This window comes from Chelonoidis abingdonii, chromosome 14 (assembly GCF_003597395.2).
Source record: "Chelonoidis abingdonii isolate Lonesome George chromosome 14, CheloAbing_2.0, whole genome shotgun sequence".
NCBI lineage: Eukaryota > Metazoa > Chordata > Testudines > Testudinidae > Chelonoidis > Chelonoidis abingdonii.
The window spans coordinates 21,372,840-21,500,108 of NC_133782.1; the positions used below are offsets into that span (position 1 = coordinate 21,372,840).

The following is a 127,269-nucleotide window of genomic DNA, read 5'->3' on the forward strand; positions in this document are numbered from 1 at the left end:
GATTATTGAGAACAGTCCCCATTTCCATCACCTTAGGAGTCAACCTGTTTTTTGACAAACAGGTCTAGGTGTGTTCATCAACTTCTGGGGCACTGATGAGTGTGCCAACATACACTTGTTGGAGTGCTGGTGCCACTTTGAATAGATTGTGTTGCTGCCTTGTCAGATTACAAAGATAGAACAATTACGAGCTAATCTGTAATGAAGCCCATGTGCAATAGACCTTCTCTGAAGAGGTCCAATGGTATGACGTGTGTAGCATTTAGCTTCGTCTGTACTTAGCTCATACAAATGAGGAAAAAATAAAAGGAGTGAATGAATGAATGTTCAGACAGAAGCATGCAAACATGTGGAGGATGCTTGTTTTGTTTTGTTAATACTGACATTCTATGGAAATATGGCAGGCAGGCTGGCTCAAACGGTGGCATGTTGCCAGTAGTCTAAAGGTTATATTATTCCAGTGACCTATTTTTATACTATAATTACGTTCTGTTACAGCTACCTCTTTCTAGCCCATAGTCTCTCTTGGTTGCGTGTTCCTCTGAAAAACAGAAGATAATCCGCAGTGTTAATACAGAGTGTAAGTTTCTTCACAACTAACAAGTTGTTGATGTTTTTGGAGGGACCTGATCACAGTCACACATTGCAGTTCATAAGCTGATGGTGGCGTAAGAATAAAAGCGGCTTGAAATGGGTAAACAAAAATGATTGCAAAGTAACAGAGAAGATTCCTCCTAAACACTTGTTTTACATGACCAAATATGGTTGCGCTTAAACAGACCAAAATGTAAATGAATGGCTTTGTTCAACCTGTCCAAATGAGAATAGCTCTATTCTACTCTATTCTGCAAACTAACAGAGAATGAATACAATGATTCAGTCAGCCATTTCCCACTGCCTGTAAACTGGCAGTGGGAAATGCCAGTTTCAAAGCTGGGCTTAAACTACAAAGCGCCCTGAACACTGGGCGTAAAGAAAAATTATTTGTTTATTCCTTAGCGCAAATGTTGACTTGTGTGATGTTGCTTGAAACCACGGAGAACCTAGGGTGCGTTTATAATGCAAAATAAGAAGATACAAACAAGCTGTTATTGCCTTGATGGTTTGGCTTGGAGGGATGATTTATTTTGCAGGTATCCTGGTTTTAAATTGATGTGATGTTAGCACAATGAAGTAGGTGTGCTTTGTCAGAGGAAATGTTGCTGATCAGACATTCATGTAATTAGCTGTCCCTCAGAGGGTTAAACAGATCTTGAATTAAATGTTCTCTGACCTTTTTATGTTACAGGACTCTGTTCTCAGGGTATAGATTCTGGGTTGCAGAACAACGTCAGCTTTGATGTGGTTCTCCCCCACATCCCTTTACTTCCCTCTTAATAGTGGATGCCAAAGATGTACAGGCCCCACATCCGGCCCACAGGCCCGTCCTGCCTGGCCCTTGAGCTCCTGGCTGGGGAGGTTAGCCCCTGGCCCCTCCCCTGCTCTTCCCCCTCCCCTGCAGCCTCAGCTTGCCACACCACCAGCGCTCTGGATGGCAGGGCTGCGAGCCCCTGTCGGGCAGCACAGTGGTGTGGTTGGCTCCAGCTGGTAAGGGGGTGGGGAGCAGGTTGGATAAGGGACAGAGGATCCCGGGGGGCCTGTCAGGTGGTGGGTGTGTGGATAGGGGTCGGGGTAGTCAGGGGACAGGGAGCAGGGAGGGTTGGATAGGGGGTGGGGTCCCGGGGGGGCAGTTAGGGGGGGGGGGTCCCAGGAATGGGCAATCAGGGGACAAGGAGCAGGGGGAGTTGGATGGGTTGGGGGATCTGAAGGGGGTAGTCAGGGGAAGGGAAATGGGAGGGAGCAGATAGGGGGTGAGGGCCAGGCTGTTTGGAGAGGCACAGCCTTCCCTACTTGGCCTTCCATACAGTTTTGCAAGCCCGATGTGGCCCTTGGGCCAAAAACATCTAGTTTGCCCATCCCTGCCCTCGATAAAGATAATCCAGAATTCCAGACAAGGCTTGACACAGAACGTCCAGGGTCTGTGCTGAGTTGGAACGTACCTCAGTGCATGGGGTATTGCCTACCAGTTTCTGCAGAACTTTCAGCTCTAAAATAGCAATATATCTAGTGCTTGTGGTTGTGAAGATAACCTTCCAAGTGTGATCCCATTCAGAGTCGTCTTCCCCCGGGCACTGCCAAAGCCCAGATTATTGGTTTCGTCTCTGGGCCTTCGGAGGGAAGGAAGAATTCTGTCACCTGCTACTCAGGCTTCACAGCCCAATGTGCAGGAGCAGGTATTTCTACTCTAGTCTCAGGGTTTGAAAATCCTTGCTGTGCAGGAAGCTGAGCTCTGAAAAATTCAAGAGGGGTACATATTCGCTCTCCATCTGCACTACAGAACCATGCGGTAACGGAGAGCCCTCACCTGTGGCTACAGACAACAGGAAATCTCAGGACTCACCCTTGAGGTGTGAAATACCTCCACTCACCTCTGGGTGTTAACTCGGATGTTTCTGTATCTATTTTAGGCCTGCTCTACACAGAGTTTAAAAACTGATGAGTTAAACTAGAGCAGCTTGTTGTGTTTAGATCTGGCCTTAACTTTATCCTTCCATCGCTTATCTGTCTGGAAATTCAATAGTCTTCACCAGCTCCCCCTCCCACTCAGCTGAATGGTGTGTGCACTGGCAGTGAGGAGGATAATTAATCTGACTAGTGACCTCCTACATGATTTGTCATGGGCCGATTGCAGATGCAAAACAAATGTTAATGACTAACTGTAGAGAACAGATCCTGGAACCTGCTCAGCTGGTAGGCATGTAGGATGCCAGCTCTGTGGTCCCTCTGTCACCCTAGAAGTGCCTAAGTAAACGAGGTCAATCTCTATCTGATGGACTGAAATAGTTAGCTGTAACACACAGCCGTTATGCCAGGTTATCTGCGTGCCTCTAGAGCATGTTGTGAGACCAAAGACCAGTGTTTAAGAGATGTTGGTATGCCTGGATAAACTTGCTTCTTAAAGTGGTAGTATTTCCATAAAACATTTCATTTTAGTAACACCTGGGTAACCTGTCTATTAGGTCTGGATACACACCACGGTTGGAATGTTTGCTGGCTGATCCCAGCAGTCCTTTATTCATGCTATTTTATATTGCTGATTACTGACGGACATCTGGGTTCATATTGGGGAGATGCACCTGGAGACTGTTTCAAAGTAATTTATGGATCTATAGTACTAAAATACTGTAGCTTGTTAAAGGAGCACAGTAAACACTTTGTAAATGTAAACGTCTTCCTGCTTTAAAGATAGTATTATGGATATGTTTTAAAGGAGGAAGGCTATGTGAACCGGGGACCTGCACATTTTTAGTTTAAAAATAAACTAATATGATTATTAAAGAACCAATCATGTGTTTGGTTTTGAACAAGACAGAAGGAGTAAGCCTGGCCTTGAGAAAGTAGCTGACAGGCCCATAAAGCATCAGGAAAACCATTAATTCTTTTTTCTTTTTCTTTTTTTTTAAATAGAACATTTGTGCTCAGACTGAGCTATGTCAAATTTCAGAGCAAGTTTCTGTGTCCAAATCAGAGTACTCTAAAAAGAAGATACTTGTGTGTATTATCTTTTTTAAGTAAATATTGTCACACCCTTAACTCCACAGTTCCCAACATTTCAAGTCTCCAAAGCAGGACACAACCCCACACTGGTTTGTCCTGTCTGCCTCTCTGTAGATGAAGATGGAGGGACAGCCGGGACAAGCTTAAGTGACAGTGCAACCCTTGCACCAGGTCACAGTGCCGCTCAGTTTGGAGGGCTCTTTCAAATGGGGGCCCCAGGGAAACTGCTCCCCACCAGTGGCCTTGATTATGGGAAATGTTCCCTTCAACTGGGAGAAGAGGTTTTGGGGTCGAAGTAGGACAGTCCTGTGAAACCGAGGACTGCTGGGAGGTCTGTAACTCTAGTGGTGGGAATGGGGTGGTTGTCTTACCACCTTCTGGATTCCAGCAGTAAGATAACTCCAGCATTTAGTTATGGTGTGCATTAATTTTTTGTTTCTGGACAAGGGTTGCAAAAGGTCATAAATTAATCTTCTAATTGAGGACCTTGGCATTATGTGGGATGAATGTTTTGCATTAACAGCCTAACTCATTAATTCACTGAAACATTTAAAACCAAACCAGTTAAATCCAGCTGAGCTGAGAAAAGCGGAAAGTTCAGACCCACCAGTGCACAGTTTGAAACCTTTGAAACCTTCTTTTGTTAATATATATCAAAGTAAGCTCTGAAATTGTAAAACAGTTTATAATTGGTCTTTAGACGTTGTTTTCCTTGTAAACAAAGACACAAACATGCAAAAAGCCAGCAAAATAATAATAAGACAATGTAATGGGTTGTTTGTGTATGACAGAGAGAATGGAAGAAAGCAGTTATGCTTAAAGCAGCAGTATTGTTTTTTTCGAACGATGGTTAAAGTTAATACAGATATTTACATAATTGCTATTGTTTAGATCCTAGGGTTTGAGCATTTTAAAATGCAGTCTTCCTACCACACCAGCCTGCTGAACCAGACGTGAGCATCAGTTAGTTGCCACAATACCAGTCTACTGAACAGCTTATTTTGTGAAGTCTGCCTCTGCCTGAGCTGACGATACATTGCTGGTGTAAACCACTGCCAGCAGAAGGTGGGGCTTAAAAGGCCTGGCTAAAAATTAAGCAAAACCAAGAATAACTTGCTGAGTAGATTTTAATCTATTCGTGATCAACACACAGTGTTGATAGCAATTTCACTATGTGCATTTAGAAACCAGTACAGTGAAAAGTCTGTGCAACTCCGCAGTGTGGACGGAGTTATACCAATATAAAAGTGCTTATACAGAGGTAGCAAACTTTAACAATAGAAGCACCTTTATGCTGCAGGGGTCGTGCCAATTTTTAACTGTCAGTTTTGAAACTGATATACAGTAGAACCTCAGAGTTACGAACACCAGAGTTACAAAGTGACTGGTCAACCACACACTTCATTTGGAACTGGAACTATGCAATCAGGCAGCAGCAGAGACAACCTCCCCAGAAAACTGCAAATACAGTACAGTACTGTCTTAAACGTAAACTATTAAAAAAAATAAATGGAAAGCAGCATTTTTCTTCTGCATAGTAAAGTTCCAAAGCTGTATGAAATCAATGTTCAGCTGTAAACTTTTGAAAGAACCCCCATCATGTTTTGTTCAGAGTTACGAACACTTCAGAGTTATGAACAACCCCCATTCCCGAGGTGTTCGTAACTCTGAGGTTCTACTGTAACTGAATTAGTACAAACACTGTATGCAGACAAGCAATGATTACTCTACCGTATCAGCAGCTCTGGTGCAAGAATAATTGATGTGGTGTGAATTTGACTGTTTTGGGCCAGTTTCACCCTGGAGAATTGTGTTTAAAGAAAAACTAATTAAAACTGTTCAAAGGAAAAGTGTTTCAGTACTTGGGAGGTAAAGCAGTGGCTTGTGCTCGCTTACTTATGTATGTATTACATAGGAGTATATTAAACATCAATTGCCTACCTTTATGGAAGTAGAAGTCATTGTTTCGTTACTCTCATAACTCTGGTGCTGGTATTTCATTCAGCTAACTTTTCATTGCCACTTTCCATCAACAGGCTAGTCTGCTGCAGGGTAGTATATGTGAAACAAAGATCCCATTTGAATGCATGACTCAGTCTGAAACATCCAAAGTGGTAGTGAGGTAAGTTCTGTTTTTGTACTGATTTTTTTTTTTTAAACAGTGGTTGATTCACTATTACGTTAACCAACACACTTGAAAAATAAAGTTTGCCTAGTTTAATGATAGAATCTGTAGGATATCCCATTTACCTATCACACTGGAAATGCACACAAGATTATTAGCAGATTCTATAAAATGCACAGGAACCACAACCATGCTCTTAACATTTTGATGTAGTCAGTACATGACTCAGTTGCAGCTGAGAATCTGAATTAAGTCTAATGTGATTATCATAGAAATGTAGGGCTGGACAGGACCTTCAGAGGTCAACTAGTCTAGCCCCTTGTGCTGAGTCAGGCCCAAGTAAACCGAGACTATCCCTAACAGGTTTGTCTAACCCGTTCTTAAAAACCTCCAGTGATGGGGCTTCCACAACCGTCCTCGGAAGCCTGTTCAGAGCTTAACAATCAGAGTTAGCAAGTTTTTCTGAATATCTGATCTAAATCATCTTTGCTACAGATTAAGCTGATTACTTCTTGCTCATCCTCAGTGGACATGGGAGAAAGATTGATCACCATCCTCTTTCCAAAAGCCCTTAAACATGTTAAAACTTATCAGGTCCCCCCTCCCCTCAGTCTTCTTTTCTCAAGGCTACACATGTCCAGTTTTTAAAAATGTTTCCTCATAAATCAGGTTTTCGGAACCCTTTATTGCCCTCTCCTGGACTATTTTATCCACGTCTTTCCTAAAGTGTGGCACCCAGAACTCAACACAGTGCTCCAGCTGAGGCCTCACCAGTGCTGAGCAGAATGGGACAATTACCTCCCATGCCTTCCTGTTAATACAGCCCAGAATATTAGCCTTTTTTGAAACCGTGTCACATGTTGACTCATATTCAAATTATGATCCACTATAACCCCCAGATCCTTTTCAGCAGCGCTACCACCTAGCCAGTTATTCCCCATTTTGTAGTTGTGCATTTTATTTTTCCATCCTAAGTGGAGTGCTTTGCACTTGTCTTTATTGAATTTTATGTAGTTGCTCTAAGGAAATCGACTTACAATACACTTAATTACATTTGTCTAGTTAAATACCACCGTCCTTAATTTCAAGCTAAATTTACATTCTGTCGTCTTATATTAAGTTAATATTTGTCTGAACCAAAACATGACTTTTATGACACCCAAAGTCTAGATGTGTCCTCAGCTGTGATCCTAGCAAAGTTTGCTTGGGTAAAATGCTAAAGTACATACAGACACTTTATAAGCATCAAGCAGCGCTATTGATTCCTCTGCAGGTGGGTCAAGCAATTCATTTTTAGCAAAACAGTGCTGATTATCTGCTCTAGAAGGTGACTGTAAAATGGCACAATGAGATGGATTCTTTGTATGTTTCAATGACTCTGTATCAAATTTACTCAGCTGATAAGATAAAAATCACCTTTTTAATTATCTGCCAACTCTGCAAACACGACCTAGGATCTTTCTGGCTCTTGCATAATCTCCAGTAATAGAGATTCTGTAACTAGAACTCTGTTAATAATTCTGCTGAAGATGCACAAACTTGAAGAGACTCCAGATCTGTCTCCCACAGCTGAATTGGCCCCGCAGAGCCAAACAGGAGGAAGAAATAATGAAAACTTGATGCAGCAAAGTGAGTAGGTAGACAAAGAGCAGAGCTGGGAAATAAGAAGGCTAATTTTCACAGTTACCTTTAACATTATCTTTTTATAGTTTTATGGCTGTTTTTGTTGCCATTCCTAATTGACTTGACTTAGAAAGGTCGTCCCAACCTCACATGTGTCAAATAACGAGGCATAGGAAATTAGGATTGGGAGTAGGTGGCGATTGGAGTCAGATCTTTGCTGAATAGCAAAACACTTGGTTACCTAAGTATTCTGCTCACTAGTGCTAATAATCACTTGCTGCTCCTTTGCACAGGGAAAAGGCATCCCCAAAAGGTGGGATAGAAACCTCACGAAAACAGGTATTGATAATATGGAATTCACACTACAGAAAAATAAAGATCATGCCTTTTGGACTTCCAGCTTTTCCTACAGCTTTTGCAGAGCACACGGTCAGTTCTGGGGCCAAGTTCAATGCTCACTAACAGTATTTCAGGACTATTTTGTAATCTCAAACCACCGCACAAGTTAGAGTTTCTTATCAGAGTGTTTTAAATTGTTCATGAGTGTTGCTCAGGATAAGACTGGACATCAAGTCTCTGTTATATAGCTAGCTTATTTTTCCAAAGGTGTGGAGATTTACTTATTTTTGATGAACTTGCAGAAGTTAAATGCTAGTTCATCAGCTGAACTTTAAATTAAGATCCTTCCTCCTCCATATCTGACGCAATTAATTAAAAAAGAAAAAGAAAAGTAAAAGCAGGTTTTGCATAACCACTAAGAAAATTATTCACCTGATACCCATGTTTCTGTGCATGACATCAGCACAGAAAATCTGATAAGAAAGCTGGTAGATTGCCAGTTCACGTTGCTTATAACTGACAGTAATTACTTACCTGGATCTTCTAATAGGATGATAAGTCAGTTTTCAAGATCCACTTTAATTTGTGTTTTTATAGATATCACTGTGTTACTGTAAATCTTGGTAAAGTCTGGCACAAAGTCTCTGTGTAGTAGGTACTATGGGTCAGGCGCTGACTCCGTGGGTCATCCAGGGCTGGAGCACCCTTGAGGAATAAACAGTGAGTGCTGAGCACCCACTGTCAGCTCCCCCTGCACTCCCCAGCGCCTCCTGCCTGCCGGTGGGCCCCGCAGGTCAGTGCCTCCGTCTCCTTCTCTACATCTCCCATCCACCACAATCAGCTGTTTAATGGTGTGCATGCAGGAGGCTGAGAGAGGAGGACGCAGCGTGCTCGGGGGAGGGGGCAGAACTGAGCAGGAAGAAGTGAGGCAGGGAGGAGTGGGGCAGGGAAGGATGGGACCTTGGGGGAAGGGGAGAGTGAGGGCAGAGCCGGGAGTCGAGCACCACCAGCACTTTGAAAAGCCAGCGCCTATGAGTGGTCATATACTTCCAAGTGACCATGCAATCTGGAAAATACTATTTTATTCTTGTATGCAAAATCTATATTTTCCCTTGAAAAGAATGGATATTATAATCCATGTAGAAGGTTTTGAAATTCAAGTAAGTGTTGATGAGAGAAGTGCTGTAGGTAATAGATTGAAGAGGGGTTAGAGGGGAAACGGGCTGCTTCAGATTTGCTGTCCCCCTTCTGATCTGGATCAGTTTTGGCAAATTATTCATGATGCCAGCTACCGTAGACCATTTTACTGCCTTTGGCAGGTGAGCTCAGGCATGGAGCATCCAGTGTGCATATTGCAGACTGCACCAGGTAAGAGACAAGATTGCGCCTGAAGACCTGTCCAGCCCTAGCCTTCAGCAGAATATTATCTTGATCTAGAATTACTATAACTTGTGAAGAAAAGACAACACACAGTAAGATTTAAAAAAATAAAAAATAAAATGCTGTGGTGACGTCTCTTCTCCTTGATCCCCTGCACCCAGGAAAATGGCCATGTGTCGTGGAGGCGTTGCACTTCCCCAAAGAACACCTAAATGCCACTAAATAGAGTTGTCTGAACCTTTAAAGCTACAACAGTGCAGCATTCACGGGTGCCATAGGAGAGGGAATCTAAGAGATAAGTGTGTACGCTTCAGTTGCTCTCTTGATGAACCATCTTCCCTTGCAACTCTAGCTGAAAACTAAACAGACCCTGTAAAAACCATTCTAGAGAAAAAAAGCGACACAAGACACTAACAGATTTGGTGTAGATTGGGTGAACTACTGCAAGGACGGCCAAAGTGCAACACTCGGACTGTAGCCCTGCCCCTCTGCTCAGCACTGCATCTGACATTTCCACGTGCAAGGCCCCCTCTGGACTTAGTGCGCAGTGTAGTCCTCTGCTTACAATTGCCTGCTTTCATGGGCTCCTCTTCTTGCTAGCAATTGATAGGGCAGAGGTGGGAGAGGAGCCTGTATGAAGAAACAGGGTGATTTGGACCATAAGCAGCCAGACACAGCCCAATGTCAAAGCAAAAGTCACCCAACTGCGGCCTGGAATCTCAATATTATGACTGTGTATGGCTCACATATCTAATTCTCCTTTCTACACAATCATTTGGACAAAAAGCAAAACAATCAAATTCATTATCGCCAGCTTTTTCAGTTAAATATTGAAATGATTTGTCTTGTGAAGCAATTAAAGTACCATAACAATTACCATCAGAATGTAAAGTGTATGTGTTCTGTCTAGTGCAAAGCTTAGTAACTCTTCTCTCTTCTCTTCCTCAGGTTCAATGGCAAATCTAAACATTTGTCAACACTTGAAAAATATTCCTTTGGACAGCATGGATTTGCTGGAATCTAGAGTTCAGAACACTTGCAAAGAACAGCGCTTTATTTTTTAAAGCATTAATTACCTGGATTGGTTGCAGCGATGGCTAGCAAAAGAAAATCCACAACTCCTTGCATGATACCGGTAAAAACAATGGTGCTGCAGGAGAGGGAATCAGATGCTGTGGAAGATAATCATGAAGGAACTCAACAGCACATGCCTCCTGAACCTCCGGAAGCTGGTGATGCTGTTATTAACAATAGCAGCAATAATGCAACATTGTATAATGGGCATCGCAGTATTATGGATGGTGATACGTACTTGTGTAAGTATTGCGATTTTGGATCTCAAGATGTTAATCATTTCTTTGGACACATGGATTCTGAGCACTTAGACTTCAGCAAAGACCCCTCGTTTGTATGTGTTGAGTGCAGTTTTCTGGTACAAAGCCACAAAGGGCTTTTGCATCACAATGCCGAGTGCCACAGTGGTGAAACTAGCTTCCTCTGGAATGTGGCTAAGCAGGATAATCATACGACAGTGGAGCAGAGTATCTCTAATGCCACCAGCAACCAAGACCTTCCAGGAGAATTCTGTGACGAGGGGGTAGATGGTCAAGCTGAAATCATCATCACCAAAACTCCCATTATGAAGATAATGAAAGGTAAGCCCGAGACCAAAAAAATTCACATGCTGAAGGAGAATGTATCAAATCAGCCAGGCAATGACTTGGCGATGAAAAATGGTGACCATTCATTCACCAATGGGTCTTTGCCAGCCAGCCAGTCAACGGCCAGCTCAGCAAAATCATCTCACATAGTCAATGGCTCCATATTAGGAAACGTGCCTGTTTTGCAGGCAGGCGTTGCACAACTTGTGTCATTGCAGCAGCAGCAGCAGCCGCAGCTGCACCAGGACCTACCCACGTCCAAATCCCTTCCTAAAGTGATGATTCCTCTGAGCAGCATTCCCACATACAATGCAGCCATGGATTCCAACAGCTTCCTGAAAAATACCTTCCATAAGTTTCCCTATCCTACAAAAGCTGAGCTTTGCTATTTGACTGTCGTGACCAAGTACCCAGAAGAGCAGCTTAAGATCTGGTTTACTGCCCAGAGGTTGAAACAAGGCATTAGCTGGTCCCCAGAGGAGATAGAAGATGCACGGAAAAAAATGTTCAACACGGTTATTCAGTCTGTACCGCAGCCCACTATCACAGTTTTAAATACACCTCTAGTTGCAAATACGAGCAATGTCCAGCATCTCATTCAGGCCACTCTGCCTGGTCACATGGTCGGGCAACCAGAAGGAACGGGAGGGTTACTCGTTACACAACCAGTAATGACAAATGGATTAAAAGGAAGCAGCTCGTCTCTCACGTTAGCAGTGACATCTATTCCCAAGCTCCAACCCATTACACAACACAATAATGCGTGTTCGAGCAGCGCATCAGCTGTGAAGGTGGTCAACACAGCTCAGTCTCTGCTGACTGCATGCCCAAGCATATCTTCACAAGCTTTCATGGATCCCAGCATCTACAAAAATAAGAAGTCCCACGAGCAGCTGTCTGCACTGAAAGACAGCTTCTGCAGGAATCAGTTCCCTGGCCACACTGAAGTTGAGCATCTGACCAAAATTACAGGCCTTACTACTAGGGAGGTTCGAAAGTGGTTTAGTGATAGGAGATATCATTACAGGAATATGAAAGGCAGTAGAGCCATGTTTGCTGGAGATAATACAATAATTATTGACTCCGTGCCTGACATTACCTTCACTGTGTCACCAAAAGAGATTGACTTAACCTCTACGACACCAGCCATGCCTGTGGCTCATCACCAAACAAGGCGACAGTCCTGGCATCAAACGCCCGACTTCACCCCAACGAAATACAAAGAGAGAGCACCAGAGCAGCTCAAGGCTTTGGAAGGCAGTTTTGCACAAAACCGTTTTCCTCCAGAGGAAGAAGTGGACCGTTTGAGGAGTGAAACAAAAATGACCAGGAGAGAAATTGATAGCTGGTTTTCAGAGAGGAGGAAAAAAAAGGCGATGGAGGAAAATAAAAAAGCAGAAGAAATGGTCCAGCAAGAGGAGGAGGATGCTGACAATAATTGTGGAGAAGAGGAAGACTCCTCAGATGAACTGAGGGTCTCAAGAGAAAATGGTTCATTAGACACCCCAAGCAGCAATCAAACTTCACTGGAGCGGAAAGTTAGTCCTATTAAAATCAATCTGAAGAAGCTTAGAGTGACTGAGTCAAATGACAAAAATGAATTGCCAGAGGTAGGTGCAAATGAACAAGGGGACAACAGTTCTAGCAGGCCACCTACCCCCGCAAAAACCAAACTGAACTTCAAAAAAACAGCCCAACAGCGGCATTTGCTTAAACAAATGTTCGTAAAGACACAGCGACCAACAAATCAAGAATATGACGCCATAGTTGCTCAGACAGGCCTGCCCCGGGCTGAGATAATTCGTTGGTTTGGGGACAGCCGGTATGGGTTAAAAAATGGCCAGCTGAAATGGTATGAGAACTACCGGCGGGGTATCTTCCCTCCAGGCTTAGCGGCGATCAGCCCAGCTAGCAAAGAGATCCTAGAGGACTATTACAAAAAGCACAAGATGCTGTATGAAGATGACCTTCAGAGTTTGTGTGAGAGAACTCAACTGAATTCACAGCAGGTTAGGGTGTGGTTTGCTGTAAAGGCGGACGAAGAAACCCGGACTGTGTCTGACACGGGAAGCGAAGATCGATACTCGGGCACGGGTGAACAAGCAGGAAGCCAAAAAGGGACATGCGATGCCAGTTCGGAGGTATCTGAGAATAGCGAATCTTGGGAGCCCAGTGGCCAGGAAGGCCATTCGGAACTCTTTGATACATTTAGCCAGCAACCTGCAGTTCAGCTTGGTAAGAAACTGATTGATGTTTTGGCTGCTTCACGTAGCTTACCTGTTGTAAATAGGGTCATTCCAGCACCAAGAAGCGAAGTCAGAATGACACTGAACATTGACTGACTAGCAGTTGACACTTGTGGGGTTTAATGCCCAGGATTTATTGTTACAGATTTACTTGGTGGCAGAGCTGATCTGGAGGGGGTGAAAAAAGCCAGGGCATGGTTATGATTAAACTGATTCAGAAAAGAAAGTCAGGAGTGATGGGGCAAAAGGTGCAACCCTTGGTACCCCTCTAGTCATGCTTGTCTTTTATTTAGCTCCCAGAGTTCAGACACCAGCGCTGCTGAGACATAGAACCCTATCACAGAAGTTAAGCAGGGATAAAACCAAGCAGAGAATCTAGTCCATCCTTCTGCCAGGAGAGGATTGCTTTACATAGGGCGACTGTCTGGGAGGCAGGTGGCCTGGCTTCTGTTTGTTTCCCAGCTGTGCGACTTTGGGCCTGTCCCATCCCGCCTCCACACACACACACTTTTTGTACAGTGTCTTAAGGTCTCTGCATGGAAAACGCTGTAAGCACAAAGTACATAGAGCACTGCAAGACGCGCCCGTGTGAAAGTCAGACACTGATCTGAGGGAAGAGCACTGAGAGGCGAGGTTTCCAGTGGAGCTGTGCTGAAATGGCATTGGCTGCCAGCTGCCCTAACACCCATTCCAGGACTCCTCCTGGAAACAGGGTTGCTTCTAAGCCCAACATGGATTCTTCGGACAAGGTAATACGGGGAGGCCCCTTTTTGGCAGAGTGCTGCCGGATGGGTGAGGATGCACTCTCCCTCCTCACCCAGCAGAGCCCCAGCCATCTCCTTGAGGATCCTCAGCAGCTGGACAGTTTTCTGAACTAAACCTCGCTAAAGCACAGAGGCCCAGCAGATCAGGCTGAAGCCAGGCTCCTGCCTGCCACGCAACTGTGCTAAGTTTAGAGGCCTTTAAAGAATTAAGTTCCAATCTTTAGTGGTTTCCCCCCTTCAAAGTTTTTTTTTAAACACAATTTCTAGAGGAGGGTTGGGTTTTAAAGGGACCCTGCTCTTGTGCTGATTGAAAGGCTGATGAGGGCTTGTCTACACTTACCGGAGGATCGACAGTTGATTTAGCGGGTCTAGTGAAGACCCGCTAAATCAACCGCAGCTCACTCTCCCGTCGACTCCTGTGCTTCACCGGATCGAGACGAGTCAGGGGAGTTGATGGGAGAGCATCTCCCATCAACATCTCGTAGTGTGGACCCCGCGGTAAATAGATCTAAGCTATGTCAACTTGAGTTACGCTGGTCACCTAACTCAAATTGCATAGCTTAGATCGACTTTTCCCTGTAATGTAGACACATTACCTTCACATTGGTGCATATAACAAAATTCATGTGGCAGGGTGGGGCTGAGGGGTTTGGAGTATGGGAAAGGGCTCAGAGGCAGGGGGTGAGTGGGGTGCAGGCTCTGGGGTGGGGCTGGGAGCTTCAGAGGGCTCAGGATTGGGGCAAAGGGTTGGGGTGTGGGGGTGCTGGCTCTGGGGTGGGGCCTGGGATGAGGAGTTTGGGGTGCAGGCTGCCCAGGGGCTGTAGTGGGGAGAGAGGACTCACCCCCCAGCCCTCTCGCTACAGCAGCTCTGGCTGGGGGAGAGGTGCCTCTCCCCGGCTGCGGCAGTTCCGGCTGGGCTGGGCTGGGCTGGGCTGAAGGAGGAGCTCCTCTTCCCCGCAGCTCCGGTGGGCCTGGGCCAGGGCGAGGGAGGGGCACCACTCCCCTGGCGTAGCACACCTGGGGCAGGTCCATGCTGGGATCGGCAGGGAGAAGCACCTCTCCCCACTGCAGCCCTGAACCCCTGTGCAGAGCTTAATAGGCAGTTGCGTGGGCACACAGCTGCTTAGAGGGAACTTAGGTGTTGAGAGCCATTGAACCAAACTGTAAACCCTGTATATAATGGAACCCACTTCCAGCCAGGGAGTGCTGCAGCACCCCCAGTACCGCTAGTTCCAGCACCTATGCAGCCATCCTCCATCTTGTTAGATCTCTGGAACACGGTGGTCCAGAGAAGGACTCACTTAACTACCACAAACTTCTGCCATAGGAGGTGGCATCCTGCCAACTGCCACAGCTGCCTGGGTGTAGCTACTGCTTCCTTCCTGCCCCCATGCAATTTCTAGCCTTCACGCCAGCCCTGTTCCTTCCTCCTCACAGCAGGATCCTGTTCTGTAGCTTCATTTTACAATGCAACCAGCTGTTGCTCAAAGCAAGCTCTTCCAGCAGAAGAGGCCTCAGTGTTACATGCTGATTTTGTAAGCATGTGACGTGTATTCTGACACTTGCGTATGTTGTCTCTTTCAGAAACAGATTGACCTTAAACTTCCAGCTCTGAAGGATCTGCGATTACATTTGAGAAGAGTGTAAATCCATGGGCCTGATACAAATCTCAGTAGCAGGGAGTGGTGGTGTAAAAGCACTGCTGTAATGAGACCTTTCAGTACAGCACATCAGAGAGGGAGAGCAAGAGAATTGGGCTCTGCAGTGCCTTCTGCAGCCTAATCTAGAATTTTACTCACCAGCTGGCCAAAGCAGGGCATCAGTAAGATCTTCTCACTCTTGTGACGTAGGATGCTGTTGTTTCCTTTCAGATTTCATATTCATATAATGGAACCAACTTTTGACATGCAGACAGCCGCCTCGACAAGCGTAATGAATTTTGGACATTGATTGTGTAAACGTATTTTTTGCATAGAAATGGACTATCATGGCACAATACATTTTTATCTTCAGCTGTTTGTAATATGTTTGTTCTCTAACGGTTGGCAGTGTTGCATACATCCCCGACTCTTGGGTCGCTAGATCAGGGAATGGTGGATACCATCATGAGTGTCAGTGTGTGTGTCAGAGCAAGAGAGGAGAAGATCCGAGAAGCAACATGCCAGTCTTCGTATCAAGAACAGGATGAATTCAGTGGGGGGGATGTAGATTTCTTTCGCTGGGGATAGGGGTGGAATAAGCTATTGTACACCCTCCAATATCCAGTGGGGGTCGGGATCCTGCAAAGGTCAGGAGATAGAGTTGGATATAATCTGTCCCCCTACTGCCTGGAGTAATTTTATTTCTTTTACGCGAGGCAGTGGAATGTAACACAGCCGATTACTCTCCAAGCCTCACGTTAATTACTGAGAACTAGCACTTAATGTTTCCATCCTGCCCTGGAACCCCTTTCATTGTTTATATAGAGAACAAACTGTTCTTCAGAGAACAAATACAGACAAAAAATTGGCTTTCTGCTAACGTTTCAAGTCATCCTTGTCTAGTAGGCCTCCATTAGGCAGGCAACCAGTTTTATAGACAGGAAGCTTGCTTGTTACAACACTAGTTGAATTAGATTCCTTCTCTTGTCCCACTGTGCTAATGCTGTTAACCTACACTCATTGGTCCAGGTCACCTTCCTAGTTCTCCAACTGTAGTCCTGTCTTTCTGTGAACTAGACAATAAATACGTTGCAAACTAGTTTTTAGTTATCTGGTATATTAAGTGCTCACTTAATTATATCCCTTTTTAATATGTATATGTCTACAATGTCTTGGGCCATTACTGCCTTAAAGCAGCTTCTTTATTATTTTTGATTCTACTGTAATTGTTCTTAATGTGGAAGGCTTTATTCTCAGTGATAGGAGATATTTATTAAATGGGTGAGTTTCAAGCTCTAAGTGACCTGATCCAGTGTCAGTTTGTAAAGAGGGGTTGGTATTTTTAAATCTCTCCTGGCGTCTCTTCCAAAGGTAGCATTTGATTTCTACCTTAAGTCATCTTCTTGAATAGCATTCCCCTTTCCTCGTGCCCTTATTTAGAAGGCCTCACTATTCAGTAATTAAGACGAGTAGCTCTCTTTAGTCATAGCATTGTTCGGGAACACAAGGACTCTAGCAGGACACCTACACCTGTTAGTTCAGTCGGTGGCAGTTCAGAGAACCGCGTTGATAGAATAGCATTTCTCCTTATGCAGAAGACAGCATTGCAACTGTACAGGTCACATTAAACCTTTGTTAGAGGCATACCAGCAACAGTAACCAGCCTCTCAATGGTGTGAGCTCAACATTTGCAAGGCTGAGCTCCTACGTTCTGATGAGCCGAGATGTCTGTTCCACAATGGCTGCTGGTGCCTCTATTTACATAGTCCCCGCAACTGTCATCTTGTATACCCTGAAACAGCAAGAGATGGGAGGGAGAAGAACTAGAAATGTCTAGCACTGACCATTACTCTTGATGCTACTGCTGGGAATCTGGTGACCCAAGAGTATGGCTGCATGTACAGTGTTAACTGCAGAGAACAAATACTGGTAAGTCATTTACTCTCTAGTGTCTATATACATGCAGGAGTATTTAAATATGCACATGTACTGTTCAAATGCACAATTTTTACTGCATAAGATGTACATTCAAAAGGTACACTTTACTGAGTGCTATATAAAGATGTTGGAAACACAGTTTGCCCCTTCAAGGTGACTTTGTTGGCATACACTTAGAAAGAGCCATCTCCAGGCCACTGAAGGAAATGTTCAATCATCACCCTGTGAATGGGTTTCTGAAATCTTTCTTTCCAGGCACTGGCTGAATTTTTTTGCAGCTGGATTTTAGTCCGCCAGTAGCCCAGAAAATAAAAGGAAAAGGAAAAGTCTAGTCAGCTGAAGGGAATTTGGCCATGGTGTACCCAGAAAAACCCAGCCTTGAAGGGTTAAAGCTGCTAAATGCTTGTTTGTGGATGTGTAAAGACATCAGGCTATTTAGTCTTTTTTTGTTAGAGGAATTTTCAAATATGCTTCCGTGCAGCCTGGCTTTCCTAAAGTGAATGGAATTGCACCTCTCTGGGCATGGTGAAGGTGGGAGTGATAAAATGGGTCTGGGATAAAGCTTCTGAACCAGACACCAAAAGAAGCCTGGTTCCTTTTTAATCTCCCACGTGTTTATTACCAACACATTTTTAGTTGGTATTTCCAAAAGGGTTTGTTATAAAGAAGGGAGAGCTACTGTCATCCATGGTTCATCTAACGCAGTGGTCTCAAACTTTTGTGCTGGTGACCCCTTTCACATAGCAAGCCTCTGACTGTGACCCCCCTTATAAAATTAAAAACACTTTTTAAAATATATTTAACGCCATTATAAATGCTGGATGCAAAGCAGGGTTTGGGGTGGAGGCTGATAGCTCGCAACCCCCATGTAATAACTTCACGACCCCCTGAGGGGTCCTGACCCCCAGTTTGAGAACCCCTGATCTAATGCCTCTGTTAAATAGGTTGACATGAAGTAGGCACTAATACCAAAATACATAGGATTTGTTGCAGGACATTAGAAGTGTGCTTGCACCTGAAACTGAAACAATTGTGGACCAACTCTTGGTCACTGTGAAGTGGTTTGACAGTCCCATCAGCAGCACTTCTGCACCTGGTGTTGCAGGAAATACCACCACAATTTTGCACCTAGACAGTATTAACTTTTGTCATCCTCTAATCAACCATCATTGTCACTTGGACTAGATAAAAGGAGAGAATGGGCTAGATAGAGTGGTGAGCTAGCATTTACTTATTAGGAGAGAAAATTTTTAAAAACTAATTTCTCCAACTCCCTCAGCTAAAAGTGAGCCTATGTTCACTCAGATTTGATGGTTGCACAGCTGTAAAAATTCTTTTTATCTTCAGTCTTATGTTGTTGCTTCCATCTCACTAACATTAGGCTTCTGTATAGGATGTGGGCTGGCTTAATACCAGAAACTCAAGTGCTTAGTTACCTGCTATCCAGATTAATATCCAGTCATGTCTCATCTTAAAAAGAACCGTAGGTTTTCCTGGTTCTAGGAATAGAATTGGCTTGCTAGTTATTAAGAGCAGTGATCTGCTAGACAAGGCTCTGATTTTTTGGCTAGCATCCTGGATGTTTTTTTCAAAAACACTATAAAATTTAATTATACCTGGTTCCTCAACTTAGTTCCTAGTTCCAGTTTCACAAGGGAGTCATTGGGATAGCGGCTTGGTTAGTCAGTGCTTCATGTACAGAGGGCATTTGCAGCTGCCTGCATTTGAGTTACCTGCAGGTGTCCAGCCTAACAGGTGACTGTGTTAACAACTTTGGTATTTGATCGTGAATTGGAAATATACTCCCCAAGCTGCATCTCTGTAACTCTTAGAAGTGTAGTGTTTGAATCAGACTTATCAGTACTAGTAGGTGGTGGTGAAGAATCATAGAATATCAGGGTTGGAAGAGACCTCAGGAGGTCATCTAGTCCAACCCCCTGCTCAAAGCAGGACCAATCTCCAACTACATCATACCAGCCAGGGCTTTGTCAAGCCTGACCTTAAAAACCTCTAAGGAACAAGATTCCACCACCTCCCTAGGTAACCCATTCCAGTGCTTCACCGGTTGCTCTCCCTTCCCTGCTGACCACTTGCTGCACAGCACTGCAAGGACTCGAACAGGAGAGAATATGTCCTATCGGATTGCTTTTGGGGGGCTAATACAGGCTGGAAAGGCTGGGGATAGCCAAACTGTGGAAAACGGAGAACAAGGAGTAAAATTAGGGGATACTATAGTGATGCCCTGGTATAAAATAGCTGGAGAGGGATGGCTGTACAGCTGCTGCCCGATTTTCAAAGAGATTGAGTATTGACAGTTCCCATTGACTTCAGCTAGAGCTGTGGACACTTAGCAATTCTGCAAATCGGGCCCCTAAATGAAGCCGAGTTCCAAACGTGGCACAGTGGGATGGACACAGCCCTATGACACTCCATGCTTGCTTAGCCTTGCTATAATGCAGCGATCTGCAGAGAGCTTGCACCTGATGTTTGAGTTATTTAAAGCAGAATGGTCTATCCCTTCTGCAGCGGCCTTTGTGTATCATTTCCAAGGCAAATGTTTCACAGCATGAGAATCAATCAGCAAAGACAGGGCACAATGGCAGCTGTGGTATGAAACTAAATAGGTTGGGTATCTAGTTTAACAATGCTTATGTGATGGCATGACTTGCAGTGAGAGGCACAGTGACAAGACACCACATTCTCTTGTATTTGCTGTTGGGGCCAGCTCTTGATCTATACATTCAGGAGGAGGAGGATCTGGAAGACTGAATAGCAGTTTCGCTTTTCCACACAGAGCAGCAATTCTTGATGATTGGAAACTTTAAAAACCTGTCCCCCAAATAAAGCTGGAACAATTGATCATAGAGCCTGACTAGAAGATGAAATGTTGTGGCTAAGTTCAGATGGTAAGACGTTTTTCAGAACTTGGCACAGGTCAGCAGGTGAGAGATGGGAATACTGTACCTTCACATGGCTGTATTCATAGTTACAGTGATAGTGTTAAACTCGTCTCTCCCTACTTCCCAGTGAAACCGTGTTTTAAATTTGTGAAACCAGTTCCTAAGACAGGGAACCGTATTGACCTAACCTCAAACATGTAAGCATCAGTTGAAGCAGCCAGCATGAAAAGGGGATTGACTCTCTTTCCCAGGGTAGTTCCTGCTGTGTCCATTACTGCAACGGGATCTGCCAGGAATTTCAGACTAGCGCCACAAAAGCTTGAAGACAAACAGGAAAACAAATTAACTGAACTCTTTCAGATGCAGCAGAGATCTATTACACTTGTCCTCATTTCAGCAAAGAGCATATGGCGCCACTTGGTCACTGATTTGAACTGGCCTTAAGCAAATCTCTCCTGTCCTGGTAGATGGGTGGTAGTACCCGTATGCTGTTCGCTGGTGCCAGTGAAGAGAGCAGGGTAGAAATCTTCTTGATAAAGTTGCACTTTTGCTCAGCCCCCATCTGATTATTTTTGTCAGGAATTTTTCACCCCATATAGGTAGCACGGCACTAAAAGTCAGGCTTTGGGAACACGCTGCTTCTCATCAGACCACGCAATCAACATATGGTGTCTTGTTTAAAATCATCCTGATGCTGAGTGACCTGGGATTCTATGTGGATTTATCCAAAGGAAACTAGAATTGGAGCTGCAATGGGACCTTTCATAAGGGTAGCCTTGTGGCTAGGGACAGAGAAAAGGCTTGGCTGTCGTCTTTGTAAGGGGGGTAGGGGAGGAGGGCAGGAGGGGGAGTTATTTTGGATTTTTTTTTAAGACCATAATTAGGAGATTTAACATGGCAACTGCGTGAGAAGGTAGTTTTTACTTTTGGTGAAGGTTTTAAAGAGAAAAACAAAGCTGCCTGTGACTGTGAGCTATAGTTATTACTAGTACTAGGGTCACTTGCCCCTGCGATGGACTTTACAAGCTCTTATTCTGTGGGTGAGAGCTCCCTTTAGCAACAGTGCCACTTCTGAGAAGTGAACCACAAGTTTCCCTTACTTTTGTATATGTGGAGAGGGGCGGGGGGAGCTTGCTTGTACAGTTTGGTGAAAAGAAATGAGACCTTTTCAGATGTTCCTAAATAAAGAGCATAAAACATGAACAGGAGCGGTGTGGTGGTGTCTGTATCAGTTGGAACGGTGGGATTAAAGGGCCAGGCATGTTACCTTGCGCTTTGCCCAGAGCTGCTGCACAGCGGCTTTTCGTTACAACTCTCTTTTCAAAGCCAGTGGTTTGGGCCCGGTGAGGTGTCCTGCCCAGCTTTCAGCACGTGGAGTCCAACAGGACGAGCATGCCTGGTGGAACGGCAGCTGGGTCCTGAAGGGGGAAGCACTCTTCTCAGAGGTAAGCCTCTAGGACAGATAACCCTCTGGAGTCCACAGGGATTTGGCTGTGCCAGACCATCCGGGGGCAAGGTCACTTCAGTCCTCTGCATCAGACACACACGCTTCCAGATTTACATCAGTAAAAATCGCCACTTAAATATAAAAGCGGCCATGACTTTCGATCTGCTGCCCCATTGTGTCACCAAAGCCAGAGACCTGATGGCTGACTGTAAATCAGCTTCCAGAGAGCACATGGGCAGGGACAGCCTTGAAGGCAGGAGAGGGGTGTGTGGGTTTTAGTTCACATTGATGTACCAGTTAGGATCACCCCAGCTAACAGCATTCAGTCTGCCTGCCTTCCAATCGCTAGTCTGTTCCAACAAGCAACGGGTCCTGAAACACAGGGTAGTAAGGTAGTATGGGCCAGCGCTGATGCATCTGATTTGCCAGACTCTGTACCTCACAATCTCCTAACTCCTCTCCCTGTTTTAAAAACAAGAATCCATTGAGACACCAAGGTCTGCTTTGCCTTCAGTTCTGATGTCACCCCCTCCCAGCGAGCCTGGCTACTCCTGGGAGTTCAGTTTGCCCAACAGAGCATGAAGACACACATTGGCAGTGCCCAACGCCCAGCAGCAAAGCTGGTAAAGTCCCCCACATAGACTTAACAGAAAGTGATAGCTCCTGGGGCGCATGGGAGGGTCTCAAACGCTCAAGGACTGCATTGGTCCATGGAATCGAATAACTTACGCATTGTGCACTCTGCCATCCCTCTGGAAAACAGCATGACAGAATTTTCTCAAGCAGCCTGGTCCAGCCTTTGCAGGATCCATATTCCTCTGCAGCCTTCCTAGGTGGCTCGCTCTACGTTCTCCCTGAATGTTTATCGCTGTTTCAGCTATTTGTCTGCACATGTGCTCCTTGTTACAAGAACATACCAGGGCATATTAGGGTTTGCTTTGCCATTTCTCCCTACCCAGCCCCCTCTGCACAAAACACAATGAGGAAAATATAAGTCGAGGACTTTTATTGGACATTCTGGTCTTTAAAAGAGTGACCTGAACACAAGCCTCAGGCTAAGTGGGGAGTATGGCTCTTAAGTAACACCAGTCAAGAGCCAAACACAATATAGTGCACTGCAGTGGAGCATACAGCCTGCCTCAGGAGCTGTAGCATGGTCTGTTATCCTGCCTTATCTTTCCACCCCCATGATAAATACAGTCCCTTTGGAAGGTTGGAATAACCTAAATTCAGGCCCCAGCCTAGAGTGCAGGTACGAGTTACTGTTGTGCAGTTGAGTAGCCATTTATCGCTAGCCCTGGAGCACTCTGTTTGGAAAAGGACACATTCCCTATGCAGATCATGCCAACACTCGGCCAGAGTTCTTCTTCCTCTCACTCTAAAAGAAAAGGCAAAGCTTTGCCACCTCCAAAATAAGGGTGGCAAGAACTTGTCTAAATCTCAGCTGGAGAAGCCACCAGTCAAAGCAGAATTTGCAACTGCCAGCTCCTAACCTAAACCACAGCTACTCAGTCACATGAGTTTCAGCAGCCTGGAGTGTTCCTTTAGAGGCAGCACTGCCAGAAACCACCAGGCTGGTGGCTGCACACCAAGTAGGAAGAAACTTCTGTGGAACTGCACCTGCTGCCAGCAGGGCTGAATTTGGCTCAGTATTTCGTGTTGCTTCTCTGGTGAGCCTCAGCTTTCTGCATTCCATTTTCTTGCTACACCATCAATTGGGAGTGCTCCTGCAGGCCTCCGCAGCACACGTTCCCTACCTGATGTGCAGTTTGGGCGACAGAGAGTGATAACCCACAGTTCTTCAGACCCGCTCCCTGAACTGTTTACAAGACAACATGAAGACAGGGAGAGTGAGCGAGCTCCAGGTCCACCTGAAGGTGTAAAAGAGACTGCACGCAAAAACCACAGCTAGCTGCTGGCTTGAAAGACACTGAAGAGTGGCCACTAGCCCACAAGGTGCTCTTCTGCAGTGGAGCATGAACTCGGCAGCTAAGGCAAACCTTGAGAAAGTGGAGACGTTACACACTTAACACTGACTTTTTTTATTGTAACTTAAAGCTAGAGGGGCCTTGTAAACTTTGAGTTTCACTACTGGGCCCAGAGGCAGAGGCTATACAGGTACTTTGATACAACAATAGGGCTGAGGTGCATCCTGCCTGGTTCTTACGAAAGCACCTCTCTATGGGGGCATGTAAAAGGAGGGAGAAGAGGCAGGTCACTCAAGGGAGTGGGAAACATTTACACCGAGTTAATGCTGTAAAAAGCTTCCCTACCAGCTTCTGAGCAGGACCGGGATCTAGAATTCTCAGGATATAGGCTCAAAGGGAGTTTGTTTGATTATAGACACAGTTTTGTCTCCAGCTTTAATAGCTGACAGGCTATGCACATTAATACACTTCATTATGGGCTTGGTAGTAGAAGGTGGTTGGGTGGCGAGTTTTTTTTAATTTCTCCACTCAAACACACACCAGCAGAGAAACTGGAAAAGCTGCCTGAAAGTAGGCCAAAGCAGTGACGTTTCCATAGAAACCAGTTCACAGCGTTCCGTGATAATCACAAGCACTAGAGGTGCTTTTCAGCAGGCGAAGTTGGGCTAGACCCGGTTGTCTCCATTCACCCTGGTCCTTCGCAGTACCCTGCAGGGGAAGAGAGGAAAGGGGAGGGGCTTGAGATGAATTCTGCTGCAGAGACCTTAACAAGCAATTGTGCGCTACTTATAATCCCAGTCATTGCAAGGTCACCCGGCTCCAGGCGTCTGTCTCAGAACTGCTAGATAGAGCTGGCTGAAACTTGTGTTTTGGGGTTTGAGAGACATTTCAGGTTTGAAATGTGGGCTGTGCCGCTGAATGAAACCCATTTTGCTGATGTTTCTTAGCAAATAGAAAATGTTGTTTCGAAAACACCAAAATCTTCTGGTTCCAAAACAAAACATGAAACTGATGTTCTTGTCAGTTTCATGGCTGCTAGTCACTCAATGTCCATTTCATGGAGCTGCTGCTGGGGCTGCCAGGGTCTGTTGCTCTGGTGCAGCCCCATAATGCGGACTGGCCAGGAACCTTGGCTTCCAAACTCCTTGCTCAGGAGGCTCCATGGGCTGTGTGACTCCTGAGCGGGGCAGGTCGAGCCGGGAGTCTGGAAGCCCTGATGTCCTCAGCCCCAGGGCAGTCAGCATGGCTGGGCTTCCCCAAACCCTGTATGTACGCCAGTCCCAGGAATTCCAGGCTCCCAGCTTTACAGAAAGGAATCCTCAGAGACTCAGGTTAAGCCAGGGCTCTCAGAGCTTTCAGGTTCTCAGGTCCCAGTCAGGATCCTGGCAGCTGGAGCATAGCCTGCCCTGAGAGCCCCAGTTCCTCCTCGCTTAGTGTTAAATAGGGTGAGGACTTCCTTCCTGCCCCAGAGCGTGAATGGCAACCTGTGAGATACACACCTGTCTTGCAGGCCAGGACTCTGCAGATGAACCTTGCTCATCCACCCTTCAATATGAAACTCAGGTGCTTTGCAGGTACCTGATGCATCAGGGTGGGCGGAGAAGTTGCACACTGGGCAGGTGGGGAGTGTGCTGCAACAGCCCTGACGCAGGGCCTACATTATGACAACAGGCTCGAGTGCCTCTCCATGAATGGTAGGATGTCCCCTGCCTTAGCTCTGCCACTAAACCAAACCTCTCACTGCATCACACTGGACTCCTGGTAACTGTCTCCATGGGCTGTCGAGATCAGAGAGCTTACACTCAGACAGCATCACGGAGACGATAAGGAAAACTGACGACTAGGCAATAGAAGCTGCACTGATTAAAATCAAGGGTAGCTTGGATCCAAGGCCATGCTTGGTTTGCGTTATAGGAGCTCAAGGTAGAGAGAACAAGTCCCTTTCCAAAACTCCACCACGTTACCTTCGCTCTCGGCTGTCAAAATGGTCCGCTAGCTGCTCCCGGAAATCCTCAAATGGCTGTTGGTAGCGGGCATCGAAGGACCCTTCCCGGGCTCGGTTTGTCAGGAGCTGACTTGAAGCGTCTCCCATCCGTTCTCGGAGGGCTGAGGCACCAAAGAGGTTAATTTCTCCATTTTCCTGCTTGAATCAGAAACAAGGGGAAGTGATTTTTAAAGCACTGCACTGGGACTGCATGCACATTCTCTACCAGCGTAACAGTGCTGCAAGGAACCAGAACTGTCTGTATAGTTGTGCAAACACAAAGATGGTGTGAACAAGTCAGATGTGCAATGAGCATGCAATTGTGTGCTGATGCTCTTTAGACATCTGCCCCAATTTTAACCAACATTGGCTTTAGGGCAAGATTTTGTTTTTTAAGAGACCTTCTGCTAGAAAGGGAATTACCAACCCTTCAGGCATAACTTGTTCATGACAGAACTATATGAACCAGCCCAACTGAGATGAGATATCAGCCTCTCTCCCTCTCCTCTCGCCCAGAGGGAGTAAGTTTAGAAACCAACATCTCCTGGGCCTAGAAGCTAGAACTATACCTGCTCAGATGGGTGGTTTAGCATGAGGATCCAATGAAAACCAAGTGCAGCACAGGCAGGTGTGTTCATGCTCAGGAACGACGCCAGAGTTTCTGGCGCCCTAGGCAGAATTCGGGAGTTGGCATTTTGTGCGTTCCCCAAGGGGCGCGCGGGAGCTTCCAGTTCCACTCCCATCGCGCCACCGAAAAGGACCCTCTGCCGAAATGCCGCAGGCAACAGTGGCAGTCATTGAGCTGCTCAATTGCCTGCCGCTGTTTTCTGCGGCACTTTGGCAGAAGGTCCTTCTTCGGCGGCGCAAGGGGAGCGGAACCGGAAGCTCCTGTGTGCCCCGTGGGAGAGCGCACAAAATGCCACCCCCTGAATCCTGGAGCCCTAGGCGACTGCCTAGGGTCGCCTAATAGAAGCGCCAGCCCTGTTCAAGCTTCATCCCCAGAGCTCTGCTCATCCCTGCCTCACCCCACTGGGATAAAACCAGCTCAGGCAATGCCCCAGAGGGGCCCACAATGTGCCATGCTTGTCTCCTGAGCAGAGGCTGCCAGTTATTCCCAGCTGTGTGGTGGGTTTCTCACAGGTACCAGCTTGGAAAAACCAAGCTGCTTTGTTGTGAGAGACTAGGGGGATGTTCTGGGCTAATGAATGACACCTCTGGAGTCTTTAGAATGGAGGAGGCCATTCAAAATCCTGCTTGTGCCACTGTGCAGCAGGTGTGGCAGAGAAAGTAGTAGGCTCTTTAACAATCGCCAAGAAGTCGGGACCTCATCTTTAAGAGCCACCCAGGAGATAGCATCTCCAGCATGGAGGGCGGGTCACTGCTGCCTCACAGCGAGCAGTGCCACCTCGCTTCCTGGAGTGCCAAGCTGTTCAACAGAGGTCTCTCCTCCAAGCACAGATCAGACTTACCCTGGCTTAGATGGGAGATCTGATGAGATGGGAAGCTCAGGTTGTGAAGTAAGATTAGTAAGGTGGTGAGGAAACAATGAATTACAGTCTCACTTTGTGTGTACGCTGCAGTCAAAGGTGTGAGTGCAGCATGGGCAGACAAACCTGAGCTAGCTTTGATCTAGCTAGCCCAAGTGACAAGAGCAGTGAAGAGGTGACTAGCTGCTTGAGTACATAACGAGGGTGCAGGGTGGCCTTGTACATCTGTGCTGCTGCGGTTTCGCTGCTGCTATCGGAGCTAGCTAGATCAAAGCCAGCTCAGGTACATCTCCTCGTGCTGCAGTCACATCTCTCACTGCACAGCAGATTTACCCTTAGTCACCAGGGGAGCTCAAAGCCTTCTGGACCAACCAGCCCTTGGTTTCTAAGCCCAGTGTGTCTACTCTCCTGTGTTGCAGAGAAGGACAACCAAGTGGACCAGCCTTACCTTGCCAGGGAAGATTTCTATTTTAACAAGCAGGGAGGCCAACTCCAGGTTCTCGCTGTAGTTGTTCTTCAACGGCACAGCTCTGTACCCTGATACAAAGAGAGCACAACCGTTACTGAGAGAAACCCAGGGGAGGGCTGGCTAACGGGGGCCATGCACAGCACAAGCGAAGCTTCATGCACATGGCCACGCCCTACCGTGCACACACCTGCTTGCTCTAGTAGCACAAAGCAGATGGGGCATTTCTAACACACCTCTGTGCAAAGGAGCCAGCACTACGCCTGTGCCCACTTAATCCTTAGGTTGAGACTGTCAATGAAGCTTGAGTGGTGTAGAGGCTTCATGCTGGCCCTTGGCATATGAGGTGAAATTCATCGATTTTAGGGCCAGAAGGGACTGTCTGACCTTCTAGTGTGACCTGCACAGCACAGACCAGAGGCCCTCACCCACTATTTCCTGCATCAAGCCCATAATTGTTGTCTGAGTCACCGCATCCCTTGTAGAAAGGCATCCCTGTCTGGATTTAAAGATTGCAAGGGATGCAGAGTCTGCCATGTCCCTAGTTACGTGGTTCCAATGGGTAAATACCTCTGTTAAATGGGCACCTTATTTCTAATCTGAATGTGCCTAACTTCAGCTTCCAGCCAGTGGATCTGATTAGGCATTTTCCTGCCGGATTAAAAAGCTGCCTACTACCCGAGAAGCTCTTCCCCATTTCAAGCCCTGTGAGCATGACCCAAGGCAATGATGGGTGCTTGTTGCACCCAGGCCACAGAAGTAAATTGAAGGGATGCCAGGCCTCACCCTTCCCCTAGTGCCCTCCTGAACCCAGAAACCAAATAACTGTTACATCCCTAAAGGGAGCAGGGCACCAGCAGAGCCCTCCACACAATATGCAGTTAAGAGGCTAGGAGAGCAAAGCTCCCTCTGTTGGTTGCATCCCACTTGCAGCAGAATCCTATTGGTTTCCTATGTAGGAGGGTTTGGATGCAACCCGAAAGCGGGTGAGTTGATGGACCTGGAGCAAAGACCGCTGGCCTACGCCATCCCTAGATGGTGACTAGGGGACTTAGGGACAGAGGGGCAGATCAGACGGGATGTGAGCCCTGTGTTCTGCCATGCTGCCGACCCACCCTGAGACAGGTCCTCCTGCCACAAAGTCTGAGTGACAGCGGGAAGGACACACAAGCGCATGCAGCTTTACCTGTCTTCAGGCCTTTCACTGGGAACGTGGCCTGCGCCAAGAAATTCTCATCACTGAACATGTCCTCCTCATATACCACGAAGCGCAGGAAGGCGAAGTCGGGGTTGCTGACCTGGAAATTGAAGGTCTTCTGGGACCAGAGGGGGTTCAGGCCATTGTCCGCTATTTAAAAGAACAATCAAACCATCAAACACCAGCCCCAACATTCCCTTTGCTGCAGGATGGAGCTTCCCCACGGCTTCTCCCCATTTGATTTCTCAGAAAAATGTACTTGAAGTCTGGCTCATTTAGTGTCTGGAGTGAACGCTGGAAACTGTTCCCTTCCAGAAATCTTGTTTCCTTTGGCACCTACAAATCTAACAACAATTGTCCAGGAGCGCTGGGCTTTGAGCTCTCTATTTGTACAGCACCTAGCGCAACAGAGTCTTTGCTCAGAACTGAGACTTCTAGGTACCACGACAATACAGCTTTCCTTTCTAGCTGGCCTTGCAGTTAGCTCCTACCTGTATATTCAGGACATGAAATCAAAACATAAGAAATAAAAGCCAGAGTCACCTTTGCTTGTAGAGCAGCCTCAAAAGAAAGTAGCCAGCAGCAGAAGAGAGGTTCTCAAAGCTATTTACGAGCATTCATTAATCAATCTGCTCAGTCATGCAGCTCAGCATTATAAACCTCAGAGAGGGAAACAGGCACAGACAGCTCAAGTGACTTGCCCCATTTCATGCCTCAAATCCATGGCACAACAGGGAGTGAACCCAGGACAGTGGACAGCCACTCCCCTGCCGTAATTGTTAAACCAACATTCCTTCACACATCCTTCGATGTTATGGCACAAAGTTCAAAACCCTGCCACTGTGCCTTGGAGTGAGACTAGTCCAGCAAACTTGCCATTCAATCCTCAGTTCTACATGAGCTACAAACAGCAAATCATTGAAAGAGTCTCTGAGCAGCCCAGCATGCTTTGAGGCGAGGAAGAATTCTCATAACTCTTCCCTTAGGAGAACAAGCCCCTGCAATGTGGCATGGTTACACTCTTTGGAGGGACAATGTCAACTGGAATTCTTTAATGTTGGATATTTTTTTTTTTTTTTTAAAGGGGCCATTTTCTGACAGTGCCCCCCCCCCCACCATTGGTCTAATCTGTTCTTTAAAACCTCTAATGACAGGAATTCCACACCCCCCCCCCTTTAAATAGCAAGTACTAGAATTAGAAGATATCCCTTCAAAGGGAACATAGATAAGGATTTCTGCTCCTCTGATGGAGGTTTCTTCGGATCTTTTTAGCCAGAGGGGAAAGTGAGTAGTGGTGAATTTCACCCCAGCTGTCTATAGAGGGGAAAACCATGAAAATGACTATCCCCGAGGTGCTGTCAAATACCCAGAGGAAACACACTGAAACAACAGAGAAATTGTGGGGAGGGGGGGAGGGTGCTGCTAGCTTCTTTCATTTACAGTCTTGGTCTCTAGAGGAACTGTGGTGTTTGCAGGTGGAAATGTGCTTCTCACATTGACATGTCCCCCATTAGCACTGAGCTCACACCATGCAGTACCGGAACAAAGCCCCTGCTTGGCTCAGTGAAGCTTTGAGCTATTTGCAGGGTGTGCAGCGCTGTTCACCACATCAAACGGCGCCCCCAGTACATTCAGGACTCATGTTTAGCGTGAGCATGAGGCTTCCCAAGCCTCTCGCTGGCTCCATGCCTGCAGGCTCAATGGTGAGAGCCGCAATAAAGTGCATGTGGGCGGGGGGGAGGCAGAGGCAGCTAACATGAGGCAAGATCCTGGTGAAGAGTGGCAGGTCTATGTACACACCGTGGAGAAGCCTAGCCTAACTCCTGTTAAAACTACAAAGTGCTGGGTCTTCCCGAGGAATTTCCCCCATGTTCGCTAACACACTATTTTCTCCTAGTGAGGATCCATGCCCAAGTGTCAGATCACACACCAGGATCAATAGGAAAGGAAACCGTTTACAAACAGAGCAAAGCACATTCTACCAAGGGCTCCCTTTTCGCTGGCACAAACTGCACCCAAGATTTTTTTCGCCCATGGCTCCGTTGGGAGAGCCAATCCTGGTACTCACCCACAATCTCCGTCTTCTGTTTGGCATTGTCGTACTCCGCTCCAGACAGCTCGACCTCCACAAATGGGCAAACGATCCCCCTCCCGTTTTTGGGAAGATGTCGTGCCCCAAGGATCTAGAAGAAGGAAGAAAGCGTTTGTGGTAATGATGAAGATGGAAAATTGCCTTCTGACCTGTGAATTTTCTAACATCCACCCTATCTGACAATCTGTACTGCAGGGTGCTCCCCCTCCCACTGCAAGCAGGAAGCAGAACAAAGATTGACAGCCAGCCCAGAGGCAGGACCACCCTCTGCAGAACCCCAGAATGACAGCTTCCAAAGATGAACATTATTAATTGCATATACTATTATGTCACCTACCATGGGAACCTGTAACAGAGCCCCAGGGAACAGACCAATATTCCCTTATGCAAACACGCATGTTCCATGCTAATGTGGGAAAACAAAGAACAGAAGCATCAACTTGAATTCTCGAAGTGAATCCTTCTCCAGGTAGGCCAGATTGTCAAACAGGGAAGGTGTTAGAAGGAAAATTCACAAGTAAAAAGGAATGTTTCCTCTCTTCTCCCTCACCCCACTGTTCAACACGCTGCATTGTGGGATGTGCTAAGTAGTTCTCAGCCCTAGGCTGGAAGGATTAAAACAATGTGCTGAGCCTGGATTACTACTGGGGATGCACATTCAGAAGTACCCTGCTCCTGAAGCCGCATCTGAAGAAGAAAGGACATCACCCTTGTAATGTTTTGTGAACGCTGATGGCCATGTAGCTGCCTGCCAGATTTCTGTATGTGAAGAACCAGACCTTTCTGCCCAAGAGGTCGCTGAACCCCTCGGGGAGTGGACTCTAATGCTGTCTGGTGGACTCACTCCAGAGGCTCTATCAGCTTCAACAATATATGCCTTGTTTGTCGTGGAGGAGTTACAGCCTCCTTCCCTTTGGCAGTGATACAAGATGAAAGGTGCTGTGGACCGCTGATATGGCTCCATGTGCTTGAGGAAGATTTTGAGTGCTCTCCGGACCTCCAGTATAGACCATTCGGTCTCCTAGGGATGCTTGGTATTGGGGCAGAAAGATAGCAATCTGCGGGAAACTTGGGGGTTCTCCAGTGGAGCGGCCCTGGCTCCAGGCTGGCTGTCCAGTGCTGCCCTGCCTCCAACCCGCAGGGAGAGGGGCACAGTATGACTGTCTGACATGGAGGGGGTAGGAATAAATGGATTGACGTGGAGTGGGGCGAGAACAACTCTGTTCCCTTGCACATCTTGCTCAGGACCATAGCGAACTTTACTGAATACAACATCCCTGAACAGCAGAATCAGCTGTATTGCCAGTCCAGAAGACATATCCCCGTTACACACACTGGGGAGAATGTGGCACATGGGCTAAAGTCACGCAGAGAGCCAAGGACACAACACAAGTGTCCCGCCTCCCAGCCCCATTCACTGAACCCACACGTCCTTCCTTCTTCATTCAACTGCTTGGTTTTATCCCGTATTAGCCAATTCAGAACCACCAGCTTGGAGTGGATGACCAAGGCCCCCTTACTGGGGAGGCCATCCTGCCTTACCGGTACAGCAGATTGAAGGTAACCTTTCCCAGTGCACCTGGCCCGTACAGCAGTAACTATCCCCCAGGAAGGGAAACTCCTTTTAGACCCACATGGCATCAGGAGGTCTTTGCTAGGGAATGATGTAATATTATTATAGCTAAATCCTTAAGGACAAAGGACACGGTGTCAGATGCCTTCACTCTGTAATAGGCCATCATCAGCTCAGGCAGCACGCAGGGAGGGATACCATCGTGGAAGCCACGCCTGAGGTGACCCCACCTTCCCTGTGAATAGATCTCTTGCTGGCTCTGAGGGACAGTAGACCTGGTAACTCCTGTGGGCATCAAACCCTCCAGGACCCAGCTTCTCTTCAGCCCCAAGGGGAATCCTCTCACTACCATGAAATGCCTGAGAAAGTGAAATTGGTACCACCTCTTACCCTCAACATGTCTGATTCCTGCTGGGCCTCAGATTTGCCCCAGGGAGTAGCTGGGCCAGTGAGTTAACAGGCGCCGCTCTGTGCCTCAGTTTCCCACCTACGATGGGGATAACGATACCGACCTCCTTCATAAAATGCTTTGAGAGCTACAGAAGGATAGCACTACAGTATGTGGGAACAGGGGGGTATTACTGCAGACAGGTCACTGCACTTCTAGGAGGGCTGCCTATGCTAGCACCAGGCTGCCATTAAGAGAGCAGGGGTAAAATCCTGGCCCCAATTGAGTCAATAGCAAAATTTCATTGACTGATTTCAATGGGGCTAGGATTACACCCCAGATGTTAAAACCACTAGGGTGTGTGACTGCAACACTTCGCTGGAAGGCAGCTGGGATTTAGCCCTAAATGCTTTGAGTCCCTGCTCTCTGAGAAACTACCTCTCTCCCCCCTGTGCAGTACCCTGGCAGTAGAGATCAGCTGAGCCCTGTGCGCCTCCCTTGATCTTTGTTAACCTTCAGGTCACACTGCGAAGCTAGTCTACTTCCCCAGGCTCCTGGGGGGCTTCAATTGAGGGGAAGGGAAAAGCTTGCTTCGGGTTGCTTGGGAAAGATCTTTATAGCAGGGGGAATCAGTTCATGTCTTGCACTACAATTTTCGCAGGCCTGGAGCAAGAGGTCATTGTGTTTTAAATCAACCTTAATGAACCACCTGAAAGAGCACTACTTTGGCTGCAAGTTGTGTGCGCGCGCGCGTGCGTTTTCCCTCGCTCACATACACTTATAATTGAAGCCGGAATCACACTGGTGATTGGACAGCAGCTGTCTAGGAGTATGTGGTCCTGCGGGGGCAGAGCACCACCTGCTGGTGACAGAAGATGGTCATTTTTCTCCTCTCCTCCTCCCTAACAGTTCCAGGGGGTGTTTCATCCTCTTCTGTCTTATGCTTCCAAGCAGATTTCTGCCACTAGACTCAAGGCAGCATACCGCATCTGGGCTTGGTTCTGGCTCAAGAGTTGTTGAGTATTAATGCGGGTATTAACGGGGCCAGGACAAAGCCTCCCCAATAAAGAGCACGTGATATTCTGAGTGAGAAGATGCCAGAGGGTGACAGGCCTAGGGGAGGAACATAATTCTCTACCACTGTCCCCAGGTAGGACTAAAAGGGCTGATTCCACATGTCTCTCCCACACAGTCAGCCAGGCCCCTCACCTCCCAGCAAGGGCTCAGACAAACCAGGAACAGAGCTGTTGGCAGATGTCCTCTGCTCCCCCCACACAATAGGGGTGGGGCACTCAGGGGGATCGCAGCAGGGACAGCCATTCCCTTCGTAAGGGGAAAGGTAACCAGGTGACGGCAGGGCCGCAGGCCAGTACAAACCTCGATGGAGATCGAGAGCGGCTCCAGCCCGCGCACCGTGCTCTTGTCAAAGGGGTCGAAGAGGTCATCCCGCATGTTGGCTGGCTGCAACACGTACCCACACTGGCCGCCGGACATGAACAGGGCCTGGTTCATCTGCATGGGCTTGTCTGAGAAAGACAGGTAGGGAGTGATCGCTTCAACATGGGCTGGCAGTCACGATGAGAGAAGTTACTGGAGTGCACAATTCATTGTCCTGGCACTGGGACAGGCTCTGTCCCTACAGGGCACTGTATGGCATGTCACCCAGCCTATGACCTCCTCCACCTCTTCCTTTCCCAGGCATGGTACATCACACACAGTTTGCCCCATGTCCAGTTTCCCGTGTTTAACTCCATCCAGTTCCTGCCGGGTATCCCCTCCTGTAGCACCCTAGCACAGTGGTTCCTGACCTGTAGGCCGCAGACCCCTGGGGGTCCACAGATGATGTCTAAGGTTTCCAAAGGGCAGCACCTCCATTTGAAATTTTTTAGGGGCCTGCAAAATGAAAAAAGGTTGAGAACCACTGCCCTAGAGGATCCCCTGCCATTCCCTAAATACCTATACGCTTCCACCTCCCGTGCACCCATTGCGACGCAGGCCCTCACTCATTCCATCTCTCCCCATCGGTCTGTCCTTGCAGCCCTCTGCATTTCTGTTGCTGTTCCCTATACAGGGGATCAGTGTCCCTCCAGTAACTTGGGGCCTGGGACCAAGGGCCAGGATCGCATGCTGTGCTAGAGAGGGAGGTTCTCTGCCCCCGGGAGGAATGAAGCCCCTCTGCCTACAATGGAATGGGCCAGATGGGCTGCAAGTGGAGTCTTACCTACTCCACTCTTCTGCTCAGGCATCAGCAATCGCAGGGGGCATCGCGTGCTAGTGACGCTGTGTGTCCTGAAGCGCTTATGGAAGGGGCAAGTGGCTGGATGGGACTGACCTTCGACACAGGGATCAGGCTGTGACTCCTCAGGGAGGGGGGTTTGGCAAGGCACCTTTAACTGGGAGCTCTGTGTGGCACCCAAGCTACGCCCCCCTCCCTCCCAGCAGGCAGCTCTCACCTGGGGTCTGGAAGTTGAGCGCCACGAGCTGGCTGCCACAGATCCACATGGGCAGGGGATCGTAGTTGGAGGAGTCGAGGCGCTGGCCCTTGGGGTAGATGCGGGAGAGCTGAAGCCGGTTGTACTGCAGGAACTTCTTGCCTTTGATCTTGTTGACATACTTCTCTGCCTTGGTCTCGGGGAAGGACGACATGTCCCTGTAGCAGGCCCTTTCTGTGCCAATCTCTGCCAGGAGTCATGGAGCAGTCATTCATCATGCAGGAGCTCCATCGCCCCGGACAAGGCTGGGTGAGCTGCTCCCACCTCCAAGAGATCACCAGGGCTTGCATTCCCCTTTCCACCTGCAAGCTGACTCCCTGGCACAGGCCTCTCCAGCGTGTGACTAGCAAATACTCTGCAGTTGATTGGGGCGGGGGGGGGGTCCAAATCCAAGCCTGCCCCCTGCCTAAGCTGGACCACTGCCCCTTCCTCCAGCCCCTGCTCTAGACACACTCCTGGTCCTCCCCATGCCCTCCCTTAGGCAATCTGTGGCCACACAGCTCTTCCCTCCACTAACCCTGATCTAGATCCGAGATGCTTCTGGGCATCCTCCAGAGCCCTCCACCTGCTATCCCCCAGGGCAAGCGTTCTCAAACTGGGGGTCGGACCCCTCGGGGCGTCGCAAGGCTATTACATGAGAGGTTGCAGGCTGTCAGCCTCCACCCCAAACCCTGCTTTGCCTCCAGCATTTATAATGGTGTTAAATATATTTAAAAGGGTGTTAATTTATTAGAGGGGGTCACACTCAGAGGCTTGCTATGTGAAAGAAGTCGTCAGTAAAAAAAGTTTGAGACCCACTGCCCCAGGGCGTGTGGGTGCAGGGGGTCGGGGCAGATGGCTGAGATTGCCAGAGCCACAGTTAATTCTGAGGGGAGCTCTGTGTCTCAATATGCCCCAGGCGGCTTTGACAGCCTGGCGTGAATCCCCCAGATCCCAACATTCTAGGCCAGATCCTGTTGGCAGGTGGCTGAAATCTCTCGAGAACGGCTGGCTGTAGGAGATTTCCACCACCTGGGGCTTGGAATCTTAGGAGCTTGACCTCAATTTATTTCCAATCTGGCCTTAAACCTCAAACCACTGGTTAAATCGAATGGGGTCTGCACCCAGCATCTCAGCCCACCTCTGACAGACAGACAGGCCAGGTTGTGCTGGGGGCATTATAATGCACCTGCAACCTGTCTGCTGCGTACCGGCACCCAGGGGACCTGCACTTACTCTCTTCATCGAAGGGGACGGGCCGGCAGTAGATGACAAGTTCTGATAGCTCCAGGGCAATCTTCTTCCTCCTCTCCATCATCTTCCCTTCGGAGAGCTGCCAGGAGTCAGACACAAAGTCACCAAGGCTCCTACGCTAGCAGCAGCACTTGTCCAGCAGTGACCTTGGCTGCAGAGTGATCACTAGTCACTGGATCACTAATCACTGTGACTGGAGGCTGCTGGGCTCTGCACTAGGAAACATCATGGTCCTTGAAAGCCTTTGGGGGCAGAAGGGGGCTTCAAAAACCCCTGATGTGACTTAGGAGCACAAGTCCTAGTGACCGTCAGTGGGGCCTGTGCCCTCCAATCACTATGAAAATTCATGACTAACCGCTGCCTCCATCCTACCTCCACCCCACACTGTAGGGCGCTCCCTGGCCTGCCGCCACACACCAGAGAACTAGCCATCTACAGAGTGGAGGGGGGAGGTTACAGGTGCCCCTCCCTCCAAGCCCCTCTCTCTCCAAGTGAGGAGCGCTTTGGTTTACTCAGCTGCTTGTTCCAGCCTCTACCAGGACCTGTCTCTCTTCCCAAGGGCTGGGAGCAGAACTCCCTTTACAAGGCTCGGTGGGGACAGGCCTATGGGCTTGAGCAGCCAGTTCTGGGAGGGCCTGGCGTCCATCCCCAAGGATGCCAGGGGCCTGTAGGGCGAGCTGGCTAACCAGACTCACTCTGGCGTCGGCAGTCTGGGCTGCCTCCCGGATCTTCTTCACCCAGTCCAGCAGGTCCTCATGCGTGTCAGCCGCCACGTCCATGGATGGGCGCGACATGGAGGCCTTGCTGATGGAGAAGACGAAGGTGCGGTTGTTCTTCCCCTCGGGGCGGATGGCTGTGACAGGAGAGCGAGGGACGGGAAAGGTCACAACCGCTCATGCAGCCAAATCCTCCGCACTCTGGATTGCCATTAGTGAGGGGAAGGAACGGAACAAGTGCTGGGTGGATTTCCTATGGCCAGGCCTCGAGCTGCACCCAATTCGCTGGCCTCCAGGTTTATGATGACCAGAGACAAGGCGGGGTGGGAATGGAAATGGGCCAGCGATCTAGAGGAGGCTTGGGCTTGATTCCTGGCCTCACTGCCCAGAGCTAGGGGAGCAGGCTCATGGCGCCCCTGAGTCCATTGCTGAGTGCTGTTCCTGGGCTCAAAGTGGGAGATTTCCCAACCCCCCAGAGAAGCCGTGCACCCCAGGTGCCCAGGGGATGCAGGACGGGAGAGGAGGGGAGGCATTGGGCTCTAGGCACTGAAGCTGCTGTGGACGGAGAGGGAAACCAGGCCCATTCACACCAGGGAGCTCCCTGCAAGACCCGTGCATGGGTGCGAATGACAACCCCCACCCCAGTGCTTACCTATCTGGCAGGACGGCACATCCAGGGTGCCTCCAAGCAGGACTCCCAGGGGGCTGTTCTCGTCTAGCTGCTGCTGGGAACGGATCACAGGTCGGCATGTCAGAACTGACTAGTGCAGCGGCGAGCCCACCCTGCTCCCCAGACCCACGCTAGCACCCCAACCCTGAGCATGGGGCACGTGTCCCAGCAGCTGGAGGAAGCATTCCCCTCTGGCTCAGACACAGCCACTTTCTCGCAGGCATGCCCCCACCCCACCCCCACATCCCTTCCCAGGCACTCAGAAACACGCTCACCTCCCTGTCAGGCTCCTGGCCACCGAGGCTGGCTAGTTCTTCCACGTAGTTGGAAGGAAACCACAGCTGTTTTTTGCCCCCATAATCTCCTCTCCACCTGGAGAGACAAAGGTGCAGCCACTGTCAGAACAGTCCCCAGTGGCCCCAGGGAGCCACCCCGGAGCTCCTGGGACCTCAGAAGGACACAACTGTAAGGAGGCTCCACATCGGGAAGGGCCCAGCTCCTGGAGCCACGGTGTGGCCACAGTAGAGTCAGCAGAACCTGTCCCCTCTCACCACACTCCTGTATGAGCCCTGCTGGCATCAGGCACAAAGGGACGCCTCCAGCCCTCCAAAAGGGTCCCGGCCCCACTGGCTGTGTAACGGCTCCCACGGACTCTATTTTGAATGGCTCATTACAAGCTGACAGGCAGCAGTGGAGTTTACCCCTCTGACATGCAGCTATTTCACAACAAGGCACTTGTCCAGGCTCATGGGTCCATCCCTCCCAACCCCCTTCCACCACCACATTTATTGTGACCCCGCGGCCCAGTTTCACTCACTACTTCTCCAACTCCACATGCCCCTCCAAAATAGGAAGAGTTTGAGTGCTGGTGCCAGATGGACAGTCCTCGAGACCAGCCTCCTTTGCTCATCTACAGAACAAGAACAGGGCAGCAGCAAGGCCCCCTCCTCCCCAATGGTCTGTATGACGCTGGCAGACCCCTGGCTTCTCCTCTGAGGCTGCTGGCTTTTGGGACCCGTCTGCTAGGATGGGTGCAAGGTCACCAAGCTCATCCTCTGGCATCCACCATCCATGGAAGGCAGACACTGGAAATGGGTGGGGTGGGGGTCGCTCACCAGCCTCCTTCCTGCTTCTCCACGTTCTGGATGATGGCGTTCTTCATGAAGGTTAGCTCGTCTTCCCGCTGCGCCTTGTAGTCGAACAGGGCCTTGACGGCGCACTGCAAAAACAACAGAGGGCCGCCAGGTATGAGGCTGGGCAGCTGACACCAAGGCCAGCATGAGGCCTCCTTCCTTCAAGAGCTTCTCTTCTACTCGCCATGGCAGGTATGATCATAGGGTAACACAGAACCTATGCGCAACCACTCCACAGGCAGGGCTCGCTCGCCTAAGGGCACCCCCCATTCGAGATGTCCACCAAGAGCCAGGATCTAGTAACCATCGTAGGACAACGTGCAACCCACTGCTGTGTGTGTGTTACTGGTATCTAGCTGTGCCAGTCTATAGAGGCTACACATCTGTTAGGGAACCTAGGCTCCTTAGCTCAAGCCCTAGCAGCTTTTAGCTCTGGAAGACCCTGGTTCTACCTCTGATGTGCTGGCCAAGATGGCAGCCATCACAAATGCAAGAGCCATTGATTTTCCCTAGCATGTCTCTTCCTGGTTTGGTGTTGCATTTTGTTTCTCTGTCATCCCTGTGCCTGGCTGCTATAAAGATGAGTAAAGGAAATGTTGCTGCCCCGCCCGGCTTGATGGCACTATTGGACCAAACAATGACAGATATGGGTCACCGCCATCGTGGTTTTGTACGTGGCTTGTGTGCAATTGGGCACCCAGTCTCCCTGCACAATCAGATCAGGAAACATCATGTCCAAATGGACCTTTACACGGTCAAACGGCCAGACAGGCCGTGGCCCACGATGAAAATAAAAATGCAGTCTGCACTCAGGCTTTGTAACTGCTTTGCAGATGAGACTCAAAAGATACAAACTCGCATGCAGATTTTAGGGACGGGAAAAAACCAAAACAGGAACCCAATGTGTGGTTTGTTTCCTTTATCTTACTGCTAGGAACCTCATGAAAAGAAATACAGGAGATTCCACTTACTAGCATCCCCCCTGGGTTTCCCGCAAAAGGTTGCCATTATCTGGCAGTTGCTAATGAGCGGAAGGCAGGTGCGTCAGGCAGCAGCCAGGGAAGGAAATGCTGGGAGGTATCTTTCCTGGCTGCAGCCCTGCCTGCTGGCAGAACAGCAGCAGGAAGGGGGTGGGGGGCACTGGGGGGCCGTTGGGCTGCACCGTACCTCTTCCTGAGCTCTCCAGAGGCTGGGGCTCTGCCAGTCCCAGCATTTCCTTCCCTGTGTGCAGTCCCCTAGCAAGGTGCAGCCTGGAGAGCGCAGAGAGACCATTCAGTCCCGGCTGCTGGGCTGCAGCCCCCTTCCAGCTACTGCCCTGCCCACAGCCCCTCACCTCCTGTGCAGTCCCTGTGTGCAGGCAGGTTTCAAGGGCTGCAGACAGGGAACGCGCATCCCAGCAATTCCTTCCCTGTCTGCAGCGGGGGCTTTTCTTAAAAACAAACAAAGTTGCTAGTACGTGGCATGCCTGCTGCCAATATTCAAACCCCATTAATAGTGAGGTTCCCAGAAAAATGTTGCCATTAACTGGAAGCTGCTAATATGAATATCTTGATTGTTATGAAGTGGAATCTACAGTACACAAAAACTCCAGAGGACAGCAAGTGGGAGATCACGCCCCTCCAGAAGTTGCCAGCAGGGGGAGTCAGAACAAATCATTTGAACCCAGGCACCCTGTTCTGATCACCAGGAGAAAAGCAGATTCTTCCTTCTGCTGGGGGCTCGACTGATGGGGACTGAAGTGCCCTCATGGAGATCTCAGAGACAGCCCTCTGAAACACAGGGGCTGCCAAAAGCACTGCAGTCCCTGGAGCCAGCACTGCTGCCGGGGGCTATTTGATCTCATTGCACTTTTGCATGAAGGCTGCAGAATAGATAAACAGACCCCCGGGGACGCAAGCTGAGGGAACCACGCTCAGGCAACTTTCTTGGCGATACAGTAACAGACCCGACCTTAGAACAGCATCAAACCCATGCACGCACTCGCACTCTAGCGACGGGCTGGGACGAAGCCAGGAAACCCTCCCACCATCCCTCTGAACTCTCCATGAGAGCAACAGAGGGGCCAGGAACCAGGCAGAGCAGCATAGACTCCTATCTAGGTAGCAGGCGTTTGGGGGTAGGTGGGGGGCAGTGGGACAGGTTCCTCCAAAGTGTCCTCACTCAGCCCAGTCCTCCAGCCACCAGAAACTCATCTTTTCCCCTCAGCAAAAGTCTGGCCTGTGGCAGTGGAGACAGCTCCAGGGGCAAGCAGAATGGCAGTGGTGGGAGATGGGGGGCAGAACTGGGGGTGAGGGGGAGCCCAAGAGCAGAGCTGAATGCTGAGGGTAGCCCGAAAGCCCCAAGGACAGAGCTGGGCGAGTTGGCCATTAAAAATCGACCTGTAAAGACAAACAGCAGGAGAATACCTTGAAGGTTGGCATGGGATTGGCCTCAACATAGAATCCCGGATGGCGTCCTTCATAAAGGGCTCCATAGTCTGGCTCCTACAAAACAAAACCACATACGCTGTCGCTTGGAACCAAGCATTTGCTGCAGGGAGAACTAGCCGCTTTTCTTGCAGCCACGGGGGGAAAGGGCCACAGAAGCTACAGGTGCAGAAGGGCTCTGGCGTGTAGGAAACAGACCCTATCTAAACTAGTGTGCTGGTCACCTTCACTGCTGGCCAGAGGGTCTGCGGTGCTGAGCACCTAGACACCTCGCTGAAGCCAACGAGAGCTCGGGCTGCACATCAGGATGTGTATACCCAAGGTGTATGTGTGTGTGAGGGGATCCCAGGTCCTCTTGCTAACTTGGCTGTGCAGGTGCCACACACTCGCTCAACCTCTGAATGGCCAGGGGCAAGCAAATGGCTTCGGACAAGGCCAGCAGAGCCGAGCCCTCGCTCCAGATGGGCTGACTCCCTTCCTCCCCCAACCCATTAACAGGCCTGCCTCGCGCTCACCGCTGTGCCAATCTTCTCCAGCGTCTCCTCATTGATGGGGTACCTCAGCTTCATCTTGCGGTAGAGCGGGTTCTTCTCGTAGTAACTGATCAGATCCACCAGGCTGTCGAACTCGGAGTTGCCCAGGAGCACAGTCTGGCCCTCCTGCAGCACTCGGCAGTGCTTGATCTTCCCTTCCGCCCTGCCAGGCCGAGACGACCAGAAACGCTGCTTGGCAAACAGCCACAGAAAGCCCCTCCCCAGGCAGCCACTTGGGAGAATAAGACCCCAGCCCAGTCCTGACACCTTCCTTCCATGCCTGGGGCCACCCTGACTACCCAGCAGCACTGCTGAGCAGAGAACACTAGCACCCAGCCATCAGTATTGAGAGAAGAGGTGCCACCACCCCAGATCACACAGGAGTCGCTGTGGACCCAGATGCCCAACACCCTGAGCTAGGGGAGATCTGAGCGAAGCACTAGGATGGCGCTTGCAGCACCAGCACAGGTCAGAAGAAGGCGACACACACTCAGGGATGTGACTAAAGCTTGCAAGGAAGCCGAATCACTATGAAACCTCCTGTAGTTAAAGCACAATCCCACAGATCCTGAAGGCCGCACCCATTAATGAGACAACACAGGGACAAGAGCTGGGGAACCCCACGTCGTGGCAGGCAACTGGGGTGAACATCCCCAGAGCAGGGCAGCTTCATGAGCCACCCGAGTCTAAACACTGCGCCAGCAGGCATGCTCTTCTTCCCTGCAAGGTCGGGGTTGAGCAGGAACGGCCATTGGGACAGAGGGGAGGGATCTGGGCCTCCCCTGCTTGGTGCTGCACAATCCAGTGGCCCAACTGTCTGTCTGAACCAGCACAGCCATGAGGGACACAGAGGCCCCGACGGTCCTTGTCAAATACAGCGCTTCACCACAGCAATGCAGGGACACTAAGTTGCAGATCCTCAAAAGGTAGCTAGGCACCTGTCTCCCACTGAAATCAATGGGAAGTAGCCTTATTTCCAGTCTGAATTTGTCTAGCTTCAACTTCCAGATACTGGATCGTGTTAGACCTTTCTCTGCTAGACTGGAGAGCCCATTATTAAATGCTTGCTCCCCAAGTAGGTACCAAGACTGGGATCAAGTTACCCCTTAACCTTCCTTGTTAAGATGAACAGATTTAGCTCTCGGAGTCCTCACTATAAGGCATGACCGGACAAATGCTCCCTTAATGCAAACTCGCTAGCAATTTAAAGGGGTTTATAGTGCGCTAAGCACGAGCAGGCGAGGACCTCCCCGACACCTGGGTACACGCTGAGGGAGGGACGCAAGGCAGGGGCCATGCAGGGGAACAGCGAAGGCGCTTGAGAGCGCAAATGGTGGAGATTTCCAAGCCAAATCCAAAGCAACACAACCCTCTAGTCGCAGCATCAGTCCTGAGTACTGAAGGCCAGGGCATAAACAAAACCTTCCCCATGAGACGGATGGATGGATGGCATGAGCATACAGATGTGCATACACACTTTCCAGCCCGGGATCTTACCGGAACGAGATCGCATAGGAGTTGGGCTCACTCCTCTTGCGCACTAGGAAGGCTCCGTCCCGCGACACCCTCATCAGCATGTGCTCGGCCTGGGCCCGGGTGAGGTTGGCATGGTACCACCTTTGGGTAAAGACACCATGACATGAGTGAGTGCTCATGTCCCAGACACGGCCAGCCGAACCCCAGAAGCAATCCAGGGCAAGGTCCCTCTCATGACGCAATGTAACCAAATCCACTGGTGGTGGTTTCTCTACTCACGTGGGAGCACGTGACACGGACAGGAGGCAGAGAAAGGGACAGTATCTGGAGTGATTAAGGGTCATCCCCTCAGCAGAGACAGGCCGGGGATGAGAGGAGCGCAGACGTAGGTCAGATCGGGCCAGTAACCGTGGCAAGGGGGAGGCATCCTACAAAGCACTGTCCCTGCCCTCTCCCCCAAAATGCCACATGGCTCAGGGTCGGAAGGGCAGGATGGCAGGCTGCGGATACCACACAGAGCATTGCCTCACACTCCAGCACCGGGGGGCACAGCAGGGCCAAACTGAGGTAGAGAGGGGAGCGCGCTAGGGGATCACCGGGCAGCCATGTGGTTAGGAACTCCCTCCCCTCCCACCGCCCCGCCCGCGCTTACTCTTTGCTCTCGTGGGCATTGGTCTGCGGCACAGGCTCAGTCAGCTTCATCTCAAACTCGTTGCACCTCAGAGGCACCTGCTGGTAATGGGTGATCAGGTCGTAGAGGCTGTCAAACACCAGGTTGTCGGTCAGGAAGAACTTGGGGCTGCCGGCGTCCTGCCGGGAATGGATGCGGCAATGCTGCACCTTCCCATTGCGCCTGGGTCAGAACAAGGAGAGAGAAAGACACTTGCCCTTGACTGCCTGCCCCAGGATCCAACCTGAGCGAGGACTCTGGGCAGGCAGGGACAGAGTCATTCCCTAACGCAAACGGATTGGGCAAGATGCCACCAGGTGACTTGCTCAAGCTAATCACTAGCTGGTCATTTCTGTAAGGCTATGGCCCAGCTAAACTGGACACCAGGAATAAAGAAATCAAGGATGCATGGCCCCCGTCGGCCCAGGGATTACATTAAACAGGACAAAGGCGTAATCAATGTACACTCACACCAGAGAGGTCAGCAGCACATGGGAGAGGAAATCCAAAGACATAAGCCGATGGCTAACAACCTGAGTTAGGAGGATCATCTTCTGGGACACATTATTCATAATTGTAATTTATGTATCGCACATGCCAGAGAGCTGCCTCATCATAATTCCTAGTGCAGATCTTTTAGAGGAACATCCAGTTTGATTTAAAAATTGAAAGTGATGGAGACTCTACCACCACGCTTGCTAAATTGTTCCAGTGGCTAGTTACTCTCACTGTTAAAAACGTATGCCTCATTTCTAGACTGAATTTGTCTTGCTTCAATTTCCAGATACTGGATCGTGTTAGACCTTCCTCTGCTAGACTGGAAAGCCCGTCATTAAATGCTTGCTCCCAAGTAGGAACTTCAAGACTGTGGTCAAATCACCTCTTAACCTTCCTTGTTAAGCTAAACAGATTGAGCTCCTGGAGTCGCTCACTATAAGACACGTTTTCGAATCCTCTGATAATTCTCAGGGCTCTTCTCTGAACCCTCTCCAATTTATTAACATCCTTCTTGAATTGTGGACACCAGAATGGACACAGTATTAATTCCAGAAAGAGTCGTACCAGTGCCAAATACAGACTACTCAGGATTCCCGTTTTTGTATCCCAGGTAGAGAAACTGAGGCCCTGAAAAGTCAAGTAACCTGCATCAGGTTACACTGCACATCAGTGGCAGAGGAGGAATTGAACCCAGGAATCTTGGCACAGAAGTTAGAGGTCCTGATAAGGAGTTCATGGATTAAGGCTACTTCAGAGCTCGTGAAAGGGGTTGCAAATCCTTACCAGAAAGAGAGGGTGTAGTCTCCCACGAAGGTTTCACTCTCTCGTACTAGAAAAGACCCATCAGGGGCACCCGTCTCTATGCAGTACTCCATCAGCAGCCTCTCTGCTATGTGGCGCCCATCACGCCCGGCCCCCAGCTTGCCATGAAACCACTTCTCAGTAGAGTGAAGTTCAGTGCTGTTGCTCACCTGGCAGGGGGCAGAGATACATCTCCCACTTTACTGAGCACCAGCACTTCAGCTGAGCTCACTGTGGAAGGGGCCTGCTGTTCTCAGAGGCAGAGGGCCTCCAGCTATGGACTATGAGTGTTTGAATTCCCTTCCCACTAAAATAAAATCCCTTGGGACTCCAGTAATTTACCTCCATTACTGTTCAGCATAGAATGTTCCAGGGCCCAGACCATCCCCAGGGTGGTATAAATGTCATTAACCCCATTGAACAGATAGGGAAACTGAGGCACAGAGGTGTAAAGTAATAGCCTGATTTTCAGAGGCGCTGAGCACCTGCAGCTCCTGCTGAAATCAATGCTCAGATCAGCTTCTCACACAGTCAGACCACGTAGCATAGACAAAGTCCTGAGAAAAAAAAAATCAAGGACTTTTTCTTTTTTTTGGAAAATTCATGGCAGCACCATGGGTAAAGTAGTCAATTTCACAGAACTTGCATAGCCCCTAAGTCGTCCCTGCACTGCTGCAATTTTTCAAACAGCGGGGAGGCGGAAGCGGGCATCTGCACACACCGATCTCTTGCTTGGTGCTGTTCAGAGCACACAACAGTGCCACATCGGAGCAGCAGTTTTGGCGTGGGAGGGCTCCATGGCTGGGTTTTAGCTAAGGCACAGTAGCCTGCACTGCTGCGGTGTGGAACCACAGGCTACAAGCTGCACCAAGCAGGAGATCAGCATGTGTGGATGCCTGTCGAGGCCATGGCTGCTCGTGCACCAAGTGGCAATAGCACTGGCAACTGTGCCTCTAGTAAAACCAACCGCTGAGTCCTCCCTTGCACAGCTACTCTGACATGATGCTGCCATGTGCCATGAGCCATGCCGAGCACGAGGCCAGTGTGTGTGGCTGCCCGCTTCCACTTCCCTGCGGTCAGAAAAGGCACGGTATTGGGCTAATTTCACAACTTCCGGGCAGTCCATGAAATGGAGGTTTTCAAGAGGTCCTGAGCATAGGCACCCCCTCTTTGAAAGCATCGCCCTCACCTCCTTTGGTTCCTCTTCATCCTCGTTTCCCTGGTGACCGGTCGTCTCCTCAGAGTAATAGATCTTGCTGCTGGTCAGGACAAAGTAGTGCGGATTCCATTCCTGTAGGGAAAGACAGAAAGATCTGTACAGGGAATTCCTCCAAAATGGCACCCAGCAGACCTTATCCACCTTTGGATGGATTTTCACCCCTGTGGTTGGTGGGGCTGGGGGGTAGCGAGGGAAGCTGATTGGTGAATTTTAAGGCTCATTTAAGACGATGATCAATGGCACTGATAAAAGGATGAAAGCCAGACAAGCTTCCAAGACACCACCAGCTCAACTACAGCTGCTAATTCAACTCAAGAGATACTCTTGAGGAGAGACTTTCAATAGCATCAAAGCGTGGGGTAGCTTGGTGATGCAAACTGATGCTCATGCGGGATCAGACTGAGAACTCTCAGCACACTTTAATGGGATACTGTCAACTGGAAATCTAATTAAAAAACAAAAGTTCAGAGTAGATTCAGGTTCCACACTAGACCCAGAGTCACCCAGGCAATTTCTGTTGTTTCAACCTGGCACCTCCCTCCTTTTCAAAACATGTGTGAGAAAGATCCATGCAGAAAACAAGGGAAACTGACTGGAGAAAACACGGTCAAAAGCACACAGTAAATCTGAAACGACAGAAGCGCTCAGACCCATAAAAATTAGACTGTTTAGTCAGCTGCCTGAATACGGATTTAGATGCACCCAGGTCTGAAAACTCTGGACTTAATTTATAACTTACTGCAATAATGGAACCTGGTCTATTAAACAAGGCACATTCAGTGTCACATAATCAGAGGAGTGAGAAAACCCGAGTAATTTACACTATCCTCCCTCCCAGGCACGATGGCTCCCTATCATGCACATGCTAATGATTTCCCCAGCAGCATTACTGTTAGTTTACAAGATCAGATTGGCTTAATGATCCCTAGAGAATGATCTCTAGGTAACCTGAAGGACGTGGATGAGGTGGCAGGTGCAGAAAGAAACATACGTGATTGATCGGATCTTCCAGGTAGAGGATCCCGTTCTTTATGGAGTTGCTGATATCATTCTCCGAATACATTACAGACGTCGGCAACTCTTCATAAGCACTTCCCTCCGCCAGCTTCTTGTGCTGCAGAATGAGACACTCGGGTCAAATACCCTAAAGGAAGCAACGGCCCCAGAAGAGACCATGTTCACTTGTTTATGCCCCGATCTGAGCAACCTTAACGTTCTTCAGCTCTAATGTAAGGGGTACCTCCTAGATCATAATTATGGATAAAAGATCCCCCTCCACGCTGCAGAGAAGGGTCAAGAAATTCAGTGATGCCAAAAACCCCACTCTGCATGTTTTACTGCGATGGTACCTAGGAGATTCAGTCACAGACCAGTACTCCATTGTGCTGGGGGCTCCACAAACACATAGCAGAACCAGGTCTCGACTTTAAGTGCTTCCAATCTAAGTCCCTACCAGATGCACAGTGGCTCTGGGAAGAGTCCATTAGAATTTATAATAGAGATTATGTGACAGTACCATCTTGGCCAACATGCCAGGGATTGAACCAGGGACCCTTCAGACCTTAAAACATGAGCTGGCCACAGCTGGTTCTAAAGCTCCGTAGATTCCTCTGTGGTTTAGTGCTGCAGGAGATCCGTAACACACACTCTCCAGTGGGTTAGAATTAAACCAATGTGGTTCTAAAGAAATGACTCCAAAAAGCTATCGAAGGAGATTCTGTTTGGAGGTTGCTTGAATTTCAGAGCACAGGATATTTAAAAACAACAGTCTCTACACATTTCCCAGGTGTCCTCCAGGGGGCAATAAGACAGAGAAGTTAGAGGCTCTCCCCAGCTGTTTAGTTTTCAGCTCCATGCCCCCTCCCCACCTTAGAGCATCCTGCATTTCCAGCACAGTAGAAAGCTTTCTCTGCCAATGCAAGGTGCCATGGTAACTAGATTATGCTGGAGTAGACAATGAAGCAGATCAAGGAGACCCACAGTACAAATACCAGATCATTGGCGACAAAGGGGGGAAAAAAAGTAAAGATGGATCCTGAATCCAAAGCACCTTGAACTTTGGGGAAATTAGTGTCTGGCTCCAGATCGGATCTTCTCTAGTGTCTCTAAGAAAAACCAACCTAATTCAACCTTCTTGGGAAATGGGCCCAAATAAAATCAACAGGCACTGTCCCTTTAAGGTTCAAATCACTGATGAGCCCTTCCAGCGCCTAGGTGAGCATTCCTTTGATCCCAGCTCCATTCCCTACTTTCCTTTGCATTAGAGACACCAGCCACTAGGGAAATTTTACCTTAATGAGAATCTTCTTCTTCAGCTGGTTCGGAGAGGGGAGCCCGTCAGCGGATATATCCACCGGCTTGGTCAAAAGCATGTCCCCAAAAACCTTCTTAAAATTCTGAGCCATGTTCCTTTGCTGGGCAATACTGCAATGATCTTCAATGGACAGGATGACAGGATAGCTGGTAGGTGAAGAAGCAGGAGGGAATAAAGGGGTTAAATAACAGAGTGGTGACTGGGGGAGGGTCAGCATTTCTGTAACTGCACGCATTAACTACTAGCACCAACTTGCAGGAATTTACCAGTTACCAACTAGACAACTCTACAAGTTACTCTCCACAGAGTGTGGTTTCAGCTTCCTTTGCATCCCTTGGACATTCTAAATTTCACTCTCATCCCCGCCAAGATGAACACAAGTTTCTGCCTCAGGGCTTAGTAGAGTCCATCTGTACGTTCCAATTCAGGACTGGGCTGAGAAGGGGAACAGAGACACCTATCAAAAAACTGCAGGTGCTTCCCAGTTTAATTTAACCTAACAAAAATTTGCCTCCTCACCAACACAGAGGACAATGACTTCCATGTAGGAACCAAACGGACTATGAATATGGCATATGTATTTATAATACACAACACAAAACAGGCACTTTGGTGCCTCCTGTTGATCAGAGCCCTCTTGTGGAGAAACAATCCCATCTGTGCCACTGGTAGGACAGGAGCCCACTGTTATCTCCTTGTTGCTGTACCAGTTTAGCAAGAAGAACTTCAGTATCTGATCATCGGTGTACCATCCATGTGTGCATGAGGGTCACATAAAAACCATCATGGACCAAAGTTGTACATGAGTACGAAGAGAAAAATAAGTCCTTGGCTGCAATATCAAAGGACACTAACAGAGGCTATAAGCATCACTTGCCGTGGAAAATCCCAGGCTACCAGAGAAATTACATTTAGCCCCGGCACAGTTAGACACATTCACCAGCAGGGATCCTAGTTTTCAGTGAATAAAAAAAAAAAAAAATTCTCCAATAAAAAACCATAAAACCCTGCATTTTTCCACGATTAAAATATAACACTAAACTTTAGTTTCCTTAGCCACAATATACATATGTTGAACAGAACATTTTATTGATATGTTTACAATTTTTAAGCAAGTTCGAAGCCTACCAGTGCCATCAATCATTATAATAAAATACAATTAATAGAATGATCCAGACACAGTGCATAGTTTCTTTACTGTTATCGGTGGCACTGCTCTTTCAGCATCTTGTTTTCGCTTTTTTCATTCAGTTTACGTTTAGTGCTTTCCAGGTGTTTTACAACTGTCTGCCTTCTGATGTGATCGACAGCCTTGCTGCACACAGCGCAGACCAGCACATTACCATCAACAGGAAAGTTGTCCTTGCCAGGCTCAGTGATATGGTCTTTAGCGGGAATTTTTAAAGTTTTCAGCTTCTTTTCTTAACTTTAATTACTCATGTCTGGAGGCAAAGTGAAATTTGAGATGCATTAAAACACGAACCCTTATGCGCCATTGAGTAGCCTCTTGATGCCGGAAGCAGTTTATTGGAGTATGTTTAATTATGTAAATTTAAAGCACACTGAAAAATCAACCACAACAGGAGAGGTCATGCGCACTGAATAAGTGACACTGGTACTCTCAGGAACATTTAGTTAATAGTTAATATATATTTTTACTTTTTCACAAAATCTAAAAACTGAAGAGTCTCTGTAAAAATGCAAATTCTGTGCTTTTCCATGGCAAATGGATTTCTAGGAGCCCTGTTTATCAGCAAGGACACAGGTCAGATTTATCAAGTAGAGTCACCAAGTTCAAACCTAGAGAGAAGTTAGGCCCTACATTTTCAGAAGTGTTACTAACTCTGGGTGCCCAGTTGACACTCCCCCACCCCTCCACCACCAGATATGGAGTTTGCCAAGCACTTACAAATCCTATGGACTTCAGCCAGAGCTGGGGGCTCACAGCTCCTCTGAGTATCTGAACCAAAAGTGTCTCCAGTTGGGCACCCAAAATTAATGGACATTTGGAAATTCAGACATAAATACCATGTTCAGCATCACAAAGTGAGCCCATGGGAGAGCCAGGGACAGAACTCCCAAGATCTTGACCAAATGAGGACATTATTTACTGGTGAAATCACCCCCATGCAGAGGGGGCAACAGTGCTTAATTCGTGCCATGGCTTGGCAGTTCATAGCCCCGGCACCTTTGGGCCTGGCAGTTCATAGCCCCAGCACCTCTGGGCTCAGCACATCAGTTATGAAAGTTAAAAAATTGCTTGAGCCCCTGCACCTAACAAATTAAAACACTGAGGGTGGGGGAGGGGGGCAAGCAAAAGGCCTGCATGGGCCACTTCACGCCCACTTAAGCCCTGCATGGAGGCTTTGAGTGTGTCCTTTGCACAAACATGAGTTTCACTCTACCTGAATGAGAATCAGACCCATGAGGATTCAGCCTTTTGTACACCTGTTCTACTTACTCAGAGGTCATGAAGGCATGTTCCTTGATGGTCATCAAGACGTCAGAGAATTTGATTTTGGTGGTTAAGGTGTGTCCATGGTAAATCACGGGCATCCCATCGGGGCCATCCCAGCAATCCACTAAAACAGAACCCAGTGGGAAACTTAAACAAACCTAGTGATGCAAACAGGATGTCAGTGCAAAATGGGTCAAACCAAGCTAGCTCTGCAGGGGAATCCATACTGGATGGGAAAAGGAAAGAGGTGAAAATCAAGGATCTTTCTGAGAAAACAATGACTTTAACAAGTACAAGATGGTCCAACAAACAAAATCTCCTTAACCCTTTCAGCGCGAGGCACATGCAACCATAGCATTATGCTGGGCATTGCAAGAGTGTCAAAATGCAGCATGACAGGACAATAACAGTGCTAACAGCACTTCAGTGGCACCTTCGATCTATTTCCATGGACTGAATCTCGTAACAACCAAGAAAGCGAATCTCTTCATCTTACAGATGGAGAAACTGAGGCACGGAACCATGATGTGACCTTCCCCAGCTCACACAGCCAGTCAATATCAGAGGGAATTTAGACTTTAGGTCACCTGACAGAGCTGGTTGAAATTTTTCGACTGAAGATCTTTAAAAAACGGTTTGGTTGAAATCAAAATATATTCCAGAAAAACAGTGTAATTTTCACTAAATGTTCGATTTCCTGACAAACAGGATCCTCACTGAAAACGGTTTCATTCAGAAAAAGAAATTCAATAAAAAAAAATGCAGTTGTCTGTGAAAAATTCCAAAAGAAATAGCTTCATTAACATTTGTTGTGGAAATACAATTGGATTTTTTTAAATGAACTCGGCCTCCAGGTTCCCACTCCCCTGTTCTAACCACTGCGGCAGGCTGCCTCCTGGAATGCAGCATAAGCATGTGAAGAGAAGACAGGCCAGACTGGTAAAAGTAGGGAAGTGCCTAACTCCCACTGATTGCCAAAGGGAGTTAGGAACCTATATGTCTTTAAAAATCTGCCCCAGAGTGCCAGGCTGAGGTGGTGTGGCATTAGGAGGAGGTTCAAGTGGGCGGTAGCTCTATCCCCACTATTGCCATTTGGTCCCAGGAAAGAGAGGGGTGGGCTGTGACCCAGAGGCCAGGCATGGCACAGTGCAGGATGGAAAGATGAGGCCATGCCCATGGGACAGCCCCCAGGGCACACTCTTTCTGAAGGCGCTGGCTTGCTCACCGCACAGCAGGCCCCACTCCACAAAAGGAACCAAAGGCCTCAGATGAGGGCAGCACAAAATTCAGGGCCATTGCTGAAGAAAAGGAGCCAGCCCCTGCTAGGTACTCACACTCAATGCAGCGGCATCCCATGCGCAGGCAGCGCGCGTAGGCTTCCAAGGAGGACTCGCTGGAGAACTGATCCCCCGTCAGGTACCTTCCATGCAAAAGAAACACGCCATCAAAAAAAAGTAATTCGCTACACTAGGGAACACGGAGAGCTCTGCACAGGACATCACGGGAGTGAGGACTGGTGCAAGCCACAGCCTGGCTTTGAGCTGCTAGAATATGACAGAGACTGTCCTCCTCTTAGACCCATCTCTCGTGCTACCCTCAGGAATGGTTCAGATCAACCCACCCTCAGCCCTGCTGGGTTGCAAACTCAGTCTGCAGAGCTGTGCCCTTTCCTGCTGATGGCACCTGTGACTGTGAATAGACAGGGAAGCAAACTCAAGCTGCCGTCCGCTCCGTGAGATGCACAAAGCACCATCAGCATTTGCCAGCTGGAGGATGTTCCATTTTCATGGTTCTAAGAGGGTTTTCCACACAGCAGCAACTCAAGAGTTGATCTCATCCTTCCAGGCTTTTTCTTATGACCCTCCGGAGAGGTGGGGGAGGTCGATAATGCTGATGGTAAATAAAGCAATAGGACGACAGCGCAGGCTCTCAGACTGCAGCCAGCACAGAGGTGATTCTGACAATGCACAGAATGAAACGCTGCCAGAAGCCAGCAGTGGGGAGGTCTGGAGTACTGGGGAGGTGTCTCTGATGAACAGGGCCACAAACTGAAATCTGGGGAAACCTGGACCTGGGGAATCATCGCGCCACAGGAGTTGGCACAAAAGGGAGAATTTCAGTACTGCATAACAGTGCGGGAGGCCAGCGAGCACGGACGCCCAAAGGCTGGGGAGAGACACCTCTTCTCTGTCCTTACGTGTTATGTGAGGAGGAGATCCAGTAATGGGAGAGGGGATTGTTCATGTTCTCCGCGCACACAGTGTCCAGCTGCGAGTTCCAGATGCTGTTCTCTTTGGAGAAGAGGAAGGTGAGTATCTGCCCAAGAAGAAACGAAAAGGCATCAAGGACAATAAGGGTTTTACTTCGTGGGTTGTAACTGACGCAGAGGCAGATGCACACCAGATCATTCTCACTTCAAGCAGTCACAAGGGCTGGGACAGTTCCTAAGGCACTGCAGACTATACCTGGCCCCAGTGATGTCAGTGGCAGTCTGCCCATTGACTCCAGTGACAGCAAACTGATAAAGGGCCTGCTCCAACCCCAGTGAAGTCAACGGGCAGATGGGGATAGGAGCTAGTTGTTTAAGGTCTCAATGCTGCAGGACTTTAAACATATTTACACACAGCCAGGGACATGAAACCTTATTTCATCTCTGTCAACTAATAGACTATATTATGTGACATGATTATTATTAATAATCACCAAATAATTCAATTAAACAAATCATTCTCTACCCCAAGAGGTTTTCCTAGCCTTGCAAGATCAGCAGAACCAGACAGTGCCCCATGGAGCATTCTGGTGGGGAGCTCAAATGCCCAATGTTTAGTCCCAATCATAGGAAACTGGGACATTTAAATTCTCTCATGCAACGTGGTGACAATCGAGTGCTAGCTATTCATCGGCATGATCACAAGCAGCAAGGCTATGCAAGAGAGACTTGGACCCTTCAAGCAGCATTACGCATGGCAGAGGTAAGGGCACACTCCCTATAAAGAACACTAGATCAACTGACTATTCTGAGTCCTCCCTCAACCCCATTTTTATACCAATAGCTTCCTCAGAGCCTCACCTCATCCAGAGAGAAATAAGGCTCTTCAATCTCTCTCAGTGGGTCTCTCAGAAAGTTAAACATGAACTCCTGAACCTGGAGGATGTCTGTAGCCCAGAGTTCCTGCAAACACAGGGAGGGGGAGGAAGAGTTGCTTTGTGTGAAATGAACATTTTCAGAAGCTTCCATTTATAAACCACACTGAGTTCATTTAATTTGCTGATTTAAATTAAAAAGGGATCTCAAGGGAAAAGGATCCAGGACTGGGAATTTCATTGTTAATACGAATCAAGTAAACTAATACACCTCTACCTCAATATAACGCTGTCCTCGGGAGACAAAAAATCTTATAGATGAAACTGCGTTATAGCAAACTTGATTTGATCCGCTGAAGCATGCAGCCTTCCCCCCCCCCCCCCCCGGAGCGCTGCTTTACCATGTTCTATCCAAATTCGTGTTATATCAGGTGGTGTTATAACGGGGTAGAGGTGTAGTAAACCAACAGTGAACTCAACCAAAGAAACCCTCCCCATTGTTAATTAGATCTTATGATTTTTAGGATTTCAGATATATTTCTCTCTCCTCATGCTGTCCTCTGCTACTGAAAAATGCTCCTCACCCAGATACACCTCCCTCCACACCCTGGGTCTAAGGCAACAGAAGCCAACCTGGCTCCTTTTTGTCAATTTCTCTCCTGGCGCATCAGCATCTTTCATTAGGTCAGCCAAGGAGATCAGGGCTCCACTGATTAGTTAACTGCTGGCTGCAGAGTGGCAGCCAGAGAGGCACACATGGGTCGCTGCAAGGCAGGAGCTCCATGCTATGAAATATTAAATATTCTCACTGTAGTTAGAACCCGCATCAACAATGAGGGCACATGGTTATTGCAGTCAGCTAGGTTCTCCAGTGGGTGTTCTAACTGCCAGGGCCCCTGAGCATGAAGTTTAATTTGCACAATTGCATTAGTGAGGGCAATAGTACAGTGGTGGGTGCCATTTATGAACCTAGATAGCGAGAGATTGCATAGTCTGCAAAATACACAGCATACATGTCAACTTACTGCTTTAGAAGACGCACTTTAAAAAGAAAAGTCAGCGATAAAATCAATCCGTTGCCTGTCAGACTCTGCTGGCAGTCACAACCACTCTCCTGAGCAGACAGGCAGAGACAAGCAGTGCTTCTGCTACCTTAACCTTTCTGACTGATCTAACAGTCATGATCTAAGGTCCCAGACCAAACCCTCTTCTCCCCATCTCATCTCCTTCATGGAACCTCCATGTTCCCCAAGTATTTGACTAGGATCTCCCCACACTACTTTCCCCTGCCCCCAGACCAGGATGGCCGGATGAGATGCCTTCTTAAGATGGTCAGTGCTCTTCCTTAACCAGCCCGCTGTTCCTGACAGGAAGTGTTGTGCTCCCAGGGCTGCCTCAGGGGCAGAGCATGCCAAGCACTCAGCACTACCAGTCACCCTTTGGACACTGGCTCCCTACAGATGGTCCGTATCAGAGGATAGCGGAGTCCTCTTTCTCCACTCTCGCTTGCCCTTTGGGGAGCTCACCATCTGATACTCCAGTAAGAACTTCTGGAACTCCAGCAGGGACACCCTGGAGTGCTCAAGTCTCTCTGCACACCTGGGGGAAGGAGACACAGAGAATCCACAATCAGTGATCTCATCTCTTCGCTGAATGGTCTCTGGGATCCATCGGAGATGGGAAGCCATTACAGATCAGGATGGCACATGCAAGTAACACACAACATCCCTCAGAGAGCAACCCCCATCGCCACCCCAGCACCAAGAGAAGAGAGAGACACTTTTGGTGGTGCACACACAAAAGAATCATGTCAGGTAGCAAAGAGACAAGTGTTCCTCTCACTAGCCTCAGCCACCTGTTCCTGGACACTGCATTTGCCTGGGGCACCATATTACAAGCAATACAGCACCGAGAGAGAGGCAGGCCAGATAAGAGCAGCAAAATTAATCAGGGAGCTAGCGAGCTTGACTTGTAAGAAAAGATTAAAAGAGCACAGCTAAGGCATAACTAAGGAGAAGGCATGGTAACAGCCTACAAATAGATAAAGGATATAAAGATCAAAGAGGGAGAGGAACTGTTAGCGAGGTGGGGGGCAGAACGAGGGGTGATGTGATGAAGTCAAGAAAAAATGTTGGCTGACTATCAAGAACGTCCTCTGAGTGAAACATATTAGAGGCATCAGGACAGTGCGTAGGACTAGCAGAACTAGGCTAGACAAGACACTAGGAATCCTGCATTGGCTTCTAGGGCAGTAACTAGCTGAGCTGGTGGGTTTTTCCATCTCCAGCTTCCACAATTGCATTGAACTTCTGGTTAGCCACAGCACAGATGCACATGGGCAAGTGAGGGCATGGTTTGACAATGTACCTCGAGCACCATCTGGCTGGGACGACCTCTAGGAGTCAGAAGGGTGTTATTTACCAATGGCTAAGCCCCTTTTTTTCCAAAAAATTCCTGAGTTTTACAAAAAGTATTATTCATTTTTTTCTGATTTTCACCCTACTTCTGTATCATTAAAATATAAATAAAATAACATGTTTTATGAGGAAAATACAATACATCACATGAGCTGTATGTATTACAATAATACATTAGTCTCTGTGTATATGCAAAGCTGCCTGTTGAAGTAAGATTATGTATTAGTCTAGAAGATACACACAATAAACAAACAGGCAGGCACACAACCTCTGAAGTGTGTGCACATCTGAACATTGTGATGAACCTTATGCCCACCACGTACGCATTTCAAGCTGTTAGCAGATAATGGTTTAAGGGTTTGACACACTAAAATGAGAAGAAAAACAAAAATCTGTCTCAGACTACGTTTCAGAACACAAGGAAGTATTCGAAAGTTTAAAACAAAATAAAAACAAAAAAAACAGGAGAAAAGGATGAACTTGAGTGTGTGTGCTGCAAATGGTGTGGCCCAATGAATAAATGTAAATATTTATAGGCTAATAGTTCTAAATCTACAATAGTAAACTGTTCAAAAGAAAAGTTTTATTTGGGGATTACAGATGTATTGTTTTCTTAGACTCCAAGGCGGCATTGTGTTTTGAGTTCTGTTTTAGTTCTGCAGCAAACCTCATTGAATTCCACTCATCAAAGCATTCGGCTACTGAATACTTTTCCCCCCCCGCCCTTCCATCCACCAAAATAAACCCTGATATTTACCCAGAAAAAATAATCATTTTTTGCACGGATTTTCACCTGTTTTTGTTGTTGTTGTGGTTATAAACACTGACAAATTCCCGGAAAAAAATAAATAAAATAAAAACGGAAAACGATGGGCCTTACCAATGGCCCTGTACATGTTTCACAGCATTAGGTGATTACCAATATCTTAACAAGCACCAGAAGTTAGGAAGGTAATAACTGGAGATATACCAATCTCCTAGAACTGGAAGGGACCTTGAAAGGTCATGGAGTCCAGCCCCCTGCCTCCAATGGCCCTGTAACAGGGTGGTTACCCACTCCTGCCCTTTGGGGCTTAAAGCAGCCCTGGAGAGGGCTGCAGCTCTAAAAGATGGGCTGATTGGAGAAGCAGCTGCAGCTGGGCCACGCCCCAATCAGGCCACAGCTGGCCTATATAAAAAGGCTGTGAGCCAGGAGCCCAAACAGTCTCCCTCTGCCTGTAGAGGGAGAAGGGCCTGGCTGCAGGGAGCTAGAGACAGGGTACCTGAGTGGAGCAGGGCTGGGAAAAGACAGAGGAGCTGGGGCGCTCCAGCCTGGAAAGCCACAGGCTGTGGCCTAGTACAAGGCCAACAGGTACTGGGGGTTGCAGAGGGCAGTCCAGGGGTAGGCCAAGGCAGCAGGTCCAAACTGAACCTTGCCAGTGATGAACAGGCTGATACTGCAGTCTGTCCCAGGGCGTGGGGCTAGACAATGACTGGCAGTAGCCATATACTGAGGCGAGGTGGGGCTAGTGGGTGGGAGTTTCCCTGGGAAGGGGAGACCCTGAGAGAAAGGGGTTACTGCCAGGGGGCAGCACCCCAGGTAAAAGGGGCACCAGCTCCAGGGAGGGACACGGGGGGCCAACAGCAAGCGGTAAGGTGGATCACCGGCCTGCAGAGGACATTCGGGGCTGAAAATGGAGCTTATCCCCAGAAGTCACCAGCAGGAGGCGCCGCAGGGGCGAGTCCGCACCCTTACAGGCCCATACAGTCCTTGGCTTCTCTAATGAGACTGTCAACATTGCAGGTGCGGTTAGCATCAACTGTGGGGACAGCTTTTGAGGTGTGGGCAGTTGTCCCCTAGGAACTGGATCAAGACCAAACTTAGTTCACACAGACCAAACAGCCATCAGATGGCAACAACTTCTGGTCGCTACTGACCAGGGCTGGATTGTATCTGGTGAGCTAGAGACTCCAATACTAACCTCTTGAGCCCGGCGATTCTACAACAGCGATGCTGGTTTAGGATGTGCGTAAGCACGAGCAGAATCTTCTATGACGAGCAAGGTGCACACAGGACGGCTCTTGCTCCCGCACAGCTGCCAACACCCATGCGCACCGAAAGTGTAAGGAAATAGCCTTCCACCCCCCACACCCAAAGTGAGAGAGGCATTTACCTTTCCAGGAATGGGAGCTGGATCTGCAACAGAAGAAAAACACACATCAGTCTTTCCATTTCCACGGACATAGCTTCTTTACAAGACTAGACCTCAAACGCAGCAGGGCTAATACTGTGGGTCCCTGCATGGCCCTGGAACCTGGGATCCTTTGCTGACCTTCTCCAGTTGAATTCGGGAGTACGGAAAGCCTGTGCTAAGCAGAGCTACTCAAGGTGAAAAGGTCCTTCTCTCCTGCACATACCAGCCCCCTCCAGTACTAGGCAGCACACTCCTGTCAATTAGGCAGACGTCCCAACTTCCCTGGGACAATCTCACCATTAGCCCAAGAGTCACTAGCCCTGTTCACCGCTGTCCTGCACCTTGTGCCAGCATTTACACCAGTACAAAGTGAGTCAGTGGAGAATTTGGGTTTAGCAGCATTTTACATTCTCCTTGATCCAGGCCTGAAATACAAGGGGCCAGCTGGTGGGTAACCAGCCCCGATGCATGTTGATGACTGGAGTAAGGAGCACGGGCTCAGCCTATCTCTGACAGGCTCCACAAGGGCAAGGAGGACATTCAGGTTCACCTGGGACTAATTAACTCACTGACTAACTGGGAGGCAATTAATTAGGCAGGAAAGAACTTGGGCCTGATAAAAGGCAGCTTCTCCCAGTTTGTCAGGGTGAGCTAGAGACCAGGGACTCCTGGGGAGAGGAACAATTCTCCACAGCACAGAAGGAAAGCTCCCAAGGGGAGGAGGCTCACCAGGAAAGGAATCTTGATGCTAGGTGGGAGAGGCTCCGAAAGGGAAGTGCTACGAATGCTGTGTGTCAGCAGAACCTGGCCCCATGGAAGCACTTCACCGTGCGCAGCAGAAATCCTAGATCTGAGGGATTACAGGCTGTTCCAAGGAAGAGTTGTCACAGTTTGATCTCTGTGGGGACCCCGACACAAGAGGAGAAGCCCTTCCCCAGCTGATGACAAGAGGTCCTGGCTCCAGAAGAAGCTCCGAGACCAAGGGGACCTTGCTGGTAAGGGAGCTGGACATAAATGGTGTTCATGGACCATGATTAACTCAGCACCTCTCCCCTTTAGCTAGAAGTGCTGGGGTGGGGACCTATTTGTATAAGGTGTCACCTTCGAGTTAAATAAACTAGACCCCTGATGGGGCACTGTTCAACATACATGAGCCTCATTGGACTCACTGAAGCCTATTAGGGGGAACTGAGGCAAACGCACAAATGCAATGCTGCACCAGGCAGCCAGGGACACTCCAGGAGTGAGGGTCCCCCATACACTGCTCCTCCATCTTAGATGTATGGCAGATATATGGCAGAACAATGGTCTTCCTTGCTCCATGCTACCTCTGGAACCAAGTGCAATGATTAAGTACAGCCGCTGGACCTGGTCTCTCACCATGATCTTCCCAGCTTTGTTGAACATCCTTCAGACACAGCTAAGGCCCACAGGCTAGCCCACAATGCTCATATCTCATCAGCAGGAGAGAGATCAGGAACCTATAAGCTAATCACACTAAAGCGATGAGTTATCAACCTCTAAGCTTTGGAAGGGCCAAGGATGTGTCTGATCATCCCATTCGTATTTGAATGGGAGTAAAAACATGGTTGGAAGATGATAGAACCTCCAAAAAAGACAAAGGCCAGAGCTCTGGACACATCACTTCCGTTAACAGCCTCAAGGGAATAATCCCGATATGCAGCAGGTGAAGGCTACGCTGTGAAACACTTGATTCACTGATGCCAGATTTGCCAATTGTCTGGCAATCTGTGGTAATCACTCGCACAGCGCTCGATGTTGGGGAGAGTCACAGCCAGCTAACCTCCAAGTGTGCATTCTTTCCCCTCCATTACCTACGCTGCCCTCCCCCGAACCCCTGTGCACTGAGATGGGCCACAATCCCAACCGCCAGAGGCCCTCTGCTAGTTGCAACCAGCCTCATGTTGCAGCTGGTGTACGCAAAGCATAGGGGCACGTCGGCCACAGGGGCAACATGTTAAAAATGGTAGGGAGGAGGGAGCAGAAATGCAAATGTATGAATCCTGAAGCCGTAAAGGGAACATCCACAGGGTAGTTCAGCACTGGAACAGAAACATTCCCTTGCCCCTCTTAGCTGGTTGTATCAGTGGCCGGGTAAGGAGAAAGATGCAAGGCAAGGAGAGGGTAAGCAAAGGGACGCTCCCATAGCGAAGGAGAGAGTGAGAAAAGGGTGGAAGCATGCGGGACAGACACGTCCTGGGCAGACAAGTGCAAAGAGGCAGAGGAGTTCATGTATGTATGTGAAGTGCCAGAAACGCCAATCACTAAGTCACTCCAAACCATCTTCTCTCACGGCTGGCATGCTTCTGCCCCCCGCATCCCCAGTACAGAGAACTTGAGCTATCTCACCGTTTTCTGATCGTCATACATGAGGTTCCGGTAAATCTGGACAAACTGGCTATACGTTATATCTCCGTTCCTCTGCTCCACATCCTGCAGACAAGAGGAGCAGAAATATGACAGTGGCTGTGACCACCCGAGACACCACACCGTTCGTGGGGGCCCTCCCCTCACTGGGGCTTGCTGCAGAGGCACATGGTCCCTGCAGGGAGGGCAAAGCGAATGCTTTGCACAACTGTGCCCACTGCCCTTTCATTCATGCACTGCAACCAGGAGGCCCACCATGGCACCACAGAGGGTCTGGAAACATGTTTCAGAAACCGATCTCCCAGATCTGGGTTTCTGCCAGCAAGCATCACCAAGGCTGGGTCTCACCGATACCTCTGCCTGCAGAAGGCACAGGCTATGAACTCTCTAATTGATGCAGAACACGCCTGCCACTGTAGCAGCATGCCAGATGCTCTGCCTCCAAGCTCACACCCTCCCCCACAACTTACAGGCTGGAGCAGAAGGAGACTCAGATATATTCTGCTCCCTGTGGGTGCAGGGAGATCTGCAAAGCAAAGAGTTCAGTGCAGTAAAAGCAACCTATTCCGCACTGCTGCTCCCAGCCAGGAGGCTACAGGGAAGGAAGCAGCAGCTTCATAGGAAATTCAAACCCCGGCGAGTGAGAAACAAATGGAGTCTTCACACCTCAGCCATGCACTAAAGAGCAGGGTCATCTTGTGACTAGGGTAGGGGGCTGAGATCGCAGAACGCCTGGGTTCTATTCCCCATCTCTGCCACCAACTTCTTGCGGCTGCAGGTAAGTCACTTTCACCTCTCCATGCGCCAGCTCCTCTATCGACAAAATGGGATTGATGCTGGCTTATTTCACAGTGGTCTTGTGAGATGTAACAATTTCATGTGTGCTTCGAGATCCTCAGGTGGCATCGTTTAGAACTGCCTGCCAATCGCATGGGTGGCAGAACCTGCAGGGGCTCAGTGGCCATGGGACAAGAATGGATAACCTCCACCATCCCAGATGATCATTGACCTGCCCCCACTAACGCAGCATGTTTGCAAGCTGCCCACGACCCGGCCATCCCTGGTTCCATGGTGACCTGATGCAGCCAGCAGCCGGATCAGCTCCATGTTTGCACAAGACTGCAGGGTCAGGCAGCAGCCCGCTGAGCTGAACTTCTCTTCTTGTGCAGCGCTCGGTTCAGCCAGGACAGGATGTGAGACAGGCGGCATGGGTATGTGCACCCCGACCTCTGAGCATGGGAGCATCTCGGGGAGCAGGGACCACAAAAATGTGGGAAAGATCAGAGACCAATAAACACCAGCTGGTGAGGAGGGGCATAAAAGGGTAGGACAGAAAATCAAGCTGGCCACATAGGAACCAGGGAGTGGCATGAACGGGGATTTGGCACCAGTTCATTCACTGCAGGAGGGTTGGGAAGCCTGGCACTCAGATGTGCACAGCGTTATAGTCACAGGTGAGACTGGTTTAAAACCAGACAAAAGGCTGCTGCGGGTCCAGACATAGGTGCCTAGCAAGGCAAGAGACCCTTTATCGCTTTGCTACACACCAGTCTCTAGATCCTTGGGTTTAAAGTGGGGACGGGGAGAGGGATTGCAACCGGTCATGGTAAAGCCCGAGCACTTACCATTAATTTCTCCCGCAGAAACCGCATGTTTGGGACTCGGTAGTTGACCTGGGACAGCATGTTTTTCAAATCCTTAGTTGAAATCCTAGCTCAACAGAGGAAGGAGGGGAACACACACAGTTAGAGACTCTGCTTTCATGGAATGAAGAGCCCAACCCCCAAACCTCAGTGCTCTGCCCATAAAGCAGAACGTTTCCATAGGGGAGCAAGGAGAAGGAACCATCCAAAATACCCCAAGCTGGCATCAATCATCTAGCCCTGCCTGGCAGGAAGCCGGGGACGGTCCTCAGGGTAGGTTAAAGACAAGATCCTTAACCATATAAGCTTTCATGCCCACACAGTGCAGTGAGCCCCTAAAGCTGGAAACGGGATACAGAGTACTGAAGGGGCCATTGTAGGAGGCTGTATTGTTCCCTAGATTTGAATTACCTGGAGCTACTCAGAGAATTGAAGGCCAGAAGAGAGCATCACAATCATCTAGTCTGACCTCCTGCACATTGCAGGCCACAGAACCTTGCCCACCCACTCCTGTAACAGACCCCTAACCTCTGGCTGAGTTACTGACGTCATGATTTAGAGACTTCAAGTTACAGAGAATCCATCATTTACTCAAATTCAAACCAGCAAGTGACCCTTGCCCCACACTGCAGAAGAAGGCGAATAACCCCCAGGTCTCTGTCAATCTGACCTGCAGGAAAATTCCTTCCCAACCCCAAATATGCCAGTTAATCTTAGAGCAGTGGGTGAGACCCACCAGCCAGATACCTGGTAAAGAATTCTCTATAGTAACTCAGAGCCCTCCTTGGATAGTGTCTCATGTCTGGACATTGGAGATATTTGCTAATAGCAATCAAGGATGGGCCATTCTAGACAACCTCATCATACCATCCCCTCCTAAAACTTATCAGTCTTGAAACAAGTTTACATATAAAATGATGGGGTCTAAATTAGCTGTTACCACCCAAGAAAGAGATCTGGGAATCATTGTGGATAGTTCTCTGAAAACATCCCGTCAATGTGCAGCAGCAGTCAAAAAAGTGAACAGAATGTTGGGAATCATTAAAGGATAGATAAGACAGAAAATATCATATTGCCTCTATATAAATCCATGATACGGCCACATCTTGAATAATGCATGCAGATGTGGTTGCCCCATCTCAAAAAAAGATACATTAGAATTGGAAAAGGTTCAGAAAAGGACAACAAAAATGATTATGGGTATGGAATGGATTCAATATGAAGAGAGATTAATAAGACTTGGACTTTTCAGCTTGGAAAAGAGATGATTAAGAGGGGATAAGAGAGGTCTATAAAATCATGACTGGTGTGGCGAAAGCAAATAAGGAATAGTTATTTACTCCTTCTCATAACACAAGAACTAGAGGTCACCAAATGAAATTAATAGGTAGCAGGTTTAAAACAAACAAAAGGAAATATTTCTTCACACAATGCACAATCAACCTGTGGAACTCCTTGCCAGAGTATGTTGTGAAGGCCAAGACTATAACAGGGTTCAAAAAAGAACTAAATAAGTTCATGGAGGATAGGTCCATCAATGGCTATTAGCCAAGATGTGCAGGGATGGTGTTCCTCGCCTCTGTTTGCCAGAAGGTGGGAATGGGCGACAGAGGATGGATCACTTATAGAATCATAGAATATCAGGGTTGGAAGGGACCTCAGGAGGTCATCTAGTCCAACCCCCTGCTCAAAGCAGGACCAATCCCCAGACAAGTTCTTATTTCCATACCTAACTATATTAATTTTTTTCCAGAGAGTAATTATACTAATATAAACAAGTTAGAGGTTGTAGTTATATATTTTAACTAAAATGATAAATAAGTATCATCTGTACATGCAAGTTTATCAACCATCCCTATTTAAGTCTACATTTTGATTTTATAACTGGATAATTCATTTCCCTGTTCTTCCTATTAGGGAAAAATCATTTTACCATTGAGATTACTTTATTAGTCAAGAAATCCAACAACACAATATAATTATTCAATGCAGATTAATGGTATATTTCATGTTAGGAGCTGCTCCTTCCCTTTACATACACAATACTAAATGGTACGAGATTTATCTTTCCTGATGCTAACTTCTTTGTTCAGAAAAATCTGTATTCTATGCAATTTGAGAACACTAGATTTTTTGAATGAGCAACCACAGACTGTGAATGTATGACACACAAATGTCTTAGCACCTTGAATTGTATAGCTAAAACCACCTCATCTGATGCACCCCGGGATTGCACTAGCCTTTTTCACAAACCTATCACACAGGTGGCTCACCGTCATCCTGTGATTGACCAACACACTCAAGTCTTTCTCCTCTTCTGCCATTTCCAATTGATAAGTCCCAAGGGTATAGCAAAAATTCTTGTTGTTATCCCCTAAGTGCATGAATTTAGACCAGCATTTCCCAAACTGCGTTCTGCGGAACACTGGTGTTCCGCACGATGTGAATAGGTGTTCTGTGAAAGACTCTTGCGCTTGATTTTTGTACTACTTTATATGTGCTTTCCAGTTAGAAATTGTTATACAATTTAAAAGAACTTGAACTTTTTGCTTTGTTTTAGAAAATAAAATATATTTGAGCATACATAACGCAATTTTTTTACTTGAAAACCAAACAACTACAAAATATTACACGTGTTCTGTAATAGGCTAAAATGTGTTCCGTGGCAAAAAAGTTTGGGAAACACTGCCTTAGGTTATTAAATTTCATCCCATGGGGCTATCAGGGTAATAGTACTGATGGGCAGGTTATGGTGGCTTCAGTAGGTTTGGCTCACCGTGTCTTCCAATTCTGATGAGGCAGTGGCCTAGTGCCTAACAGAGACTAAGGACTAGACTGGCTGAGAGTTGGAGGAAATAGCCCAGTGAAATGAGTTGGGAAGCCTTGGGCCTAAGAGCCAAGAGTATGTACCAACAGGTAGGCGTGGCATCAGCAAGCCAGCCGTGCACCACGCTCCCGCTTAGGTCAATGGAAGTCCCATACAAAGAAGGGCTTGGGGGTTGGGCCTACAACTGCCCATGCAGTTACTCCAGGAACAACCTACGTGCCTCAGCCAAAAAGAAAAAAAAACAAGCTGGCATTCAGTTCTTGTCCTTCAGGCAATGCAAAGTCACAGTGTGATGATTCAAACCACCCACTGAAACCTGGGTGATCCCCAAGTGGGAAGAGATTAGACTGGGTGGCAAACCTAGAGAGAGACAGCACAAGTGGGCGTCTTGAACAGCACAACCGGGAACTGCCAGAACACAGTTTGGTATCGTTTTCCAGCTGAGTCTGATGACACTACTACCAAGGAGACCCTGTTGGTCTGGGGGAGACCGGGCATGGACGCCCACAGAACAGTGATGTGCAGAGACATCTCATGTCTGCCAGGAACCCAGAAGGGAAGGCCATGTGTCTCGTTCGCAGGCGCTCTTCAGCACCAGCCCCAAAGTGATGCTAACCTGGGAGCCGTCTACACAGCAGGGAGGACACGCTTCTGTTCACAGGACAGAGAGTGAGAGACAGATCATTCTGCAGAAAACGGCAGCAGGTCCAACACACAGCCCCAGCCCTCCCCACCCTCCCTCTTCGAGCAGCCAAATAAACTGCAGAGTCAGCGATGCGGAATCACCGAGAAAGCTGGATCAATAACATCACCTCCCCTACCAGGAGGAGGTTAGTCCTAATGGCCAGTGCTTAATTTGTAATAAAAGAGGTGCCAGGGCTCAAGCAATTAGGTGCAGGGGCTTAAGCAATTTTTTTACTTTCATAACTGATGTGGCAAGCCCAGAGGTGCCGGGCTATGAACTGCCAAGCCCAGAGGTGCCAGGGCTCAGCCATGGTACAAATTAAGCACTGGTAATCACACAAACCCAGGTTCCTCTGGAAACAGAGTGCGACAAAGATGGGGAACGAACATATTTAATGGAGCTCTGCAAGGTCTTGGGCAAGACAGAGAGAAGCCCTGCATGCCCAGAACAGAGGGCCTCAGGAGGCCCGGGTTTCAGCGTGCATCCAAGTTGGTAGCAAGAGGGTCAGACGGGGAAGGGATTCCAAAGGAGCGCAGTGCCGGAGGATGGAGCACACGCAGTGGCTGGATCAATGCCACCTGTGACTCCTATTTTGGGATCAGCCACAGGAAATGAATCACAATAGAGGAGCCACAGGATGGGGGAAGGTGGGGTGAGACAAGGGAGATTGTTCCTGTGTCATCCCGCCATTTGTTTGTCAGCAGCTTTCACCTTCCCTGCCATCCCCTCTGCGGGAAGCAGTGGGTCTTCTCAGTTCCCATCTGGGGATCCCATCGTGTTTCGCAGCTGTCCAGCTTTGAGGCTCTGCACTGTGACCAAGGTCTAGTCAGGATACCCTTTGGACACTGTTGATGGAGATCCTTAAAGTGGCCGTGTAGGGGTCACAGCTGAGCACGGCAAGGGGCTCATCCACCTCTTCCGCCTGCCCTGTGCAGAGCAGGGCACGTAGGGTTGCCAACTTTCTACTCACACAAAACAAAACGCCCTTGCCGCACCCCTGCCCCTCCTCAGAGGCCCCGCCCCAACTCACTCCATCCCCCCTCTCTCTGTTGCTTGCTCTCCCCACTGTCACTCACTTGCTCATTTTCACCAGGCTGGCTCAGGGGGTTGGAGTGCAAGAGGGGCTGAGGGCTCCAGGAGGAGGTTGCGGGCTCTGGGGTGGGGCCAGAAAAGAGGAGTTCAAGGTGCAGGAGGGGGATCCGGGCTGAGGCAGTGAGTTAGGATGCGGGAGAGAGTGAAGGCTCTGGGGTGGGGTGGAGCTGAGGAGTTTGGGGTGCATGAGGTGGCTCTGTGCTAGGGGGTGGAGCTGAGGGGTCTGGAGTATGGGAGGGGGCTCTGTGCTGAGGCAGGGATTTGGAAGGGGGTGTGGGTTCCGGGGTGGGGCCAGAAATGAGGGGTTCAGAATTCCAGAGGGACTGCCAGGCTGGGGCAGGGGTGTGTGTGTGGAGGGGTGAGGGCTCCAGCTCAGGGTTCAGGAGGAGGTTTCAGACTGGGGAGTGGAGCTGAGGGGTTCGGAGTATGGGAGGGGGCTCTGGGCTGAGGCAGGGGGTTGAGGTGTGGGAGGGGTATGGGCTCTGGCTGGAGGTGCGGGCTCTGGGGTGGGGCTAGGGATGAGGGGTTTGGGGTGCAGGCTCTGGGCTGGGACCGAGGAGTTTGGAGGGTGGGTGGGGGATCAGGGCTGGGACAGGGGTCTGAGGGCTCCAGCTGGGGGTGCGGGTTCTGAGGTGGGGATGAGGATGAGGGGTTTGGGGTGCGGGAGGGGGCTCCAAACTGGGACCGATAGGTTCGTAGAGCAGGATGGAGATCAGGACAGAGGGTGCAGGCTCCGAGCAGTGCTAATCTGAGGCAGCTCCTGGAAGCAGCAGCATGTCCCCCATCCGGCTCCTAGGCAGAGGCGCAGCCAAGCAGCTCTGCGCACTGCCCTGTCCGCAGGTGCTGCCCCCCATAGCTCCCATTTGCTGTGGTTCCCAGCCAATGGGAGCTGTGGAGCTGGCACTAGGGACGGGGGCACTGTGTGGAGCCTCCTGGCTGCCCCTACACCTAGGAGCTGGGGGGGAGGGAGAGACATGCCACTGCTTCCTGGAGCCGCAGGGAGCCTGCCTTAGCCCCACTGCACCACCAACTGGACTTTTAACAGCCCGGTCAGCGGTGCTGACTGGAGCCGCCAGGGTCCCTTTTCGACAGGGCATTCCAGTCGAAAACCGGACACCTGGCAACCCTAAGGGAATGGCTTGTGCTAGGGACGTCCATGCCACCAGCTCAGCTACATTGCTACAACCAAGGCGTGACTTTCCCTGTAGAGCTTTCTCCACAAGCATCACAGCCCTTTCACCGGGACATCCCTGCCCACCAATCACATCACATGCTTGTTGCATCCTAGGTCTAAGAAACAGGGACAATCAACTGGCCTCACTCAGAACAGCAAAAGAAAGAGGGGAGGAATGGGACCATCACCAACAGCCAACAGAACACCTAAGGATGAAGGTCACAGGAAGCAGCTGTCACATGCTAGAGCCATGACCCGAAGCCATCAGATTACAGGACAGATCACAAAGAAGGTGGGCCCCGACCTGTCGCTCCCCATACACGATATGCACTTTGTGCATTCAATAGTGATCTCAGTCCTGCCAGAGGTGAGACTTGGGGTTTATGAAGAGGTGTGTGCATGGGTTGGGGACGGTGTAAGAGAAAACCTATCCCTAGGTAGCAGTGGCATTAGCCTTCACCTCTAGGAACAAGGGTTCCAGCTCCCAAGGAGACATGAACCTGGTTCTCACTCACAGGGGACATCCTGTCTCTATCTTCCAGCAAGACACCACTTCATTTCTAAAGCAAGGTGAAGGGCTGGAAGCACTTGGGATTAAGTGGGTCAGGACTGAGGGGCAGATCTGGGTGTGTGGGGACCCAGGACTGGACCAATAAGAGACACAGCAGTTGAGGATGAAGGGACAGGGGCAGAGCCAGGAGATTAGGCATCCAGGACTGGAGCATGAGGAGGTGCTGTGGTCACAAGTGAGATACATCAATGAAGCACTGTGGGGACAGGGACAGCAGGAGGTGTTACAGGACTGCAGGGTACATTGGCAGAGCTGTTGTGGGGAAGCTTTCAGAGCTCCAGCTCCTACCATGCGGGACTCTAGCCAGGGCTCTTATACCCTCACTTTCATATACAATAAATACACCCACATGGGAAAGACTAAAGTTTATCCAATTACTGTACCACAGGCACTGAGCCAGGCAGCAATCTTATTTTGGAGAGAGATAAGATCTGAAACTCACCAGCAAGAGGCAGAGACAAGCTCCTCATATATCTTTAAATATTTGCTCTAATTGGCACAGTCTGTCTTTTTCCAGCCTCCCCACTCTTATTTTCCATGATGCATGCATGAGAAACAGATGATGTGTGTATATGTTTGCTTTCCATTCCCTCCCCACTATATATACACACACACACATACATTTCACACCCACCCACTGTGCACCCTGCCGATGGAGAACTTAGCAGAAATTTCTCCCCGCCGCAAGGGCCCTCTGCTTAGCCAGAGACTCCCAAAGAGCTCAGAGAGAGAGGACAAGAGACACAGCACACTCAGCATGAATCCCAGCCTGTTATAATCCATTGCAGCTGGGAGCCAGCCCACATGCCTATACAACAAACTTGAATTCTCTGAGCAGGCCATTCTCAGAGCCCAGGGAAGAACCCAGCTGTCTTGACCCACAGGAGAGGGATGAGAAACAGGCACAGTAAGGACTGTGTCACAAGATACTTATCAACCTCACTTCCCCGCCCCTGAGCACTAGTCATCAGTCACTAGATCACACTGGACTTGGTGCTATAGCACTGCTCACACTCTCAGATCCTTATGCAAGCCAGCCTGGGTGAGGTCCTTGGGACCAACGCAAACAGCTCTGGGAAACAAGCCAGAAGTCTGAGCCCTCCTGCAGACAGCCGAACTGGCCCCTTTTAAAACTGGGGCTTGGAAGCCACAGCTGGCTCCTGCCCACCCACCTCCTGCAGCCACTGAGACTTGGAAGTGACCAGTTCAGTGACACACACTCACAGCTCGAGTTGTAGGCCCAAATTGTCCTTATGTTGGGAAAAGCCTGTGCAGGGGGTAGGGAACTCCAAGAGGTTTCATTTGCAGTATTCCCCCAGTATGCAGAGAGTACAGGAGAGCCAAATCTCCAAGCCAGCATGCCTTGGGGATCAACAAGAGGTTGGTGCTAGCCTTGTTTCCTCACTGGCTCCAGGGCTGCTTGCCCCCTCCCCGACAGCTCCATGCCAGGATGCAGTCCCAGCACCTGGCCCACAACTTTCCCTCGGTGGGGATAGGAGGGGGAAAAGCAGTAATAGGGAGGAGGTGATGTGCCTTGAAGTTCATCCTGACTAATGATCTTCTCACACTCCCAGCCTCACAGAAGGGCTTCAACAGGCCCCAAGGAAAGGGGGAAAGTGAGCCAGCACTCCTTGCTCCCCAGAGCTGGGGATCCATAGGGCCTTTGACCCCCCTTCTGCTCACAAAGGACCACACCGATTACAGCTGGAGAGGCCTAGCAGACCTTGGCACTGTTATTTCAGATACAGTAGGAGTCTCCAGGCCTTCCCATCTAGCATACACAGTTCCTTCTGCAGATCTGCGGAGCAGCTTATCTGGATAGTCAAGGCAGCAAGAGGCAGAAACAGTGTGGGATGGAGGCAGAGAAAGTGTGAGCATATGTACGGGCTCCGGAGATGGAAATGTGATACCCAATCTGTCCTGCTCACTGCATAACAGCCATCCAGCTAATTAGCCAACGTGCCCACACAGTCTCCATTTATAGCAACCAGTGCAGACTGACATTCAGAAGGAAACTCCCCCTCCCCCATCTAATAATTCTGTCAGATTTGTGATCAGCCAAATGCTGACTCACAAAGCCCAAGCAAGTCAGTTTCAGATGATGATTTGCTGGCAGAGAACCTGTCTGCTCCCAGCAACATGCTGGTGCTGATCTACTCACCAGGGAGAGGGATGCAGAGAGTCCCTTGATAGTATAACAGGAAAGGATTGATTTAATCCAGTTAAACCCCTTTTCAGCTACACTCCAGAGATGCAGCTCACAGAGGACCAGTCTTAAGGGCCTGCAGTTTGATGCTCAGGCTCCAGTGATAGGTCAGGAAATGGAACCCAGTAATTATCTATTTATTATTTCCAGGCCTCACTGGGTGAGCCGAGAGCTCTATGTCTGCCAGGTTACTGCTTTCCAACGTGGGAGGGAAAACAGAAAAGGATTAACCCTACCCCCAGAAGAGGAAGCACATGACTGACGGAAGGGAAGCCTGCAAGGGTATCATCTTCACACCAAGAGAGGAGGTTTCCACGCAAGGTTTTTGTTTAGCTGGTTCACTGCAGCGTTCTGCTGCATCTTCAAGACTACTTGTTCCAATGGAACATTAGCAGGAGTGGAGGACAACAGAGGGGAGTGGGTTTGCAGCACAGACCCAGAGTGGGTGTTGGCAGCACTGAAGCTGTCAGCGCAGCTGTTATGGTCTAAGAGGGAAAAAGGAACCCACCACACCACAATGAAAAGTGCCCAGCGTTCTCCTCACTGCTTGCAGCAGGAGGAACCAGCTCAGATATGGATTTAATGTACTGTGTTATTAATTATGTGAAGGCGTCTAGAGCCTTGGATGGATTTTTTTATTTTAAATCTCAACACAGAGAAAATAAACTGGGTTTTAGGCTTTTGAAAAGGTATTTATACATAGGTGCAATCAGAGCAAAACTTAAAACTTCCCAAACTTCTCTGTAACTTGACGCTGTCATTTCACCCCAAAGGGAGCAACTTTTCATTACCACAGGCAAAGCAGTGTTTTCTAGATCGTATTTAGGAAAAAAAATACTAACATCCTCCCCCCCTACCAAAAACAGTGACCAAATAACACCTGAACAGCCATTGTGTGTGTGTATATTTGTGGGATGCACACAAACACACCCCTCGGCCAAACTCGGGGGATTTGTCCTACAACATCTGCAACAGAGGGTTGGGGGGGAGGATTATATACACACCATTGGTTTTAAAAGTGTTGGTATAAAACTAGGACCTGCACGTGCAGTTGGTTACACACCTGCTTAACTGTACAAATGCAAGTAGTCCTGCTGAAGCCGACGTGTATGTGACTAAATACGTGCCTGCTCGAAGGACGAGGTCTCTAGTAAGTGGTGGTGATGGGGATGTTATTTTTCAGCTTCCAAGAACCTGCTACAATGGATGGTTGGTTTGTTGCTGATTTTTAAAGACCATTATTTAAAAAACACAGCGCATTGCGTCCTTTTTAAAAACCATTTCCAGGTTCAAAACCATGAAAGAAATCCCAGCTCCACTGAAACGAATGTTACAACTCCCCACTGGGGCCAGGATTTCACCCCATATTTTTTTAACTCCCCACAATCTCTGCAACTATTTTACCGACAGTACGTAAGATTGTTATAAAACAGAAGGAACTAAAACCTCATTTACTTTCACTCTTCATGCTCCTGGCATAACATTTTGCACCTCTCACAACTTGGACAACAGTAGTCCAAGCGCATTTTGCTTTTAGTCAATTCCATTTAAAGGCTTCTAGTGACTTGCCTGATGCTACCACTGGCAAACACGGAAGGAGAAAGTTTATTTTCTTCACTTCATTCCAAATGCCATGGAGAGATTATACATTTAAAGACTATGTCTTCTGGGTTTTAGAAATGGAAAGAATTCATGTTCTGTTTGGGTGGCTTCTGGGTGGAGGGAGGGGTCAGGGTGTGCGTGTACATATGCACATGTAAGTACACAAAATCTAAATTTTATGCCACATTTTATCTGATGGTCTCTTTAAAGCAGCTGGGTGTGTGACTGGAGCCGTTGAACTAAGGGCCGTGTTTTCATCTCTCTTTAATCTAGTTTCCAAATCTGTACCTCTACTTCTGCACCTGTTTTGCATCTACCCATTGAACTGCTGAGCACCCAAACACCCAATTTTCACGCACAGAGGCCAGCTAAACACGCAAAAGATATAGCTGGCATTTAGATTTGGAGGCCTGAACCTGGTAATTTGGCTCTTACCCTCTCATACAAAGAGAAATCCCATTAGCCCTCACTTTAACAAGGACTCTGTTTAAGTGAACCTATCAGTTGTATCTTTGCTCCCCAAGCCCCCAAGAACACACAAGGAGCAGTGGAAACAGGAAAACGGAGTTCTAAAATATTTAAAAAACAAGTAACAATTACAGAGGTCCATTAAGTGCATTAGCGCTGCTGGAATATATTAAAAAGACAACACTTCCGTTCCTTTGTGCTGCACAAGCATTAATCACCTCTCTAGTCCTCTAAGTGGCACATTCAGAACGGACAAGGCAACACTGTCACCACGCCGTGATATACGGACACAAGTCCATCTGGATCCAAGCAACATGAAGCACTTCCCTCCCTCTCTCATACATGCTCTGCCCTGTATTTTGGCCAGCTTTGATTACGCCCAGGCTGCTTGAGTTCATAGGCCTGTTTCTGCCCAGAGCCAGCATGGGGTCAGAATGAGCTGCAGCTGAAAAACAGGTTCACAGAATGCAGAAGGGAGAGTGGGCGATCACGACAGAGGTGGCAGGCTCTCCCATGGCAGGGCACAGATCAGCAGGAGATGTGAAATGTCGGAGGACGACAGATGCCCCCAAGGGATCTGTTCACACCACTGGTTTCCCACTAAATGCAAAGTTCTGGTATTCAAGGCCTTCTGTGAAAATGGCCCATGATACCCCACCATGATACAAACACACCTGTCACATCCCCAAGACAGCTACATGCCACGGAGCAAAAGCAAAGCTCACGAGCGTGGGAGAACGTTCCCGGGATGCTGCGCCATGAGCGTGGCAGTGGCTTCCTGCAGGATTAGAGTAACAAACCTCAGGGTGGAATGTGGAACTTGCTGGGCTTACCGCAATACAACACAATCAGCAGAACGGCGAAAGGACAAACAGGAGATCCTTGGAATATTTAATCCCATCAGGTGCTCAGTCACCATGGCAATAAGCATGGCATTAATGCCTAGATAAATAAAGGGGGGCAGATATAACCCTTTGGCAGATGGAGTCCAGCAGGCTTCTTATTGTAATCTGAGGACACACACTGCTGCATGAGCAATGCCTCCACAGCCTTCCCCCGCACCCTCTTCTCTCACTGTTCAGCAGTAATGGACGTATGTTTCACTTTCTCAAGGGGAAAGGCACTTAAAAAAAAAAAAATCAATAGCGAAAGGTTAATGTGCTCTGTTAACATCACTAAGGAGAACCATGTCATGGAAAATGAAAGGAGGCAGGGAACAGTGCCCTAAGAGGAGAGGGCTGCTGACTCTGGTGCGGAGGGCAGACTGAACAAGAACACCATACCTATTTAAATTCATGTCAGTAGTGGCAGAGTTCAGAGGGCAGAGCTCCTCTCACCAGGTGAAATTCACCTTTGTGCACAAATCTACACAACACTGAAATCCCAGCAGGGCTTACATGGTGCCCAGACCTCAGATCAGCCCTCCTCACGGTAGGGGAGAGGGAGTCCCACCAAGAAATGGGACCAGCACAAACACACTGTTAATGGCGCAGTCCAGGCCCCAAAGAGCTCACAGTCTAAAAGACAAGACAAGAGGGCGAGACACAAGGGGTTACTAGGGGCTGAGGGGCAGGGAGAGTAACCCAAATAAAAGGTTTTAGCACCGATTGGGCTGTTGCTGCTGTATATTGCTTTGCACGGTGTGGTTCTCTGAGCAGAGACAATTGGTGCTCCATGACTCAGTTTCCCTTGCTGGTTCCCAGGAGACCTCAATACCCTGGTGTTTTGCATTCCTAACTGCAGGGAATGGGTCATAAGAACATAAGAATGTCCCTAGTGGGTCAGACCAAGGGTCCATCTAGCCCAGTATCCTGTCTCCCGACAGTGGCTAGTGCCAGGTGCCCAGAGGGAATGAACAGAACAGATAATCATCAAGTGATCCATCCCCTGTTGCCCATTCCCAGCTTCTGGCAAACAGAGGCTAAGGACACGATCCCCTGTCACTCATTCCCAGCTTTTGACATACAGAGGCGAGGGACACCATCTCTGCCCATCCTGGCTAATAGCCATTGATGGACCTATCCTCCATGAATTTATCTAGTTCTTCTTTGAACCCTGCTATGGTCTTGGCCTTCACAACATCCTCTGGCAAAGAGTTCCACAGGCGCAATAGAAAACAAAAAAACTGTTTACGTGGAGTATTTCAAATAACCATGAAAAGATTTAGACTCCTCTTAGGGTATATAAAGCCTCTCAAAAACAAACAAACAAACAAACAAAAAAATCACACAGCCCACGCTTTGGACTTCAGCTAAAACTGACAAAGCCCTTTAAAAGTCAGAGGGAAACACCAATACACTAAGCCCGTATGCTATCAGTGTTACAAATTAGGAGCCTGATTCTATAAGCCTAGCTCAGATGAGCAAGCTTCACTCAGATCAGCAAGCCCCATGAACTTCAAAAGAATTGCTCACCAGAGTAAGAGTTGCATGACTGTGTCTTAAGGCTTGTCTACACCAACATTTTGTTCGCAATGAACTGGGGGTGTGAATCTACCCCACACTAGCCTGCCTTGAAATGAATGGTCCCTGTGGACCCTGCTGATGCATTCATAATTCCTTAGTGAGTTTTGATCTAGTCCCATGCCAAAGCCGGGTAGATCAAAGCTCACTAAGGAATTGTTAATGTGCTATCAGCAAGATCCACACAGATAGTTAGTGCACCGCAGGCTAGTGCAAGGTAAATTTACACCCCAGCTTGACAGCAACTAAATGCGTGTGTAGCCAAGCCCTTAGTTTTGATCTTTAGAAGGCGGGACAGCACCGGTAGGAGATGCTCAAATACCCTTATTACACGTTTGGTTTCTAAATGCACTTCCCAGTTTATGCCCAGGAAGGAGCGCCTGAGACGTCTTCAATTCTGAGACTTTAGCACTGAGTAAAACAGGCCCAACTTTTCTAAATACATAAATCTGCATAAACAAGAGCTCCTCTCTCTTTACCTGTCTTCTCGGTTGCGATCCAGCGAATAGAACTGCTTCCGGAGCCACCTGAAAACACAAACACACTCGTTTTACTACATAAATCTTGATTGCTCGGTATCAAACATTGTCTCCAGGCCTAATTCTGCCAGGTACTGAATTGTCCTCAACTCCCTTTGGTGTCATCCCCCCGCTCCCATCAGAATACCTGGCTGCTCCCCTGTGAAGCAGGTTAGTTTCTTACTGCAGACCTGCATTCTAACATTTTTTATGCACCCAGAACCCCTATTGCATGCGGGATCAGGCTCATCCTGACCATGGAGCAAGAGGAGGATCATGTACCACAGCAGGTAAGTGCAATGAAACCTTTTGCTTAGAGAGCTCTGGGCTCAAACCCTTTGTAGTTCGTAAGTGGAATGCGGTGAGCCTCTCTCAGTACAAGCTCTAAGTGGCTCCATACTCAGACCCCAGAAGCTCCCACACAACTGGCAGGACTGCTGAGGTGACTCAGCACAAAAGCATGCCTGGAAGAGGCGATGCTGCCGGTGAGGATTCGGATGCCTTGGCAGAGCGGGGTGGGGTTGCAGGGATGCTGCAGGACAGGACAGGACAGGACAGACAGCCGTCTTGGTGCAGAGCATGGTGTCTGGAGCCACAGAGGAAGGGAGGAGAGCAAGGACTGAAGGGCACTGGCGGAGAAGACAAACTGGACCAAAGCAAAGACGCTGCTGCCAAGTCAAGTGCTTGAGCAGAGCGGTAAGGGGGAAGCCAGCAGAGCAGCTGCTTGCCCTGTGCCCGCCGTGGTGTCATTAGTTTCTCACCTCCCTGATGCTTGCCTTACCTTTCGATTTGCAGAGGGGTGGGGGCCCTCAGAGTATCCCCCACCAGCCAGTTTAATCCTTTGATCCACATGTTGACTTCATCCTCAGATGTGGCTATGAAAATAAAGAACAGGGCTCATGAAGGAACGAGGCAGTCGCACTGTCCCTGGCTTCCATGGAGGAAGCCCTGGCACAGCTGCAGCATGGCAGGAGGAAGTAGATCCAGCCAGGCCAGGGGCCTAAACATCACCATAATGTGGATCTATGTCAACCCCTCTTTATATCCATTGCCTCCCCTTCAGTGCCCATCCCTTCCCTGCATTGTCAGTAACTCCCACCTTGCTGATCTCTGATCCTCTCCTGCTCCCCATAATGTCTGTCTGCCGGTGAGATTGTCTCCGGCCATCAGCTCTCACTACTAAGCTCTCACCCACATCTCTCTCAATACACATGACTGGTCGGTTCCTATTCACCTCCATACTCAGTGTTCTAAGCCACCTCGCTGACAAGGCCCTGGGGTTTCTTGGTGCCTGTTTGTTTTCAAGGAGCAAATTTCAGCTGCTCTTGAGACACAAGCGACAGCTATTTTTAGAATGTGCACAGATTTCTTTTTAACCTCCCCATTGTTTGCTGTATCCTCTTTGAAGCTAGAAAATAACATCTCTCTCCCTGTGTGTTCTGGCAATCGCCGTGTGGAAGACCCAGTTGTCTTGCATATGCAGAAGCCAGCATGGCTGCCCACCAAGGCTTGTCTACAGGAGAAAGCTGCACCAATTTAACTTAAATTGGTTTGTAAACCGATATAGAGAAATCAGTGCCGAAGGCTCTTTAGGGTGGCTTGTCTCAGTTTTAGTGTAAACCTGCTCCTAACTGATCTATGCTAATCTGAACAAGCCACCCTTAAACCAAAATGAGAATAACTACACTGCCTTTGGCACTAGTCTGTAAGTTAAATGCCCTGAGGAGCACGCAATTGAAATGACCCTGCAAATGCAAAGTGAACAGAGGGGACTGCCCACCTTGCAGGCTGAGAGTTTTCAGCCTGAACTCCATTCCATAGAGGACAACGAAGCAGTGAGACGGGTCTGACCGGAAAGAGGGATCCTCCTGGTATCGGTCAAAATCTCGGGAATTATTTCCTGGACGAATCTCTTGGATTTCACGAATGTCGACTGGGGTGAAAGAGGAAGGAAAAGGAAATAAGAGGACTGAAAATGTAGCAGAACAGCCATGAGGTATCAGTTCTCAAACACACCAATGAAGGAGGAAACAGGTGAGAGGAGAGCATGGCCCAATGGTTAGGCATTAGCGTAGGACTGGAGAGGCTGAAGTGGAATTCTCTGCTCTGCCACAGATTCCTGCATGACCTCAGCCAAATCACTTCACTTCAGCTTTCTCTTCTGCAAAACTGGCTGTGATTTAGCCTAGCCAGCGCACAAGAGTGTCTGGAGGATTCATTAGTAAATGGCCACTCAGTGTTCTGAAGCTGTAAAGTACTACAAATGCCCTACAGATACATGCTATCCCTAGGCTTGTGCAGGTAGGCTGCCCTCTCTAGTAACCTTGCGGCCTGCACTTTTCACTGGCACGACAGCTGTTGGAAAGGCCTCCAGATGCCTTAGTCACTAGAGAAGGCCCAGGGAAGGGCACCGATAACGTGACTATCATTATCCAACAGTCTGGGTACACAGGTGACATTAGCAGCCATTACACACTATTGGTACTAGACAAGGCCTAGAGGAGTTGGGCTCCTAACTCTTTGAAAACCCAGATGTAACAAATTGCATTTGCCAAGATAAGCTGAAGGGCAGGGATGGGGAGGCTGATTTATAAAACCATTCAGCATTGCTTCACCTGCAATAAATCCCACTCCATTCTGCAGAAGGACAAGGAGCCTGGGCAGGGTTGGTGGTGTGGGGGCAATTTAATGACCCTCTGCAGCAGGGGTGTCTGTGTTCCACACGCACTGGAATCCAGTTTTCTCTGACATCTCCGCACAGTGATGTGGGGACTGGCGGATCCACCAGCATAGCTCCCTGCAGAGCCAGGGAACAGCAGCAGCTGGGCCTAGCCCTGCTTCAGCATAATTGGTAGCAGAATCGGAGCAATTCCACTGCTGCTCCACAGCCCAGAGAGGTGGCAAAGGAGGACTCCTCCCAACAACCCCGGCATTACCTCCTACTCCAAGCCTGGCACAGGGAGCATTTGGCCCCTGGTTTTTTTAACCCCCTTCCTTGTTCTTATCCTGATCTGCTTCTCTCCTCCTTAAGATGCTTGTGTTTATTGATGGGGATTACAGAGCCTTGCACAGCCAGCACCAGTGTCTGATTGCAAGCTTCCTCTCGCCTCAGCTGTGCACCTGAGCCCTGCCCTCAAAGGGGTTGAGCGTGCATTTCTATCTCCGGGACTTGTTCAGTCCTTGGTTCCTCAGCTAAGAGACTCTCAGCTAGGGTCAACTGTGGTGGTGGAAATTTCTGTGGTGGGATTCCTTTTTACTGGATTGAGATCCACCAGTTCTGTTCATGCAGGGGCTACTTGAGGTTGCACTTTTAAATGTTTTCCAACTCTCTTTCCCCCCAGGGCCCCCTCAGGTGATCCATCAAATATGTTTTGGCCTAGAATCTCTAAACTCAGCTTACTCTGCTGAAATCAACAAGGACGGTGCCTTTGGTGTGAAGTCTGGTGGGTTAGCTTTGGACATAGTCAGGACAACACTTTCTACACTTTGAGAATGCCACTGAGTTTATAAACCCTGGTTGCTCATACTCTGTTACAGCTCATCATGCAGCTGCAAGCCTGCATGTGAACCGACAGTATGGAAGAGGGTCAAAAATATCTGAACTGGACATAGTTTAATACATCAGTCAAAATCCAGGCAGATCAAACATGTACACCACGGTGTCACTGATCATGTATTATACTTACTGAGAGAGGAAAAGTCTCAGGAAACTCCCATAACACAACACTCTCCCACCCAGTTTAGTTGAGCTGCGGTTTTAAAGTTCAAATCTATAATTTGAGGGACAGGGAGCTTCTTAGACCTTTTTTTAAAAATGTGAAAGCAAAGCAAGGTTGAAGTTTATGTTTAAAGTTACGTTTGGCTGGAAATGCAGGGGTAAATTACTGCAAATGGGCCTTCACACAGCTTCCAAATCCCTGCCAAAATGTCTAACACAGTCCACATTGGCACACTGTGTATGCTGTGCCACGATGCTGAAAGCTGCACCCTTCTGCTATGCCATTTGATATTCGACATACCATCCTGTGTATCGATTGCCCACTACAGACAATTCCCACTGGACCACAGTCTTCTTTTCTCCTCCAGTTCTCAGCCTCTTCCCAAGATTGCCATGCTGACATCTCAGCTCTTACCCTACACACAAAAACCCTGCCAAATAGAGTCAAGACCTTATCAAGATTTTCTCTTACTGACTAACACACACACACCGTCTATATCCACCATTTCAACGGAAGTTGAAAAGCCACATCTATTGCCATCGCCGGCACCTCTACAAGTGTCACTATTCCACACATTGTAAGTTGTTCTCAACCTTTCTATGCAGTGACTTTGTGTAAAACAGAAAACTGTTTTGGGGCCTTCATCCTCGAGTCTGGACACAAAAAAGGGAAGGTGATCATAATGTGATCCCCCCTCCCCAATTTGAGAATCCATGTGTTACATGAGGGGGAGGGTAATTAACGTTGTAAGTCATACAGCCCAACTTCTATAGCTAACCACTTTGATCTCATCCACTCTAGCAACACTAACCACAAACCTAACTGTAAGTGTGTCACTCACCAAACTAAGTGGGACATTAGCACCTTAGCTCTTCCAGACAGAAGTAGAATGTATGTTACACACAATGAATAATACTTTCATTGGCAAAAGATACGGAACTATTTGCCTCCATTACACAACTAATGCAAAGCCTTGTCCGATTGCCGTACTCAATCATAAGCATTTCTTATCTGCCAGATATGGATAATATACAAAAGCAGTGGGATACAGGGGCAGAGTTAAGATTATTCTGTGTTCCTAAACATTTCACACTCACATTTTCAAACAGTTCCCTTCACAAGTGTAACCACCTCTTAGAATCATTTTACTATTTAAGGCTGTAGTTTTTTTTTTCAAGAGAACAAAACAAATTAATAAATAATAATAATAATAATAATTATAGTATAAATAAGGTTTTTCCTCCCTGAAATTATGGAAATGAACATACAACCTGCAGCTCAGTTTAATCAAATCCAGTTTAACAAAGTTCCACCGTCTTGGAGCCGCCATGTATTTAGAATCTGTTCTTCTCCTAATTACAAGCTGTTTTTAAAACCATCATATTCTTTGGTTTGAACTACTGACCAGTGTCCCTTTCACTCTTCCCTGCCACCATTCCCACTCAAAATAGATCATACAAGCCACTTGTGTCCCCTGGCAAGTCTAGTGATGAATAGGAATCACACTGGCCTCTGCCTCTCTGAGTGGTGCCAGGTGCCTCCGCATTTGCATCTGCAGAGCTGCTAGCTCAGCTTGCCAGAGCCACTGTACATTAATGCAACACCAGCACATTTGTCTGGCCTTCCCCCAGCCAGATACGGCTGAATACCAAACACATCTGGACGGCACTCAACCGGCCACAGGAAAAGCACAATGCAGGAACCAACAAAACAAAACCTTCCGTGTTCTAATTGTGGCTTATTCCCTACAGAACCAGAGTGAGGTTTCACTGAATCCAAGGTCTGTCCTGCTTCCAAAAAGGAACCTTCCCCACAACCCAACAGGAAATCTCTCGTATTTTACTGCTCAGTGGCTACCAGAGAGCAAATATTTTGAAAAGGTATGAAAAGCAAATTTAACTACCAAAAACAAACCCTAACCGGAATCCTTGTCATGAAGCATTTAAAGAAACACAAGTCTCTGATTTAGGATCGGGTAAGGAGGGAGGTGGAAAGAGGATACAGGGTGGCCACCTGTCCCAATTTAAAGGGTTTAACCTTCGGTTGCTACATGAGTTCAACAGGCTTTGGATCTGGCTCACACAGAAAATCCCAACTTTGCTCTGGGGCAGACATAGCAGTACCATTATGGGGCACGGAAATGACTGCACAACAGGACAAATCTAAGAAGGAAGCAACCCTAGAGGAAGGCAGCAATGGCCCTCTCACAGCCCGTTGACGAGGTAACAGATTCCCACATCACCAAAATCACCAGCATGACTGACAACAGCTATTTCTGGTTCTTCCAACTGGGGGCTCATCACTAGAAGCCTTCGTTAATTTAGTGGAATCCCACTTGCTGGGGCTGCACCCGAGACATGGGCAGACCTCAGATGCTACACCCCAGTCAGGGCTGGCACCAAGAACCTCATGGTGCGGCTCTTACATTTGTCATATAGGATACATTCATCTCAGGTTATGAACAGCCGATATGTCTGCCTGTTTCCTCCAGGCTAAAGGTCCAGCAGAAAGGCAGCAGCGAAATGGGGTAAGTTAAACTTCAGTTAGAACCTGAGTGCCCAAACCGTATCAGCGTGAAGACAGCATGCTGCTATAATGAATGCCAACAGCCTGCAGGATCAGACTGACTGGGGAACAAGAACAGGCTTATGGCTGTGGAAATCCTCCCCACCTCAGACTCGGCTGCCCCAGCGTCATGCTGCTGGGACACAGTGCAAGCCAGTAGGCACTCCTAACATGGAATGGAGCTCCAGAACATCCCAGCTACCATCCTCTCAACACAGCCAGCCAAGCAATCTCGCTTTAAGACAGCATCTAGAACAAGGAACGGGATGGAGAGGTTTCAAATTTGATGTGATCTATTTAAGTTGTGACAAGATAAGACAGGGATGGGTTCACTGTAAATGGAGATAGACTGGCTGGATCTGAATGCAGGAGGGCAAGGGGACACCTCACTGTCTGCCTTCCCCAGAGCAGATTCTGGGAAAGGATTTTGATTACCCTCAAAAAACAAGAACCACTTGCTTCCTGGAAAAGTGTTTCTTTAATCCTCAGGGGAACCGAATAATGACATTTGTGAGTCACATTTTCTAGACACCCAATGTTTCCAAGCAATTCAGAATACAGCTTACTGCAAGCGTAGGCTGTAATTCTACCCTGGTGTAGCTCCACTCGCTGCACAGACAGGGGAGTAACATGGCCCTTAATTTTAGTGCAGTTTCTTTGGCTGGGTGGAAATCTGACACGCCAGCCAACAGCAGTACAGCCAGAAGGCTCTGGGAACGACAGCAAACAAGCGTGTTCGCTCCTGACCATGTATCAAACCACAGAAAGGAACACCTTATCAACCGCAACTCAAGTAACCTGGAACTTGCAGTTGAAGGAACTCTTCATCTGTTACCAATGAGGGAGATTACAAATATTGTTAAAACATTGGAAAGAAAGGCCACGACTTGGATCCATTTGTCACTGCATGCCCATACATGCACACACATTTCAATGTAATCCCCCTCAAAGGTAGAAGGGTGCAGCTGATCCCCCAACTGCTGATTCAACTGTTTAGGGTTGCCTCCTATCCTGGCTGTCTTGGAAGAACCCATATTTCTTACAGGGCTACAAACCGCTATGAAGTTGATCGGAGTACACCGCCGTGTGCCTCCTGTTTAGCACAGGGCACAGCTAGCCTGTAGCAAGAACTGCTAATGACTCCCCAGCTCACAACCTTCAACTCCCTGCCAGTTCCCAGAGAGGGGATCAGTTCTCCTATTCAGAACTTTACAAGGCTCTTTGTAACACTTCTCTTCCCACCTCCTTTTAAGCCAAAGTAGACCCACCACCTCTGTCTAGTCACAGGAATCCCGACAGCACTGTCAGCTGAGTCAACACACTAACAGATCCAAAAATAATTCTTCCAAACACACTGTTTCCATGTGTCTACCTACCAATCTCATCACCATCCAGAGTCTGCGATACAAGGGGAATTCCATTCAGGGCCTCTTCCTTAACACAGGGGGGCCTTCCTTGTATTGAAGAGCAGCAGTGAAGATATGGTTTACCTCAACGCTCTCTATATTGATCATTCTCCCTTTACCACCCCACCCCCCCAGAACTTAATGCACAAAGAGCCAACCTCTGCTCTCAGCTACACTAACTTCAATCAGAAGTAACTCCACGGAGAGTTCAGCTCAATGTATTTTAGTGGGATCTTTACAGGATTTTATCCATTTTCAAGACAATACTTCATAGGATAACCAGACAGGAAGTGTAAAAAATTGGGACAGTGGGTATAGGTGCCTATATAAGAAAAAGCCCCCAAAATCAGGACTGTCCCTACAAAATCAGGACACCTGGTCACCCTAATACTGCAGCATTCCACAGTAATGGTCCAACATGGCTTATGAGAGCGACAGTGCAGGGCTACAGGCTATTCCTGTGAAGGACTTCAAATACAGGCTGTGGCTAGAAGAGACTCAGCAGCTTGGTCTTCACCGACTGAACAGGCCCGTTTTTACCATGGGATCACCAAGGCGCATTAGCTGTCCTGCTATAAAAACAGAGTGGAGACAAATTACAGTTATAATGTGTGATAAACTAGAGCAGGTCGACCCAGGCAGCCAGTATAATGCCGACCTATAGGCCTTGCAGCAAAACACAACAACTGCTGTCTCCCCATTTGGATTTTGCAGTGAGATAACTATCTTGCATTAATTACTTCACTTCAAACAAAACAAAACAAAAAAAACCCCACGCCTCTGTCAGTGCGGAGAAAGCCAAGGTCTCAGTGCACACCTGACACTTGCATTCATGCAAATATATCACTTTCGGAGAAACGCCAATCAAACCAGAAGCATCTCAGAAACCCAAGCACCCACTCTTCTGGGAGGAACTGATTTCACAGCATAAACTTGTCTCTCTCTGCTCCAAGAGGGAGCAGTGTGACAACTGCTGGCCCAGAGTGCATAGCAGCTCACTGCTGCCTGTTCTGCCCTCTCTCAACTGCACAGACACACTTGCATGTGCATCTGGAGAGAACTGGAGTTCTACACATACAACTTCTCTTCTCCTGTCTCAGCAGCTTCTTTTGTACCATGCAGCAGCAGAGTAGCCACTTTTCAGGGCTCTACTCATCCACTACCTCTAGCAGCTGAAGAATCTCCCCAGTCCCTTCACACGCTACGAGGAAGATACTCCTTGGAGAGCAAGTGCACGTATGAAGGCCCTGATCTGACAGACAAGATGCTTTCCCTGAATGATTCTGTCTCCTTTCCATTTGAAAAGCATCCATCCACCCAAACTTGTATCCTTCCAAAGAGGGGGGATGCCGACATGACTTAAGGGTTACTTCCCTGTTCATATCCAAGCTTCATCAGCCCCATACATACCAACAGATACAGGGCAAGAATGCTCAGCGCTTCCCGCAGCCCCTTAGAGTCATGCCTTGGTTCCCACCTCAGGAGAATCCTTCAGCCCAAGGATTTCCCAAGGATTTTGCTCTCCTCTCTGTCCCTCCCACCCCTAGCAGCAAATGTAACATCCCATCTGACAATAAAACAAACCCTATCTACTCCCACCTCAGTTCACAAGAGCCACAAATAAACACAGATGACTTAGCACACACCAGCCACCCCCCTGAAGGGAAACAGAAAGCCCAGAGCCCCTCCACAGACTGCAAGCTTGGTCCTGTTTTCCACAAGGAATGCATTGGCCAGAGGTTATTGATCCCTCATGTTTGGGTTGGTTTACACTTTCACTAAGCCTTGTTAGCACCTGCATTCTCGAGATGTGCAGAATGAGTCCTGCGGCTTTATTAACTGGAAGAGGGTGGTTGGATTGGAGGATTGTGCTGGGGGGGAGGTTGGCCAGGGAGCAGCGTACACCTGGACTGGTGGAGAGGGTTGAAACGGAAAACAGAAGCTAGCCAGCTTGGCGCCATCCGGACGCTTTCTAGTGATTCTGGAACAGGGAACAACTCTGGGGAACACATTCAAGGACAGAAAGCTTAACAGTAGATCCACCCCCAGCTTTGCTTAGCCTCTCAAGTGCCACCCCATGCACAACTCACCTGCTTACGCCACCTCCCAGGTTCTTCCACTCTGGCTAGCAGGTCGGGGTACTGACTTTAACAACATCCTGCCCCAGGGAGTGGTAGTCACCCCTTTGCTCATCAGAATAGCACGCAGCAGAGCAAACTGTGGGCAAACCCGCCTAACCACAGACTGTGGGAAGGCGGCTGGTTTTCTCAGGCCTGCTTCAAGATCTGCCCGCTGGCTGACACAACTATGACCATGACACTGCACAGGGTAGAGGAGGAAGAGAGCAATGGGTCCTGTCCAGGAAGGCTGACTGCTCTTGGGATGCCTGTCGTCCACAGTCCCTTTCAGCCAGGAAATGGATAATTCTGGTCTTTAAAATATTGACAGGTGTTAGTCAAACGTCAAACAGGATCCATGGGGAGAGGGGTCAGCCAAGAGGAAAGAGGGGGGCAGAGAGCTGGGAGGCAAGATGAGACAGGGAAAAGGGGGCTCTGATCTCAGAGGAGGAGGAACGGGGCTGAAGGCAGATGTGGGGCAGCTCCAGGAGTGGAGTGCTGGGGAACTCCAGAGGACAAAAGAGGCTCGTGTCCCCTGAGGAAAGTGGATAGAGCTGCCTCTGACATTGCTGTAGGGGCGGGACAGACCATCTGCATCTGAAGATGCGGAAAATGTATTTTAGACATCCCCTTTGTTTTCCAACAGGCCAAGAATAGACAAATATATGCAAATTAGCAATTATGTTTATGTAAATTTGACCAGTCCCTCACACACACCTTGGATGGATTACATTGTAGACATACTGGGGCAGAGACCTTGGCTTCTTTGCTTTGCACGGCATGGAGTGCACCAAGGCCTTGCATTGCACTACCAGAGAGATGATCCTCATAGACTTTAAGGTCCGATGGGACCATTATGATCACCTAGTCTGACCTCCTGCACAATGCAGGCCACAGAATCTCACCCACTCCTGTAACAAACCCTTAACTCCATATTCTCCTCAGACACACCCAGTTACCCACCAGGCTCAGGAACCCAAATTTACCTCAGGTCAAAGGGATGACAGACTGCAATTGTCATGCGTTTCTAAACCTTTGGTTCTGGTTTCCTATTTAAAACTGGTCTCAAAAGAGCCTTCAGCCAATGTCCCAAGGGCACTGATGGGTAAAGAATGAGGTGGCAACAAAGGAAGTCAAATCACCTGCTGATGGTTAAGTGTGTCCTCAGTCGTGGCAAGAACTACAGAACCACAAGGTCCTCCCCCTGAGTCTCCAGTATCCTTGGGAGCAGCAGAGAGAGCAACACGCAGATGGTGACCAAGGATTGACGCACACTGGTGGTTTTCTGAATTCCACTCAGCTGCGGCCGGCCGGCTCCCACTTCAGCAGAAGTCAGCATGAGTCTCCAAGTAGCTTGGCCTAACCATGCCATCACAGTGGAGTCAGTGTCTTTGTCGCTGAGGTCAGTAAAGCCCATCCAGGAGTCCTTAATGTTGACTGAGGTCTTAAGAAGCTCTCTCTCAGGGAATGGAGATGTGAAGCGGTACTCACTGTCTCTTCACATGGAGAGAGTCCACTTCTCAAAACTAGGTGATGGCATGCCAGTGTTTTACCATAGCATTCACACTTGGCTATGGTGCTTTGCTTTCTGTGTTTTGACCCATGTTGGCTCCCCCTATGTCATGTCTAACCCGACCTGACCCCTTAGGAAGAAGTTTGAAGCCTTCTATGGACCAATCAAATTCCTACAATCCATCCAAATTCCCCTCCCCAGGAACTGCTCCGACTGCTCTCAATAAGTACTGTTGGGGCTGGTTGAAAGCTTTCACATTGCAGTTCATACAGCATTTATATTTGTTCCTGCAGCTGCCCTTGTAAGTCAGGTCCACAGCTTGTCCTGGAACCTTGTGCTGGGTGGATCAGGGCAAGTTTAGCTTCACAAAGCTGGGTGATGATGTTTTCTTAATTCCACAAAGGTTTCCGGAGCCTTAATTCCCTCCCTTCTCATGACCTTGGCAACAAGATGTTTGTGGCATACTAATGCCATCAGCCTCTAGTGTAATTTGAAGAGCAGCTAGCAAAAGAAGCAAAAAAACTAACAGAAAAATTTTTTAAAGTACATCAGAAGCAGGAAGCCTGCCAAACAATCAGCGAGGCCACTGGATGATCAAGGTGCTAAAGCAGCACTCAAGAAAGATAAGGCTGTTGTGGAGATGCTAGATGAATTCTCTGCATCTGTCTTCACTGTGGAGGATATGAGGGAGATTCCCACATCTCAGCCATTCTTTTTAGGTGACAAATCTGAGGATCTATCCCAGACTGAGGTGTTGTTACAGGAGGCTGTGGAACAAATTGATGAATTAAACAGTAATAAGTCATCGGGGCTAGGTGGGATTCACCCAAGACTTCTGAAGGACTCAGATATGAAACTGCAGAACTACTAACCGCGATACGTAACCTATCACTTAAATCAGCCTCTGGACCAGATGACTGAAGGATAGCTAATGAAACGTCAATTTTTTTTAAAAAGGGCTCAAGAGGTGATCCTGGCAATTACACGCTGCAGAGACAATGCATAACTCTTGATGAGTGGAGTTGGGGGCACAATTTAAAAATTCGAGGTGGACATGTGACCACTCCACATGTCGCCTCTGGGCTGAAGAGCAGCAAGGGAGCCAGGAGCACTAGGACAGCAGTGAATGAGCATCTTAGGGAGCATCTCATGGCAGACAAGCTCCATGGGCAGGGGCCAGCGCCAGGGGGCGTTGCCAGCTGGTGCTCGTCTCCTTCAAGGGAGAGGCAAGAGCACATCAGGGATGTGACTTGGAGCTGTGCTGCCCGCACTGCTGGGGGAGTGCCTGGCCATACAGAGATGGCCCAGCTTGGGAAGCAGGGCAGGCAGGGCTGCTGGGCAGCCAGCCAGCACCCCAGCTCCCACAGTGCAGAGAGCCAGGACCCAAGCGGCTCCCACCCGCTCCTGGCAGGACATGGCGATTTTCAAACTGTGGGGTGCATCCCCCTTGGGCCACCACACAGTTTGAAAACCTCTGTGCTAAATAGAAGGCAGAAATCTGGGGGAGAGGGATGGGGGACAGGACCATGACCTTGTGCGCTCCACCCCAGGGAAACTGGTTGAAACTGTAGGAAAGAACAGAATTATCAGACACAGATGAACATGATATGTTGGGAGAAGAGTCAACATGGCTTTTGTAAAGGGAGATCATGCCACACCAAGCTATTAGAATTCTTTGAAGATGTCAACAAAGATGTGAACAAGAGTGATCCAGTGGATATAGTGTACTTGGACTTTCAGAAAGCCTTTGACAAGGTCCCACACCAAAGGAAGCAGTCATGGGGTAAGAGGGAAGGTCCTCTCGTGAATCATTAACTGATTAAAATATAGAAATCAAAGTGTACAAATGAATGGTCAGTTTCACAGTGGAGAGAGGTAAATAGTGGGGTCCCAGGAATCTATACTGGGACCAATGCTGTTCGATATATTCATAAATGATCTTGAAAAAGGGGTAAACAGTGAGGTGGCAACGTTTGCAGATGATACTAAAGTTAATAAGTTAAGTCCAAAGCTGACTGAAGAGTTACAAAAGGATTTTACAAAACTGGGCGACTGGACAACAAAATGGCTGATGAAATTCAATGTTGATAAATGCAAAGCAATGAACATTGGAAAATATAATCCCAACTATATATACACAAAATGATGGGGTCTAAATTAGCTGTTACCACTCAAGAAAGAGATCTTGGCGTCACCGTGGATAGTTCTCTGAAAACATCTGCTCAATGTACAATGGGAGTCAAAAAAGCTAACAATGTTAGGAATATTAGATAACAAGACAGAAAACATAATAATGCCACTAACGAAATCCGTGGTTCTCCTAACCTTCAATGCTTCATACAGCACTGGTCACCCCATCTCATAAAAGATATACTCGAATTTTAAAAAGTACAAAGTAAGGCAAGTAAAATGATTAGGGGTCTTGAACAGCTTCCATATGAGGAGAGATTAAAAAGACTGGGCCGGTTCATCTTAGAAAAGAGATGACTGAAGGGGAATATGATAGAGGTCTATAAAATCATTAATGGTGCAGAGACCATGAGAACAAGGGGTCACCCAATAAAATTAATATACAGCAGGCTTAAAAAAACAATAGGAAGTAAGTACTTCTTCACATAACGCATAGTCAACCTGTGAAATTTGTTGCCAGGGGATGTTGTGAAGGCCAAAAGCAGGGTGGATAAAAATCAATTTTTTTTAAAATCAGATTTTTTAAAAATTTAAAATCAGATTTTTTTGATAAAATGCTTTTTGAGGAAAACACTTCTCTAAAAGATAGTTTTAATTAAGATACATTATAGCTCAAAGATATCTCAACATGGAAGGGGGATTATAAATTCTAATTCTACAGTACGAGACAATCTATTCATGTAATGTTTAAGAAAAGTTTTGTAAATGAGTTCCAACAGTTCATGGATTAGGGATCCAATCTTATGTGGTTCCAGGGGCTTCTATATAGATTATTTAGGTTAATCTTTCTATCTACCCAATGGGACTCAATGCTCAGTCTAGAAGATACCATCAGAGATGCTTAGTTTTGCAGTTCTCAAACTGCAGATTTGTCTCTCCAGACAAAACATGCTTGTTAATAGCAAAAATATTTTTAAATAAATAAAATATACAGAGGTGAGAAATAACAGACCTCAACCCTATTTTCCCTCTGCAAATTTGTGTACACAGAGTCAATCCCTTACCTCTCTCTAAAAGTGCAACTTTTCAAAAAGTTCAATGAACAGAAGATTGTTGGGGGCGAAATAGATCTGGACAAGGAGAAGAAGTCTGGACATAAACATGAGAAGGAAGGGACAGGCAGTAGAAACAAAAGTGAAACTGTTTGAGCAGCATATTCCAGAAGTCTTGAGGCCTTTCTGAGTGTAGCCTTCATTGATTTGAGATCGACCATACCATTCTCTCACTAGAAAGGAAAACCTATAATGGCAGCAGGCCGTAAACGAGACCCAGTTTGGGAATATTTTAATGAAGTTCCTCTACCTGTGGGTAAGACAGGCATGTGTGCAAAATGCAAACAGTGCAACAAAGAAAAAATGCAAGGCCTGGTTGCTGGAATGAAACAACATCATGAGAAGTGTTCCTTCTCAGGAGGAAGCTGCATTGAAGATGATGATAGAAACATGTCAAACATGCAGGATCTTCAGGTTGGTAAACTTTTTTATTTCATACTTTTTTCTTAAGGACTGCCTGCCTGTCTTCCTTCTGGACTATTCTTGAATTCTCATGTTTGAGCAAAAATATAGCTGTGATAAAAAATAAATAGCTGAAATAGGCAGATCTTCCTTTTACAATTTCACCTTTAAAGTAGTACTGAGTGTCAGTGAATGCAGTGAGTAATACTAAATGAGCAATATGGTAATAATAATTAAATAACTGCATTGACTTATTTTGTTTAGGAGAATCCATCCTCAATATACAGAATTCTGAAGACTATCCACCTTCAAGATCACCATTATCTTCCATAATTTCAGAGTAATCTGCCAATGACAGTGTTTCAATCACATCATATATGTCACATGGCCACAGTAGACGGATGCACACTTGATCATTACCTTTTAGGTTCACTCCCTCTGAAGCACCTGGCATTGGCCACTGGTGGTAGACAGGATAGTGGGCTGGATGGACCTTTGGTCTGAGCCAGTATGGCCATTCTTATGTTCTTATATCACTTGTAGCAAAAAGGAAAAAAAAAATCTACATCATCCAGACAAAACCATAAGTAAGTTTATGATAAGAACCAGCAGATTACAAAAAGAGGTAATTGATCAGAAAATTGCCCAACTGGTTTATGCAACAAACTCTCCTTTCCATATGATTGAGAACCCATGCTTCATTAACACGGTTCAGTCATTAAGACCAGGATACAGTCCAACCAAGAGAGCCAGATGTTGCAGGCAAATTGCTGGATAAAGTGTATGAAAGAAAAACTGAGCAGTGAGCAAAGGGTCTAGAGGGTAAAATTGTTAACCTGAGTTTTGATGGGTGGAGCAATGTCCGCAATGATCCCGTTGTATGTGCTTGTGTGATGACAGAACAAGGGAATGTCTTCCTTACAGAAACAATTGATACATCAGGAAATGCACACATAGCAGAATACTTACAAGAAGTAGCAGTAAAGGCTATAACAAACTGAAAAAAAATTCAAACATTTAGTACGCAGCTTGGTCACAGACAATGCTGCAAATATAGCCAAGATGAGAAGAAATTATTGAGGAGAGAGTCCCAAGCGGACATCATATGGTTGCAGAGCTCATTTGATGTACCTCCTAGCCAAAGATTTCAGTGTTCCAGAAATAAAGGTTAATGTTGTTGAACTGCAAAATACTTTCATAACAACCACTTTGCAGCAGCTGCTCTGAAAAAAAGTGGGAGGACCCAAGCTAACTCTCCCACAAGATGTGCGATGGAACTTAGCAGTGGACTGTTTTGAGCACTATATCAAGAACTGGCCTAATCTGATGACAGTCTGTGAACAAAATTGTGAAAAAATAGATGGCTCTGTCACAGCCAAAGTTCTCAACATTGGGCTTAAGAGAAATGTTGAACACACGCTGAGTACCCTGAAGCCTATTTCTGTAGCCTTGAACAAAGTACAGGGAAATAGCTGTTTTATTGCTGACACTGTTGAAATTTGGAAGGACCTGAGTGAGATCTTAAAACGAGAAATATGCAATGACTGAGTTAAATTACAAGCATTTAAAAAAACAAATGGGACAAGCACTATCTCCAGCTCATTTTCTTTCAAATATTCTCAATACTCGGTACCAAGGTCAAACCTTAACTGCTGAAGAAGAGGAGTTGCCTATGACATGGACATCCAGCAACCATCCCTCCATAATGCCAATTATAAAACTTCAGAGCTAAGGGTGAACCATTCAAGAAATACATTTGCTGATGATGTTTTAAAGAAAGTCACCCCATTGAACTGGTGGAAGTCACTTAAGCACTTGGATTCAGAGACTGTTGAAGTGATAATCTCACTTTTAACAGCAGTAGCTTCTTCTGCCAGGGTAGAAAGAATAGTTTCTTCCTTTCATTCCAAATTGAGAAATAGTTTGGGACCTAAAAAAAGCAGGAAAGCTTGTTTTTCTTTTCCAGATTACAAACAAACAGGAAAATGAAGGTGAAGGCTACTGAGTTAGCTGCAGAAGCCAATATTTTAAGTTTCTCATGTTGACCTGCTGACATAGTCAATTTAATTTTTTTTTAAATATTTAAACTTAACTATTTTAGTTAAAGCAATTTTAACAAAAACCAATTTGATTTTAAAAACTTGAATGTTTAACTAAATTCAAAAATTCATATGCTTGTTTTGTTAAAATATTATATGTTTGCTGTTGAAGAAAAAAATCCAAAATACTTAATGTTGTTGTTTTAGTTAAATAAAACAATTTAAATGTCTGTCTGATGATATTTTCTTTCTAATACACCATGGCAAGAAAATCCTCCAAATATTAATGATTAACCTGTTTACTTGGATATATTTATGAAGTCATTGGGAGGTGAACTATCTTCTTCAATTACCTTTGGTAAATGAAATAACTAAACAATAATTCATTTTCTGATATAGCTGTAAAACTAATCTGAAAAGTTTTCAAAATAAATCACTTAAAAATATATAGTATGTACCTTCTAAAAATGACATCCTACATCTATCTCTGAGTTGTGAAGAATATGTATTAAGGTTAGAACAACAAACAAGAATGCACTTCTATGGAGAAATCCATGATTAAATCAAGTCTTCCTGACTGGTGATTTAAATCATGGCCAAAAGGATAATTAAGTTAAAAAAAGAATTAGGTAAGTTCACAGAGGATAGGTCCATTAACGGCTATTAGCCAGGATGATCAGGGATGCAACCCCATGCTCTGGGTGTCCCTAAATCTCTGACTGCCAGATGCTGGGACTGGAAAACGGGGGATGGATCATTTCATAATTGCCCTCTGGGACACCTGGCATTGGCCCTGTCAGAAGACAGGATACTGGGCTAGATGGACCATTGGTCTGACTAGTATGGCCATTCTTATGTTCAGCTATACCTGTGCAATCCACTGCTTTTCAGTGGGACCTCAGGAATGCCAGCTCGAAGCCATTAGCATTCAGGGGGCTGCACAGATGTAACCCAGCACAGAAATTACAGGAGAGCAGAGAGAAAGAATGGTCTAGTGGTTAAAGCACTAGCCTAGGAAGACCTGGGTTCCAGTCCATGGCCTGCCACAAACTTCTTGTATGACCTTGGCCCAGTCACTTAGCTTCTCTGTGCTTCAGTCCCCCATCTGCAAGATGGGGACAATAGCACTGCTCTACTTCCCAGGGGTGTTGTGAGAATAAGTGTGGTAAAGATTGTGAGGAGCTCAGATACTAGGATAATTGGGGCCATATGAGCACGCTGGAGAGATAGATAGTTTTCTTGCACTCAGGAGATGGAAAGGGCCCAGCTTGATGTTAAAACAAACACCTTGTCATCTGAGCCAATCCAATATAGACTCAATGAGACACAACATGCAGAGAGTCCCACAATACCATTTTTTGCTGCCACCTTACAGGCCAGAATCCCACATTAGGGAAGGTCAGATTTGGGGTCTGTGTACTGCTGAACAAGATTTCTTTGAAGTGGTCAGGTTACACCAACCACAACTATGCTTTATGTCAGTCTCTGCTAGTCTCATGGACCCCAACTACCTATAGTCATAGCCTTCTGTCTTTTTTACTATATGTGCTTAGGCTGCCCTACCCATAAGGAAGGATCCCTAGAGCACAAGTACTGATTTCCTGTCTCCAAGTCAGACTAAACAGGGGTTCTCAAAGTGGGGGTCGGGACCCCTCAGGGGGTCATGAGGTTATTACATGTGGGGTCATGAGCTGTCAGCCTACACCCCAAACAATTTTAACACCATTATAAATCCAGCATTTGTAATGGTGTTAAATATATTAAAAAGTGTTTTTAATTTATATGGGGGGGGCGCACTCAGAGGCTTGCTATGTGAAAGGGGTCACCAGTACAAAAGTTTGAGAACTACTGGACTAACAGGATGATGTTAACCTTTAAACCACGGTGTAATTACACTAATTGGCTTTTCAGAATCAGGCAAGCGCTTAAATAAAAAAGTCAACATTTGACCTCACAGAGAAATCAGCTTTACCTAAGCCCATTATATGGTCAAGTTTTTAGACACCATTCCTTAGCCCCAGTTGACATGGGTTTAGGGTTGCTTTTTTGGTAAAGCATCACCCAAGCTCTGCGGCTTTACCACATTATTTCCGAATGCGTGTGGAGCCCCAGGCCCTTTAAATCCCCACCCGAACCTGGCTGCCAGAGCTCCAGTGGTGATTTAAAGAGACCAGGGCTCCTCACTGCAGCTCGAGCACCTCGTCCTTTAAATCCCTGCCAGGGCTCTGGCAGCCGGGCTCGAGTGGTGATTTAAAGAGCTAGAAGCTTCAGCCGCTGTGGGGAGCCCTGGGCCCTTTAAATACCCACTCGAGCCCCGCTGCCGGAGCTCCGGTGCTGATTTAAAGGGTCCAGGGCTCCCCATAGCAGCTGAAGCACCAGACCCTTTAAATCACCACCAGGGAAGCTGGTCCAGTCTGGTACGCTGTACCAGACCAAACCTAATATAACGCGGTCTCACCTATAAGGTGGTGAGATTTTTTTACTCCAAAGGACCGCATTGTATCGGGGTAGAGGTGTATTAATATTTGTGGTCATTTACAATAAGACATTACATTGCTTTAAGAAATTTTAAAAAGTGATTCAGAGATCCCTATGGTCAAATCAAACCAAGAATCAAAACCGAATGGCTGGACCAACAAGTTGAGATGGGAGGCCTGGCTCTGCCACATTTCAAAATATACTCTAGGGTGGCAGAAATTAGACCAGTATTGGAATGGATCTCTAAAGGAGAGAATCCATCACGGATACAGGTTGAACAGAAACTGGCAAACCCAATCTCGTTATATAACTGTGCATTGAACTTATATCCCAGAATTCTGTCACCCATGAATAAGCCCCATCGTTTTCAGTTTAAACCCATTTTGACCGAAAAAATCCCGGGTTTTACAAAGAGTATTATGTGTTTCTTTTTCCGATTTTCACCCTACTTTGGTTTCATTCTATATATAAAAAATAACTTGTTTTATTAGGAAACTACAATACATTATATGAGCTATATGTGTTATGATAATACATTAGTCTCTGTGTATATGCAAAGCTGCTTGTTGAAGTAAGGTTATGTATTAGTCTAGAAGATACACACAATAAACAAACAGGAAGGCATGCAAGCTCTGAAGTGTGTGCACATCTGAACATAGTGATGAATTCTCATGCCCACCACATACACATTTCAAGCTGTTAGCAGATAATGGTTTAAGGATTTGACACACCAAAATGGGAAGCAAACAAAAATCTGTCTCAGCCTACATTTCAGAACATGAGGAAGTATTCAAAAGTTTAAAAATAAAACAAAACAGGAGAAAAGGAGGGAGTTGAGTGTAGGCACTGCAAACGGTGTGGCCCAATTACTAAATGTAAATATTTATAGGCTAATAGTTCTAAGTCTACAAGAGTAAACTGTTTAGTCAAAGGAAAAGTTTTATTTGGGGATTAGATATATTGTTTTCTTCAACTCCGAGGTGGCACTGTGTTTTGAGTTCTGTTTTAGTTCTGCAGCAAACTTCATTGCATTCCACTCATCAAAGCATTAATCTACTGAACACGTATTCCCCCTGTCCTTCCGTCCACCAAAATAAACTCCGATATTTATCCAGAAAAGCTAATAGCTTTTTGGCCCCGATTTTCACCTTTTTGGTTGTTATAGTAATAAACACTGATAAATTCCCAGGAACGTTTAAATAAAATAAAAACCAAAATCAAAGGGCCCTGCCCATGAAATATCACCCACCACTTAAAGTGGGTTTAGTTGGAAGGAATTAGCTTATCCCAGTCTTCCCTTTGTACCCCTTCTAAAATCAGTCTCTGGTTGCAAGAAAACTGTACCAGTCCTTAAAGTTATTTCAAATTTAAAACTCATCTAACCAGCACATAATCACCCCGATACAAAGCTTTCCACATATACAACATCTGAACCTTTTAGGACACCCCACATTCAACCAAACACGGACTGCACGTTAATTTTATAATTTCCCCATAGCTTGATGGGTTTATTTGAAAGACAATCGCCTGGAAAGTGAGAAAGAAAATAAAAATGTGGTATGGTTTTAAATATATTTTGGTAGAAATAAGAGGAACAAATTAATAATCCAGTGGTAAGTTTCTCCTCAATCAGTGTAACGGGGTTTGCGCGGAAAAGGGAATGTTGCAGTTTTCCTTGCAATACCTAATTAGAAATCGGACAGGTCAGACATATGGGCCTTGTCTATACAGGAAAGATGCACTGATTTAACTAAAAATCAGATTTTGGAGCAATATAGTAAAGGTAGGTTCAAACCCCTGTAGGAGACACTTAAAGTTGATCACATCTGTCCTTGTATCAAGACACAATTGCCCACCTCCTGGAAAACACCCTACACGTGACTTCAGTGGAACCACTTACCTGAAGTCAAGCAAGTGCTTACACGTTCTTCTGGACTGGGCCAGAGAGCTCAGCACCTTGCAGTATTGAGCCCTATCTTGCCATCATCTCACATTTACAGAGCCCTTTCCATTTGCAAGGATTCCCAAGGACTTTGCAGCCTGTGTACTATCTATGCACAAGTGACTCACCCCTGAAATGCAGCCACCTCTTGGGTAGAAGGCAGAAGATGCTAAACAGTGCACAGCAACACTGAACAGCAGCTCAGGTTGGGAAGTAAAGAATACCACATCCAATTGTAACTGCAAAGGGAATTTAGGTCGGCAGTGACTACTCAATTCTGAATTTGGCTAGGATGCTGAGATTAACATCACTGCTCTTAAGAAAAATGTTGTAAGATCTTTAATAGCAGTGGTTCTCGAACTTTTGTACTGGTTACCCCTTTCACATAGCAAGCCTCTGAGTGCAACCACCCCTCTCCTTATAAATTAAAAACACTTGTTTATATATTTAACACCATTATAAATGCTGGAAGCAAAGCGGGATTTGGGGGTGGAAGCTGACAGCTTGCGACCCCCTCATGTAATAACCTTGTGACCCCCTGAGGGGTCCCAATCCCCAGTGTGAGAACCTGTTTAATAGCCACGAGGCACCACAACCTACCTTTTATATCTCATTCAGAATAAAGAGAGAAATAACCTCAGCACGTGCTATAAACCAGAATGGGGAGGTTTTGAATTACACAGCTTTTCAAAGGTAGGACCTACATCCCTCCCACTAGCATTTACATGGTTTTAAAAGCTACAATAGTTCAACTTCCAAACTCTGTGCACCTTCCTCCACCGTAAATCAGTGCCAGAATAACACAGATCTAATTAAAAAAATAATCAATCTATAGCTTGCAGATGAAGATTAGAAAGCACTGGGGTTACCGTTTCCTCACCATCACCGTATACCTATTCCCATACCAGTCTTCAGCATTTTTCGGGGCATCAGGGCTATTGGTTTCAAAGTAGCAGCTATGTTAGTCTGTATCCGCAAAAAGAACAGGAGTTCTTGTGGCACCTTAGAGACTAACAAATTTATGTGAGCATAAGCTTTCGTGGGCTACAGCCCACTTCATCGGATGCATGTAGTGGAAAATACAGGGCTATTGGGTTTCTCAAGGACATACTTATCCACATTGTTAGCCATAGGTGCTGGAAGCAGGTGCGCTGGGGGCGCTGCTCCTTCAAGTGGTTTCCATCCTATACAGGGTTTACAGTTTGATTCAATGGCTCTCAGCACGCCCACTCTACAAATTGTTCCAGCCCCCCTGTTGTTAGTTGTCTGGTTTATTAAAGAGCGGCAAGAGTAACCCAGTCGAGGCCCCACATTTGACCTTCCTTGTTCTTCCTGGGTGAGAGGTGCTGCTAAGAGGAAGCGACAAAGAGTCCTGCGGCACCTTATAGACTAACAGACGTATTGGAGCATGAGCTTTCGTGGGTGAATATCCACTTCGTCTGACGCAGCTTATGCTCCAATACGTCTGTTAGTCTATAAGGTGCCGCAGGACTCTGTCACTTTTTACAGATCCAGACTAACACAGCTACCCCTCTGATGCTAAGAGGAAGTTATCTCTGGATTGTAGTGTCTGCAAAGCCCCAAACCCAGCAATCCTCCCCTCTTCAAGGAGAAATAAAAATTAACATGGATAAGCTGCTATTTTAGTGCAATGCAATGGACAAGCTCCCCCTTCTGTTCTGCAGTTGAATAACCATCCCAGCACTGTCCCCAACAATGGTGGCGCTCTCATGAACGGAAGGTCAGATTCTGCCACTCTAACTTCATGCACAAGTAATAACATGGACTCAGGTAAAGACATTTGTTTTGGGACTCAGGAAAGCCAGTTTTAGTTGCCACCTCTGTCACAGGATTCCACTACGACCCCAGGCAAGTCGCAATCTCTCTGGGCCTCCATTCTCCATCTGTAAAAATAGGGAGAACAGTATTTCCCAAGCTCAGTGGTTTTCAGCTTGTGGTCCGTGGGCCCTGGGGGGTCCACAGACTATGTCTGAGATTTCCAAAGGGGTCCGCACCTCCATTCAAAATTTTGTAGGCGCATGCAAATGAAAACAGATTGAAAACCACTGCTGTAAGCTCACATAAGTATTGAGAAGATAAATACATTAAACCTGGTACAGATACTACTATGAGGGATGCCATGTACATAAATAGATTACACTTGTACTTCTTGCATAGCAACATGCTGCACAACATGAATAAGGCTGGCAGATCTTTACTCAATAGGAGTCCTATTAATTGAGTCATAAGAAAACAAATCAGCATTTGCTCTAAGCTAGCGTATTTGGTTGATGTGTGCAGTTTGACGGCCGCTGTATTCCTCTTAGTCCCACCCCAGAAGTGGACGCATGCACAGTGTGTGCAGGTAGACGCCTTTGGGGTAGAAGGTGGTATGCAAATATCACAAGATACTCAAGATGGGATCAACCTCGAACACCAGAGTTCCCCACTCACCCTGAACTCTGGGAATGTCCCAGTCTGGATCTAGATCTGAACACAAAGGATTGAGACCCTCACTAATAAATATCTGCCAGTCGATACAGAACAAAAGATGTCTACAGGGGCAGGATCTTTACTTTTAAGCTCCTACGATATTTTGTGCACCCAGACGATGTCAGTGTCCTTTTAGCAGATAGGCTGTGCCTAGGAACCAGCTCTTTGTTCCCAAACCCTGCCAAGTTTGGTTCAGGTCAGCTGTGAGATGAGCAATATAGGCAGCACATGGGGTATGCTCCCCTGTGCCGTAAGCGCTTAAGATACTCCGTGTGGCTTCGCTGTGGGTGCTGCTATTTCCTGCCTTAATCTCTAGATGTTGCTGCCTCAGCTTCATTTCTGGCTCACGTGCTCTGTGTCTTGTACACTCCAGCACTTGGTAAACCCCACCCCAGCTCCACAAATCATTATCAAACAAAGTGAAACACGTGATGTGAGGACAGAAAAACAGATTAGGACCCCTGCTAACTGAAGCCAGCTGTCACACACAACAGGCATTTAGAGAAGGCCTTGAGCGGGAGGAGAGGGTGCTCAGAAAAGGGTCTTCCTCTCCTTTCGCCCTGACTCTGCGTGCCCTGCCCCCACATGCAGCATTCACCCAGTGCACGTCCAGCACTAGAGATAGCGTTCCCAGTTAGCTATACAGCTCAGGAGGGACTTTTTTGAGAGGGCTAACTATTGATTCCAAACCACACGACTCAGCTCCTCAGAGCGGAGGGTCCTTTATCATTCCAGTTTATAACTGGGGAGAGAACTGTTTACAGGAGGCTCAGGAGCGAGGAGACCGTCTTATAGTCCAGTTTCGTGCATCCCCCCACCAATGCAATGAACTGGCTTGGATCAGCATGCGTGCGCCATGAGCCCAGGAGATGGTGGAAGGCAGAGAACTTGCTCAGCGATCACTCCATTCCTACAGAGAAATTTACAAAATTCCTTTCCAAATAACCTGCTTTTCTGCTGGGCTAACAGGCAAAGCCTCATCAGGCTGCCTCCGAGTGACTAGGTGATCCAAGAAGCTGAACGATAACAAGCTTTCATTAAGCCCAAGTGATGCCCAAAGCAAAGGAAGTAAAGGGACAGGGACAGTACACACAGGCATCTGCTCTGAAGAGAGCTAGGGGTTTCCGTCACGCTTGGCTCAGGCTCAAAAGGCCAAGCCTGTGACCAGGTCTACACTAGGAAATTAGGACAGCATAAGCACATCGCTCAGGGGTGTGAATAATTCACGCCCCTGAGCAGCGTAGTTAAGCTGATCTACGTCCCCACGTAGACAGCGCTAGGTCATCAGAAGGATTCTTCCATCCACCTAGCTGCTGCCTCCTGGGGGGGCGGATTAACTACAATGATGGGAAGCCCCCCTATTCCCCAATGGGAGTAGCCACTATCTGGCTGGTGTAGTTCTTCCAGCAGGACTCAGGGAGCAGGGCCAAGTTGGGAGACAGCATGAGCGAGTGGAAACGGCACCCGCCTGGGAGTCAGGGGACCTGGGCTCTAAGTCCTGGCTCTGCCACTGATGTGCTGGGTGAGTATCCTCTCCCAGTGCCTCTGCTGCCCCTCCCCCTCCATCTGTCCTGCCTATTTTACAATGTAAGCTCTTTGAGATGGGGACTCTCTCTTACTATGAGTATGTGCAGTGCCGAGCACGATGGACCTGCAGTCTTTGCTGGGGCATTTCAGTGCTAGTAGAATAGAAACACACCACAAAAAAGCAGCAAACCAGGAAGTGCCCTAAACCCCTTGTTCGAAAAAACAAGCAAGCAAGCAGGGCCTGGGTCCTAGACCTAAGAGGCTGGGGTTTGTTTTGTACAGCTGCACTAGACACCAGGACTGGGAGCAAGGACCTCCGAGTTACAAGCTCAGCTCCTCCATCAAAACCAGGTGTCCTTAAGCACCTGACTTCACATCCCTGACTCAGTTTCCCCATCTGGGACAATGCTCATTTACCTGACTCAAGGGGACACTAGAAGGGTTAAAGCACTTTCAAGATGTAAAATGCTGTATAAAGACTACAGGAAATATTAGATTTAAATGGAATATATATACGTGCGCGTGACGTGAGGGAGAGTTGAGACTTTCTACGAAACCCACCACCAGGATTGAGGCTAATCGGCAGACTTAGCAGTAGAGCTATAGGTAATTTATGGTAAATTTATTCAAGGGATTTTCCTGTTCTCCTGATGGCTTTTCCTCTAATTTGTTACTTGAAGTTACTCTTTGACTAGTTCTCAGTCTTGTTTGGAGGCATGTCATCATGAGTACTCCAGACAGGAAACTCAAGCTCTTCTTAATAAGGTACATGCTATGGTTCTGTTCCCTGATTGGATGAGCTGGTACAAAGGGAGGCTTCTGGGGCAAATAGGAATTTGAAATGTGTTCTCCTACAAACACTCTTCAGTGCTCGCTTAAGATTTGCTGCCTCTACAAATGCTCTCGTCAGGAAATTCATGGCGAGTGAACGTGAGAGGGGGGATGAATGCAGACGAAGTGGCAGTGCTTAAAAAAGTGAGTGAATCCTGCAAAAAAATAAAATAACCCAGCACACCTGCACATTTGTTTTGTTTTGTTTTTAACAACAACATCTGAGAGATGTGCCTGGTCTATTAAATACATGTAATCAGAGCTTTCACTCAATTTAATAAAATCACTAGAAACAACATAGGTGCAATAGGGTGACACCCTGATACACAGAGAGACGTGATGACAATATTCCTGGGCAGTCTCTCTTTGCACAAAAGCTCCCTTTTGTAATGGCTACCAGGGGTATGTGCAGGAATTTAAATCTGACTGCTTTTGGAGGGGCATGTTCTGTGCCCTTGCTGCAGCCCCGGGGAGGCGGAGGAGCTCACTCTCCCCGCAGCGGCCCTGGGGGCCAGAGGAGTTCTGTGCCCCTGCCAATTACTGGGGGGGTACCCCTGCTTGCGCTCCCCTCGTCCCCGTGCATGCCTCTAATGGTTACTGTTTTGTTTCTGATATTTACATGGCAAGGATTTGTAAACCTGTTAAAGCTTCCTAAGTAAATAAATAGCACAGAAGTGAGTGAATTCTCACTGAACATTGATACAGCTTTCACCCCGCTCAGCAGAGACCGGGGAACTGATTAGCCCCGTCATTTCTAGACTTTGGCAACACATCAGAGTTCTCCCCTAGTGCAGCTCTCCTGGGGTCAGTAATGGTGGAAGCTTCAGTGTAGAGAGGGCGCCAGCATTTTTACCACCATGGCAGCTAGACTTGCAGGGTTGGGCAACTAAGTGGAAAGAACACCAAGCACGAGCCCCGCGTATACTACAGCATCCATCACTCCCGCTGCTAGAGGAGCTGCCCCAATTGTGAATGATGGGGCTCAATTTTGCCAGTGCCGATGTGCACCTGGAGAGAATCTCTCTGGACCAGGTTTAAGGCAATGCAGGGAGGCCTGTAATGGTACCTGCCATCCTGTGGCTACACAGAGGACTTCAGTCCTCTGGGACTGTCCACGTGGCACCATAAATGAGCAGCAATGGCTTGATCCTCACATCAGCAGCGAAAACTTTCCCTGACTTAAATGGAAGTGGGATCCAGCAGATGTCCTGGGGCTGCTGGAAGAGTCGGCGATGGGCCCAAGGTGACCTCTTCCACGCTGTACTTGAACCTTCACTCTTGACCCCTTCCCTCCTTCTTTCCCAGAAAGATCACTACTACTGGGGGGCGGGGGTGGGGGGAAGGAAACAAAACCGAGGGAAAGCAGCAGCCAAGGATTTGCAAGAAGCACAATCTTGCCATCCCTCCAGCAGCCCCGTGTCACTCTTCAGGGCGGATGGTACAGCGGTAACAAGATCAGAAAGGTCCTGCAGAGGACAAAGACTGATCAATAGAGTGACTCTGACACAGCTCTTCATCTCAGCATCCCCAGGGCTTGGGATTGAGGGGCAGCGGGGTAGGGAAGGAAAAGAAACCGAAGCACCAGGTTTGATTCCAGGAACTGACCACTGCCAAGGAGCAGCACCGCTCTCTCCAGAGCCCAGAGAACCAGACTGCAGATACTAACACCTTGACACAGCTAGAAGCACGCAGTTCACTAGCAACGCAGCACTTGGCATTAGGGGGACGGGGATGGGGCCGTACCATCCAACAACTGGCAGAAGAGACATCGGGAGCATGCCAGCTATGCCTCTGCAGAAATACTCTGGGGCTAGTCAAAGGTGTGGGAGAGGGTCAACACTGGGACCATGGTGATCCTAATTAGGAAGCCATGACAGCAGCTCCAGGCATCAGTGCCTTTAAAAGCAGCTCGGAGAGGATTTTGGTTCTTCGTTTTGTTTTGGTTTTGTTTTTTTGTGGGAGGAGGGGGGAGCAATTTAGTGCTGTGAGAGCTGGTAACTTGATAGCCTGGGAGAATGACTCCGTCTGTTCTCAGAGCAGGTACTGCAGGGGAAGAGGTAGGGCAAGACATTGAAAAGAAAAGTGAGGAGAAGTCAGGAAAGGAAAAACAGCCCAATGAGTAAGTAAAGAACAGAAATAAATTCTGACATTTAATGTGCATCTTGCCAAGTCATGTCCAGCAAATGAGCAAACCCCAACAGTACTGCAGGGCCTGAAACTACTTTTAAATTCTTGTTTTGAGACCAACTGGATTTTGAGCTCACCAGGCCCCTGTGTGTGACTTGCCCAGGTCATGCACCAAGTCAGGGGCAGAGCTAGGAGCAGACCCAGGGTCCTGACTCCCAGCCCCTGCCCTGGAGACCAGGGCTTTTCAAACTGCCAGGCTGCACCAACAGGAGCTTCTGGATTTGTCCCCCAGCTCTCTCCACTGATACCTCCTCACCCCCACCCTCTGCCCCAATTCCCCACCTCACCGTACCCTCAGCCTGCATGAGGCTCAGTTGTAGTCAAAGGAAGGGAAAGGGTGCTCCAAGAGGCTGGGCAACCCCTCAGTGTGGTGCTGTACCCAGAGCCAAGTGCTGGGCAGAGAGGCATTTGTGGGTGCTACGCTCTCCTTAACACCTCAGCCAAGATGCCACCCTCCAAAACCCCCGGCAGCCTCATACTTTCTTATCAAAACCCCAATCCCCCAATCCTTGCTAGGCACAGAGGGTTGTGGAATCAGGGTGGGGCACAACAGGAACCCAGGTGTTTTCTAAGTCACAGGTGTTTAGAACCACTGATCTAGCCTACACCAGCATGAGAATCAATACAATGAATGATGCTGAGACTTTAGAGCAAGCCTGTGAAACAGATATTGGTTGAAACAACAATTTAGAGGTGAGTTCTGCCCTCAGCTGCACAAGCGCGGCAGCCACTAAGATCCGAGGGCAGAATGTGAACGCTTGATCCACTACGTCCTCGAAGCAACTGAAACTTATCCTAGATACTGTGGCATCTGTCCGGAGGTAGCGCCCAAGCACCTCACAGACAAAGCCTCCCCTTATCCTTGCAAGGTAGTATTGTCCTGCCCATTTTACGGGGAGGGAAACAGGCACAGAGAAAGTTCCGTGACTCGCTCAAGGTCATAGACCAAGGCAGAGGCCAGATCAGAGACAGAGCAACAGTATGAGACAGGAGAGGAGCAAATATAAGTAGATACAACACAAACAAGCGACCTAGTAAATGCCGAGATTTTAAGATTCACTGATAAACTGAGCTCTTACTAGATATTGCCTGAGGTAAACGAAGGACAAAGGCACTGAAGTGGGGGAAGAGAAAGGACATCAAAACCACATGGCTTTTGATCATCACCCAGCCCTTCACCCAGCATGTAAACAGGAAAAAGCCACTCAAACAACACCCTCTAACCGGTCTCTAACCAGTATCTCCCCGTTGAGATCAAACTGACCCAGCAATCTGCCTTGATGTCTTGCCAATTCCAGACCCAAGCGAAATCCTTTCAGGGAGGAGAGGTGCAGGAAAATTAAACAGCCTTTAACAGGAATCAAACCTGACAGCATCAGCTTGGAAATCATGACATGTTGATGAGCAGAGACCAAGGAAGGCTTGGTCTCTGCACAGCTTGGGCATGAAGAGGGGGAGGTAAATGACACAGCTGGGTGTTTAACATTTTATCCCTCCTAGTGGGAGAATATTGATTTCCTTTAATGGAACTGAAGTGACCATGATCTGAAGGGTCCACTTCAAGATGCAATTAACTGTGCCCTTTAATTTAGGCCAAGGAGATTATGGTACAGCCGGGCTGGTCAGCTTCTGGTTTTAAGCCAAATCAGACTTTTGCTGTAGTGGGTTCCTGCCATAAACAGATAGCTATGGGTTAATGTTTCTTTTACCTGTAAAGGGTTAACAAAGGGAACCACACACCTGACCAGATCAGGAAACCGGATTTTTCAAGGCTCAGGGAGGGAATTTTTGGGGTGTGTGTCTTTTGTCTGTCTCTCGGCTATGAGAGGGTTCTTCCTATCTTCAAAGCTTCTAATCTTCAGTTTCCAAGTTGTGAGTACAAAGGTAAAAAAACAATAGGCTTTTATTGTTTTTTTGTATTTACATGTGTGTAGTTTGCTGGAATGTTTAAATTGTATTTCTTTTTGAATAAGGCTGTTTATTCATATTTTTTCTTTTAAGCAATAGCCCTGTGTATTGTCACCTTGATGCAGAGATCATGTTTATGTGTTTTTCTTTCTTTTTATATAAAGCTTTCTTTTTAAGACCTGTTTGAGTTTTCTCTGGGTAGGCTAAGGAACGAAGGGAAGGGAAATTCTCTTTGTGTTAGATTTACGGAGGGTGAATCTGTGCAGCCTCAGGGGAAGAAGGAGGGGGGGGAGGTAAATTGCCCTCTCTGTTTTGCATTCAAGGAGTTTAAGTACAGTATCGCCCAGGATAACCCAGGGAGGGGGAGCTGGGGATGAGATAAAGAGGAGACAAGGGGAGGAGGTTGTTTTCCCTTTGGTGTGAGACTCAGGGCCTCTGAGCATTGGGGTCCCCCAGGGAAGGTTTTGGGGAGACCAGAGTGAGCCAAAACACTGGAATTTTTGGCTACTGGCAGCGATATCAGATCTAAGCTAGTAATTAAGCTTAGAGGGTTCATGCTAGCTTCTCAGTTTATGAACGCTAAGGTTCAAATCTGAGTAGGAAGCTACGACAGTTCCTTTCTGCCCTTATACAAACAGACGCTCTGCTGAAACAGAGTGCAAAGGAGTTTCTCCCCAGCATCCCTACAAACAGGCCCCAAGTTACCACTTTCCAGTCTCTGACAGCCACAGCTCAAACTCTGCTGAGACCATAACTGAAGATGCATCTCTCAACCGAGCCCCTAGTGGACACAGATGCAGGGTACAGAAGTCACCATAGATTCTGGCACAACTAGCATTTTTAGCACAGGCCCAGGACTGGAATATAAGGGATGATGCACGTCAGGACTGTGGAGGCCACTGACAGAGCTGGGAGCAGGGCAGTACTGGATTATAAATGGGGCTGCAGCAGATCAGGACCCAGGTGCAATGGCAGGTTGTGCTCCTCCCACAACAGACTCTCCTTGCCTGAGAACACCTTATCTGCCCCTTCCTTGTGCTCCCACCCCGGGTGCTGTGTACTGGATTGCCCAAGAGAAGCGCCGCTGTTGCAGTGGGTGGTGGACGGAGACGTAGTCGCAAATACAACTGGTTCCTCACCCTGCTGATGGTTTTGACGCTCAGGACTAAGGCCTTGAGCTGGAACAGCAGTGGGCTGGGAGCCAGAGGAGGGATGGGAACATGGGGAGGCACAGCCCACCGAGGACGCAGTGTTTGTACGTTCTGTGGATAACTAGACCTCTGTCCACCTGTGTGTCAGGGACAGTCCGGACAGCTGTGGGGCGAGACTGAGAGGCACTGGCAGAGCCTTGGTTAATGAGGGTCCCCCCAAGTGGCCACGCAGCACCAAAATCACTTTAAAAAACTGCACCTATTTTTAAACAGAGGAGTGTCTGGTGTGCAAAGGTGGGGGAGGTATCAGCAAACCACATTTAAGCCATTTCCTGCCCCTACTCCTCTGGAAAAATGTTGTTCACTGAGGCCCCAGTTCTGCCAGCCAGCTCTATCTGAACACAGCTTTGTGGCTGCACAAACCCAGCCGCAGACTTGAACAATAAGCTCTGTGGAATAGAGGCGCAGGTCTTTTGACCTGTAATGTGCCAAGCACATTTTGGGGGGCTGCATTTAATAAAGTGATAATTGCACCCACAAAAACCTCATCACTGAGCTGGAGAAAAACTGAGGCCTGTTTCATGTGGGGAAGTTCTACACAAATCTCCGTCCACTTGAAAGACTCACCCATGTCTACTCTGAAGGTCTCCCAACCACAAATTTTCCAGATATGGAGGTTGAGAGGGAATTTATACCCACTGTAGACTTTTCTTGTTCACAAATAAGACTGTTTATTAAAACAACAGGCCATATTCTTTGCACAGCTATGTTGACTTCGGCAGAGCTGTGCCAGTTTACATCAGCCAAGAATCTGACCCTCTAACTTTTTTAGGAGTGGATCTCTCTTTGCAAAGCCACTTCGCACCATGGACAGATCAGTTCATTCCTCTGGAATTCTGGCAATGGAACGTCCCTATTCTGATGCACCGTATGTGTAATAGCAGGACAAAATATTGCAAAGTTGGCACTCCAGATTTCTAGAGCCACTTCGAAGGGCAGAAGGAGAGAGAAAAAACACATCGAGATGTAGTTTAGCCACCAGCACCCCAGCTGCACAAATCATGAATTCCAGGACGACTGAGTTCCCATTTAGAGCGAGCCAGAAAATGTTTTTTTCGCCCGCAGAAAGTTGCTAATGTTTGGTGACACTCTAAAGACATTTGCAACAAAAAGTTAAAGCTTTCTACAAAAAGCAAATGCTTGTCACAGAAAAATTAGTTTAATCAAAAACCTGATTTTCCAGCAAAAAATGTTCAGATAAAAAATTATTGACCAGCCTTACTTGAATGGCCAATCCCACTGCACCTCTCTCAGAGGCCTCTATCCTGCACTTTGCATAGCTAGTCAGCACAGCAGTGCTCCTGCTCCACTTGCCAATTCAGCTGGGGGAAACATGTTCATGGAACAGAATCAGGGAAGCAGCAGAGGAAATTATGAGATCTTCGCCTCCACTTACATGCAATGCAGGATACAGATACTAGATAAAGGATGTATTAGATTTAAAAATGTTATTAAGATGTTTAAAAAAAAGTGAATGGTACCGAGTTTAAGGATAGAAGTTTCTTGTTATCAGGGAAGAATGTACAGATTATCGAGGGGTGAGATGTTCTGTTTAAAATAGGGCAGTGTAAGGAATACATAATCTGCAATATCCCCGATTGGCAGTAAAAGGTTAACGGCTCAAAGTACAGACACAGATATGAGGGTACATTGTTCATACAACGGCTGTGTTCAGGTGTGGAGTATAAAGAGTGAATACAATGATGAGGATGGATTGACCCTTACTTGGTGAAATTTAACGTTCAGTGAGTTTATGGTTCAAGTTCATATGGTCCAACGGACAAAGTCTCTCGGTTCCTTTCTCATAGTCGATGCACAATGTCGCTCTGGCTCACACCTCCTGATACTGTCGGTGGCCGGTGACATGTTCGATGTAGACGTCCCTGGTATTACACTGGTACTACTCGTGATCCTAGCCAAAAGGTCGAGAAAGCGATAACAGGCATCCCAAATGCAGAGAGACATGCTAATAAGACTGCCACATGCACATCTGCTTGGAGGTCTTAGATGACGACAGGGTTTTGACAGCATTTTCCATTTGCCAGTACCAAATGCCACGGTGTGCGAGTCTGTGCATGTGTGACGACTCCTCCTCCCCCCTGAATACATTCTCTTTTTCCCTGCCCTCCTCCAGAATGTCACGAACGCTAAAGGCACACTCTGGCATCATCAGGTTTTTACTTAATAAACAAAAGTTTCCCCTTAAATGTTCCAAGCTTGTTTTAGGGAGAGATGTTCAAAAGCATTGAAAGGATTTAGGAGCATGAGCCCCACTGACTTCCAGTAGGACTTGTTCTCCTAACTCTCATGGGTGCTTTGAAAAAAAAACCCCTCCCCTGACAAAGTAATCTCAGGATTCTGCTTCCCTTGGTTGACTCGTTTACATGCGGGTGCTCTCTGCTGCAGCAGAATGAGAGCCAGACACCTTCTCCAACACAGACAGGCTCCCATGGGTCTCCCTCCAGTTTGACCTTTACAACAGGTCCTGCCTTATTTTCTAAAGAGCTAAGATATGAAAACTTAGGCTTAGTGCACTTGTCACACTATGTCCTACAGGCAACCCCGCTGTCCCACATGAGCACTTTATTGCATCCCCAGGGTCGCCAGTGCAGCTTTAATTAAATCCAGACTTCTGCAAGGAGATGGTTTGTGATGCTCCCTTTGACTGATGGGCTTCACTGCATCTTGAGTTTGTTACCACACAGTTTGGGGAATGGCAATAGCTGCCTATCGGATTGGTCACCTGGAAGGAAGGTTTCCTGGCTCCTTTCAGCATTGTTTTATGGGCCAGACAATATGGGCACCAGGACTTCTAATGCCTCAGTTTTAGCCTAAGCGATGTCTTGCTTTACCACAGAGAGATCCAGTTACATGCTCACATCGATCATCTGTGACCTAAGTTGCTAAAAAAGTTTTCAGCGTGCTTTGAAAAAAATCCCACGTGGCCGCTAGCAATCGCCATGCAGCTTGTGATCACAGTGCAGCTAGCTAATGGGCGCTGGGAGCCCACAAAGTGGCTTGGAGGGGCAAAATACAGCACCTGTTCAATGGCAGACAGCAACCCTATGCAAACAGAGAGAAAGAAGAATGCCAATGGAAATTCCATGTCGCATTCAAAGGAAACCATCGATGTCCAGTACACACACTGCCAACCTGGAGTTTGGCCAGAACGTACCTGTTCTGCCCTGGGATCTTTAACAACCACAAGTGGTCAGGACCTCAGGTTTTACCTCTCAGCTGAAAGATGGCACCTGTGACAGCAATGCCACACCAGCCTGGCGCTGGGGCTGCAGATCAGAGAGAAGAGGGTTACTTACTCCTAGTTGCGAATTAGCGGTCTCCCCTCCAGGCACTGACCTATCCAGATCCTGCTTAGCATGGACAGACACGACTGTAGCACAAACTAGCACAGCTGTGAACAAAACCCATATGCGGCCAAAGCAGAGATTTATTTATTTTTATTCCATTTTATGTTGTTTGATATAGTTTCTCTCTGGTGTAGAGAAAAGAATCAGCATCTCTCTTATTGGCAACTCCAGGAGACCCCAAAGGATACAGTAGCCGCATAAAGGATTTCCCCGGCCTCTACCCCACTAAGTCTCCCTGCCTAATGGTTCATTTCATTCTGTAAAGCTGTCATATCGCCCATTTCACACAGGGCATGGAATGCGCTGCAGCAATCTGCATGAACTGGAATACCTTTGTGGAGTCCCGAGAACCACCTCTCTCCCCCTCAACCGCAAAGCTCTTGTTACTACAATTCTGGAGATTCCATTAGTTCCACGCAGCTTTGAGAATAGCGCATTGGTCACGTTTTTTTCTATCATATTCAGTACCCTGGGTTCCAGTTTGATCTCTGCCACAGACTCAAGGACAAGTCACTCCTCTCTACGTCCATCTCCCACCAGAAAAATACCCAGGAGGCTTTTTTGTCCACCTTTGGGGAGGGCTAAGTGAAATAAGGAAGAATACCATTAAGTACATGGCGTCAGTAATACTCTCTTTTGCCCTGAGGTTCTCAAAGCACTTCAGAGTTATTCGGTAACCATGCCAGTCTGTTGGCATAGATAACGAGTTACTCTTCCCATTCTACAGATGAAGAAGCTAAGGCACAAAGCAGTCAAGAGGTCACACAGTGAGTCAGATGACTGGTGCAGGGATCCAAGACTGTTTAAGGTTAAAAGCATGTAAAAACTAAACCTAGTGCAAAAATCCCGACTGAGACATAAGCTACTAAAACAATCAATGCAAAAGAGAAATTGAGGCAGGCCTGCATTTCAAATCCAGTTCATTCAGGTTATATTTACTACAATGTTCACATATCTGACAGGCAAGACTGCACATTTCTATATGACAGAGTCGGACAAACATAAACTCTATTTGCATCTGCCCCTGAAAACTGGGAGTAAAGTGACAGCCACTGACAGCTAATAAGACTTTGATTCCTGCAGCACAGGGCCTGCAGCACCACTTCTCAGCCAGCAGGGCTTAGAAATTAAACCTGGCGCTTTACAACTCAATCATCCAGGAGCCAGGGAAGAGGGAGAGAAAGTGACGAGACCAATAGAACAGACATGCAGTGGGCACAGCAATGGTGGTGGTGGCACATGTAATACAGGTCTCTCTCTCCCCTGCTGTTCACCTCTGAAAGGCAACCCGCAGAAGGAAAGCCTGCAACCCCTTCTTGGTCCCTCTAGGATATCTAGAGAAGGCCTGAAAAATGGACGGGAGGGAGACTGTTTTTGAAAGGCTTTTAGAAAATAAGTCTTCTCTAGCCTGTTCTTCCCAAAAGACTGGATGGAGGACAAGGAAAAGTAGCCAGATGAGGACACCACAGACAAGCAAGTGCAATCTGACTGAGAGGGGAAGTAACTTAATCAGATCGTTTCCATTTTTTTTTTTTTTTTTTTTTTTTTGAGACAAGGGTGCTTCTTTGCTCACCCACATTTAAACACAAACACCTCACTAAGCAATTAGGATAAAAGGTCTGTTTGGTAAAGATGGAAATACTCCTCTTGCCCCTTCAAATAATGATTGAGAAAATTCCCAGCTCCCATCGGAGAACTCCAGCAAAACCAGGGGTGACCTAATCAACTATGCCTGACACTTAAGGTAAAAAGACAGGCAGAACCTCCTGGCACTGAAAAAAACAAAACTTTTTTTTGGTGAGGCTTCTTTACCCATCACAAAGCAGCATCTTTGTCACCTTGACAAATAGCTGGTAGCAGCTTCATGAGCCACATGGGATAAGATGTGTGTTGCACAAACAGTATCTGTACAGAGGAGGGAGGTGGTTTATATTTCTCATTCTGAAGGAGCCATTGTGATGCAATGGTTGAGCTGTGTTCTGTTTTACAGTGGGGAAGGTGAATACTGAGACTCACTGTTTAAGGGTGCTCTGAAATCCACATTCTTACTCAGATTGTCTCAAAAATTGCTGTCTCTCACGGAAATCCAAGTAGGGTTAGTGGTCTAAATCTGGATTTGTTTGAGCAAGGGGCTCCTGAGATACACACACTCTAAAAGTCACATTATTTCAAAAACCTATACAATAGTTCTTGTAATTTTTTGCACACAGCTGAGGCTCAGACTATGACACTGATCCTCCCCAAACTGATATGACCCACTTGGGACTAGTCTCATTACACTTAAAGCAGGAGATCACCCTGTTTGTTTTATAGAAAAATAAATATATCTGCTCCAAATTCAGTTCAGTCTCAGAACAAACCTTGAATTTTCCAAGGAGTTTCAAGACAAACTCGTTAGTTAAAAAATGGCCAAAGAAAGTTTCACATTCCGACTTATGATTTTTGAGCCCCTACAGATTAAGATGTTACAAATGTGCACTTGGCAGGAGTACTGTGGGGTCTGTATTGATTAACACCAAGAATGAAGAATTAAGAGTTCCTCTTCATAACAGATAGCCTGATGCACCACAATGGGCTGACAACCACTTTTTTATGATCAGATCTATTAGGAAGTATCAGGGGCTGATCTGTCAAAGATCATGATCTCTGATAAGCTGTAGAGGCGTTTGTCTTGAATTGAATGAACAATTTCATAATCACAAGGATCGTGTGTGAAGTTGCTCATCGAGAAAGCAGCATTTCGTAAAGCTTAGAGCCAGCTGAGATATTGTGGCTGAAAAAAATATTTATTGATAAATGGTCTGTTTGCAAAATCTCTCATTTTTGGAAAGGGGAGGCTGCCATTTTGCAAATTAAACCCTTTTTTGTTTGAGATGTTTGATCAAGCTCCCATCGGTGGATTCTGATCTTCATCAAGAGCAGCAGAGCTCTGGAGCTAACTGAATTGTTAACAGTAGGATCATCAGTGCAGCAATGGCTCCTCCCACACAGAAAAGGTTCTTCGTCATAGAGCCCAGCTGGCTGAAAATTCTATTCTGCCTGAAAGAAACTGTTTCTTTGTTGGAGATGTTAACTAAACAAAGCCCACACCTGGGCAATTAACACACCAAAACTGCCGGTCAGTTAAGGTTGCTCTTTATATAATATACCCAACGCAAAACCTACAAAGCAAGGAAATGAAAAGTTTTGGGTACCAGCAATACATTCCCTCTACTCCCTAGCCAGACATTCACCTCTCCATTAGCATGGTAGCCTTAACTCCACCCCCACAGGACTCCAGCCTTCCTGCAGAAACTTTCCCAAACCTCCTGTATGTAGTTTCACAGGACTGTGCTGAAGGTAGCGTGTGAGGAAGTCCAGTCTTTTCCATGGGGGAAACATGCAGATGGAATTTGGGGAAGAGCGTGCTGGCAGGCAGCCGCTGTGGTGCATTCTCAGCCTTGGGTCAGCCACAGACATGCGACGTTCTCCACTCCAGCCTTTACAAATGGGTTAGCTGTCTCCAGGTAATAGGCAATCAAATCCAGGCTACATTTAGGCACCTGAGTTAAGAGTGCTGAGCACCTCTGAAAGTCAGGCCACTTTTACGTATCTGACTAAATAGGGATTTAGGAGCCTAACTCCAGACACCATGTTTAAGAGCGTTGGCCTGTTAGCTCATGTTCACATAGCGCCATTCACCTCAGAATACCTTAAAGCACACTCAGGCCCTGTTCTTGTGACTTGCTGAGCACACACTGCACCCATAAGTACGCTCAATACCTCACAGGACTGGGCCCTAAAAGAGCACTTCAACCAGGAGGGAAATGCGGCCACCTCTAAGGTGGAACAAAACTAAGAACGGGTCACAACACTGCAGACCTCAGGGCAGAACAGGAATAATGACAAACGCAACTACAAGAGGAGCTTGAGGAGGCAAAAATGTAACCCAGCTGGTACTAGGGGAGGACCCCAGTGCTAAGAGTGCTACAATTGTGAATCACCACCAATGGTCAGGACCTTTCTTCAGCCAAAGGTGCAAGGCCCTCTCCAACCTGGAGGTCATAGCCTCAAAGTCAGTTGCTAAGCCAGCCGGAAAGACGAGCAAGCTACTACAACTGCCACCCATGGAAAGCCTTACACAGCAACACGGTGCGAGAGGATGAGACCTGAGCAATAGCGCAGTACAGCTGCGCTATCTGCACCACTCAAATCCACGCTGTTACAAGTCCCCACTTTCCTACAAGTTATTAGTCTGTTATTAGGGTGACCAGATGTCCCGATTTTATAGGGACAGTCCCGATTTTTGGGTCTTTTTCTTATAGAGGCTCCTATTACCCCTCACCCTCATTTGCTGTCTGGTCACCCTATCTGTTATCCACCCCAGCTTGGTTCTTGGGAGAGTTGTGCGGGGGAAGGGTTTCCCAGCTTTACCCATCAAACTCAAATGTCTGCAGGGAAAAGAATTCAGGCCTTCCACATTTCAGGCACCTAAGTCCGTAATTAGGTGCCTAAATGTAAATGCCCTGAATCTCAGAGGCCACTGAATGCAATGGGGGCTGCAGGTGCTCAGCCACTCTGAAAAAATCAAGCCACTCTTATTTAGGTGCCTAACATTAGAATCACCCATTAAAAATTCTTTTATTTTGCAAGAAGCTGAAGGAAGTTTGTTATCAAACAGCAAATGGTCCAGCTTGGATCCTGATCCTTCAAAGATTTATTGTGCCCCTGCTTAAATTCACACATGAATAGTCTCTTCAAAGTCAATGGCATTACTTCTATGTAGGCGTTTAATCAGGTGCCTACATCTTTGCAAGACCGGGGCCTTAAAAAATCTGAAAAATCCAGGAAACTTTAACGGACATGGTTTGTTCTTGAAACTCTAATATATTGTTATTAGAAGGGCAAGAATTCTCCTAGACAGTCCCAAACCGTTTTACCTACTTGCTTAAAGCAAACAAACCTGTCTACTGGACCAAGGCAATAAAACAAAACATTCATTGGATACAGTTAAGAAAAAATGTAATAGTGTTAAAAGTCAACAGGAGCTGTGCACCTAACTCCCTTGGGCCCCTTTGCAAATTCCAGCCTAAAATTAGGTAAGGATCCCCAGCACTGAGCTATATCGACAAGTCTCTAAATTGTTGTGACTGTGCACTACAGAAACGCTGGCATATTCCACCCCAGAGAAAGCTGCATTTCTGTGGCGAGTCCAGCAATCCCTGGATGTGCAGATTCTGTAAGTCCTTCTGTGATGCACTCAGATGGAAGATGCTATTGAAACAAGATGTCATCCTGCTCTCTTTTACAGTTGCTTCAGCTACCTGAACGATCTCTGCAGCCTCTTGGCATGCACACAACTCAAGAACTCAGCCCTTTTCAGCCAGGAAACTGTCATTTCTATTTCCGTCTAACACTTCCCTTTCTAGTCTTCTCTCTGAAGTGGGAAATCACATCCCACCATCAGCTCTAACTGTTGCAGTTAAATCAAGCCTCTCCCACCTCTATTAACCAACCTTACCCCCAACATTTATTATTTGTAATGCAGTAGGAGCCCCTGTCATGGACCTGGACTCCACTGTGCTAGGTGCTGTACAAACCCAGAGCAAAAAAACAAAACAAAAAAACCCCCAGTCCCTGCCCCAAAGAGCTCACAGTCTAAGTGTGAGATGAGAGACAACATACGGATACGGACAGGTGGGGGGGTACAAGGAAATGATGAGCCAATACCGGTCAGCATAACAGGCAGGGGTCTCAGTACACCAGCAGCCCGAAGAGCTTTGTACGCATCACGGCCAAGGGGAGTTTTGAGGGTAGGTTATGAGGGAGCTCTGCAATGTTTACAGGGAGCACCTCCCAAGTGTGTGGGGGGCCGCATAAGAGAAAGCACGGAGGTCCCTGTTTGCAAGTGTAACTGGAGGCTGGCATCGTGGGCCAAGCGCCGCCAATCGCCAACAGCTTGAAAGTGAACGAGAGACGAGAGGTACAGTGGGGACAGGCCGCGAAGGGCCTCGAAAGTGAAGAGAAGCAGCTGAGGTTGGATGTGACAAAGAAGGAGAGTCAGGTGATGTACCCATTATCCAACTCCCTTTATCGTGCTAATAAAACAGTACCACGCTGCCCTCCCGGTTACAGTGCAAACGTGTTGCTTAAATTTCACCTATGCCCCTAATGCTTTTGGCGAGGCACGGCCGCAGGGCTCCAGCCATCCCAAGACTCTTCTTTCATAAGGCATTAGCCTAACAAATGGAAATAGGCTCTGCAGGAAAAGCAGCTCCACTGATATCTCTCTTGGCAATACTAAATGTTTCAAACCTCTGCGTTTTGGGCATCAAAACAGAATCACAATGTACTGTGAGGAGGAACTGTGATCTAGTGGCTAACGCATGGGACTAGGACAACCCATGGGTTCTAGTCCTGGGTCTGTCACTGACTCGTTGTAGTCATGATGCTCAATGAACTATAATATATATATGGTGATGAGGCAGTATAAGAATCTGTGTAAAACAGACCAGACCTTGCGTAAGTCACTTCTCCTTTGTGTGTTTCAGTCCCTGTTCCCCCTTGCAAAATAGGGATAATATTTACTCACCTTACAGTGGGGTTGTTGGACTTAATTAAAAAGGGCCCTGAGCAACATGGAAAGAAGAGGGGAGTTAATAGCAGTTTCTGAGCCCCATGCTATTCTTTGTGGGTTTACGTGCATTATTTCCTATGCTTTTCTCATTCTTGTCATTGTGTTAAAGAGCCATATCAAACAACAAGGAAAACTGACTGAGGTCCTGAACCAGCAAACAGGTCTGCTTATGGGTCTGCCTACACAGAGCAGCTTGCAGGATCAGGGCCAGACTATGCTGGAAACCCTGAGGCCCACTACACACAAAGTGTTGTCGAATGCACAAAGGAAACAAATGGAAAAAAAAAAAAAAAAGCGTTCTTCTCTCCCGCCTCAGGTGCTACATGTAAAAACAGAAGAGGGGTTTAAATTATTGGGTTGCCTTCTGCAACGCTTAGCTATCCTCTGCTATAGAGGTGCTGTTAGTAAATATATCATGGGGGAGGGGGTTTGTCACAGACTCCAACCTTATCCTACCTTTTTGCAGTCACTTACCAAGATGAAAGTCAAATAAATATCCGGCTTTCTAGAGTGCTATTTAGTGTCTGATTTCTACAGCTCCCATCACCAGAGTGGCTAAACACTAACACACACCACTCTACTTATGAGCCATGCAAACTGATCAAATAGCAGATGGTTAGCTTGCAGACAGACATGTCTCATGGAAGCAGAAACCAGATACCTTATCAATTATCATGCTGTTTCATGAAGGAGACAGGAGAGACCCACTCTCCTTTAGAATTCAATATTGATGCCCAGTTCGTACTGCAAACATTGCAGGGACAAGAGATATAAAGGATGCGCCCCTGACTTAGACCTAGCCTACAGGCACCATTCTTACTGGCACCAACTTCATACCAGACTACAGCCCCTACTAACTAATGCACATCAGAGTACTAGCCATATAATTATTACTGGCTATAATTAGATTAGTATGTTACAATTTAGCTAGCAGAGTTTACAAGAGGATTATAAATCATCAATCCACCACCCAGTTGTGACAACATCTGGGTATGTGCCTGCAAGAGAGAGAAATTGGTCACTCAATAGCTTATTTGACAGACAACCTGTCTTGTTTTGCAGATTCTTATCGAGCTCAAGGACAATGAAGAGCAGCAGGAGAGTCACTACCCACCATGTTAATTTCTTCACCTGTATTTGGCACGGAAATCTCTCTCTCCAGCCCTCCATTGTTTCACGTCTGACCTCACTGCAGTGATCAAAATCAGGGCTGGACCTACCAACTCAGTCCACAACTTTAAATACAGGAGTAAACAAAGCAGCGAACTAGTTAATGGCTTTAAGATAAAAATTAGGTCTACAGACAGTTTAGAGTTTCCATCTAAGTGGCTTGATTGCTGTCCTCCTAAGCAGGCACTGATAACAAAAGGAGTTTGTATCTCTACATGTAGTGTGATTCCCACACAACTAACAAATCAAAGAATGTAGGGTGTCTGTGTAGGGGAACTGAAACTTGCTAAAAACGGGGCAGAAGGTTAAATAACCCAATTTAGCTCCAAAGCCTTCAGCCTTTTTGGATCATCTGCTTTTGCAAATAAAACACAAAAATCTAAACTTCACTTTAATCCACACACACAAACACACACATATTCGGGTCCTCAGACCATGAGAACCTACCTTCACTACATTACAGCAGCAAGGATGGATTAAACATATTTTTAGTTTTTAAATCCTGAGGAAACAGGAAATCTATTTTTCTCTGGCAGCTCTGCTGAAGTTTTAGGAGGTGGGGTGGGGTGGGGAGGGAACATAAAATGGGCCAAAAGAGATGACTTATCAAACGATTAAGACCGATGTACTTCTTCCTCTGCGAGAAATGAGTGTTTATAATAAAACGGAATAATAGTGATTCCAGATGGGCAAGAGGCCAGAACGTGAAGCTAGGGAGAAAGGTACATGGCAGCTTTAGGGCCAGGAGTGGGTAGCACTACCACTTCCACACCAGTAGTGTAACGAGGAGAAAAAAATGCCAGGCACTTTTCAAAATAAATTGGCTAGGGAAACTTTCACCGCTGCATCTACTGTACAGAGATCCTCGCTTAGCCCAAACACAGCCTGTCACAGGGCCACCCTCACCCCCATGCGCCACAAGCCTGCCCCTCCATATCCACAGTCGGGTGTTTGGGGAATCAGAGGCAACAAGGGTTGTTTAAAAAAAGAGAAAGAAGAATCCACTTACTCGCTCCTTCTATTTTCTCCGACCCTCTGCTCCAAGTGATCTGCCTGGTTTCTAGCTTCACCTGGAAAGTTTTCCTCTCCGGCCTCTGCGATTTTTTAGAGTAAAACAAAGTCATCACGGTGCCAACTTCCAGACTCCTGCAGAGGTGAACCACCTCCGCTTCGTTCTGGACACCGGGTCCATTGGAAAAGCCAGACGCCATCGCGCCCCTCCGCCTCCACCTCGTTCCTCAAAGGCGGCGAGATTTCCAAACACCAGGGATCTGCCCCTCACTCGTGGCACTCGGAAGACTTAAAACACAAACAATCCAAGAAGCAGCTTCAGTTCATGGCTCGCCGGGCAACAATCTCCCCCTCCTACGGGGGGGAAATGAGTGTTTATACTGGGGGAGAGCTAGAAGGGCGAAAGCAAACCCGGATCGCTCGTTCCCCCCGCTCTCCACTTTTCACTCCCCCCCGGCTGCAGAAAATCGCCTCTCTCCCGCTTTGAATCATGCACCATTTTTTTTCTCCTTCCCGAGCGGAGTCCAAAGCGAAAGCAGCCAGACACAAAGCATTCCCGAAGAGCCTGGCTCCTCCAGCAGGGTTTGGTTGCAAAGAGCGCGTGCGGGGGGAGGGGGGTTACTTGGTGGCCCGATTTGCCTTTTGTTCGGGGGCCCCGGTTACAGCCCGTCCCCCCCCTACACCGCCCCACACACGCACTGGCTCTTTTCCTCCCGCAGCTGGCGAATCTCTCTCTGCATCGATCGGAGACGGATCAGATCTCCCGAGAACTCAGCAAGAAATGGCTGAAAAATCCGGCAGCCTGCCTCAGTTTCACCCTCCAGGGCTCTTTTGTGTCAATTTCACCCACCAGCCGCAGCAGGGATCATTCCAGCTCCGACACGTGCATTAGGAAAAAGACCCTCGCCCCTCTCCAGCCAGAGCCGGGGGGCCGAGAATATGGCGCTCCCGGGGGGCAGAGAGCAAATCAGTGGCTGGGGGCTCGCGCTCCCATTCCTTCCTGGCCTCGGGTTTTCCGCCCCTTGCTGGTTGCCTCCTGTTTAGTGTAACCCCCCCGGGGGAAGTGCCATGGGGCGAGCAAGCTGGCAGAGGTGGTAAAATATTAAATTGGCTCTTCCCCCTTAGCCCGTCCCCTCCCAGCCTGCATGTAAAACAAAGCAGGGCAGAGGAGCCAAAGAGCAGCCTCTTAAAGAGACACCAGACTCCTTTCCTCTGGAGTCCTAACCCCCTCCCCCTCGGCACGCTGTTACCTTGCTGCCCGGAGTGTGTGGTCTCCGCTTTGATCAGGTCCACAGAGGGCCTCTTCTAGCAGGGAAGACCTGGGTGGGTATCAGCCATCTTCACACAGAGCCACATGTGCGGGGGGTAGGAGGGCAACAAGGTGGCATGCAAGCGAGAGGCTGGATGGGAAGCCACCTGTAGGAGTGGGTGAAAGGAGGACAGTGACAGATGAGGCAGCTTCCTTTCTCCTCCAGTCCAAATCGGCTCTGGGAACACACACACACACACACACACTTACCCTTTTCCCCCTTGGCAGTCACACAGCCAGCCAGCCAAAGCTGCACTGCTTAATGTTGGGGTGGAGGGTCTGGCACAGGGATGCTTCCTTCTCTGCTCATGCCAGCTCCATGGCTAGGCTCCCAGGCTGGCCCTGCTCCTCCAGCTGCAGAACAAGGCAGTTTCCTCCTAATAAATCATCTCTCACCGACACAGTTCACGGGCCAGGATGGAAGGAAGACAAAAGAGTTTAGAAGGTGGATAGTTTAGCTCAGGACATACTGCTTGGTCCCCAGACAGGGATACCTAATGCTGGCTGCCCCCATGCTATCTCCCAAGACACCTGTAGAAGCAGCAGCTTCCAAGAGCTGGTGCATGAGACTTTCCCTGCCAGGGCTTCTCCCCTATATTGTGACATTCACACTACTCCCCACCTGTGTGTTCTTCCACCCTCTGGGATGATGATGTCATCATCACAAAGTAATCCCCCTGGTTTGAACAAGAGCCTACTTTTGTGTTAGGCTAGAATTGGTGCTGAGGAAGGACACCCAACTCTAAAGAGACTCTGGGCAGTGGGCACTGAAGTTTCACCGTTGTGGGAGGTAGCATGGTCCAAATGGACAAAGGGTGGGTAGGCAAACTGAGAAGGGAAATGCTTGAACTTACTCAGTAGGTCAGTGGCCGAGCCAGGAATAAAACCAAGAATTCCTGAGTTCCAGTATAGTGCCCTCGCCACTAACCACACATGGGCCACAGGAGAGCTGCATTATCATCATCATTTGAACTACGGTAGCACTTAGCAGCCCTAAACCAGTCCGGGGCCCCATTGTGCTAGGGGCTGCACAGACACATGGTATGGGGCAGTCCCTGCCCTGAAAAGGTGCCAAAACAAGACAAAGGGTGGGAGGAAGGAGACGTCATCCCCATTTGACCAATAGGGAACAGAGATACAGAGAAATTAAGGCCCAGATGCTCAAAGGGATTTAGGTGCCTGACTCCCATTGGTGTTTAGCACACCACTGATATCAATAGGAGTTAGGTGCCTAAACACCAAGGCACATTGGGCCTCATTGACTTAGCCCCAGGCATACAGAGAGTCTGTGGCAGAGCAGGAATTGAACCCAGCTCTTCTGAACCACAGGCAAGTCCCTTAACCAAGGGCCCATCGTTTCTAGCTGTTATGTCCCCTCCACACTGAAAAGTCCCTTACCGTGTCCACTAAACGCAAACTGGACGGAACTTCCTTTGCCAGACTGCTCCATGCCGTAATGTTTCATGCAGAGGAGGAGAGCAGCTTTCCTCTTCATGCCAGGTTTGTGTTAACATCCGATAGTGCCAGGCCAATTGTGCAGTGCTACATCCTCATTCAAGCCAGTGGCAGGAAACCAAACAAAGAGAGGCTTAGTGTGGGGATAAGCGGTTGCTTTGGAAAGTATTTAAGGCCTGTTTGTCACTTTCATTCTTTGGAAGCCCCCTGATTTCCCTTCTCCTCCCCAACTCCAAATCAGTAGGATACAACACAATGACATTAGGGCAGGCTGAGTTTTCATCAGCCATGGTGTGTGGTTTTGGGTTTTTTTTTTTTTAAGTGTATATCAAAGTTTTTGCTCTGATTAAATTGGCCAACGGTCCCTTATTATGGTACAAACAACACGCAACAGCACCTGAGAGGGTGTGGACAATTTTCTTGATTCCTAACAGCATTTGCCTATCCAAAACAGGGAAAAGAAACTAATAATAAATCATACTTTTTAAACACTAATTTGTCTTGCTGGTAAGAATTACTGTCCTATTTTAAAGGCTGGTCTGTCTTTTGCTCCTTGCACAAGAAAATAAGTTGTAGAAACTGCGAGGATACTGGGGGAGTCCAAATCACCCTATCTACTTAATATACACAAAAGGCCATGCCTAGCTACATACATGCTGCTGCTCTGACTGTGTTCTCAAATGCAGAACACGGTGAGCATCATGAGAGGGCTCACAACTATTTAAAAGGATGCTACCCAATACATATACACTACAGACACCAGAAAGGAAAGAACATAGAGGTTAAGGCCCTGCCCTTGCCCCTACTAAAATGACTAGGAAATGTTGCCATTGGTTGCACTGTGAGTAATTTCAAGACTCTGTATAGGCTGACCAGATGTTCCTATTTTATAGGGACAGTCCTGATATCTGGGGCTTTGTCTTATATAGGCACCTATTACCCCCACCCTGTCCCGATTTTTCACACTTGCTGCCTGATCACCCTAGCTCTGCATGATGTGCCCAACATGAGAGGGGAATTTGATTCCCATGCCAGGATTAAAACGCCTAGGCTTCCTGACTCCCAGACCTGTGCTCAGATCACTAACCCAGGCCTTATGCAGTGCAGAACAGTTTCAACATTCTGCAGCTTGTCCCTCTCCCATGGCTCCTCTATTATAACTAAGAGACAATTCCTGTCCTTCCCCCTTTTGGAGGGTATAGATGGCCCTGGGTAAGACAGAACTGGTGTGGTTCTGGGCAAGAGCAAGCATGAGTTTGTGCAGAAAGTCCCAACTGCCTGTGGTTGTGAAGCACACCTCCACAGAAACGGACTACGAACCACAACTGCTCAGATATGCCAGCACATGCTTGAGCTACCACAGCCCGGTGACTGCAGAGCAGCTGTGCTGCTACTCCATAGCCTAAGGGCAGAGCCTTTTCTCACACAGGGAATTCCTCCTCCCAGCCGGTGTACTCCCAGCAGGTGCACAAAAGTCAGCCTGTTGCAGGAGCATTATCCAGAGCATTTTCATGCACAAAATGATCCAGTTCCCATGTGCACTCATGATATTTTCATGTGCAGTTAGTCATATATTATGCACATGCAACGGTCAGGTATTCTGCATGTGTTGAAATTTTTAAAAACATTACCAAGTGCACACTGGCAAAGCTGAGAGTTGCTATTTAGAGCCACTTAAAGTCAGAAGTGACATGAAGTTACCTGCAGTGGTGGGTGAGGGGATCAACCCAGGAAATGAGTAAGCTGTCCGGTAAGACAGAGGTTCTTTGTAAAGATCTTCAAAATGATCTTAAAACACATCATTTGGAATCCAGTTCATTCCCTCCAGGCCTGGAGGATGAAATCATGTAAATGTGAAATACCCAAGTAACTGGCCCCAGAAGGGCCACAGGCAGGGGTTGGCCCCAGGACTTTCTCCACTCAAAGCATGAGCTGCTAGTGCTTGAGTTAAAGGATAAAATCCCCTTAGCTGGCAGCAGTAACAGACCCATTAACCTCTTATGTGGACAGGTACGTCCACAACATCTAAACAGAGAAGACAGATTAAAAACCTCAAACATTCTTTCGGAAGGTTGCAGCATAACACAACTTCAGTTCTTAAATTCCAGAACCTTAACACACAAGAAGCAAAAACCAAGAGAAAGCAAGCTGCTCCCTAATTTAAACCAAAGAATCTACTCCTGGTTTACAGGGCCCAGGTTCTTGTCTGGGACTCAGGGTCTATCACAGGGGTAGGCGACCTATGGCACGTGTGCCAAAGGCGGCAAGCAAGCTGATTTTCAGTGGCATTCACACTGCCCGGCTCCTGGTCACTGGTCTAGGGGGAGCTCTGCATTTTAATTTCATTTTAAATGAAGCTTCTTAAACATTTTAAAAACCTTATTTACTTTACATACAACAATAGTTTAGTTATATATGATAGACTTATATCACCTGGGGAGCAGTAATATATCAGTCCCACCTCCCACCAGTGTGGTGCAATGAAACAGAAAAGCGAGAGAGAAAGATATTCTTCGAAAACAAACTATGGGTTTATTAGGGATAAACAAAGTGTGGGATAACCGGGGAAGAAACAAACAATAATAAACACACAGATGTGGTTGCTTCCCTGATTGAGCCTGAAGCTCAGGTCCCCAAATGACCTCTCCCTTGGTAGCAGCCTAACATAAAACATAAAACCCCCAAATACTGTACTGCAGTCTGATAACTTCTGGACAGGTTGATAATGGTGAGTGCCTTTCTTGCAGCTTGAGATCGTTGGACCCAAGACCTTCAACTGTTGTCTCTGGCCAGGATCAGTCCGAGGAAAGAGTTCCTGGACTGGCGGTGCTGGAACTCAGACTCACAGATGGAGGATGGATCAGGAACCAGGATACCACAGGTAAGACAATGTTGTTGCCATCTGGATAAGATGAATCTTGGTCCATTGCCCACGCAAACAATATGGCACTTGGCTGCCTTCTGAGCAAACAGCAAGAATGTCCGTTTTGTGCAGTCCCCTATTTGTAACTTTGATGGTGCGAAGATTCTGTGGTGGAGCCAGTTAGAAGTGGTCACCCCACAGTCCATTACTTTTCACATGAAACTGTCCATGAAGATGGGATACCAATATGGAGTCACTGCTGTCCTTCAAGGCAAACACCACTTTGAATGATCAGACTCCATCTTTGATTTGAATCCCCATAACCTTACATCAACTACAAACATAGCAAAACATTCAATAAATCATATGAAACCTTACAGAAGCTTAGAGTAAGCATAACCAAACATGAATTTGGGGGAAATTCCCCAACCCTAAGGCAGAGAGGCACCAGTCACCCCACTTTGCTCTAGGCTGGCTCTTTGCAGACTGACTGCACAGTGCATGCACAATAAAACCCAGACTGCTTACTTCTCTACACAGCCCCCTCTCCTACAAGAAGGACCAAGAAACCCCTTACTCTGAAAGTGATAGCTTATGATTTTAAACACAGTTTTCAATACGCCACAAGGACGAGCCATCGGGGCAGGGAGACGCACAGACTCTCACTCTTCTAGTGTTAATTACCCACCCTCATGACTTTGTTATTTGCTCCAGGGAGGCATATCTAGTCTGTTCTCTGTGTCTGTGTGTGTTTGGAGTAGGGGATTTCTCACGGGCATTACACTGGGTACACTCCAGCTGGGATATCAGGTAACAACAACAGCTGTCCAGAGGCAGCTGGGTCTAACTCTTAGGCCATACTTCCTCCTTGTACAAATATTAGCGACTGGGGTGTACCCAGTAGCAGTGTCTATTGACCGCACATGGGTCATGCGTTGCCTCGTGCTCCAGATAAGGTTATAAAAGGCCAGGCAGGTCAACGCTCCTTCAGTCGCTCTCTTACTGCTGAGCAGCATTGTCATAAACAGATAGCTAAGGGTTAATGTCTCTTTCACCTGTAAAGGGTTAACAAACAGGGAACTAAACACCTGACCAGAGGACCAATCAGGAGACAAGATACTTTCAACCCTGTGTGGAGGGAAGTTTTGGGTGTGGGTCCTTTGTTCTGTGT

The 127,269-nt window shown here is 47.6% G+C and overlaps 2 protein-coding genes across 5 annotated transcripts; one reads left to right on the plus strand and one right to left on the minus strand.

Moving 5' to 3' along the window:
• The first annotated feature begins 4,537 nt into the window (after positions 1–4,537).
• ZHX3 (zinc fingers and homeoboxes 3) lies at positions 4,538–21,416 on the plus strand. The gene is made up of 4 exons (XM_032767334.2): positions 4,538–4,662; positions 5,634–5,719; positions 10,013–12,960; positions 15,320–21,416. The coding sequence occupies exons 3-4, from the start codon at positions 10,158–10,160 to the stop codon at positions 15,328–15,330; spliced, it is 2,814 nt and encodes a 937-aa protein (XP_032623225.1). The 5' UTR covers positions 4,538–4,662; positions 5,634–5,719; positions 10,013–10,157; the 3' UTR covers positions 15,331–21,416.
• Positions 21,417–23,402: 1,986 nt separating this feature from the next.
• On the minus strand, positions 23,403–121,568 carry PLCG1 (phospholipase C gamma 1). Of its 4 annotated transcripts, none has more exons than XM_032767356.2 (32): positions 120,470–121,568; positions 78,507–78,659; positions 77,508–77,601; positions 76,688–76,735; positions 63,104–63,188; positions 61,461–61,544; positions 59,070–59,092; positions 56,026–56,098; positions 54,486–54,587; positions 53,613–53,731; positions 52,750–52,835; positions 51,419–51,539; positions 48,935–49,103; positions 47,635–47,757; positions 46,614–46,715; positions 45,407–45,594; positions 44,108–44,308; positions 43,477–43,596; positions 41,962–42,142; positions 41,426–41,503; positions 39,003–39,106; positions 38,163–38,259; positions 37,870–37,939; positions 37,197–37,354; positions 36,484–36,580; positions 35,230–35,454; positions 34,154–34,302; positions 30,792–30,906; positions 28,712–28,873; positions 27,508–27,596; positions 25,553–25,728; positions 23,403–24,296 (listed from the first exon to the last, which is right to left on the minus strand). In XM_032767356.2, exons 1-32 carry the CDS (start codon positions 120,669–120,671, stop codon positions 24,254–24,256), a joined length of 3,837 nt encoding a protein of 1,278 aa, XP_032623247.1. In that variant the 5' UTR covers positions 120,672–121,568; the 3' UTR covers positions 23,403–24,253. The 4 variants fall into 4 exon arrangements, with proteins under 4 accessions (XP_032623247.1, XP_032623245.1, XP_032623246.2 ...); XM_032767354.2 differs by having other exon boundaries at positions 25,553–25,731; XM_032767355.2 differs by lacking the exons at positions 59,070–59,092; positions 61,461–61,544; positions 63,104–63,188; ... (2 more) ...; positions 78,507–78,659; positions 120,470–121,568 and having other exon boundaries at positions 37,870–37,942; positions 56,026–56,229.
• Positions 121,569–127,269: the final 5,701 nt, after the last annotated feature.

Excerpts from the sequence above, each read along its gene's own strand:
- ZHX3 (XM_032767334.2), top strand. The coding sequence starts at position 10,158 with ATGGCTAGCAAAAGAAAATCCACAACTCCTTGCATGATACCGGTAAAA.
- PLCG1 (XM_032767354.2), bottom strand. The coding sequence starts at position 120,671 with ATGGCGTCTGGCTTTTCCAATGGACCCGGTGTCCAGAACGAAGCGGAG. Across the intron at positions 34,303-35,229 it reads GCTCAACTTCCAGACCCCAG|ACAAGCCCATGCAGATGAAC; the intron begins GTGAGAGCTGCC and ends TGTCTTTCTCAG. Across the intron at positions 28,874-30,791 it reads ACAGAAGACGGAGATTGTGG|CGGACAATGGCCTGAACCCC; the intron begins GTGAGTACCAGG and ends TCTTTTAAATAG.